Genomic DNA, 144179 nt, shown 5'->3' on the forward strand with positions numbered 1-144179 from the left:
AAGATGAGTCTAGGTAATTGTTTTTTTGCGATTTTTGGAAGTTCACCAGGTCGGAGACTTCCCCTGGATTGAGAGACAGTCTCTAGTCTAGAGACTAGATCTAAACGGGTGTAGGGCTGTCATTGATTGGGTCTTTGACATATCGACGATACCGATATATCGGAAGACAAATATCGACGATACATCGATATATCGATTATTAAGTTAGATTAAAAACCTGTTTGTTCATGGGCATGCTATATACCTTCTTGTTAATGTTATGTTTAGTTTTATTGCCTACTTTTTATATTACTGTTTGATTGTGTTGTATTTGTATCTGTGAAATAAATAAAATAAATGAAAATTAATGAAATCTTTTATAGATCTTCATTGTGCCTTCACTCCTCTTTTGCATTTATCCTACTTTACAACCTAGTGAACTATAATACCAGGCACTGGAGTCGGGTTTCAAACAGCTAAAATTCTGCATTTTTCTTCCACAGATATCTATTTATTTATTAAATTAATTAATTTATTTATTTACCATGTTTTTATTTATTTTTAGCCTGTTTCATACCCTGTCTAATTTTTACCTTGCACTTACATTCGGTACTGGCATCGCGTGTTTTTGTTTTTTGTTGTTTTTTTTGTTTTTTTTTGGTTTTCTTTTTTAACTTTTGCCCACGTTTTCGATGGGCCTCAAATGTGTAGTGTTTGGCTGTTTGTTTGTTGTACTGAAAGACATGTTTAAGCAACACCTTGTGTTTCTACGAACCCAAACAAAGCTTTTCTTTCCGTCTTTTGACTCTTTTTCCACTATTTAAGCCAGCGACGGCTTCCTCTTCGGCCATTTTTGATTGTTATTGTTACGGACACTAGCTAAATTCTGTACCTTTCTACTGAGTGATCAGCTATACGCGAACAAGTAAAAAGCCGAGATTGACGTAGAAACAGTATATACACTATGTTTTTACATGCACAAACAACGAAGCGACCTTTCAAGACAGGACAACGTAACTGTTTGCAAATAGATTCTGAAGTTGAGCCCTATTTACTTCTACCCATATAGGTAGTGCCGGCTAGTGGGAAAAGACTGCTACGGTACAAGTTTAGACATGACCTTTTTTGACAACATCCGTTACTTACGGCACATTTTTGCAGGCAGAAAAAGTTGTTTTAGAGGGTCTGAGTGTTTATCTAGACAGTTGTTTTTTCTCTCTGTAAAATATCGATTTTTGAAAATGGGAATCGATAATCGATCGACCAAAAAATATCGTTGATACATCGATATCGTTTCTATCGATGACAGCCCTAAACGGGTGTCAGCTCTTTCACTCCCAAGTCTTTTCACTCCCAGGTCTTTTCACTCCCAAGTCTTTTCCTCCCCTGACTATTCACTCCCATTTTCTTTAAAGAGGTGACTTTTCACTCCCATTTTTATTTTGTTCTCTAGAAATTATATTTTAATTACTGGGAGGTCAATAAAAATTAATGATTTTGAAATGTTTTATGTATTTTTTTTATAATGCAGATTATATATACTGAGTATTGTGAAAATTTGTAGGATTATTTTTTTCTGAGAGGGGTAAAGATAATCCAAAATATACTTTGGAAATATTAATGAAGGTTTTTATTTTTTATATATATTATTGACTGTGTGATTATTAATAAGTTCTGAAAATGCAAGTTTAATTATTAATATTCTGAAAATGCAAGTTTAGTTTGTTTTGAGTATTTTCAGTATAAAGAGGATAATGAAAAAGAGAGAGGATATTAAGAAAATACCTATTTAATAAAACTTTACTGTGATGGCCTAAATGTGTAATTTAAACTGCTGAGAACTTTTGGGTTTGCATTTATTGAAATGGACTAATAGAGGAAATGAGACTTAAAAATTTTCTGGCATGATAAAAAAAGATCTTTAAGCCAAAGCAAAGAAGATTTTAACTATTAGGTTTTAAAGAAGAGTAATGTAAAGATAGAGTGAGTGGCTGATAGTGATGGGCCGATTAGCGGATATAATCGATTGACGGCTAGTCTATGATACATGAACACCAGATTGCAATTTATTGTTGTTTCTCTGTCTGCAACTAATTAGTCATTACTAAACAAATTTCTGTTTACCAGAAACCAGCTTTAAAACAACTGATTAATGGTAGTTCTTTATTTTTCAAAAGTTCATATGAACTTTAAGTAAAACAGTCATTTTAAAGACATGACTATCTGAATAAACAAGTATGAAAATAAATAACATTCAACCGATTATTTTTCCGATACATCGCATCGGTTTGCTAACCGATTCCAACCGATAATCGGTTGGAGTTTTCCAACCGATGTCCCATCACTAGTGGCTGAAACATCTTTCTCTCAAATTGAAGTTTGGTCATATTATAAACATAAGAATATGAGGTTTTGTTTCTAAAATATTTTTAAAATTCCAAATCAAGAAAGAAAAAAAAAAAGATGAATGCGCCGGGAATGGTAAAGTATTAAAAACAGCAAATTCTCATGTGTTTTTCTGTAGTAGATTCTATAGTTTGTCAATAATTAAGTTTTAAAGCCTTCTTAAGAAATATAGCATGTTGTGAATTTGCACGCTTTAACGTAACGTAAACGACGTCACATCCTTGCAATATTTTGTATGTAACGTCATTATTAAAAAGCTATCGAACCTGGAACAGCGTCGTTATTGCTATATTCCACTAATATCTAAGATATCGAATTTATTTCCAGATATTTAAAAAAAAAAAACTGTTAGCGATGGATCTGGATGCCAGTCTCCTGCAGAACAAATATACAATATTTTATGCCTCTTGCTCTACACAAATGTTTGAATAGGTGAATTTGCGATGGTCAACTGACTACAATAAACTCAAAAGCATGTATTTTACGAATGTGTACAAAAAAGTTTAAAACTGTCAAAATTGAAATTCACTCGAAACCAATATGATTTTGATGGGTCTTGATCAACATTTTAGAATGGATAAATTTTGTGAAGTCTTGTCATTTCACAGTGAAAAAGGGTCCCTTAACAGTGAAAAAGGCCTTCTTCGATATTTTGAAAACAGTCTGCAAAAGCTGAAGCCAGCGGAAGCTAATTTTTTTTTTAAATGTTGATTCTGCAAAAAATGGAGCAGAAAATCCGTTGACCCAAGTAAGTAAGTAACAACTTTATTTATAGCTGATGACATATTTGACAGAGCCAATTTTCAATATAGCTCACTGTATAAATATGTGCAATAAACATGATTATAAACAATAATGAGAGAACATTTTGCAAAAATAAAGAAAAAAAAATGAAATAAAATTATATACATGTATAAACAAAATATTCTAAGTAAAGTTAATGACATACATTAATAGTCTGCATTGTTTTGTTAGTACATTGTAATGATTGTACTGTAATGGTAAATTTGTTATGTACTAAAAACTATTTGTCTAGATGTATCTTTTATATCAATGTCCTTGGTTACATGAATCATTGTAATGGTAAATTTGTTATGTACTGAAAAGTATTTGTATACATGTATCTTTTGAATGAATGTTCTTGGTTACATGAATCATAATCTTAGAAACCATTTAAACAGAAGATAATCTGGCATTTCCCTAATACTAGCTAGTTTTCATTAATAATCAACATGAAGGAAACCGCAAAGCCTTTGGAAAGCTGCAATAGTAAACAAATAAATTTTAATTTTATATCGCGATGGTAATTTAAATAATCTAAATTGTCTAAAGAAACAACACATACATTTATGATCCATGTAACAAATAATTATATAGTGTATAATAAATTAGGCTGCCATTTCCTAATATATCGTTGCACTAAACTAATATGTTGCCGCCATTGATATTGTTTGAAATGTTTTTCTTTACTGTGATGCTTTGCTGTTCATTATGTATGAGCCTAAGTATTGAAATAAAAGTTGAAAGTTGAAAGCATATGTTGGAACTTTAAATAACTTGGTAGTCATAATTTTCTGATAGTAGCAGAGCTACCGGCGCCGCGAAGCGGCGCCGACAGCGTCGCATTACGGTTAGACGTATGAAAAAGAAAATGAATAGAGAGACCTAACTGTGTATACTATCGAGTTGAAAATCCGTGGTACTTTTTGGAATCGGTGTTGTTCGGATTTTTTCATGTGCACTATGCACACAGTAATTAATCAGTAAAGACGTCAGTAGACGCTTACTGTTTACAGTTGACAAAAGCGTCTCGCTTACTGCTTTGAATATTGAATAAAAATGTAAATGAGCATTTGATAATAAGAAATTAGTGTTGAATACATTTTCTACGACGAAAAAAGAAATCAAATACAATATTTTCATTTTGAAATGACTTTCGTCACGCTGCCATTACTGAACTTTATTATATACTTATGTTTGCCCTGATGACGTCATAAGTCCACAGTGGTGTAGTGGTTAGCGATTTCGCGTTGAAATCCAGAGATCGTGAGTTCGAATCTCACCTGAACCAGAATTTTTTTTTTTTAATTCCTTTTTTTATTTCAGGTTTTTTTTTGTATTATTATGAGTTTTGAAAATATTGTATAACTAAAGTCATTCATGTGAAATTTAATAAGTGTTTATAGCTGTGATGTCAGGTTCCAATGTAGTGCCTGTGCAGTAGTCAGGAGACACAACTTAAAAAAAAACCCCAAAACTTTAGGATCAAAATATACAGGCATTGAACTGTGAAAAGCAAATAATGCTCTTCTCCCCGTTCACATATATTTCATCCGTTAGCTTTAAAATCACTGACCAGAGTTTCTAAAAAAACTAAAACTATCAAGGTTCTTACTGCCATCCCTATTCTCTAGTGCTAAAAGATTAACCATAAAAAGCCATAGATTGTTACTTAGAAGTTCAGTAAATAAACGGGGGTTTTCGAGAATTTCGGCAAACACTGTTTTTCTCTAGGTAAAATTCTGATCATTAACTTTTAAAAATTGCTAGTCTTTTGGGTTGAAAACAAGCTTTGTAACAGTCATGTAAATGATTGTAATTTTCCCATACCAGGCATCTTTTATAGCAGTATTTTTGACTGAAAGTTGGACACATTCTTCCTTCCAAAAAGAACCAAAATTTGACAATAATGACATTTAAAAGAATTACAATAGTCATTTCCAGGATTACGTAAATTCTAATTTCTATTAACTTTAGAATTGGAACATTAACTTTTTACATTAAGTCCTCATTGCCAAACATTCACGCGCAAAGAGACAGAATTCCTTTGGCTATTGGCCTAATGAGATTCTGTTAGGTTTGAAATTTTCAAGGTTCAAGCTTTTCAATTTGAAGGAGTTATCATGTGTGACTGGTTTCCAGTATGATAATAATATATGTGAAATTGTTGATGCAGTACAGTACGTTTTAATAAGAATAACAAAAAAATTTCAAATACGTTTTTTTCTTTATCTTGGTGCCGATTTTAATCTATATCGAACTTTCTTTTGATTATATATAGAATATCTTTCGAGTTTTCCCATGTCAAGAATTAATCTTGATGCAGTCTAAAACATGCATTCAGAAATCATGAATTATCATTAATACTTATAATTTTAATAGATCTAATAGAACATAATCTTCCAAAACGAATCCATAATTCCAGATAATACCAGATTTTTCAAGGGAGCTCTGCCTTTTAGGTAGCACCTAATTTCATATTAACTTTGGTTGAGAAAAGTGCCATTGAAGATAGGATTGTTTGAATTTTGCAAGAGTATCAGATGAGCGTATATGATTAGGTATGTTATTCCAGATTGTGGGTCCCGAATAGCTCAAAGATTTATGAAAAAATTCTATTCTTGCTTTTGATATCTTTAGTTCATTGTTATGATTTGATCTAAGTTCACATCAGATATTTGGCTGTGGTTAAATTTTGAAGTAAGATAGTCGGGGGATTGCTTGGACGAACCTTCCTGTTACAGTCAATACATAAATCTAACTGTGACATAATTCAGGGTTTTTTCTAGCTAATTTGGGAACATAGCCTATACCCCCAAAATTGGGAATTTTGACGCGTAAATGTTCCAAACTGGTAAATATTTAGTCCCATAGGATATAGTAAGGATGTGTTTAAGCACTTACTTGTACACTTGTTTCACATTGTACAACCTCTTTAACATACTTCCATTACAAAATTGTCCATAATTTGGTCAATGTTTGTGCAATTTTGATGAAATTTTTTTTAGACTGTAGATTGGGAATTTTTGCACTCATTTTGGGAAAAATACATACTTTTTGGCATTGGGAATATAGCCGAATAACGGCTATAAAAACGGCCGAAAAAAAACCCTGTAATTAATGAAATTTAATTTACAATACATAATCCAACAATTTCATAATTCACTTTTCAAACAGTTATGACACCAGAATAAAATTTAGCATGTACAATAATACTCAAGAATGAAATAAATTAAAATGCTTGGGTTATATACTAGGGAATATAACGGTGATTATAACAAGTTTTTCAATGAGCGATTGATAATTATTATAACAATGCATATCTTTTTATATCAATTCTCTCATTAAATCATCAAAGGACATCAAAGATACATAACTTAATTAGATTACATCTTATGCATATTTCAATAATTACTGATGATAGGCAACTGAAACTTCGGTTTCCGATACAAAATAAATCGTTCTTTCAGAAAATGGAAAAAAAAATAAAAGCAATAAAAAAAAATACCATAAGGACCCTTTTTGCTTGACGGGGCTCCATTATTATTGTCATTATTAATATTGTTATAATAATTATTGTTATTATGTACAATGTCATTGAATACATCATTGTAATGTATAGCATTTAATCAAATTATCCAGTTTCAGTTATATTTAGAAATATGAAATTTCAATATTATATATCATACATGCAATAATATTCAAATATTCTTGGAATATCTATTTAGAATTCAGTTCCAACCTAAATATTAAACATTGAATAGTTTTGAATTATCATAATAGAAAAAAATGAAATGAGAGTGAATAGTCACCCCATAAGGTGACTATTCACTCCCATTTTGGGAGTGAATAGTCAGGGGAGGAAAAGACAGGGGAGGAAAAGACTTGGGAGTGAATGGTCTGGAATTCGATCTAAACACTGTCTCTCGTTTGAAAGACAAAATGTCTTTCGGTCGAAAGACTGTATTTAGCTTAAGTGTTGAAAAAACATGAAATCATTATTAAAACAATCATTTCATTACAGTCGCATTATTTATTTATCAGGCTGGTAACATTGCCCGATCGAGCTTATGACACAAAAAGTAATATATTTCTTGACAAATAATGAAGATATTTCTTTCAAACTTGGTCCATTTGTTAAGCATAACAAATGATACAAATTAGAATAAAAATAACTTGGTTGCCTTCAGTTTTGGTAGAATTATTTCCCCTTTTCAGACTTTTATGACGCATAATCTTTGAAGTCCAAAAAAACAATGTTCTAATGCTAAGTTTAAAACAAAAAAGGGTTAAATGGCTTTCTAATGCTCTAAATTATTGCGCTAGTACATGAATGTAAACATTTTACTCTGCTTTCACTTACAACATTATAGAGAAATGTTAGTCCGAAAAAAATTGCTCATACATCTGCACTAGAAACAAAGTATTTACCCTAAATATATAGAATAAAGGTATTGGCGCACAAGTTTTGAGCACTAGAAAGCCATTGAACCCTTTTCTGTTTTAAACATTGCATTAAAACATAATATTTTTGGACTTCAAAAATTATGCATCATAAAAATCTGAAAAAGGGAAGTAATTCTAACTAAACTGAAGGCAACACAGTTATTTCTATCTTGATAAGCATTATATGTAATGCTTAATAAATGGACCAACTTTGAAAGAAATATCTTCATTATTTGTCAAGAAATATTACTTTTTGTGTCATAAGCCCGATCAGGCAATGTTACCAGCCTGTTTATTGAAACAACTTGTTATTTCAAGTAAACTTTACAAGAAACACATTGTCATAGAAGTTTGCTTAAGCATTATATCCCGCGACAACCTATTTTCGGACACAACCCGTATTCGGCCGGCCCCGGTAATGTTTTAGTTTTCCTGGAAAACGCCTCTTCCGGTTTCCCACACGCATACTTTGTTAACAAACACCATACAAATGTCACGCTGATATAGTTTTGAAGAAAATTTGAAATTAAAAGGGTAAGCAAATGATAAAAACTTACATACTGTTACATTTTTAATTTTTTTCACTATTCCCAAAAATTCACGTCCAAAATATGTGTTTTTAGAAATAAATCAAATGTTTTCATGTTGAAAGCTCTGGTCGTCCGGCAGATTAGGTTATTTTACAGGCTCCGCCCCCACTATCAAATTTTGCAAAAGTATACTTCACACAAAAAGCTACCACTTATAGACCAGTGTACCTTAGGAGGTTTTCTTAATCAATTCAGAGCTCCAGATAAGCTTTTGGTGCAATTGGGTATATACCCATCACTTTTTGTCTGAATTGGGTATTGGAAATTTGAATTGGGTAAAAATAATATCATTACCCAGCCTTTCCAGAAGTAATTGGGTATTTGCTAAAACCAATTGGGTATTTTACCAATCTCGCACTAACAATTGAGTATTTTTTGCTTACAGTATACATGGTATATATCATTAAACAGGACTGACTAAGTATTTTAATGGCGCCCTTCAATGTTTAATACAAAAATGTATTTAAAATTGTAATGAATGTTTCATACTGTTGTTTTCTTTTTCACTTTTAATGCAGTCTGAGATCAGTTCATCCACAATATCCCGAACGATGTGGTCACCGCAATATGCATTCTCCCAAAAGATGTCATCCAGTATTGGTGACACTACATCGTCACAAACAGATAACTGTCATTGTTGAACAGCAAAATATCCCACTAATTTGTTTGTTTGTGCTGCAACAATGTTTTTTCCTGCAACCTCTTTACATTTTATCGGCGTAAAATTGTTTACAAAGCGTCCAAATAACACCGATCAGCCAACTGAATGGTCCTGTTATTTTTCCGATAATTACAACCTATTCTGCAGTAACGTATAACCAGTCAGTCAAATCTAGCGTTTAAGTCTCGTACCCGTTCTAGTTATAAGGAAAATGCGATACGCAAGCTATTTTTTACGAATTGGGTATTAGGAATTTTATTTGCGTTTCAGTACGCACACTGTATGAATTCAATTGGGTTATCTGCAATTTTAATTGCGTAAATACGCAAATACGCAGCTTATCTGGAGCTCTGTCAATTGGTTAATAAAATTTTAAATAGTGGTAGAAAAGTTTTTTTTCTCTGTTTCTTTTCAGAATCATGTGCCCACTAGGGGGTCATATAGACCTTATGCTGATAATATTTAAGGGATGGGTACACTTATCATTTTGTATGTAACAGTGAGGGTAATCAGAATAGGAGACACGTTCCTGTGTCCCATTTGTGCTGATCCCACCAACTAACTCCATAAACTAACACTGAAAATACTTTGTAAATACATTTTGGATAGTTTTCTTGTTACTAACAGTTACATTTGATGTTCGAGATTTGTTTAAACTGTTTCTGACATTTTGTGACGTAAACTTTGGAGCGCAGTATATTTTGAAGCAGGTGTCCGAAAATGGGTTGTACAACTTCCGGTTAATGGAAAAGTGGGTCAGCCATGTTGGAAAGGATATCTAAAACATGCTGCGGGATGAGGTTTGTTTACTTGCGTATTTTTTAGGATAAATGATTGTTGAACAAAACTCCAGCATTTATAATTGTTGAACATTTTCCACATAGCGAAACCGTAGCGATATACCGTTAGCTGTCCGAAAACGGGTTGTACCGGGATAATGCTTAAACAAAATTCCCAGATAATTTTGATTTTGAAAATTTGATAAAAGAAAGATATTTTTCTATATTTGAAATAGAGCGGGTGTGGGTATTTCCGAACAGTTAAGCAATAATGTTGAATGTTCGGAAATACCCACTTATATTGCCATTTAGAAACAACTTGTTTATAGAGTGATTCCAGCTGATTTAGTGTGTATAATTCCGAACTATATAAGTATACAGATATTGTCAGTATAGTGTATTGAAGATATTACCTATTGGACGTGTATTTCCGAACAGAGGGGGTAATTCCGAACAACAGTGGGGCTAATTCCAAACAGTTCCAACTTCTTAAAAACAGAACGTTTGTTTGTTTACAATGATAAACACAGACATTCTTTACGGCATTACTTGCATTTTTAACAAAGAAACTTTATAAAACAAAACATATAACTGGAATTTACAGAGCATCTGTATCTAAACCTAAATTTGCAGAAGCACAGCACAACATCTGTGACAACTTTCTACATGATTAATGTCCGAAAACCGAATATGGTATTAACACCCTTATACATGATGCAGTGTGCAGTGTTAAAAATGTCTTAGAATCTGTGTTTAAATCAACAGTATTTGCATTCAAACGGAAGTTCGTCTGTATAGCCCAGTAATTCATCTGCCACACATTTAGGGTGAAATCTGCATCCACAATTGGTGCATGTAGGGTTTTTCACATGCATATCAGTAACGTGGACCTTGTCGTGCAGGGTTGTCTTGGCATCCAAAATCTGCTTGCAACTCTTGTCAAGCTCATGCTATTGCTACACCAGTCGCCGCCTCCTCTACCACAGACGGATCATATTTCACATGTTTAAAACGAGCTAATATGAATGAAAGAAAGTTGAACTCATTTTACTAAGTAGTAGATTTATTTATTTGTTACTGTATCTTTTTTATATATATATTTATTTATCTACTTATTTATTAATTTATAGTCTAGCTCTAGTTATTTGCTTCAAATATAGTATATTATTAAGTCTTTATATATACTTATTTTGGATAAACTGTTCCTCATACATTGATTGTTTGGAATTAGCCACACATTAATTAACAAGTGTGTCTAATTCCGAACGGCTTCTTTGATCTTTCAACGTTTTCCTTAATGAGAAATGCAGTTAACTCCCTTCCCACGGGACACTTGTGATGTAAGAATTCCATCAAAACATTGTCAGCGGTAAAAACCAATACTTTTAGATCCTTACATACTACTTACATCAAAATACGAAAACAGGTAAGAACGACATGCATGCAAGCTGTCTTATAAATTCTAGTCTATTATTTTGAAAAGGTGCGCGACAAAACTTTGCATTCATTGCAATATGATATGGAATTCGTTGTTATCCTGTATGTGACGCCGTAGATTAGACTGATGCCTTTCAAGAATACAAAAATGTCATTGGAAAAATTTGTTCGGAATTACCCCCCTGTTCGGGATTACCCAGACCCGCTCTAAATTTCCGAATTCTAAAAAGAGAGTTTTAATTGCTCTTTCATTGATTTTCATTGCTTAAGCTAATTTGGATCTTTCGATCGAAAGACATTTTGTCTTTCGAATGAGAGACAATGTTTTAATCGAGAAAATGTCTCTCAATCCAGGGGAAGTCTCCGACTTGTTCACATAAAAATAATTTGTAAATATTTACGGGTCGTGAGTTCGATCCCCGGGCGGGACGTATGTTCTCCGGGTCTGATTCCTGTGGGGAAGTTGGCAGTTACTTGCGGAGTAGCTTACTCATTTGGCTTATCGGGATGACTTATTTTATTTTTTATTTTACAAAACTAGTCAAACCCTGGCCTAGACAAGCTTACTGTCGCTGAGTGGCTGCTTTTTATACGCCCGTTTGAAAAACGGGACGTATTATGGGAACGCCCCTGGCGGGCGGGCGGGCGGGTTGGCGGGCGGGCGGGCGGGCGGGTGGCGTCCACAGACCTTGTCCGGAGCATATCTTCTACATGCATGAAGGGATTTTGATGAAACTTGGCACAGTTGTTCACCATCATGAGACGGAGTGTCATGCGCAAGAACCAGGTCCCTAGGTCTAAGGTCAAGGTCACACTTAGAGGTCAAAGGTCAAATTCAAGAATGACTTTGTCCGGAGCATATCTTCTTCATGCATAGAGGGATTTTGATGAAAGTTGGCACAATTGTTCCTCATCATGAGAAGGAGTGTCATGCGCAAGAACCAGGTCCCTAGGTCTAAGGTGAAGGTCACACTTAGAGGTCAAAGGATACAAGAATGAAAACTTTGTCCGGAGCATTTCTTCTTCATGCATAGAGGGATTTTGATATAACTTGGCACAAATGTTCACCACCATGAGGCGGAGTGTCATGCGCAAGAACCAGGTCTCTAGGTCTAAGGTCAAGGTCACACTTAGAGGTCAAAGGATACAAGAATGAAAACCTTGTCCGGAGCATTTCTTCTTCATGCATAGAGGGATTTTGATATAACTTGGCACAAATGTTCACCACCACGAGACGTAGTGTCATGCGCAAGAACCAGGTCCCTAGGTCTAAGGTCAAGGTCACACTTAGAGGCCAAAGGTCAGATACAAGAATGACTTTGTCCGAAGCATTTCTTCTTCATGCATGGAGGGATTTTGATGTAACTTGACACAATTATACATCATCATGAGACGAAGTGTCATGTGCAGTTCCCTTCTTTAGAATTACTTCCCTTTGTTGTTACTATAAATAGCTTATATTGTAAGTTTTTCAGTCGTAGGGAAAAATCGAGACCACTTTTCTGTAGTACAACATGCATGCTACATCCAATTTTGAGGTGTATTTTGACCAGTCTCTACCTGGTAAAGATTTTTGTGAGGACTTACATTTTTTTTTTTTGATTTTTTTTTTTTTTTTTTTTTTTTTAAGATTAACTTCCCTTAGTTGTTACTATAAATAACTTATATTGTAACTTTTTTATAATTGAGCGTAGGGAAAAACCAAGACCACTTTTCTGTGGTACAACATAGATGTTACTTTCCAATTTTAGGTGTATTTTAAGGTATCTCTACCTGGTAAGGAGTTTTTTTGTGGACTAAGAAAAACAAAACACTTAGTTATTACAAAAATTACCACAAAATTAAAATTCCATTTGCAAATACAGGTGCTAGAGTAAAGAAATTTGCTGTGACGGGCGTATATTGTGACATTCTTGCAATCTTGTTAATTTCTGACTTTTGCAGCCACCGTTACAGTTTGACCGTCACAATATAAAACAAACTGTATACGTCGGATTAGTTGAATACTCCAGTGCTGTTTGGAGTCCATATACCAAACAAAACATCCAAAAAATTGAAATGTTTCAGCGCGGGGCCACGCGAGGGGTTTAAAAAAAGGAAATTTACTCCCAACAGCAGGTCCCCCAAATGTTAAATAAACTGGGGGCGTTCACTTGAACCAGAAGACGAGCCAGGTTTTTTAATGTTCTAAAAATTGAAAAATGGACGGTTGCAGTGCCCAAGCCCCCTTATTTTTAAAACCCCCCCCCCCTTTTCACAAACACAGCACCCCTTGCCCTTACAAGCAGATCATTACCCCCTGAACTTATTACAAGGGCCCCTCTCCCCCGGGGTTTGTGCAGGTCCCTACCCTGGAAAATTCAGACAGGAGTGACCAATGCCACAGAAAAATTGAAGAATGCGTTTTTAATCTCTTTAAACAAAAAAACCCTTTTTTTTTTTTAAACCGTCGCTTGATTTTTAAAACATTTCCCAAAAAAAACTTTATAACTGACTTTTTACCCCCCTACATTTCTTTTTTTACATTTCTCACACAGATCCATCTGACCAAACTCTGGGAAAAGGGCGGGCATAAAAAAAGATGATCTGAAATTTTATTCATCCCCGAAGCCTTACCTTACGTTTTTTTCTTTTAGGAAAACAAGACTTAAAAAACCCAAATATTGGACTACTTGGGGAGAACAGTTTGTACGTACAGAACCAGGAAATTTTAAACTGGTTAGGTTTAATTTTGCCCACCGACATACGATCACTAAAAAATTTAAAAAAATGGCGTTTAAACCCAAAACAAACAAACAACACTTTGTATTTTAAAATTTTCAAAAGTCACAAATTTCCTGACCATAATTTAACATTTGTTACAAAACCATTTTTATTGTTTATATAAATTATAACAAAGAAATTCTGGCTTTCATAATTTATATTTGTTACCAGAACCATTTTTTGGTTATATAAATTATGAACCTAAGAAATTTCTGGGCCAAAATAAGGTAAAATTTTAGTACATAAACTGGTCAAAACCCTTAACAGTTTTGGGGACCTTTTTTTAAAAAAGTTTAAAACCAATTTAAAATTCCCAGCAATTTGCTTTACCCTTTACAGCGGGGTAAAATGAGTTAACAAATATAAAGTGCCTTGCCAAAGGACACACATTATGGGAGTAGCCAGGAATCAAACCAGGAGCCTTCACATCCACTGGAAAGTGTCTTTAAAAATCCCAACCAAGGCTCTTCGGGGAGCTAAAAAATTTCATCTCAAGATGTTTATTTTGCCTCCGGGTCACTTGACAGAAACAATTTTTTATTGAAACCTAGCCAAAATCGGCCAAATCTGTAGCTAATCTTCCTCAAATGAAATGCCATGGACCCCTTTTTTTTTAAAAAATTTTTTTGCCCATTTTTTTTTTTTGATCTGACATAAAAAAATCATGCAACAAATTCGAACACAAAAAAAAACACAATTTCAATTGGGGGACCACTGCTCAAATTGGCCCGACATTGCAGGTACCTACAGGTAACCCCCATCGAAAACAAAAAGATAGTTTTTTAAAAATCTTATTTTTAAAGATCTTTCTTATTTTTAAACCCCAAAGGGATGTTTTTTCCCGGGTTTTTTTTCGGCGTTTTTTTCCTTTTTCGGCAAAATTCCCAAGCCAAAAATTGTATTTTTTCCCAAATGAGTGCAAAAATTTCCCCACACATCTGAAAAAAATTTTATCAAAAATTTCACAAACATTGACCAAAAAAAGACAATTTTTAAGGATTATGTTAAAGAGGGTTTTTTAATGTGAAACAAGTGATAGAAAAATCTTAAAACACACCTTTCTATACCAAAGGGGCAAATATTTCCCAGTTTGGAACTTTTTTCCGTCAAAATCCCAATTTTGGGGTAAGGCTATGCCCAAATTACAAAAAAAAACCCGTTTTCATGAACTTTGTTTTAAAATGGTTAACTTCTAAACAATAAAATTAAAAAAATCAAAATGTTGACTTATTTTTAAAAATAACCATGCATAACACTCTGCTGTTCAACATTTTCTCATGAAGTCAGCGTTTAGATTTGCGGTTCGAACGGGAAGTAACCCAAAATTTTTTTGTGCAATTACATCTCCAAAACAAGTGCAAAAAAAATTTTTAAAAACTTAAAATGTGTCTTTGGGTATAAAAAAGGGATTACAAGTCCCCTAACCCATACTTTTGACCAAATAATCGCCTTTTAATTTAAACTTCCCTTAAATTTTGCATGGGAACTTCTTACAAAACTCTATAGATAATCAATTTAAGGAATACATCTCCGCTAGCTATTTTTTTCAGGGCGCATGCCCTCCGAAATTTGTTTCCCCCCTGTTGCCCCCCCAGACACCCCCCCGTTTTACAACCATAAGCATTAATTTCCTTTTTAGCCAAACCTTTTTTTTTCCCCGTGGTTATAATAAAACGCTTAATTTCCCCAAAAATTTATCGGGGGATACACCCGGAGGCATGAATGAAGGCCCACAATTACCCCTTTAAACGGCCCGATTTAGCTGCTACACCAGCTTAAAATCCTGACCTTAACTATGTAAAAAAAATACAAAAAGTCGAAAATTACTTATTTTTGTACCCCTTCAAACGATTTTGTTTTTGGCAAAAACGTAAATGCCTTTATACAGAATAAAAAATTAAGTCCAGACAAAAACATTTAAAAAACAATGTAAAAATCGACACAATCAAAATTTTAAAAAGGAAAATTTTTTACATTATCATTTTTAAAATTTTTTGAAATCGAAAGTAGTTTTTGTCTGCTGAAAAAAATTCTGATTTTTCGGAATATTTCTTTGAAATTTTTTAAAAGAGAGGGGCCCGTAAACTTTAAATTCAATACGTAAAATGCTTAAACTGTCTTTGCATCAAATAATTTTTAAAAAATATTGTTTAAAGACTGGCATTAGGTATTTTTAAAAAATGAACCCAAACCCCGGGGATAAAAAATTTTTGGATCCCAAAGAATATTTCTTTAGAATGCTAAATTTTCAAGTCGTTTATGAAAAAAAAACTGCTTTTATCCTTTTTATTTTAAAACTTTCCCTTTATTTCTTTTATAAAAATGAAATTTAAACTTATCGTGTAGGCACATATAAATTTATAACCAATACATGGAAAGTTTGGTTCAAAATTTTTAACAAGTAAAATGGGCCTAAACAAAAGTTATTAAAATTTTTGCAAAGAAAGATTCAACTTTTTTTTTCTTAACACATAGAAGTATAAAAAAACAATTACAAGAACAGGGAGGATTCAGGCAGACCAAAGGCCTGTGCCCCCCATTGCTGAGAATGACCATACCATCAAAGAGCCCCTCTTTTTGACAAAAGAATAAATTTTTCCCCCAAATGGACCCAGAAACGCACCAAGGCCCCTATTCCAACCTTATTTCAAAACCACCCCATCAAGGGGATAACATACCCCACAAACCCCAAAATTTTTGCCTAAAAAGCATCAAGGGCCCCATTTTTAGCCGTATTTTAAAAATTCCAGGGGGAGATTTCCCCCGACCTAATACGGGGCGGAGCACCCCCCAGAAGTGCCCTTTCATTTCACACCGCCCTTTTTTAAACCCCCGGAGCACGGAAATTCCGCTCTGGGAAAATTTAAATATTTAGCATTGGGGTTCCCTTACGACAGCCTTTTTTGTATAAATTTTGTAAATTTGATTGACAGTAATTCAAATATATACAGAAAAAAAAAACAGAAAAAATTTTTCACAAAAACACAAAATCAGGGGCCATTTATAGTATATCAGTGATTTCATTTAGTACAAAAGCATCATTATTTCAGGGAATTCTACACATCGGACAGAAACAGTTTTCAGATGAATCTGGTGATGGAACCGCAGAGAAGCCATTCAAATCTGTTCTACAGGTAAAACTTACAAGTGTGCTTTCATCAAAGAACTAATAAATACTTGAAGAAGAGTCTTAAACATGACATAGAGTGTCTCATTAAATTTTATTCTCATGACATTGTGTGAGAGGTTATCATGGTACCGCTAATGGGGACAAGTTTAAAATCAACAGATCCAACAGGAAATTAATTGTCAAGTTATCACATGTTTAGCGAATTTAAAAAAAAGTTCTTCTGAAGTCTTAACAGGTATTTCTTCACGTCAGTTAATATCATGTTTTATTTCGATTTCACTATGAAATAAAGGAATATAGATTTGAATAGGCAATCCAAAACTGATAAATCGGCTCTTCTGTGTTGCTATCATGAATAATATTCATTGAACAGTGTATTGGTAAAGCCTACTAATATACATTTTTAGCTTGTTTTAAATGTGTACTTACCCATTTTCATTTGCTGTTCCTCTTTTTGTTTTGATATATGTGATTTTTGTGGGCTATCACTTGGTGAACCTGAAATGACCTATATCAGTTCTTCATATTTAAATTTTATTAATTTTCTGCTTTCATGAATAATTTTTTCTTTGTGACTCCCGTAGAAGTGTGTCAGTGATCATTGGTCTGTAAGTCTGTCCGTCACAGAAAGTGGATCCTGAATTTACTTGATTAAAATTCCAAGACATATTTTCATAATGAAAATTTAGTACAGTATTACTGTAGATCTAATAAAGGGCAGTGTACATGCTTTTTTTATCAACAACAACAAAACAACAGTGATTCTGTTGCAACAAGTAGTTTTTTTAAAAATGGATCATGTGATAATACAGAAATACAAATGGTTTTAAGTGTATATCTAAAACACCATACAGTAGTGGAAGTTTATTGCTAGGCAATAGTCTTTCTTATTTAGCCGGTTATTTTTGTTATGATGTAAAATATGTGTATTCCTGTAGTTCTAATTACAGGCTATGAAACATGCAGGAAAAGAGCCATTTCCAACCATCTAGGTGTAGAACCATGAGGTGTGCAAGTGTATGCCCTGATTGACAGTGAGTGCAGATCACGCGTGCGCATGGGGATCGTCTAGTATAGACGTAGTCGATTGTATGACGATGAGAAGGTAAGTAGGGTGGCGACGGTCCGTCGTGAGGGTAGGTGGGAATGGGGTAGGACGGGGAGGTCAAAAATTTCAGTCAGAATGGCATTCTATATAAACTACATGATAATGTACATTTGTCTCAAGTCTGAAGTAACTGAAAGGGAAAAAATGTGTTGTTAAAATTTTCAGTAAAGTTTCAAAAGGATACTTAATCTTTAGCCTGCTGGCAGTAATTGATTCAGTCTTTGTGGCCAGTGCAGACCAAGAGTCTGATCATGATTTGCACTGTTCGCTATTCAGTCAGTATCTTTTTGGTAAGCACCCCTTTTAACAGTTAATGGTACTGTCCAAATTGTAAGATGGACAAGTTCATAAGAGAAATTTAGCATGGTAAATGTTAAAGGAAATGTATGTCATTGAAAGGATTTTACTTACAAAACAGAATTCAGTTTTGCATGATTTTTCATGCAGTCTTCTATAATACTCTTTTTTCAGAAATTTGAAGTAGCTGCCAAGTCGCAGTTAAAGAAATGGCAGAAGGTATGGCAGAGGGATGTTCATAAAGCTGCGGACAAGGCTAAAAAAGATGTAAGATTATCTTGCTTGGTGTGCTTTACCTAAAATTAGATATGGTTTCCCTGTCAGAACAATTGATTTTGCTAAAATCATATTTATTAAACCCTTCTTAGCCTGCTGGCAGCAAGTGATTTTGCCTTTAGGACCAGTGCAGACCAAGATCAGCCTGCCCCATCCATGCAGGCTGATCATGCTCTGCACTTTCTTTGCTAATCAGGTTCCAGTAATTTTTTTCTGTAAACACCCCTTCGAATAATAAATGATACTGCCCAAATTGACTGATGGACCAGTCCATTTCAAAAATTTAGCAAGGTAAGGGTTAATTGCTGCTTTATTTTTGAGGTTTTCAGGAAATGTTGCTATCAGCTTTGGTCTATAAAAAGCGAAATTACTTGACTGTAAAATCAGATGTTTTTGTGAGGCAGGAAGTTATATAATGCAGGACCTATTTTCTAATAATGAATGGATCATTTTGCTTCAAATCATTTCTATGTTTAATAGTTTTCCAGTGGGGAGGGAGGGGGGTGTGGGGGGGTGGGGGGGGGGGAGGAAAACAACGTGAAAACAAACCAAGTGTTTTATACTGACAGATCTACCAGTAAGAAGCCAAAACATGTTTAGTTAACTGCCACCAGAACCGTCACTTAATATTTATTTTATATATTGAAATACAGAACATAAACTGGAATAAAAGAGTCGTTTTTGGCTGTGGAGTGGTGGCAGATCTTGATGCCAAAATTGAGATGCTCATGTTCCAGCAAGCAGAAATTTGATTACCACATATTTTGGTGTGTCTATATTCTGGTGTGTCTATAACCATTATCTGGTGTATCTATTCTATTTTATTCTTTATATTTGATCTTGTACTGATTTACAACAGTCTGAGGATGCAGAGCGTAGGGAGAAGAATCTTGAGGAAGCAAAGAAAATTGTTCTTACTGAAGATGCCAGCCTACCAAAACCTACAGAGGTATGTATATGCACAATGGTTTAGGAATAAAAAGTTTGTGAGATGTGTAATTTTCTTAAAGTTTCTTTCCTTATCTATCAAGTACAAGAGAAAAGCTGTTAAATGTATTATCATTAGTTAACCAGTAAAAATATTCCACAGTCTGTATTTGACTTTCGAATCACCGATATCTGCAATTTCTTTAATTCAAATAATGATGACTTGTTGAATTTGCACAGTTCTGTCAACTAACTGTTACTTTTGTCAATTTGTATACACAATTTAGTGTAACTCCTTGTAACGTTGGATTTTACACTAGTTTTTATGATTGCATCAAAATCATGGGCGAAACATAAATGCAGTTTACAATCTTTTATGTGTGCTTATAATTTTTATAACTAAGGAGGACTCTGTTACCTCCTTTGATACTGTGAAATTGTTAATGTTCATGGGGGACTAATTTTTGTGGTTGAGTCAATTCACGAAATTTAATCCCAACGAACAAGTAAAATCCCAATTCATTTCATGTTCAAAAGTTGAAATCCATGAATTCATATCCCCATGAAATTGCTGTTTTGATCCAAACCACGAAATTTCATGCCCACAAAATTAAATGATTTTACAGTATGGAAATGAAAAGAAATGTTGAAAAAAAAATAGGATATCTTATAATTCTCAATGGGCAGATTAAGATACGAGTTGCTGAAGCCAACAGAAATGTACGTGTAAAGATTTATGGATGGGTCCACAGACTAAGGAGACAGGGAAAGAATCTCATGTTTATTGTACTGAGAGATGGTACAGGATTCCTGCAGTGTGTATTTACAGATACTTTGGTAAGTTGATACAGGATTTATTTGGTTTTCAACTTATTTATATGAAGTGCAAGAAATTAAATTCAGACAAACACGGGTGTTAATTAAAATAGTCTATCCCTTCCCTACCTGGAGATGGTAGATAATTACATTTTGAGACAAAACATTCATCTTTTAAGCCAGTTTCTGTTAAGATTTTTTCATTGTGTTGGCAGATGTTACAAACAAGAAGTTGACATTTCCTTGCAATGTTGAAGAAATTCGTTTTCCTTATTATGCTAATTATGCCTAATTATGGAAATGACATTGTTTTAATTACATGTTAAATCATTCATTGCTTAAATTAATTAGGTGTGTTATAAATGTCACACACAAAGTATTTTACCATAATAGATATAAATGAAAGTGCATGGAAAATTCATTGGATTTCTTTTGCTCTAGATAATAAAAGCCTTGGCTGGTGGTTCTTTTCAGGTTGTTACTTTAAAAAAATGTTTGGCCGGTGGATTTGTCACGAAATGGGAGCATGTATATTAAAACTTTTTAAAATATTTTGGTAACTGGAGGGTTGTTAAAGGTGGCCAATGCCTTCCTTCACTTCAGTATTTTTAAAATATAGAGCTGCGCCATGGAAAACAACATAGTGGGTTTGCGATCCACATGGATCCAGACCACCTGCGCATCCGCGCAGTCTGGTTAGATCCTGCTGTTTCCTACAGTTTCTCTAATTCCAATAGGCTTTGAAACGAACAGCATGGATCCTGACCAGACTGCACGGGGGGGGGGGGGGAGGGGGGGGGGGGGGGGGGGGGGGGGGGGGGGGGGGGGGGGAATTAAGGGGGGGGGGGAGGGGGGGGATTTTTTTTTGCGCAGGCTGGTCTGGATCCATGCTGTTCGACAAACCTACTATGTTGATTATCTTCATGGCACCGCTAAAATATATTTTACTTTACTAAGTATTTTAAATAATTGTGTTTGCAGAGTTACAGTCACAATTGAATGTCATATAATAATAGTCAATTCTTAAAAAAAAATCCAGTTTATTTTAGTGCAGGTTTTTTTTCCGGCTGTTTTTATAGCCGTTATTCGGCTATATTCTACTGCCAAAAAGTATGAATTTTTCCCAAAATGAGTGCAAAAAAATTCCCCAGCTACATTCTGAAAAAAATTTCATCAAAATTGCACACATTGACCTAATTATGGACAATTTTGTAATGGAAGTTATGTTAAAAGAGGTTTGTACATGTGAAACAAGTGAATGAGAAAGAGCTTAAACACATCTTTACTATACCTATGGGACCTAAATATTCCAATTTTGGAACCAATTACCGTCAAAATTCCCAATTTGGGGGTATAGGCTATGTTCCCAAATTAGCTAGAAAAAACCCTGTAGTGGTCGTTCATATTTATTCTGTGCATTAGCTATGCATCCAGCTGGCTTATGGAAGGTCAATGGTTCTACCCAGGTACCCGCTTGTGATGAAATAATGCACAGAGGGGCACCTGAGGGTCTTCCTCCACCATCAAAGCTGGAAAGTCACCATGTGACGTTAAACCCAACAAAATAAAGCATGTATTAAGTGTGTACTGTTTTAAACCTAATGCATAGTAATGTTGTTATTTATTATAACTTAATACACATGAATGTGTTCATTTTATGTTTACATAAAATATATATTTAGAAATTTTTCATATTTTCAAATGAAATTTGGGTCTTGTATACCTTTAAAATTTTGATGATTGGTTTTCATTTCATGATATATTTCAGTGTCATACATATGAGGCATTGACTCTTGCAACAGAAGCTGCCATCTGTATATATGGAGAAATCAAGGAGCTGCCTGAAGGAAAAACTGTAAGTTATAATTGAATAAAGTTTTATGTAAAGTTTTAATACACTCTTTAAGATTGGATTAACTGAAAAGTTCTTTTGCAAAAATAAATATTTTAACGGGGCGTTGAATTCTTCATGTGAGGAAGCCATCCAGCTGACTTACAAAAGGTCGATGGTTTTACCCAGGTGCCCGCTCGTGATGAAATAATGCACGGAGGGGCACTTTGGGTCTTCCTCCACCATCAAAGCTGGAAAGCGGCCATATGACCTATCATTGTGTCGGTGTGACGTTAAACCCAACCAAAAAAAAAATCTTAAACCCTGGCAAACACAGCTATTGGTATATAGAAAATTCAATATATATAGAAAATTCATGGTACAAAATATATCGAGAGCTAAAGGGAAAAAAGTTGTAAGAAAATCTGTTAAATCCATTGAAAGCATTATCCATAGAACACAAACAAGCAAATGAATAGCAGACTTGGTTTGAGTTTTTCTTGACAATAAGAAATGTGCAAAGCCCCCCCAGGACCCAAGGGGAAACTCTTTTGCATATAAAATGATGGACCCCATATCCCCAGATAACCAAAAAATACAAAAAACCCTTGAAGCAAATCAGGAAATGTTGCAGCTTCTACTAGGCAAATTTTAAAATGTTTATTGAGGGGAATTTTAGGTTTAATACAACTAAATATTTTTATTCCATAAGACTTTAAATGCATGTTTTTTAGGTCACCTGTCACTTTTTTGACACCCTTGGGCGTGTCCTCGCAGTCGTCCCTCCTCCTATACTCTGGTGTCTGGGGTCAACAATTTTTTTCGCAAATAGGGGGTTTATTTATGAATTTATTTTAACCAAAAATTCAACAAATTTATCACCCTAAGATCTGGGTTTTCCCTTTTTGAACTGGCCCAAATTTCCCTTATGGGTTCCAAGTAATTGGGGGCCCCGAAAGGGGCCCAAAATTAGCTATTTTACCTTTTCTGCACAAAAGCGCATATTTATGATTTTTTTTTTAACCAAACTTGCACACAACTTTATCACCAAAGATTTTTGGTTCATTTTTTAACTGGCGAGATTCCTATGGGGTCCAGAGTTACGCCCCCAAAGGCCCAAAATTTGCTATTTTGACCTTGTTGCACAAAGCGCTTCATTTTTATTTTAATTTAATCAGCTTGCACAAAATTTGTCCCCCTAAAATCTCGGTTTTTTTTTTTTTTTAAACCCGCCCAAACCCTTAAGGGTTCCAGAGTTATGGCCACTGAAAGGGCCAGAATTAGCATTTTGACCTTGTCTGCACAATATCAGCTTCATTTATGATTTGATTTTAACCAAACTTGCACACAACTTTTATTACCACAAGATCTTGGTTGCTTTCTTGAACTGGTCAGATTCCATCATGGGTTCCAGAGATATGGCCCCTTAAAGGTCCAAAATTGGCTATTTTGGCTTTTGCAGCCATATGGAGACTTCATTTATGGTTCAAACTTCCAAAATATCTTCAACAACAATAAATCTTGGATTCCATGACAAATCAGATCCAATCGTAGGTTCTGAGTTATTTTATATCTGATTACCTCCCTTGATTGTAATCAAAATGGATTTATATCAGTAAGTACTTATAGGACTTATTTGAAATTTCATTATTGTCATTAGTTGGACTAAGCCAATCAGGGTAGATAAGTATGGACTGATTTTATGTAAAATTACCTCCCTTTATTTCAAATTAAAATGGGCATATATCCGTAACTACCGTAGATACCCATGTATAATGCGCAGTTTTTTTACCCCCGGGACCACCCCCGAATCGTGGGTGCGCATAATACACAGGTATAGACAATTTTCCAACTTCAAAACAAGTTTGTTTACCGATGTTCGCCATTTTGGTAAAGGGAAACTACTCCCCGCGCTTACTGTCTCCGCTAAAATCTAAGATTGCCGTTACGTTCCGTAAAAGATCGAATTGTTTATTTTTCTTTCAAACAAAATTAATTTCATATAAATTTAAAAGTATTTTGACGAAAGAAATGTTTACAAATCACAAAAATTATGATACTAATTAAAGATCGAGAATTATCTTTAGTCGAGATCAAACTGTGAACAACATAATTGACACGAGGTGACACGTTAATTGCTGGTAATTACTGGCTTTATGATCGTGACAAAAAGACTATCACACCTTTTGTTATCAATTTGAATTGAGAAGCTCATGTCATTTTGAAAGATACCATTCCAAAATATTGAATCAGCTGCTATTTATTTATTCAAAATAGTTGATTAAAAAAGGTGAAACAACAAATATAACAATAATTTACTGGTTTTATTTTTGAGAAAACAAAAATCGATAGTACCGTGAGACCGATGCTGCTCTCCGCCGCGGAGATAAAATTTATTACCGGTGTCGATGTAAACTCTACTTTCGTTTTCCATCCACCTCAAAATTGACCAAAAATTTTTATTTATTTTTTTTTTCCCCCAGGATTTTGGACTCAGATCGGGGGTGCGCATTATACAGGGGTGCGCATTATACATGGGTATCTACGGTAATGAAGATACTGATCTGAAATTTCATTTATGTCAACAGATTTATTTGTCAGATCCTTCTTTTGTTCACTTACAATAATTTTTAGCTCACATGTCACAAAGTGACAGTGTGAGCTTTTGTGATCGTGCAGCGTCCGTCGTCCGTCCGTGCGTAAACTTTTGCTTGTGACCTCTCTAGAGGTCACATTTTTCATGGGATCTTTATGAAAGTTGGTCAGAATGTTCATCTTGATGATATCTAGGTCAAGTTCGAAACTGGGTCACGTGCGGTCAAAAACTAGGTCAGTAGGTCTAAAAATAGAAAAACCTTGTGACCTCTCTAGAGGCCATATTTTTCACATGATCTTCATGAAAATTGGTCAGAATGTTCATCTTGATGATATCTCGGTCAAGTTCGAAACTGGGTCACGTGCCTTCAAAAACTAGGTCATTAGGTCAAATAATAGAAAAACCTTGTGACCTCTCTAGAGGCCATAATTTTCATGGGATCTGTATGAAAGTTGGTCTGAATATTCATCTTGATGATATCTAGGTCAAGTTCGAAACTGGGTCAGCTGCGGGCAAAAACTAGGTCATTAGGTCTAAAAATAGAAAACCTTGTGACCTCTGTAGAGGTCATACTTTTGAATGGATCTTCATGAAATTGGTCAGAATGTTCACCTTGATGATATCTAGGTCATGTTTGAAACTGGGTCACGTGCCGTCAATAACTAGGTCAGTAGGTCAAATAATAAAAAAAACCTTGTGACCTCTCTAGAAGCCATATTTTTCATGGGATCTTTATGAAAGTTGGTCAGAATGTTCATCTTGATGATATCTAGGTCAGATTCGAAACTGGGTCACGTGCGGTCAAAAACTAGGTCAGTAGGTCTAAAAATAGAAAAACCTTGTGACCTCTCTAGAGGCCATATTTTTCACATGATCTTCATGAAAATTGGTCAGAATGTTCATCTTGATGATATCTAGGTCAAGTTCGAAACTGGGTCACGTGCCTTCAAAAACTAGGTCAGTAGGTCAAATAATAGAAAAACCTTGTGACCTCTCTAGAGGCCATACTTTTGAATGGAACTTCATGAAAATTGGTCAGAATGTTCATCTTGATGATGTCTAGGTCAGGTTCAAAACTGGGTCACCTGCCATCAATAACTAGGTCAGTAGGTCAAATAATGAAAAAACATTGTGACCTCTCTAGAGGCCATATTTTTCATGGGATCTGTATGAAAGTTGGTCTGAATGTTCATCTTGATGATATCTAGATCAATTTCGAAACTGGGTCAGCTGCGGTCAAAAACTAGGTCATTAGGTCTAAAAATAGAAAAAACTTGTGACCTCTCTAGAGGCCATACTTTTGAGTGGATCTTCATGAAAATTGGTCAGAATGTTCATCTTGATGATATCTAGGTCAAGTTTGAAACTGGGTCACGTGCCATCAATAACTAGGTCAGTAGGTCAAATAATGAAAAAACCTTGTGACCTCTCTAGAGGCCATATTTTTCATGGGATCTGTATGAAAGTTGGTCTGAATGTTCATCTTGATGATATCTAGGTCAGATTCAAAACTGGGTCACATGAGCTCAAAAACTAGGTCACTATGTCAAATAATAGAAAAAAAACGACGTCATACTCAGTTCAAAACTGGGTCATGTTGGGACAGGTGAGCGATTCAGGACCATCATGGTCCTCTTGTTTTTAATTACTTTCCTTTTACGTTACTATAAATAGCTTATTTTTAGTAACTTTTTTATTATTGGCCGTAGGGAAAAACTGAGATCATTTTTCTGTGGTACAACATGGATGGTACCTCCAATTTTTAAGTGTATTTTGACATATCTGTACCTTGTACTTTGTTGTTCCTGTCCTTTGGACTTTTGGGTATTTTTTCTGAGGACCTTCTTGTCCTCAAGTGCAATGATAACAGGTGAGCGATATAGGGCCATCATGGCCCTCTTGTTTCAGTTACTTCCCTTTCATGTTACTATAAATAGCTTATTAAGTAACTGTATTATTATTGGCCGTAGGGAAAAACCGAGACCACTTTTCTGTGGTACAACATGGATGGTACCTCCAATTTTTAGGTGTATTTTGACATATCTGTACCTTGTAAGAATTTTTTATTTCTTTTTGGTTGAATTTTGCCCTTTGTTGTTCCTGTCCTTTGGTCTTAAATATTTTTTCTGAGGACTTAGATTTATTTTTAATTTCTTCCCTTTGTTGTTCCTGTCCTTTGGGCTTCATCAGTCAACATTTTACTCGATGTAATCCTTCGGGCATGAAACTACTGGCCTGATTTGAAAATAATTTTATTTGAAGTAACTTTAAGAAAATTTCAGCTATATTTTCTCATAATTATTTTGATTGATCTTGATTATGATTTTTAGCTCATCTGATTTTTTGAAAAAAAATGATGAGTTATTAGCTCACCTGTCACAAAGTGACAAGGTGAGCTTTTGTGATCGCGCGGCGTCCGTGCGTGCGTGCGTGCGTCCGTAAACTTTTGCTTGTGACCACTCTAGAGGTCACATTTTTCATGGGATCTTTATGAAAATTGGTCAGAATGTTCACCTTGATGATATCTAGGTCAAGTTCGAAACTGGGTCACGTGCCATCAAAAACTAGGTCAGTAGGTCTAAAAATAGAAAAACCTTGTGACCTCTCTAGAGGCCATATATTTCACAAGATCTTCATGAAAATTGGTCAGAATGTTCACCTTGATGATATCTAGGTCAAGTTCAAAACTGGGTCACGTGGGGTCAAAAACTAGGTCAGTAGGTTTAAAAATAGAAAAACCTTGTGACCTCTCTAGAGGCCATATTTTTCATGAGATCTTCATGAATATTGGTCAGAATGTTCACCTTGATGATATCTAGGTCAAGTTCGAAACTGGGTCACGTGGGGTCAAAAACTAGGTCAGTAGGTCTAAAAATAGAAAAACCTTGTGACCTCTCTAGAGGCCATATTTTTCATGAGATCTTCATGAATATTGGTCAGAATGTTCACCTTGATGATATCTAGGTCAAGTTTGAAACTGGGTCACGTGGGGTCAAAAACTAGGTCATTAGGTCTAAAAATAGAAAAACCTTGTGACCTCTCTAGAGGCCATATTTCTCAATGGAACTTCATGAATATTGGTCAGAATGTTCAGCTTGATGATATCTAGGTCAAGTTCGAAACTGGGTCACGTGGGGGTAAAAACTAGGTCAGTAGATCTAAAAATAGAAAAACCTTGTGACCTCTCTAGAGGCCATATTTTTCATGAGATCTTCATGAATATTGGTCAGTATGTTCACCTTGATGATATCTAGATCAAGTTCGATACTGGGTCATTTGGGATCAAAAACTAGGTCAGTAGGTCTAAAAATAGAAAAACCTTGTGACCTCTCTAGAGGCCATATTTCTCAATGGATCTTCATGAAAATTAGTCAGAATGTTCACCTTGATGATATCTAGGTCAAGTTCGAAACTGGGTCACGTGCGGTCAAAAACTAGGTCAGTAGGTCTAAAAATAGAAAAAACCTTGTGACCTCTCTAGAGGCCATATTTTTCAATGGATCTTCATGAAAATTGGTCAGAATGTTAACCTTGATGATATCTAGATCAAGTTCGAAACTGGGTCACGTGGGGTTAAAAACTAGGTCAGTAGATCTAAAAATAGAAAAACCTTGTGACCTCTCTAGAGGCCATATTTTTCATGAGATCTTCATGAATATTGGTCAGAAGGTTCATCTTGATGATATCTAGGACAGGTTTGAAACTGGGTCACGTGGTGTCAAAAACTAGGTCAGTAGGTCTAAAAATAGAAAAACCTTGTGACCTCTCTAGAGGCCATATTTCTCTATGGATCTTCATGAAAATTGGTGAGACTGTTCAGCTTGATGATATCTAGGTCAGGTTCGTAACTGGGTCATGTGCCTTCAAAAACTAGGTCAGTAGGTCGAAAAATAGAAAAACCTTGTGACCTCTCTAGAGGCCATATTTTTCACGAGATCTTCATGAAAATTGGGGAGAATGTTCACCTTGATGATACAGTCGAGACTGCCTTAACGACCCCCTGAATTTAGCGACTCCCTGTCATATGCGACCCTATTTTATGCTCCGGACGCAATTTACTATTAAAAGAGTCTGAATTAAGCAACCCCCTGCCTTACGCGACAAGCGACTGTGAAATCAGGCTCCCGAATCGATATTTAGACCGTTTTCAGCGACTTTGAGACGCTCCCTCGCAAGATTTTACACGATAGAGTTACCGTTCTTCATCTCGCGTGAAGTTGTTTGAGACGAGAACTTATTTGTTTACAAAAAATGGCTGATGAAAAACATAAAAAAGAACTGTTTTGACATTAGAACAGCGTGTTAAGGCACTTGAATTGCTCGATTAGGGAAAACCAGCGTATGAAGTCACTGAAGAATTCGGAGTCGGTGCATAAATTAACTTTATTCCTGGTGAAACAAAAATATGGCGGTATTTAACAGGAAACGACGAAGTAAACACATTAAAGATGCAGTCAATAATCGAATAAATGTCAATGAACAATTAGTACACAAAAATATAAATATCATAAACCTCAGTGTGTAAATAGTTCAAATGGAACATTTATATTTTACTGCTCCCCTTTATTTTCTTGCCAGATCATGAGCTTAAATTTGTTTTATCAACATCATACGAATGATGCAAATTATTTGAAATTTATATTTTATCAATATGTAAATAAAGAAATAGTATTTAATCATTTTCCACTCCTACCTTAAAAGAGGCCAATATATAAGTATCCGATATTCATGTACTTTAATTGGAAAAATATATGAAACCAGCGTCATCCTGTTAAGTGAGACTGTTTTAAGAGACTCCCTGTCATATGTGACCTTTTTCGCTGCTTCCCAAAGTCGGTCTCTTAAAACAGTCTCGACTGTATCTAGGTCAAGTTTAAAAGTGGGTCACGTGCCTTCAAAAACTAGGTCATTAGGTCAAATAATTGAAAAACCTTGTGACCTCTCTAGAGGCCATATTTTTCAATGGATCTTCATGAAAATTGGTCAGAATTTTTTTTCTTGATGATATCTATGTCACATGTGCTGAAAAACTAGGTCACTTTGTCAAATAATAGAAATAACGACGTCATACTCAGTTCAACACTGGCTCATGTGGGGATAGGTGAGCGATTCAGGACCATCATGGTCCTCTTGTTGTCATCACTTGAGCGGTTGTCGGCGTCGGCGTTGCCTGGTTAAGTTTTATGTTTAGGTCAGCTTTTTTCCTAAACTATCAAAGCTATTGCTTTGAAACTTGGAATACTTGTTCACCATCATAAGCTGACCCTGTATAGCAAGAAACATAACTCCATCTTGCTTTTTGCAAGATTTATGGCCCCTTTTGTACTTAGAAAATATCAGATTTCTTGGTTAAGTTTTATGTTTAGGTAAACTTTTCTCCTAAACTATCAAAGCTATTGCTTTGAAACTTGGAATACTTGTTCACCATCATAAGCAGACCCTGTACATTAAGAAACATAACTCCATCCTGCTTTTTGCAAGATTTATTGCCCCTTTTGGACTTAGAAAATCAGTTTTCTTGGTTAAGTTTTATGTTTAGGTCAGCTTTTATCCTAAACTATCAAAGCTATTGCTTTAAAACTTGCAACACTTGTTCACCATCATAAGTTGACCCTGTACAGCAAGAAACATAACTCTGTCCTGCTTTTTGCAAGATTTATGGCCCCTTTTGGACTTAGAAAATATCAGATTTCTTGGTTAAGTTTTATGTTTAGGTCAACTTTTTCTCTTAAACTATCAAAGCTATTGCTTTGAAACTTGCAACACTTGTTCACCATCATAAGCTGACCCTGTTCAGCAAGCAACGTAACTCCATCCTGCTTTTTGCAATAATTATTGCCCCTTTTGGACTTAGAAAATCATTTTCTTGGTTGAGTATTATGTTTAAGTCAACTTTTCTCATAAACTATCAAAGCTATTGCTTTAAAACATGCAACAGTTTTTCACCATCATAAGTGGACACTGTACATCAAGAAACATAACTCTATCCTGCTTTTTGCAAGAATGATGGCCCTTTTTAGACTTAGAAAATCATGGGTAGGACAATATTTCTATTACACAAAAAAATCAGATGAGCGTCAGCACCTGCAAGGCGGTGCTCTTGTTTGATCTTTTTGTCCTTAAGTGCAATGATAACAGGTGAGCGATATAGGGCCATTTTGACCCTCTTGTTTCTAATTAATCTATGGATAAACTTTTGTAGGCACCGGGCAATCATGAAATGACTGCAGATTACTGGGAGTTAGTTGGTGAATCACCAGCGGGAGGGGCAGATAACTTGCTCAACGAGGAAGCACATGTTGATGTACAGCTTGATAACAGACACATGATGATCCGAGGGGAAAACGTAAGCTTCCTTTTAGCAGTACTTGTCTGTTTAGCTTAAGTGAGAGAATTTTCTAATTTACATCCAGAGATCACAAAACTAGCATCCATAACAGCAAATTTACATGCAAGCCGACATATTGCATAAATAAAGAAACATAGAAGGTTGAGACACTAGGGTTTATACAAAATATTTTGATTCTACCGTTTACAAAGATAATTGAAAATATGGTATTTTGTCACTCATCTATCCCTCTATACACCAGTAGCAGTGATAAGAAGTTGTTTTTCATCACATTTTATGACAATTTACTTTGTACAATTTCTGCAATTAGGTACACCAGTTTTGGATTAGGTAATAAAAGTTGTTCAAAGTAAGATTTCAAAACATGCTTTTAAGAAAAACAGTCCATGCAAAATTGAAAAAAGTCCTTTGAAAGTACCAGTACTTGAATTTTGTTCTAATGTGGTCTGTATGAACCCTGTAATTGTACTTTCTAGGTACATACTTTTCTACCTTTTCTGAAATATTGAGCACTTTACTTTGTGTATATTTTAACTGCATGCACATTATTGATGTTTCATTTGGTTTTCAGACAGCTAAGGTGCTGAAGATGAGGTCAGTGGTGATGCACTGTTTTAGGGAACATTATTTTGACAGGGGATATTATGAAGTTACCCCACCCACCTTGGTGCAAACACAAGTAGAAGGAGGTTCTACCCTATTTAAACTTAAGTATTTTGGTGAAGAGGTTAGTATTACATTATGTCTACCCATATGTGGGGGATATTCTGTCAGTTTGACTTAAACATAGGTCAGGGCTGCTCCCCCAAAACTAGTAGGGTTATGTTTTGTCAGGTCATAGGTATGGGGAGCCACATTTCTTTTCTGCAAAGCCATAATTCAGATTGGTTTGCAAAACATGAATCATATGCCGTTGAGATTTGAAAATTTATAAAAAGTGCGAAAAATGTTTTCTTGGAGATATCGAGATAGGGATATTTATTTTATGCTTCTTGTTTGCTCTGCACATAACGATACAGCTCGAAAAAAAGCTGGTAATGTCTGAAATTAAGTGGCTGCTACAGATACGTGAAATATTGGATAGTTAAATATTTATATGGGCACTTGAGCTTTATTCCAAAGATTTCTAGCTCGTGTCACATTTATGATCAGTCTTTATTCCAAAGATTTCTAGCTCGTGTCACATTTATGATCAGTCTTTATTCCAAAGATTTCTAGCTCGTGTCACATTTATGATTAGTCTTTATTCCAAACATTTCTAGCTCGTGTCACATTTATGATCAGTCTTTATTCCAAAGATTTCTAGCTCGTGTCACATTTATGATCAGTCTTTATTCCAAAGATTTCTAGCTCATGTCACATTTATGATCAGTCTTAAGGTGATACATCATTTATTTAGAATTAACTGTACAAAAAAGATGAACACAGTCTACAATCCAACTGGACAGACAAAAGGAATTCTTTCAAGCCTGTTGGTTGCTTAAATAATGTAATTAATGTTAGATTCATAACAGATTTGCCTTTTTAGCTCGACTTTTCATAGAATAGTAGAGCTATTGGACTCGCCCATACGTCCGCGTCCGCGTCCCGATTTGGTTAAGTTTTTGTATGTAAGCTGATATCTCAGCAACCACTTGTGGGAATGGATTGAAACTTCACACACTTCTTCACTGTGATAAACTGACCTACACTGCACAGGTTCCATAACTCTATTATGCTTTTTTACAAAATTATGCCCCTTTTTCGACTTAGAAATTTTTGGTTAAGGTTTTGTATGTAAGCTGGTATCTGAGTAACCACATGTGGGAATTGATTGAAACTTCACACACTTATTTACAGTGATAAACTGACTTACATTGCACAGGTTCCATAACTCTATTTTGCTTTTTTACAAAATTATGCCCCTTTTTCGACTTAGAATTTTTTGGTTAAGGTTTTGTATGTAAGCTGGTATCTCACGGAATGGATTGAAACTTCACACACTTATTCACTGTCATGATCTGACATGCACAAAGCAGGTCCCATAATTTTATTTTGCTTTTTTTCAAAATTATGCCCCTTTTTCAACATAGAAATTTTGGGTTAAGTTTTTGTATGTAAGCTGGTATCTCAGTATCCACTAATGGGAAAGGATTGAAATTTCACACACTTGTTCACTGTCATGATATGACGTGCAATGCAAAGGGTCAATAACTCAACTTCGCATTTTACAAAATTATGCCCCTTTTTCAACTTAGGAGTTTTTGGTTAAATTCCTATATGTAAGCTGGTATCTCATTACCCACTAATGGGAATGGATTGAAACTTCACACACTTGTCCACTGTCATGAGCTGATAAGCACTATGCAGGTTCCATAACCCTATTTTGCTTTTTTACTAAATTATGTCCCTTTTTCGACTTCGTATTCATTCAGTCGACAAGGCTGTTGAATAGTCGAGCGTTGCTGTCCTCCGACAGCTCTTGTTTGTAACCGTTTTAAATCATGGTGTCTGCTCAGTAGAGTTTATTGTTAATAACGGTTTTAACTATATTTTACAGGCATTTTTGACACAGTCTTCACAATTGTACCTTGAGACCTGCTTGCCATCCATGGGAGATGTGTTCTGTATAGCTAGTTCATACAGGGCTGAACAATCCCGTACAAGGAGACATTTAGCAGAGTAAGTTCCAGATAATTTCCTTACTTAACAGTGTTCATTCCAGGCCGTGGCATAGGCCATTGACACATATTTTACTGTTATGGCACATAAATGTTCGCCCTATAGCGCCCATTGGGCGCACACATTTTCAGAAAACAAATTTGATTAGCCGTAAACGCTGTGAATTGAATACGACTCTTCCTGTGACGTAACGCGCCATTTCATTGATTGATGTAAAAACAGTAGCCAGTCTCTGGTCGCCTAACAACAGACAGCTTTCAATTTTGCTATGCAGTGGTGAACAAAAAAAAAAGCACAGTCGCGATTCGGAGAAAAAAGAAATCCAGTTTTATGTTTTTCTCAAAACATCCAAAAACAGCTGACGATGGAGAACAAAGTCCAAAGAAAGATGACTTGTCTGAGACTGCTAAATTACCCAATCGCCAGTGTCAGACTTTTCTTGGTTAGGTTTCGGTAACGATAAGAATATTATGTTTTAAGAAGAGCAAAAGTGATACGTTGAGCTACATGTAACAAAAGTGTTAGAAATACAGTTTTTCATTACGGGTAAAACAGTTATTCTTTCGTGACCCATGTTTTTTTCAAATGTCCACAAGTTTTTGCCACTAATGAGGCCCTTTAACCCCACTTAAAAAAAAATCTGGAATGAACACTGCTTAAATGAAATTTGCTACTTTGCATAAACAACATGCCATAATTATCAGTTCCTTCATTCATGTAGGGAAGCCATCCAGCTGGCTTTAATAAGGAAGGTTGATGGTTCTACCCAGTTGCCCCCATGTGTGAAGTAATACACGGGGTAGCACCTCAGTCATAGGGTCTTCATCTACCAAAAACAAGATGGAATGTCACCATATGGCCTATCATTATGTTGGTATGGCATTAAACCCAGTCTGGTCTTATATCAGTATGTCAATACAGTAATTTTCCATTGATTTAAAGAAGAGTTCCGCCCAAGCTGGTGCAAGGTGGCATGAGTGGTGTCGCAGATTACAATCTGTCTGAACTTGCTATTGTTTAACATGGTTGTGTTCTATGCTTCCAAAGCATCTTAAGATTTTTTTGTTTATATTTGCTGTATTCCTCCAGCTAACACATTTCTATGGTACATATGAGCCGTTCCATGGAAAAACCAACATAGTGGCTTTGCGACCAGCATGGATCCAGACCAGCCTGCGCATCCGCGCAGTCTGGTCAGGATCCATGCTGTCCGCTTTCAAAGCTTATTGCTATTAGAGAAACTGTTAGCGAACAGCATGGATCCTGACCAGACTGCGCAGATGCGCAGGCTGGTCTGGATCCATGCTGGTCGCAAAGCCACTATGTTGGTTTTCCCATGGCACAGCTCATATATATTATTTTAGTTCCCAGTACACACTTCTTTACGGTACATCTAATTATTTAGATGAAGATGCATATAATTCAGTATCTAGACCTTACCACATTGTTCTATTTCTTTACAAAGGTATACCCATATAGAAGCAGAATGTGCATTCATGTCATTTGAAGATTTACTGGATCGTCTTGAGGACTTGGTCTGTGATGTAGTTGACAGAGTATTGAAAACACCATATGGTCATATAGTCAAGGAGCTGAACCCAGTAAGTTAGAGAAAATGGTTTATACAGTATATATTCATATAAAATAGAAAAATAAGTATGAAGCAGTACAGACTTAGAAACTAAAAGAAATGTTAGGAATGAAATAGGATTAAGAAATCTCATTAATAATCTTCCAGTCTTCATTGATTTGTCTTAACTAGCACTGCAGTATTACTTCGGCAAAGACCCTTTCTGGCAATTTTACATAAATGATGTTTTTGGTGCTCCATATCTTGATTTACTCAGTTTATTGTTGATAACCAGTTACAAAATTGTAATTAATCCAACATAGACAGACAAAGAATTATTTTTTTTTTATTTTGTAGAACTTCCAGCCTCCAAAGAAACCATTTAGGAGAATGGCATACACTGATGCATTGGTATTCTTAAAAGAAAATAATATAACAAAAGATGATGGAAGTTTCTATGAATTTGGGGATGTAAGTGTTCTTTTCCATTCTTCAGAGAAAAAGTCATTATGTTAAACTGTCAGTTTTTCAGTTGTAGACATTACAGTTTCTGATTAACACTTACCATGCTGGACATGATTGATTCTGCCTTTATGACTAGTGTAGATCATGATCTACACTGTTCACCATTCAGTCAGTATATTTTTGGTATGCATCCCTATCAACAGTTAATGGTACTGTCCAAATTGAAAGATGGATAAGTTCGTTACAGAAACTTAGCAAGGTAAGGGTTAATGACTGGAGAATGCCTTGGCATTTTGGGGTGAAGATCAGAGTGACCTTGAGCTGAAAAAAGGTCATTAAAAAACTGGACAGTTGTTACAGCGGATAAATTTACTGGGTGTCAGTCAAGCATGATAAGATTGACAATGGTGATGAGCAAGTGATTTGAATTGAACAGTGACCTTAACCCTTCTGCCATGTAGGCAGTCCAGTTTTAGTGAGATCAGTAAAAATTACCTACATGATCAATGAGACAATAGTGCTGTGCTTCATATTCTTTTTTATGCCCCCGACATCTACTGATGCGGGAGGCATATTGTGATTGTCCTGTCCGTCCATACGAGATTAACCAAATGAATCATGGGCAGCTGACTAATTGTAAAATGCTCTTTGTACAAACAGTATATGAAAGTATTCAAAAATATTTGAACACGCAATGAATTTGATAGAAACTTCATGAACTCTATCAACATTAAATGTGATGCGTATTTTGACCTCTTTTCAAATGTAATAAAAAAGAACATTGATTTGCCTAGAAATTTATTGCTTTTTGTTGCAGTAACCAGTTTGTGAAAAGTATCTGAATGAGTAAATAATATCCGTAAGTTACTTAAATCAGACCTAGGGTTTTTAATCCCCCGCCGTGGCGGAGGGATTATAGGAATGGTCTGCGTCCTTCCGTCCGTAACAAAATCGTGTCCGGTCCATATCTCCTAAACCCCTTGAAGGATTTTCATGAAACTTGGGTCAAATGATCACCTCATCAAGACGATGTGCAGAACCCATGAGTCAGCCTTGTCGGTTCAAGGTCAAGGTCACAACTCAAGGTCGAAGGTTTGAGCCTGCCATTTTGTGTCCGCTCTATATCTCCTAAACCCCTTGAAGGAATTTTATAAAACTTGGGTCAAATGATCACCTCATCAAGATGATGTGCAGAACCCATGAGTCAGCCATGCTGGCTCAAGGTCAAGGTCACAACTCTAGGTCAAAGGTTTGAGCCTTCCATTTTGTGTCCGCTCTATATCTCTTAAACCCCTTGAAGGAATTTTATAAAACTTGGGTCAAATGATCACCTCATCAAGACGATGTGCAGAACCCATGAGTCAGTCATGCTGGCTCAAGGTCAAGGTCACAACTTAGGGTCAAAGGTTTGAGCCTTCCATTTTGTGTCCGCTCTATATCTCTTAAACCTTTTGAAGGATTTTCATCAAACTTGGTCAAACGATCACCTCATCAAGGTGATGTGCAGAACTTATGAATCAGCCATGTCGGCTCAAAGTCAAGGTCACAACTGAAGGTCAAAGGTTTGAGCCTTCCATTTCGTGTCCGCTCTATATCTCCTAAACCCCTTGAAGGAATTTTATAAAACTTGGGTCAAATGATTACCTCATCAGAACGATGTGCAGAAATTATGAGTCAACCATGCCAGCTCAAGGTCAAGGTCACAGCTAAGGGTCGAAGGTTTGAGCCTTCCATTTGGTATCCACTCTGTAGATCTCCTAAACCCCTTGAAGGATTTTCATGAAACTTGGGTCAAATGATCACCTCATCAAGACGTTATGCAGAATTCATGAGTCAGCCATGTCAGTTCAAGGTCAAGGTCACAGCTAAAATCAGAGGTTTACCCTTTCACTATCCATAGCAGTGGTGGGGGATTTAGCTGTCTTTCAGACTGCCTTGTTCAGGACTGGTTTTGATTTCAGGTTTTTAGTTGCTAGAATTTCCTTATATAAGTCTGTTGGAAAAAAGATATTTAGAAAGTAGATTTTCATTTGAAACTTACTCCCCGGCCTGTTAAATGCCAATGGTTTGGGATTGTTTTATGTACAAAGAGATTGATGCATTATTTTATACTAATCAGGATATACCAGAAGCTCCGGAAAGAAAAATGACAGACATGATCAACGAGCCAATATTGCTGTGTAAGTTCCCGACAGAAATAAAGTCCTTCTACATGAAAAGGTGCAAAGATGACAGGCGACTCACTGAATCGGTAATCTCTTCACAAATTAAACTCTGAAAGAATGAGTTTTATTTTTCTGGACATTGATATAAGATCTTATACATGTTTTTCAAATAAACACAAATTTACATCATGTTCTTAAGAAAATAGAATTGTCTTGCCTTTATTTACATAAAATTTATGCTAGGGTCAATGTTCAACAACTGCATTTGTCTTAACTTTCTATAATGTATGTCTGGTTTTGAACTGGTTGATGCTTTTCAGGTTGATTTGTTGATGCCCAATGTTGGTGAAATAGTTGGAGGGTCTATGAGGATATGGCAATATGATGAACTGATGGAGGGGTTTAAACGCGAGGGGATTGATCCTACAAACTACTATTGGTATACCGATCAGGTCAGTTGTGTCCCATTTAAAGACATTAATACCCAAATAAAACACTGAACACTCAAGGGGCCTCTAAGGCTGAGCGGTTAAGGTCTCCGACTTCAGATCACCGGTGTGGGTTTGAACCTCACTTGGGGCATTGAATTGTTCATGTGAGGAAGCCATCAAGCCGGCTCACGGAAGGTCAGTGGTTCTCACCAAGTGCCCACCCGTGATGGAATAATGCACAGAGGGGCACCTGGGGTCTTCCTCCACCATCAAAACTGGAAAGTCACCATATGACCTAAACTGTGTGGGTGTGACATTAAACACAACAAAACAAAAAGAACACTCGAAGTCCCATGGACGTAAGAAGAATTCTCGAGTTATCCAGGGTTTTGGGCAATCTAAGCAAAGAAAATTTAAAGAAATATCTAGGACCACATGAATTGTCCAAGTCCACTTCTTGATCGGAAAAATCTATGTTTTGAGCGAGGGGCGTTTCATTGGTTTGCCTGAAAATGAGCAACGGCAGTATTGCACTCAAAGACTTTTACCTAATAAAATCATTTATAATATTGATACGCATTTTTAATGAAACATTGATTTACAGACTCAGAATTTTAGCTTTAGTGAATGTGAGAATTTCTAAAATATTTTAAGAGTTTCAGTTAACTCCAGTTTAGCATGTAGATAGCATCACTCATTTATATTACAGAGAAAATATGGCAGTTGCCCACATGGAGGGTATGGTCTCGGCTTGGAAAGGTTCATCTGTTGGATTCTCAACCGGTATCACATTCGTGAGGTTTGTCTGTACCCACGTTTTGTTGAGAGATGTAAACCTTGAACAACACGGGTATCAGACAGGGGAACCTATACTGTACAGAAAAAGAACAGTCCTGAATGGAACAATCTATACATAAATGTGGCTTGGATATTATTTTCTTGCTTCTATTCGCCAATTTGACGATCAGCCACCTTGGTGTCGAAATACTATTTTCATCACTCTGGTTCTACAATTTAGTGGTCTACCACCTTTTTTCGCAATATTAATATTTCACATCTTTGGCATAAAAGAATAGTTTTTGAGGTTATATTGATTAATATTACAGATATATGAACTGAGGGTCTCTCAAGTGACAAACTTTAGCATAAATATAATATAAGCATTGATGACTTCTATCCAGTCTACAGTATGTAAATACTGGTACATCAGTACTGTAAAAGGGGAACCTGGACATTTGGTGTATGGGACACAGATCAGTGCTATAATGTATGTTTGTTTGCAAATCAATGTGCGCTTAAATACAAACTTTTTTCATATTTATTTGTATACATGTCTTTATTTTTAATTTATGAACGTGCTGAATGGCATTACCATTTGCAGTTGTTAATGATAAAGATTTTTTTTTACTTGAAACAGCGATAGAGCAATGACAAATTCTTTATGTATGTTGGGTGTTTAAAAAATACCAGGAAAACTGCTCTGAAATCTTACTTTCTGGTCATGTTTTGGAAATATGATAGATTAGAACATTAACAGTAATTATCATTTGGAAGGCACCATCACTGCTGTTAAAGCAGCCCAACGTTGTTATGTCATTGTCATAATCAGAAATAGTCAATACAATTTGCAATTACAAGAGGTGCAATGATTTTCACATTTAAATGTATTTACTGCAACCTTTCTGTGAATAAATAAAAGACTGTTCATGTAATATTCCTGTGGTGTTGATAAAATTAACACTGAACTGTAATGCACAGATCTATATCTAGGAGCTCTTGCGCTGCAAGTCATCAATGATACTCTGCTTGCCAATTTGAACCTCCCATGACACTGGTATATTGTTTTCTTCCGGGCATACCAGGTAGTTTCTTTAGTCTAACACAGCATAGGAACCCTTTCTCTCCTGTTATTACACAGTTATAGCTTACCTCCATTGAACACATACTTCCAGGCAATGAGCAACGCAATATTCCTGCCAAACATTTTAATCGTGTCACTTTTTTAATTTGACATCATTGAATCTAACACTAGTTAACATAAATATATTTAAGAAAACAATGTAGGGAAAGATGTAGCTGGGCATGTTCCAACTTCCATATCATTATAAATGAGGAATAGTATGTTCAATGAAACTTGAACCAAGACTCTCCAAGAATACTGTTGCATTTATTTGTTTAGAGTATTATAAGGAATGATTAAATGATGATTTTAACAGGGAAGTTAGAACAGTTATTGACAGGTTATTTAGTCATTTGTGAGTTTTTGATATTTCCTAGACATTGTAACATATATTGAACAATTTGACAGTGATGTATCTAACCTGTTTAGAAATAGTTAAAGTGAAATGAATTTTACAAAGTTTATTGAAGTAATGTGCAAATCTTGCTTTAATGTGTTTGTGTTGAATATATGTAGGAAGAAACTTAAATAATGATATTTTTTATTTACTAATTTAATTAAATTGTTTTTTTTATATCTGTGAAGTTATTTAAACTATTTGATTGCCACTATTGTGAAGAAAATGAATGCACTTAATATAGAAATAAACTCTTCAAAATACTCTTTGTTATGCTCAATTTGTTAGCTCCCTTAATGACCTTCAACCCATTAGGAAATTTACGCTTAAAAATGTTTTTCCAAAGGAAATCATCTTGACATGTTTATGTGTGTGTATATATGGTTTGAAAATAGTGTTTGAGCAAGAACTCTTGTGGGGTTGAGAAACAACTTTGCACAAATGACCAGCATGATTTGTTGCCTGCAAGACTTAAACCCATAGCTCAACTACAGTAACTCAACTTAAGTCACACCCAGTTTAGTTCATACAGTTTTTAGCTCACCTGAGCACGAAGTGCTCATTGTGACCGGTCATTGTCCGGCGTGCGTCGTCCGTCAACATTTGCCTTGTGAACACTCTAGAGGCCACAGTTGTGACCCAATTTTCATGAAACTTGGTCAGAATGTTTTTCTTGATGATCTCTAGGTCAATTTCGAAACTGGGTCATGTGGTGTCAAAAACTAGGTCAGTAGGCCAGATCATAGGAAAAGCTTGTGAACACTTAAGAGGCCACAGTTGTGACTCAGTCTTTATGAAGCTTGGTCGCTTGGTCAGAATGTTTGTCTTGATGATCTCTAGGTCAAGTTCGAATCTGTGTCATGTGGGGTCAAAAACTAGGTCACTAGGTCAAATGAAAGGAAAAGCTTGTGAACACTCTAGAGGCCACAGTTGTGAATCAATCTTTATGAAGCTTGGTCAGAATGTTTGTCTTGATGATCTCTAGGTCAAGTTCAAAACCGGGTCATGTTGGGTCAAAACTAGGTCACTAGGCCAGATCAAAGGAAAATCTTGTTAACACTCTAGAAACCACAATTTAAGGTCAGAATGTTTGTCTTGATGACCACTAGGTCAAGTTCAAATCTAGGTCATATAGGGTCAAAAACTTAAGTCACTTGGTCAAATCAAAGGAAAAGCTTGTGAACACCCTAGAGGCCACAGTTTTGACTCGATCTTTATGAAACTTGGTCAGAATGTTTGTCTTGATGATCTCTAGGTCAAATTCGAATCTGGGTCATGTGGGGTCAAAAACTAGGTCACCAGGTCAAATCAAAGGAAAAGCTTGTGAACACTCTAGAGGCCACAGTTGTAACTCAATCTTTATGAAATTTGGTCAGAATGTTTGTCTTGATGATCGCTAGGTCAAGTTCGAAACTGGGTCATGTGGAATCAAAAACTAGGTCACTAGGCCAGATCAAAGGAAAAGCTTGTGAACACTAGAGGCCACAGTTGTGGCTCAATCTTTATTAAACTTGGTCAGAATGTTTGTCTTAATGATCTCTAGGTCAAATTGAAAACTGGGTCATGTGGGGTCAAAAACTAGGTCTCTAGGCCAGATCAAAGGAAAATCTTGTTAACACTCTAAGAGTCCACAGTTTAAGTTTGAAACTCATTAGAATTGGTCAGAATGCAGGGCTCTCGTGAGTGGGCGACTTCAGCGAAATAGTCGCTTTTAAACTTCAAATTTAGCTAAAACCTAACCTCAAAGCGAAATTCAAGTCGCCCGGTTTTCTTTGATCCGCACACGCTAATTACAGCTACCTGGACAATTTGCACGGTGTCAAAATGAGTGTTGAATACACAAACCCACGCCGATAGCATAATTTAAGCTCCGCCTACTTCAGGTACTTGTGAGATTTTCGCGAGAAGTGTGAAAGCGAATCAAATTGTCCAATACACCAGAGACGATTGTGTTTGGGGTTACGTCTTTGACACTGCGTTTAATTGTGCGAGTGCAAAAAACAATGCTTTATAAAGATTTTGTTGATTAAACATGCGGTTAATTGGAATTGTACACAATAATTTGGTATCTATAGTAAAAGAATGGCCAAAAGGACGACATGTAAAGTATTAACTACGTTAAATTGACTTTCATTGATGAATTGATTTGAATATATATTTCTAGTTTACACAGTTTACTTACAGTTTCATTCGAGTGAGATACTGTTCACCGAAGTTGTGACTCGGTGTAATAATAATAAAATCTTTCATCCTGCATTCATACAAGATATAACCAAAACTTGGCGGGTTACGTTTACAGCATCGGCTTGAATTGTTGAATTTTTTTTTCTTCAGAATTTTGTAATGAAACAATAACCACTGTATAGGAAATGATGTACTGGTAACTAAGACAAAAGATCACAGAGTGATCTTGGCACCCACCATTGAGCCATTTTTGAATGTTCCAAATTTCAAGACTAGCTCAAGGTCAAAATCAAGGTCAAAGTTCATTTCAGTACACACAAAACTGTGCATGTGGTCCAAATTTGAAAGCTGTAGCTTGAGAAATGTGAAAGTAGGTCACTAGATCGATTTCAAGGTCAAACTTTATTTTGGTACACAAAACTATGCATGTGCTTCAAATTTGAAGGCTGTAGCTTGAGAAATGTGAAAGTAGGTACTAGGTAAAAATCTAGGTCAAATTTCAATTCAGAACACAAAACTATGCATATGGTCCAAATTTGAAACCTGTAGCTTCAAAAATGTACACTAGGTAAATCTCAAGGTCAAAGTTCATTTCGGTACACAAAACTATGCATGTGGTCCAAATTTGAAGGCTGTAGCTTGAGAAATGTGAAAGTAGGTCACTAGGTCAATCTCGAGGTCAAATTTCATTTCGGAACACAAATTATGCATGTGGTCCAAATTTGAAGCCTGTACCTTCAAAAAATGTGGAAGTAGGTCACTAGGTCAATGTCAAGGTCAAAGTTTATTTCGGTACACAAACCTATGCATGTGGTGCAAATTTGAAAGCTGTAGCGACAGAAATGTGAAAGTAGGTCACTAGGTCAATCTCAAGGTCAAAGTTCATTTTGGAACACAAAACTATGCATGTGGTCCCAATTTGAAGCCTGTACCTTCAGAAATGTGAAAGTAGGTCACTAGGTCAATGTCAAAGTTTATTTCGGTACACAAATCTATGCATGTGGTCCAAATTTGAAAGCTGTAGCTACAGAAATGTGAAAGTAGGTCACTAGGTCAATCTCAAGGTCAAAGTTCATTTTGGTACACAAAACTATGGATGTGGTCCAAATTTGAAGGATGTAGCTTGAGAAATGTGAAAGTAAGTCACTAGGTCAAAATCAAGGTCAAATTTCATTTTGGAACACAAAAACTATGCATGTGGTCCAAATTTGAAGCCTGTACCTTCAGAAATGTGAAAGTAGGTCACTAGGTCAATGTCAAAGTTTATTTCGGTACACAAACCTATGCATGTGGTCCAAATTTGAACGCTGTAGCTACAGAAATGTGAAAGTAGGTCACTAGGTCAAGATCAAGGTCAACTCGTGTTAAGGTTCATCTAGCCACTCAAAACTATACATGTGGTCCAAATTTGAATGTTGTAGGTTATGGACAAGAAGATTTTTAAAGTTTTTCCCTATATAAGTCTGTGTAAACCATGTGACCCCCAGGGTGGGGCCATATTTGACCCTAGGGGAATAATTTGAACAATCTTAGTAGAGTACCACTAGATGATGTCACATACAAAATATCAAAGCCATAGGCCCTGTGGTTTTGAACAAGAAGATTTTCAAAGTTTTTCCCTATATAAGTCTATATAAACCATGTGACCCGTGGGACGGGGCCATATTTGACCCTAGGGAAACAATTTGAACAATCTTGGTAGAGGACCACTAGATGATGCTACATACCAAATATCAAAGCCCTAGGCCCTGTGGTTTTGGACAAGAAGATTTTCAAAGTTTTTCCTATATAAATCTATGTAATTTATAAAAATAAACAAAGGGCCATTACTCACTCAAAAATTGTTGAACCAGTCTGGTTTTCAGGGGGACACAACTAGGGTACCAATACATCATTCTGACAAAGTTTGGTCAAAATCCCCCCAGTAGTTTCCGGGGAGATGCGATAACGAGAAATTGTTAACAGACGGAAGGACGACGGACCACGGACGCAGAGTGATTTGAATAGCCCACCATCTGATGGTGGGCTAAAAATGAATGGCCACGTCAATGTTTTTTTAGCTCACCTGTCACAGTGACAAGATGAGCTTTTGTGATCGCGCAGCGTCCATCGTCTGTTGTGCGTGCGTTCGTGCGTAAACGTTTGCTTGTGACCACTTAGAGGTCACATTTTTCGTGGGATCTTTATGAAAGTTGGTGAGAATGTTCATCTTGATGATATCTAGGTCAAGTTCGAAACTGGGTCACATGCAGTCAAAAACTAGGCCAGTAGATCAAATAATAGAAAATCCTTGTGACCTCTTTAGAGGCCATATTTTTCAATGAATCTTCATGAAAATTGGTCAGAATGTTCACCATGATGATATCTAGGTCAAATTTGAAACTGGGTCATGTGCGGTCCAAAACTAGGTCATTAGGTCAAATAATAGATAAACCTTGTGACCTCTCTAGAGGTCATATTTTTCATAGGATCTGTATGAAAATTTGTCAGAATGTTCATCTTGATGATATCTAGGTGAAATTCGAAACTGGGTCACGTGCGGTCAAAAACTAAGTCAGTAGGTGAAATAATAGAAAAACCTTGTGACCTCTGTAGAGGCCGTATTTTTCATGGGATTTGCATGAAAATTAGTCAGAATGTTCATCTTGATGATATCTAGGTCAAGTTTGAAACTGGGTCACATGCGGTCAAAAACTAGTTCATTATGTCAAATAATAGAAAAACCTTGTGACCTCTATAGAGGCCATATTTTTCAATGGATCTTCATGAAAATTGGTCAGAATTTTTATCTTGATGGTATCTAGGTCAAGTTCAGAACTAGGTCACATGAGCTCAAAAACTAGGTCACTATGTCAAATAATAGAAAAAACGACGTCATACTCAGTTCATGTGGGGACAGGTGAGCGATTCAGGACCATCATGGTCCTCTTGTTTTATCTAGAAAGAAGAAAATTATAGCCACCTTTTGAATCACTCAACAGCGTTGAGGTATAAATAAAAAATCGAAGAAGTCTTCCCACTTCTCCCTAAAGTCTCCCTAAATCAGCTTGAGGGAGAAGTGACTTCTTCATCCGGTCAAATCGAAGGAAAAGCTTGATAACACTCCAGAGGCCACGTTTATGACCCTATCTTCATGAAGCTTGGTCAAAATGATGATCTTGATGATCTTTAGCCCAAGTTCGAATCTGGATCATCTGGGATCAAAAACTAGGTCACCTGTTAAAATCAAAGAAAAACCTTGTGCATGCAATAGGGGCTGCATTTTTCATTTGATGTGCATGAAACTTGGTCAGAATATTTGTCTGCATGAAATCTCTGAGGAATTTTTATCTGGGTCATGTGGGGTCAAAAACTAGGTCACCAGGTCAAATCAAAGAATAAGCTTGTTTACACCCTAGGGGGCACATATTCTATCTTCATAAAACTTGGTCAGAATGTTGGTTATCATAAAGTCTTGGGTGATTTCAAATCTGGGTCATGTGGGGTCAAAAACTAGGTCACTAGGTCAAATCAGAGGAAAAGCTTGTATACACTCTAGAGGCCACTTCTTCTTTGCTCCAATCTTCCCGAAACTTTGTCAGAATGTTTATTTTCGTGAAATTTTGGACAAGTTCGAATATGGGTCATGTGGGGTAAAAAACTAGGTCACATCAAAGAAAATGCTTGTTTACACTCAAGAGACCATGTTTTTGGTCCAATCTTAATGAAAATTGGTCATTGGTCTAAAAATAGAAAAACCTTGTGACCTCTCTAGAGGCCATACTTTTCAATGGATCTTCATGAAAGTTGGTCAGAATGTTCACCTTGATGATAGCTAGGTCAATTTCGAAACTGGGTCATGTTCCTTTAATAACTAGGTCAGTAGGTCAAATAATCAAAAAACCTTGTGACCTCTCTAGAGGCCATATTTTTCATGGGATCTGTATGAAAGTTGGTCTGAATGTTCAACTTGATGATATCTAGGTAAAGTTCGAAACTGGGTCAACTGAAATCAAAAACTAGGTCAGTAGGTCTAAAAATAGAAAAACCTTGTGACCTCTCTAGAGGCCATACTTGTTAATGGATCTTCATGAAAATTGGTCAGAATGTTCACCTTGATGATATATAGGTCAAGTTTAAAACTGGGTCACATGCCGACAATAACTAGGTCAGTAGGTCAAATAATAGAAAAACCTTGTGACCTCTCTAGAGGCCATATTTTTCATGGGATCTGTATGAAAGTTGGTCTGAATGTTCATCTTGATGATATCTAGGTCAGATTTAAAACTGGGTCAACTGCGGTCAAAAACTAGGTCAGTAGGTCTAAAAATAGAAAAACCTTGTGACCTCTCTAGAGGCCATACTTTTCAATGGATGTTCATGAAAGTTGGTCAGAATGTTCACCTTAATGATTTCTAGGTCAAATTCGGAACTGGGTCAAGTGCCATCAATAACTAGGTCAGTAGGTCAAATAATAAAAACCTTGTGACCTCTGGCCATATTTTTCAATGGATCTTCATGAAGATTGGTCAGAATTTTTATCTTGATGATATCTAGGTCAGGTTCAAAACTGGGTCACATGAGCCCAAAAACTAGGTCAATATGTCAAATAATGGAAAATATGATGTCGTACTCAGTTCAAAACTGGGTCATGTGGGGACAGGTGAGCAATTCAGGACCATTATGGTCCTCTTGTTTTTATTTGGCATAAATGTTTGCCTCGATGAGACAGTGTAGCGTGCAACTCCCAGACCCCGGCGGGCTCAGCATGTTGCCCATGGGCATCTAGTTTTCGCAGGAGTCTCTTATCACTCAAAGGTCAAGGTTACACTTTGGAGGTCAAAGGTAAGCGGTAATATTTCTTGTCTGGTCTGTAGATTTCGTAGGCTTGGATCGATATCACAAGATAATTTGCCACGTCTCCATCTCGAAGATCGTGGCTGCTTATACATGGTCCATTTTCAGAACTTCCTTTATTATCTTAGTGATAAAGTTGTTCTTGCGCTGTGCAGAAATCGGTTAAGCATGATGAGATTAGGAAATTCACACATTAGCAGGGGTATTTGTGGACACATTTCTAGTGTAAAACCTGTACATCCTTGAGGTAATCTGTTGGGAGGTGTCTTGTCTATAGATTACTGTCCAAACATTTATAAGAAATATAAATTTCTGGATTTAACTGGTGGCCCCAAAACAATAGGGATCATTTTAGCACAAGCAGGCTTGACTGCCATAGACCCATGCATTTGCCAGTTGTGACTTTGATGTCAAGATCGTTAACCACTGAAACTACAAGGGCAGTCTTAATTTATACATAATTTATTTTAGGTCGATTGTGAAGGAAGTTTTACAACTTATATTAATCACTCTCGACACCTCATTCCTGATGGAATCCATCGCCACGAGGGTATGAGGGAAGAGGCCAGTTTCCCTTTTAATGCTGAGCGCCAAGCAAGGGAGCTACTGGTACCATTTTTCATGTCTTTAGTATGACGCGGCCGGGGATCGAACCCACGACCTCCCTCGAAGCGGACGCTCTACCACTAGGCTATCGAGGCAGTGTCTTGTGACTACAATATTCTGTGAAGGTTTAACAGCTATATGCCCAATCTTTCTAGAATCTATTAGTCATCATGCCCTAGACCTTCTGACCCATCAATATAGAAAGGACATTCTGTGACCAAATCATTAAGGCTGTTGATGTTGAGTCACTTGCCCCAACCTCTTGTTTTGATGGGTTTGAGCCTTGATTGGATTGCCGCTTGAGGAAGCCATTTAGCTAGCTTGCAGGTCATTAGTTCAACTAAGATGCCTACCTATGGAAGGGAATCTTCGCCAGGACATGCATGCTGCTATATGACATTGCTATGTTACTTACTTACATATGCGTTCTGCAACATTGCAACTGCATTTTAGTTTCTTACATTTGCCTTACAAGAAATTCATCTTTAATGCTTCTTAATGCTAAGAAAACAGTCCTTTCATGAATATTGGTTATTCTTGCATGTAATTGACAAGTGCATTCAACCTTTTTGTTTGCTTACTGCAATATTGAAATGTATACTCATGCTATGACTAACCGTGTTCTTTGTTTTCTTACGCGTATTTGACGTTGTTGCTACTGAATGTAACGAGCTATTAACAACGTTGTGACTTGTGAATATTCCGAAATTTTCATAACTTGATTATTACTGCTTTTTGGATTTAACATTAGTGATGTTTGCAACCACTTGGTTCTTGTTTATATTAGTTTCCCGGCAAAAATAATATACTAAAACACATGGCTTTAATAAATATTTAAACTTGCAGTATAACAAAAATTTAAGCACGGTAGTGCATTACAACATTACAGGGAACCAACAAAAAGCAAAAATTTTAGCGCAAATTAGTATACACGGGAGACCACTCTCGACAGCATATTCGGTAGTTTCCGTGGGTTAAATGGTGAGAGAGTCTAAACTTACCCGTGTATACTTGTGTTGTTTTCGGTGGAAAATATGTCCATGGACAGCTGGAAATTATGAGTACTTTTTTACTAAAATACCGTTCATGGTTCACTGATTTTACATAAACTACCGGAAATTCTGGTTCCCAGCTTTCTACCAATTTCATATTACAAATGTTAAAGTTGCATTTGATTAACTTCGTGCTGCTTAGTGCTTACTTAGCACTGTTTTTGCCTTGCATAAATTTCAATCATTGCAGCACTAAGAATCCATGAATTTAAAGGAGGGACCTACATAGAAAAGGTCTACAACAGGGACCTATATATCAAAAACAAAAAACAACAGGCAACAACTAAATGTTAACATGCATGTGTTAGTTTTATATAATGTAGGAACAATTTAATCAGTTTCAGAAAGTAAACCATAAAAAACACTTAGAACTTGTTCACATAAACATTTTAATATGCCACAGAATGGATGCATTTGCCATTTACACGCAAGAATATGCGTTTTACATACATGCAGTGAGGAAAGATGCAAGGCATGTGCCACTAAGGGATAGAAGGTAACACAAAGACGCATGAATGTTGCATTTAGTTTAAAACGAATAACACAAGGCAACATGCATTTGTCATTTAGCAGCATGCATGTCCTGGCGGAAATTCCATAAAATGCAGTTGCAATGTTGCAGAACGCATATGTAAGTAAATAACATAGCAATGTCATTTAGCAGCATGCATGTCCTGGCGGAGATTCCCTTCCATACCTACCAGCACCTATTTGATGGAGGGGACCCTGTGCTTGTCCTCCACCAAAAAGCTGGGTAGCTGCAGTAAGACCGAAAGTTTGGTAGTGTACCTTAAAACCCAACACAACCTATCACAGCCAGTTGTATCAAGCTTGACTGATGTAGGTTCTACCTCCATGTAATAACTGTTTCAAGATCACTATGACCCTTGACCTACTACCACAACTAAAGTGGTCATGTACTGACCACAGACAAAGCACTCGTTTGTCATTTATCATATACCACTTTTTAATCCCCCGCCGTGGCGGAGGGATTATAGGAATGGTCTGCGTCCGTCCTTCCGTCCGTCCTTCTGTCCGTCCTTAACAAAATCGTGTCCGGTCCATATCTCCTAAACCCCTTGAAGGATTTTCATGAAACTTGGGTCAAATGATCACCTCATCAAGACGATGTGCAGAACCCATGAGTCAGCCTTGTCGGTTCAAGGTCAAGGTCACAACTCAAGGTCAAAGGTTTGAGCCTGCCATTTTGTGTCCGCTCTATATCTCATAAACCCCTTGAAAGAATTTTATAAAACTTGGGTCAAATGATCACCTCATCAAGACGATGTGCAGAACCCATGAGTCAGCCATGCCGGCTCAAGGTCAAGGTCACAACTTAGGGTCAAAGGTGTTGAGCCTTCCATTTTGTGTCCGCTCTGTATCTTCTAAACTCCTTGAAGGATTTTCATGAAACTTTGGTCAAATGATCACCTCATCAAGACAATGTGCAGAACCCGTGGGTCAGCCTTGTCGGGTCAAGGTCACAACTCAAGGTCAAAGGTTTGAGCCTTCCATTTTGTGTCCGCTCTATGTATCCTAAACCCCTTGAAGGAATTTTATCAAACTTGGGTCAAATGATCACCTCATCAAGACGATGTGCAGAACCCATGAGTCAGTCATGCCGGCTCAAGGTCAAGGTCACAACTTAGGGTCAAAGGTTTGAGCCTTCCATTTTGTGTCCACTCTATATCTCCTAAATTCCTTGAAGGATTTTCATCAAACTTGGGTCAAACGATCACCTCATCAAGGCGATGTGCAGAACTTATGAGTCAGCCATGTCGGCTCAAGGTCAAGGTCACAACTGAAGGTCAAAGGTTTGAGCCTTCGATTTCGTGTCCGCTAAACCCCTTGAAGGAATTTTATAAAACTTGGGTAAAATGATTACCTCATCAAAAAGATTTGCAGAAATTATGAGTCAACCATGCCAGATCAAGGTCAAGGTCACAACTAAGGGTCGAAGGTTTCAGCCTTCCATTTTGTGTCCACTCTGTATCTCCTAAACCCCTTAAAGGATTTTCATCAAACTTGGGTCAAATGATCACCTCATCAAGAACTCATGAGTCAGCCATGTCAACTCAAGGTCAAGGTCACAACTGAAGGTCAAAGGTTTCAGCTCTGTATCTCCTAAACCCCTTCAAGGATTTTCATGAAACTTGGGTCAAATGATCACCTCATCAAGACGTTGTGCATAATTCATGAGTCAGCCATGTCAGTTCAAGGTCATGGTCACAGCTAAAATCAAAGGTTTACCCTTTCACTATCCATAGAAGTGGCGGGGGATTTAGCTGTCCTTCAGACTGCCTTGTAGACTCAATTTTGCCTGCTGGCAGCAAGTGATTCTGCCTTTGCGACCAGTGCAGACCAAGATCAGCCTGCATATCCATTGTTCGCCTTTTGGTCAACAAATTTTCAGTGAACACCACTTTGAATAAAAAATGGTACTGCCCATATTGAATGACGGACCAGTCCATTTTAGAACTTTAGCAGGGTAAGGTTAGACTCAATTTTGCCCGACTGCATTCCATGCTTCCCAAGGACCTTCACAGATTTTCTTCACTGGAACCCCCTGAATTGTTCAAAAGCTACAGCTGACACATGGTGTTTCTGAGTACCCAACAAACTAATGTACAATAATTACCGTAACTAAATACAGACCCAGTATAGCTTTAAAATCCTTTAATTTAGAAATACATGATGATGTACAATTACAATGCTCAAATGAAATGGGATCATAAAATTTAACATTCATGTCAACAAACTTATCAAAACATGACAAAATATTTTATTATTAACAAGACGGTTGGACAAACAGCCATAGAAAAAAGGGTCTACACACTTATGGAAAGAGAACCCTGTGATAATCATATGTTCATGATAATGCGTAATGTTACATGTCTATAGCACAATGTTGATTCATTTATTCAATAGTCTTCATTTTACACTAGCAGTCTGAATCAAAATGATGTTTCAACAAAGATTTTCAATTGTGTTTTTGAATACATGTAAATCTTTGCAAAAAAGATTTCAATTTGTGCAGCTGAAATATGTCAAACTTTGCACTTTAGTAGCTAACACATGTCCATCTTTGCAACAAAGATTTCAACTTGTGTATTTTAACACATGTCAATCTTTGCAACAAAGATTTCAACTTGTGTATCTCAACACATGTCCATCTTTGCAACAAAGGTTTCAACTTGTGTATCTCAAAACATGTCCATCTTTGCAACAAAGGTTTCAACTTGTGTATCTCAACACATGTCCATCTTTGCAACAAAGGTTTCAACTTGTGTATCTCAACACATGTCCATCTTTGCAACAAAGGTTTCAACTTGTGTATCTCAACACATGTCCATCTTTGCAACAAAGGTTTCAACTTGTGTATCTCAACACATGCCCATCTTTGCAAGAAAGGTTTCAACTTGTGTATCTCAACACATGCCCATCTTTGCAACAAAGATTTCAACTTGTGTATCTCAACACATGCCCATCTTTGCAACAAAGATTTCAACTTGTGTATCTCAACACATGCCCATCTTTGCAAGAAAGGTTTCAACTTGTGTATCTCAACACATGCCCATCTTTGCAAGAAAGATTTCAACTTGTGTATCTCAACACATGCCCATCTTTGCAACAAAGGTTTCAACTTGTGTATCTCAACACATGCCCATCTTTGCAAGAAAGATTTCAACTTGTGTATCTCAACACATGTTCATCTTTGCAACAAACATCATTTAAACAAGAATATACATGCTAACTCAACAAATATTCATCACACCCCTAGTATCCTAGTATAAAATTATTTCAATCAATACAGTATGATAAAATCTAATCTTTATTCTTTAATAGGTTTCCTATTTTAATCTAACATTAATCAAACACACCTTTCGCGTAAAATTCAGTTGAACACATATTTGAGATACTCTGTTGACAGACAACAATAATACAGTAAAAAGCATTTATATAAAGCAACAAGTTCTCAAACAACAACAACAACAAGCTGCCTGCAGTCAACTGTAAGGTCAATTTTTTGTTTGCCAGTTGATTCTAGTCAACAAGAAATAAACATACACTTTAGCAGACTTTTATAGTAAACGTGTACCTAGTATTCAATTTACACTAGTTACCTTACTAATAATCTTGATTTGAAATTTGGCAGCTGTGTACATATTACAATTTTAACATCTCTGCAATGTTGAAGCAGAATTGCAGAATGAACACAAAAATAGTTATGTTTTAGGTCATAATTTTTCGTTTCTGACTCTGATGGCTGAAAAATATGGGTCCTGAAGTTGTAAAACCATATGATACTGATAATGAGGTCTAAACATGATTAACTTAGATGTCTCCAAAATCATATCCAACTAGAGCTGCTTTTGAGAAAAGCGCATGTCTCCCACAACTGCCTATCATCTGAACAGTAGTATACTGTATGAGTCAACCATGCACTAAGACCCAATCTACCTTATCAGACTTCCAGTGCTTTGATTATCAAAAACAAGTTTCAAGGGCCATAATTCCGAAGTGCCTGGGCAGATTTGGCTAAACACATTTTGTTCAAGTTTGGTGAAAATCGGATGAGAAATGTTCGGACAAGATTTGTGACAGACACACATACAGGAGTAAAGCAGTGGTGGGATATATAACTAGCACTTGAATCAGTGCTGTAGTATATAATACTACAAAAGGGGAAAACAAACAATAAGTGTTTTTAATGCAGTTCTGCCCTGAATAATTATAGACCAGTTAATATGTCATATGGCAGGGGCATGTGTTAGATATTTACTCTGTACTGGGGTATGTGTTAAGAGTTTTACACTGTATTTAAGAAAGTGTCTGAAGTATCGATATTATAGAATTAGAATTTTCACATATCTCTGACTCACTTGTTTCAAAAGCACTTGTAACTCCTGCCATTCAAAACAAGTACCAGTAGCAAGCCCATCTGACTATTTTTTAATTTTTTTTTTCAAACTGTTTATTACTACCTAAAGGTTGCATACGCATAGACATACTGAATCCTCATCTTGTCTAATAATAATAATGCAGTCCAGTAGCCTCGTATTCAGGAAATTCAGCACTATAAAATCTACACATAAAACTGTATTCTGAGAGTCCAGCACTACAAAATCATAATTTTAGATATCAATATGAAAAACTTAACTGTGAAGGTATTGTTGACTAAGCTCAAGAATAAAATTGCTTTCCTTCCCTCAATTTGAATCGAGTAACTGTGAAGTTTGTTTTACATCAAACACATGTCAAAATGGTCCTAGTGATTGCCTGTCAACCAATCACAGTTGTTTTTGGATATTTCTGGAGACCTATATTACACTTTGTTACAATTTTCCTATTTAATATTTTGATTACTAAAGTTTCATGTAGAATATGCATAATTTGTACAATTTTTTCTTACTTAACAAGTTTGAAATTAAACACAAAACACTATCAATTACTAAACAATGATACTCTCCTTAACACATTTTATGACCTCTATTGCACCTAAATTTGCAAGCTATAAAAATGCACACCTAAAAGAATAAATCTATTATTAACCAAGTATAAGTTTTTGTAATATTCTGCATCAAAGCTAATTTTAAGAAAATCCTATATTTATTCCTGTATGTATGGAAAAAGTAAGTTTACAACTTGAAACACAAGTTTAAATAACCTCCCAATAAATTATAATAGAAACTTCCATTTTATGGTGATGTATCTTTTATACTTGCTAGTACTCAAATGCAGATGAAACCCGATACCTCAAACTCCCTTTTAAACTTTCAGCTATCTCAAAGACATTTTAAGTCCTGTCCCAAAAACACTTGCACAAAATATCATTTTAAGTCTAATTTTAGTTATCTCGAAAAAAACCAAAAAAACTCTTGATCCCTTGGAATTTGAGATATCGAGTTTCAGCGGTATATTTTATTCCTCTATGATTCCACACTTTTACCAATAAAGCTTTTAAATGACATAGCTGCCTTTTTACCTTCTGAATTCTACTGTCCTCAAGCATACACTTTTAAATAAGAGAGCTTTCAAAAACTTCTTTCTTTTCTAAACCTCTGTAGACCTTACTATTAAACACAATAAATCTATGTAACATATATATCAAACAGCAATATATTTCAGTAACCGGGTAGAGTTATACACATTCTTCATACACACAGACAAACCTTCATAAAATCAACAATTTACAAGGAATTTGATTCTGCCAGTCCATCATACATAGAGAGGTCAAGGGTCAATTGACTTGAAAAGAGCCAACTTAGCCACTCAGCAAAGGAGGTCACTTAAAAAGTTTTGTGATGAAATATTATTCTATACTGACTAATATGTAACAGACTGCAAATATTTCCACAAAATTAAAAATTAATTCTGAAAACCTGAACAATGAATTTAAATGTGAATAACTAAATAATAAATGAAATATCGAACGATAGCTGATATACTGTATCTAACTTGAATAAAATTGTAAATGTGACCTGCAGAATGACACATGTATTTCAAAAGTAATACATGCTATGTAATGATTATGTGTATTTGAGAATGCAACAGTTTTATGAAAGTGTACGTATATTTTCTATTTCCGTATGAGTAAATGTCAAATATGAAATATATATGCATAACTAATGAAACAACACTATAAAGTCAAAATCAGGGTTCCTGCCAAAATCTATCCTTATTAAAACATCCAATTAATCTGTCAAGACCTATCAAAAAATATACTGTAAAAGTTTTCTTTAGAATATAATTGAGCCGTGCCATGGGAAAACCAACATAGTGGCTTTGCGACCAGCATGGATCCAGACCAGCCTGCGCATCCGTGCAGTCTGGTCAGGATCCATGCTGTTTGCTAACAGTTTCTCTAATAGCAATAGGCTTTGAAAGCGCGGTAGCGCAGGCTGGTCTGGATCCATGCTGGCTGCAAACCCACTATGTTGGTTTTCTCATGGCACGGCTCATATCATTTTTAGCAACAACTTCTTAATCTTGTGGCCATGACAGTGTCTTTTCATGAATCTGCTCATCAATACAAAAATGCTAAAAATGATACGAGCCGCGCCATGAGAAAACCAACATAGTGGGTTTGCAACCAGCATGGATCCAGACCAGCCTGCGCATCCGTGCAGTCTGGTCAGGATCCATGCTGTTCGTTAACAGTTTCTCTAATAGCAATAGACTTTGAAAGCGAACAGCATGGATCCTGACCAGACTGTGCGGATGCGCAGGCTGGTCTGGATCCATGCTGGTTGCAAACCCACTATGTTGGTTTTCTCATGGCGCGGCTCGTATCATTTTTAGCAACAACTTCTTGATCTTGTGGCCATGACAGTGTCTTTTCATGAATCTGCTTATCAATACATGCAAAAAACATTAAAAGTGACCTTTATTTCATATCTATTATCTGGCACTGTCTCTTTAAATCAGCCAGTGAAAACATGGTTTTCATGCTCGATTATTTTGATATTAATTGATGAAACTTGTCTTCCAGTATTAAACTGTCTTTTCTTAAATGCTTTCCACTGAAAAATACAACTGAAAGCCTGAAAGCATGCTGCTTAAGACATTCGATGCATGTCGCACATGACATAATAGCCTGGCTAGAATCCTGAAAGATATTACATGACGTTTTGATTGTTATTTTACAGAATGAAATACTACCAGTATTTGTATTCTGAATCGCAACCCTTGGTACAAACACCTTTTCTAAAGATATTATGCCCAACATTATTTTTTTAAGCTGAAATGTATGTACAGAAATGGCAGCTTCAGAATGGAAAAAATATCTACAAAGTTTGTTGATTTTATGAAGGGTCTACAATTCACCTTGAATCACAATGGAATGATAATGGTTGAAAAACAGGTAGCCCTCTTAACAAAGCACTTTCATGCTAGATTCAAACATCTAAAAAATCAACAAATACAACATAAACATTTTAAAAGAATTCCTTCTTCAATTAAGCCTATGGCCATGTATCAAACTACATGTACAACTTAAAAAGAAAAATATTTATTTCTTTTAAAAAGTTAAAAGAGCAACAATGCAGAATATCTGTATAAAAGTTTGAACCACTACAGTAAAATTACATCAATGGCTCATGTGGCACATTACAGAAAAATAATTCATGTTATCATGTATGAAGAATACTAGGACTGGGACGATAACGCAGTTAATTGGATCCAATTCAATTACTATGTGAAACCAGTTTCAATTTTGAAAAAACGCTAATTGCTCTCAAACAATAAACATCCAACAATCCCAATAAAATGTATAGTACTGCATGCATACATTACATCCTTGACAGCAACGTGCCTGAATGTGTTTATCGATCGATGAACAGGTAGAATTGCATTTCCCTTGCTATTTTCGATCTAAATGATGTCACGAATCGTACTTTGCCTGTCGTGACATATTTAAAACAAGAGCTGTCGGAGGACAGCAACGCTCGACTATTTAACAGCCTTGTCGCTTGAATGAATAAGAAAGTCGAAAAAGGGGCATAATTTAGTAAAAAAGTAAAATAGGGTTATGGAACCTGCATAGTGCTTATCAGCTAATGACAGTGAACTAGTGTGTGAAGTTTCAATCCTTTCCCATTAGTGGATACTGAGATACCAGCTTACATACAAAAACTTAACCAAAAATTTCTATGTTGAAAAAGGGGCATAATTTTGTAAAAAAGCAAAATAAAGTTATTGGACCTGCTTTGGGCATGTCAGATCATGACAGTGAACAAGTGTGTGAAGTTTCAATCCATTCCCATTAGTGAGTACTGAGATACCAGCTTACATACAAAACCTTAACCAAAAAATTCTAAGTCGAAAAAGGGGCATAATTTTGTAAAAAAGCAAAATAGAGTTATGGAACCTGTGCAATGTAAGTCACTTTATCACAGTAAATAAGTGTGTGAAGTTTCAATCCATTCCCACAAGTGGTTACTGAGATACCAGCTTACATACAAAACCTTAACCAAAAATTTCTAAGTCGAAAAAGGGGCATAATTTTGTAAAAAAGCAAAACAGAGTTATGGAACCTGTGCAATGTAAGTCAGTTTATCACAGTGAATAAGTGTGTGAAGTTTCAATTCATTCCCACAATTGGTTGCTGAGATACCAGCTTACATACAAAAACTTAACCAAATCGGGACGCGGATGCTGACGCGGACGCCGACGCATGGGCGAGTCCAATAGCTCTACTATTCTATGAATAGTCGAGCTAATAAAATACACCAAAATATGACTTGTTTATTATCACACTGCTTGCAAATGATAAAGTCCATAAGGCCCTAATGAAGTCAGCTGCCGGAAGTACCTTGATATGGTCATCAGGAAAGAAAACAGCATTTTCAATATGGCGTCCGATTAACCAGTTCGATTCGATTTCATACAAACGATTAACGATTAAGTAATCGTCCCAGCCCTAATATTTACTTGCTTTCTGAAATTCCATCATGTTTCACTGAAACTTCTGCAAGCGCCATCTTTGCCATGTAAAAATAGCCCCAAACACATTACAATATAGCATGCCTTGATCAGCAACTTGTTTGTTATTCAGGTCACAACAAGTAACAACTACAGATATTCTAAAAAAGTAAAGTAACATGACAGATATTTTTGATACAGACAAATAATGTGACTAGAAGATCACTTGATATCAACTTGACAGTCAGGGTTGGTCAGAATGTAACAAAGCAATAGAAAAACTTCATCAAAACAAAATACAGTAGAGCTTTGTTCGCTCAAACTCGGATAATTAGAACACCATCCTTCACTCGAACTCATCGTCACGTACAAGAAAAATCTCTGTATTACCTAAATTGTTGAAAATGCCGATATCTCAAATAAATTTTGCTGGTCCCTAGGAGTTTAAACGAACTAAGTTCGACAGTATATCTACAATATTACATGCACTGTAAATACCTATAAAAACTCAAAATTACCAAATAAAACTAGCACAAACTAAGGTTTTTTCAAAGTAAACAATTACTGTTTGCTCTTAGATTAACATCATTCATATATAAATCTCATCTTCCACCTGCTGTTTGATTCATTAGCTCCAAAACTGCATTTCAGAATATTTTTTCCGTACATTGTAAGAAACCACATTCATGTTATACACAATTTCAGTCTCTAAACTGGTCTTATGAACATTTTTACTTTTTAGACAAAACAGTCCACCCTTTAAGTTTTGTGCAAAAAAAATTCTTTTTTTTTTTTGTAAAATTCACAATGTAACGACGTTGAAAAAAGGCTAAAAGGGTTTTAATCTAATTTTGTAAAAACACACTTTATCCTCCCATGAACTTGAAAAGTACATAAAACATTCGAAGAACAAAAACATAAAAAGCATCTGGCAGATAAATTAAAAGATAAAATGCCATTAACAAATTTATAAAGATATAAAAATATGCTTTTCATACTGATATTTTCTTTCTAAAACTATAACAAAGTGATAGCATATGCAAATTATCACAACTGTGTTCTAAGTCAAGCAAGCAAAATTAATACAAAATTTGTTAACGAAACAGATTCATTGTGTAGAAGACAACTCCACTTGTAACAAACATACAAAATGTTCTTGTGTTATTTTTTTTTTTCAAAAATAATTTTATTTTCGTGATGGCAGTTTTAAGTACATCAGCTCTGGTCAAAAGTCTTCAACGGTATATTAAAATGAATGCCATTTTACATGATCAAATACTATAAGTATAATCATAAAAATTACTATCACAAAAAATTTGTAAATTTACATATCAATAAAAAAGCACTTAATTCATACATATATATATATATATTAAAAAAATTATTTATATATTTTTTCCAACGAATATTTAAAATTACTTGTATTATACATGAGAAACAAGACGAATGCCAAGCAATAAAGAGACATATAGACACCAATAGAGACATTTCTCGTATTTGCTGCTCAAAGAACCTCATTTTTTATTTTTTAATTAAACTCAAGAACCGGCATATTCCCAAAATAATATACCATTTATAAGTTAAGATTGAAAAAAAATTCTTGTACTTTGAAAGCTAAAATAGGATCCCTCATGGACAAACTGATAGCTAAAGTAACAAATAATACGATATGTACATTCTAAATATTGCTTCTATCTACGTTCCAGGTTTCACGGAAAAATCTCTTGTACAAGGAATACACCATTTGTGACTGACAAGGCAAACAGATGGATGAATGAACAGATAAACGTAGAAAATAAAATAACGTTCATGTTCCTACATTTTCTTCTAGCTATTTATCAAATTTCATGAAAAATAGTACTTGTGAATTTTTGACAGAATTCACTTTTTTGTCATAATTTTAGAGAATATGTTGTCATAGCAACAAAATAAAAAGATGTTCATATTCCCAATATTGCTGTCCATCCATGGATCAAGTTTCATGAAAAAATATTGTGTATTTTTTAAGTTATCTTAAGATCTAACTCTGCCACTTTCTGTCATGTTGTTTTATTATTTGTTGCCATAGCTACCACATTTTTGTCCACAACTTTAATGAAAGAACATGCATATTCTGCATACTGACAATTTTCCATGAACCAAGTTTCATAAACAAATATCTTATACTTTTTAAGTTATCGTAAGATCCCACATTGTGCAAAGGACTAAAGGACAGACAGACTTGGGTCAAACTGTAAGTCCCCTGCTATGAAACACCAGTGGGGAACTAAAGATGTATAACATTAGACTGTATATCATTTGTCACCTGTTCCCAAATCAGTTGTTTGTATATGGACATGTACTGTGATACCTTTCATATTTGGAAAAAAAAATTGACAAAACCTCAAAATTTGTAGCAGAAACATTAAGTATAATCTTACTGGAGTTTTGAAAAGTAGCCTGTTACAGAAAAAAAGCAACCACTTAAAAGGTGTTAAATATCCAAGATTTTGAAGCATTAATAAAAGAAAGGTTGCTTTTTTCTAATAACAAACCTTTCTCCAGAATTAAACAATGTTGTTTCCCCTAACCCCTAAAGACTGTATGTATTTCAGATGGACGTACCTTTTAAAGCATTAACACAAGACAAACTCCATTTCTAATTAGCTTATGTAAAATGAATTTAATGAACCCCGTATGTACAAAATGTAAGAACTGAATAGCTGTAATGTAAAGTGTGGCAATGAAATCAAGTCTGGAGGACAAAACAAAATTGAGCATTAAACAATAACATTATACATAAACAATGAACCTAAGTAACATACTATAAACTTGTACAGCTTCTGTTGTTACATATGACACTTAACCTTCACCCTGCTAATTTTCTATAATGGACTAATCCATCATTCAATTTGGACAGTACCATTTATTATCTGAAGGGGTGTTCACTGAAAATTAACTGACCGAATAGCGAACAGTGTAGACCATGATCAGCCTGCAAGGATGTGCGGGTTGATCTTGGTCTGCACTGGTCACAAAGGCTAAAACATTTGCCACCAGCAGGCTAAAGGTTAAATGAAAATTCAGAATAATGAAATGGCAACCATAAATGATTAGTCATATATAAAACATGTGCAGATCCTTTCTAACACGACTTCCTTCAAGACCAGGTCTCAAAGTTATAAAGCTAAATTTGAACACCAGTCAGAGAACTTTAGCATCTGACTGGTTGCGTTTGAGACCACAATCTTAATACAGACTAATGAGAAGATTGCTTTCAAGACCAGTCTCCAAAACTAAGTTTTATGACCTAGAAACAACAATGCTATTAGAAAAACTTGAAAACAGGTATTGTTTTTTTTTTAATTTTCCAAAGTACCGTACCTAAAACAAGAGTGGAAAACTGTCATAGTATACACCCATCACAGAAAACTTCTTTTACTAATGAAAGACTACTTATTAAGCAAACTAGCTGTCAATTTTCTAAATTTCAATTAATTAAAGGGCCGTAACTCCCAAGAGACTTATATGGATCCTCAAGCTGATAGAATTTGGTCAAAATATTATGCCGATAAACACTGTGACCACATTTGGCAAACATTGATTAAGAACTGTACGAGTTAGAGAACAGACACTGGCAATTCTTACAAATTGAAGGGCAATAACTCCAGAGAGATGAGAAGATCTAACTGGTTATTGAACCTGACCAGGATATTTGGCCCATAAACACTGTGACCAAGTTTGGTCAACATTAAATAAGAACTGCTCGAGTTAGAAAGTGGACAACTTTTTTGGATGTCGCTTACCAGCTGCCTACTGCAGGTGTTCCCAAAATATGCGCTATGTATAACAGGTGTACAAAAACAGAGCCAAAAATTGCCATATCAAATCATTTCAAGTTTGCAGGTTTATATAAATATGTACAGATCAGAATATAAACTTTACTGATTTGAGCCACAAGTTTTTTTTTCCAGTTCAATACTTTTTTTTTATAAAATAAGTGATTCTATTATGCAAAACTAGTAAAAAAAATCACTTCTTGCAATTAAGAGGATACATGCAATAATATTTCATCTACTTGTCTCAGTTCTGGTCAATTACTTTCACTTGAAGTAGGTAACATGGTTAAAGACATAAGAAACAAAATCTTATCCTTTCATATACTTGTCCTTAAATCCATCAAGACTGAAACCGAGAACAAGTGCACTACACTGTACTCTGATGGCACTACAAACACAATTTCATGCCTTTGCTAGTACTTCCTGAAAGTCTAGAATTTAAAGGTAGGTATTTTATTTAAAGCTGCAATGGAACACATCCTTATCAATAAAATAACAATAATTTTACACATCTCACTTAGACAACACATCATAGACTACTGTAAACATTGCTATCCAGGAGAACAAGCAGTAAACCTAGCATTAACATTTTAAGAACAAACACATCAGGCTCATACCTCTGAGTGGTATTTTCTGTTATGCTCATATATTTGGAAGGCATTTTCAGTTGCTTAAACGTTGTGTCATCTTGACTGTCTGATGATATATCTGCCTGCTTATACATTTTTGTTGTACATTCTGTATGTGTATATATTTGGGAGGTATCTTCAGTTGCTTAAACATTGTGTAGTATTGCCTGTCTGATGTTATTTTCTGCCTGCTTATACATTTGTGTGTTAATTTCTTCCTGTACCTACATTTGTGTTCATTTTTTTCTGCTGATACAATAGTGTGCCGTTTTCTATGTGTTCATATATTTGTGTGGTGTTTTCTGCCTGCTCATACAGTTGTGTGTTGTTTCTATGTATTCATACATTTGTGTGGTGTTTTCTGTCTGCTCATACATTTGTGTGTTAATTTCTTTGTGCACCTACATTTGTGTGTTGATTTCTTTCTGCTGATACGTTTGTGTGTTGTTTTCTATGTGTTCATACATTTGTGTGGTGTTTTCTGTCTGCTCATACATTTGTGTGTTAATTTCTTCCTGCACCTACATTTGTGTGTTGATTTCTTTCTGCCGATACATTTGTGTGTTGTTTTCTATGTGTTCATACATTTGTGTGGTGTTTTCTGTCTGCTCATACATTTGTGTGTTAATTTCTTCCTGCACCTACATTTGTGTGTTGATTTCTTTCTGCTGATATATGTGTGTGTTGTTTTCTATGTGTTCATACATTTGTGTGGTGTTTTCTGTCTGCTCATACATTTGTGTGTTAATTTCTTCCTGCACCTACATTTGTGTGTTGATTTCTTTCTGCCAATACATTTGTGTGTTGTTGTCTGTGTTCATACATTTTTGTGGTGTTTTCTGTCTGCTCATATACTTGTGCGACATTTTCTTCTGCTCATACATTAATTTGTGTGTTAATTCATTTCTGCTAATAAATTTTGGTGTTAATTTCTTTCTTTCTGCTCATATATTTAAGGGATGTTTTCTATCTGCTGATATATTTGTGTCGGGATTTGCGTCTGCTCATACATGTATTTGGTGTTTTATGCTGCTTATACATTTGTATGGTGTTTCTTGTTAACTTTTGTCCAAATTTGTATGAAAAAAGCACTGTATTTCATCTATAATAATCTATGAATCTGTGAAAACATTTTGAAGTTCCCTTTTTTGATACCAACATAATTTGTTTTTTGTGTTGTGTTCTCAAGTCATATCAACACAATTTAGGTCATAATGCAATTTTTTTATTGTAAATGTCTCGCTTTTCGGTATATTAAATGGAATGTGAAAATGGTCATAACATGTTATTAGAATTTCTTCAAGTTTACTTGTCTGATGCCTGGTGATGAGATACCGGGAACCGATTCAATAGTGCCTAGTCATTAAGCTTAAATTAAATGCATTACTAACAAATTTCTGTAACAAGATTGGAGCCCCTGCATATATACACCATACCAGAACCAGACTGAACTTTGCAGACAAAATCAGAACCAGACAAAAACCAGCTTATCTAATTAGAATCACACTTCGGAACTATCAAATTATATAAACAGCTGACTTAATGTGACTCATACCACCAGTTAAACCAGTCAAATAAATTTCAGCTAAATCAGGAACCAGACAAAAACTTTACACTACATAAACTAAAACAAGACTAAAGCTTGCTGATTAAATCAGAAACAGACTATAACCTGCAAATTTCTTCAGAACCAGTCCTTAATCTGCATTTTCTTTAAGAACCAGTCAAAAAATCATTGGACTAAATCGGAACCAGACGCAACTGCAGACAATATTTGAACAAGACTACACAGACCTAGACATACCGTATAGCGGGTTATTTCTACGTGGGCAATATTTCTGCGTTCTCTCAGTAGAATCGCAAAAATATTTCCAGCAGAATATTCATCCAGCAAAAATTTAAAACGCAAAAAAATCTGCATTTTTTCATCAACGTTGTTTCACGATATGTTACCCGAGGTAATCCGAAGTTCATAATGGCATGGTCTAATTATTTGAAATTACCGTCGTCATCTAACAATTACCGATAATGGTATAATTAGGTGTGATGGTCAATCAAAGTCCTAACTATTAATCCCTCAGAAAACGTTTCTTCTTTTTTTTTTTTTGTTTGATTTTTTTTGTGAATGTAATAAACTGAGTGAATTTCACTTGAGTTGTTCTTATTAACATCTCCAGAACTATACAATAACAGTGTTCCAAATAATGTTGAAGGGATGAAATTTTCTTTCTTACACACCAGGTTTGCTTAAACATGTAAAAATTTAACGCGACGTCATTTCAGCTCGGGATGGACGCCATATTTCTCACTGATAAAAAATGTAAACAAAAAAATCAGAGTGGGATTAGCATTGCAAGGGCATAACATGACATTCTACACAATGAATACCTTAGAACAGATATCTAAGATGCGTTTCTGCGGTCTCTCAGTATAATCGCAAAAATATTTCCAGCAGAATATTCATCCAGCAAAAATTTAAAACGCAAAAAAATCTGCATTTTTTCATCAACGTTGTTTCACGATATGTTACAAATGGTAATCCGAAATTCACAATGGCATGGTCTAATTATCTGAAATTACCGTCGTCATCTAACAATTACCGATAATGGTATAATTAGGTGTGATGGTCAATCAAAGTCCTAACTGTTAATCCCTCAGAAAACGTTTCTTCTGTTTTTTTTGTTTGTTTGATTTTTTTTGTGAATGTAATAAACTGAGTGAATTTCACTTGAGTTGTTCTTATTAACATCTTCCGAACTATACCTTAGTAACCTTTATGCCGATATACCGCAGTTTGCAGTTGTTGGACTTATATTTGTCCAATTCACGTGTTATTATATTCTACAATGTATTCATTAAAAGAAAAGCTACTTAACAGCAGTTATCAGTAATTTAGTTTATTGTTTTCATACGCTATCATTCTCTAGACGTCCGATCATGCGGGGAACTACCTCCTCCTTGGTATCGAAAACGCAGAAATTTCGCTTCCTTTTATGTGAAAACGCAGAAATTAAACACGCAGAAATTTCTTTCATAATTTTTGGGACCAAAACGCAGAATATTTTGACCGCAGAAATATCCCGCTATACGGTAATAATGTCATGTATATCAACAACACTACGAAATTTGGTCGTAACAAAGGAAATAGTGAGAAAGAGTTTGGCTGTGTAGGGTAACATAATGCGCAACTGTGGCGAGATTACATAATGCTAATTCTACCAAGAGCGAAACCTAGTATTTCAGAGACCATTCATTTGTTAATTTCATGCAGTGTAGAATTTATCCCGCATTTGGCTTTTCTGCAAGTAACAAAGACGTTGGTTGTCATGGTACGTCACAAAATAATCATTACTTAGTCTAGTATATTTACCATTCATATTCAATCCTGAGGTTATGTTCTACATTACCCAAATACAAATTCTGAACAATACCACTTTCAATCTGGTCAACAAAGTGTCCCTTTTACACAATCAAAACATTATTTGTCCCTTACCCACATAACACAAAATTGTTGACGAAATAAACATGTTTCTCATGTCTGTCCTGGTCCACTGACTAGTATGGCACCCCCCCGAGGAATTCCTCTCCTTTGTTCAATCTGCCATTTAATCTGTCACGGTGGTTTTTTTATGCACACAGAATATGCTAAACAAGCAGGGTATTACTAAATCAGGTGTAAAATGCCTCTACTGCCTAGTGATAACTGCCTACACAATCCATTCTTTTCAATCATTCCATTGAAAATGTTTCTTTTTTCAAAATTAGGAAGAAAAAAAACTGTTGTCCAAGATTTTCTTCCACTTTCCTATAACTGATCCAGTCTGAAAGAGTTTTCAGTATCAGCGTCTGTCACCATATTTGGATCTGTCAGCATCTGTAAACCGTCCAGATCCAGGGGAACTAATCCATCTTTTAAAGCTTCATCTGAAACTCCACTGAACAAATCAGAATCGAAAGATCCATCTCCCATGCCTACAATGTAAGAAATTTTACACTAGGGTAATTATGTAACCATATAGTCCTTGAGAGTAAACAATAAAATCTAAGCAGTCTTAATGATTTACCCATGCTCAGAGTATGGCACTGTCTGTTTACTACAACAGGTTAATTTTAACAGTAGACTTATCTTGGATTTTGTGTTCCACTTGGGTGGATTTTGCCAGGCCTGAAACTTATTTTGTGGTTTAGTTTTCAATAAGAATCCAGTCCTGTTTGTTAAAGCAGGACTTTCAAGCAGGAACCTGCTGGCTACTTAAAGAGCATACAGTACTTTATTCATGTACACAACAGATGATAGGAAACATGTTTTTGGAGCTATTTTCTTAAACTGTTTACCTTATGGAGTTATCTTGAGTTATAAAAGATTGTTAACTTTCGACACGGTCTACTTTGTTACGTAGTAAGGCAAGTTTACAATATATGCAGACCCGGAGCGTACCCAATAATAGCTAACCTTTGGTCATGGTCGGAGAGTCCAGTAAACTTATTTGTAAGATATGCAAACCAGTGCTTACATAAATAAGCTGGGTAGCAAAAATAGCATCTCCAAAAATTTGGCTGCGAGTTCATTTGCGTCATCAATGTCCCGTTCAAAATTATTTTGGCGATCATTTAGGAATATGGTGTGCTAAAACATATAAAAATGTGCAGCAATGAAAACCCAGGATGGGTACTTGGTAAAACCAATGACACTCCACAGCCCAGCTGAATGGCTGCCTCTTATATACTGTGAAATCATTAATATTCGTGAGGGACTAATTTTCATGGATTTCATGGTTGAGTCAATCCCTGAAATTTAATCCCAATGAACAAGTAAAATTCTCATTCATTTTATGTTCAAAGGTTGAAATCCAGGAATTCGTATCCCCATGAAATTTTGACCAAAACCACGAAATTTCATGCCCACGAAATTAAATGTTTTTATAGTATATTCAAACCTATATAATTAAACCTGCACTACCTAAGTGCATGCAGGCATCTCGATAGAATTAACTTTCTGGAAGGCTGTATGCCGACTTCCTAAAATCAAAGCCCTGGAAATCTAGGGAGGCTTGTACCGAATGAAGTGCAAGTTATTCGCTGCCAATAGGTACAACCATCCAGCCACGAAAGCCCATTCTATATAACAAAAGAAAATGTAATTAAAACTGCACTTACTGCACAGACCTGATAAAATAATATCTGGTATTTTATTGTTTGCAATTGAGCTAGTTAATGTGTTATTGACTATGGGTGACTGAGAGCTGATATTATTGTCCATGTAGTACTGCTGCTGCTGCTGTTGCTGTGGCTGCTGCTGCTGCTGTTGTTGTTGTTGCTGCTGCTGCTGCTGATGGTTGTAATCAGGGTTCATTACTTGACTATTAGCCTGGGAGTATGGCAAAGAGGTTGACACTGAGCTATTGAGGCCAACACCCGACTTGTTTACATCATTACAAACTGAACTTGCTTGATGCTGGAAGAAAAAAGTTTTGTTTTTTAAGAAGAATACATTTTAATTTTGTTGGATTAAGAATGGGTTCCAACTAGAATATAAACGATTAATGGGTTGGCCAGTTAACTGTCTGAGCATTCAATAATCAGTTGGTAAAATTAATAACCACTTAATGATAAGTGACCCAGTATTGCAGTGGCAAAACAGAAGTCCCCTACCAAACAATTTTACTTGACCTTCAATAAAGACCCTGACCTTTGACTGCCAACCATGGGTCATGTGCACGGCTCATAGTCTATTCATGGGGAATATTTCTGTGTAGTACTAAAAAACGTTTGTGTGTAGCACTAAGATAATCCATCAATGCAAATAAAAGTCCAACAAGAGGGACATAATGACCCTGGATTGCTCACCTGAGTAATATGAGCCACATGTTTCAATTGGCAAACTGTTGCTAATATATAAAGAAAGTAGGTCAGTAGGTCACATTCATGATCACTGAAAGTCAGTTTTAAAATATGTGTGCTTAACTGTACATGTCATCCAATTTCACGGTTGTATCTTAAACAAGAGGGCCATGATGGCCCTATATCACTCACCTGAGTGAAAGAGGACATATGCAAGACTTAATCAGATCTGTGTTATTGCTAATAATAAGTGTGCTCAGTGATAATCCAGAGGGTGACTGTTCATAACCAACAGGATATCATTTCTACGGCAAGCAAAATTTTAAACGATAATTTTTGAAGTATTTTTTCCTATATAACTCATATAACAAGTGACCCCTGGGGCAGGGCCTCTTTTCACACCAGGGACATAATTTGAACAATCTTGTTAGAGATCCACTAGGCAATGCTACATACCAAATATCAAAGGCCTAGGCCTTGAACTTTCAGACAAGAATTTTTTTTAAAAAATTCCTATATAAGTCTATGTAAAACTTGGGTCCCCTAGGGCAGGGCCTCTTTTCACCCCAGGGGCATAATTTGAACAATCTTGTTAGAGGACCACAAGGAAATGCTACGTACCAAATATCAAAGGCCTAGGTCTTGTGATTTCAGACAAGAAGATTTTTAAAGTTTTTTCCTATATAAGTCTATGTAAAACTTGGGACACCCTGGGTGGGGCCTCCTTTCAACTCAGGGGCATAATTAGAATAATCTTGGTAGAGGACCACTAGGCAACGCAACATACCAAATATCAAAAGCCTAGGCCGTGCAGTTTCAGACAAGAAGATTTTTAAAAAATTTTCCTATATAAGACTATGTAAAACTTGGGACCCCTGGTGATCCTTTTTAAGTACAATATGCTTCTTTGAGGTATGGTTAATAATGTCACAAAATCATACCTAAATCTAGATCTGTGTCCACAGGACACTGGTGCCCCCACTTACTAACACCATATTGACATATGTTAGTTACATTCAATGCAAGACTAAGTATACTTTCAGCATGGGGGTGATGGTTGGTTGGTGGGTAAGGATATCTCAAACAAGAGTGCCAGAATGTCACAATAGCAAATTTCTTTACGCCTTGCGGTTTTGGACAAGAAGATTTTTAAAGTTTTTCCTTTCGGTTGCCGTGGCAATAAGAGTTCTGCATGGAATTCAATTCTTTGAATAATTTTGAAAGGGGACCACTCAAGGATCATTCCTGTTAAGTTTGGTGTAATTCTGCCCAGTGGTTTCAAGAAGATTTTTTTAGAAATTGTTGACAAATGGACAACTTACGACGGATGCAGCACGACGGACATTGAGCGGTCACAAAAGCTCACCATGAGGCTTTGGCTCAGGTGAGCTAGAAACTTGCATCTGCTTCCAAAACGAAACCAATTAGGCTCTCTGCCTCGGAGGTAAAACTGATTACCGGTGTCAATGTAAACTTATACTTTCATTTTCAGTTTACCTTGAAACTGACCAAAAAAGTTTTCCCCCCAGGATTTTGGGCTTAAATCTGAGGTGTACATTATACACGGGTGCGCACTATACTCTGGTATCTATGGTACTTACCATGTTAAAATGTTCAAATTGCTGTTGTAGAGCGTTAGTCTGTTGCTGCTGTAGATGGTAGGGGTCCATCTCGAACACAGAATTATTCCATGATGTGGGTGGGAGACCAGGAGATTGTGACGGTGAATACGAAGGTTGACTATGCGGGGATGTAGGTGACTGACAACCACTCTCAGATATGTTATTTCTATACTGAGTCAATGATGGCTGAAATATACAATATAAATACATCCAGTTGTGATGAAACTCCATTTCTGGTAAACTTTCGTATTGCAAAACTTTTAATACAACCAAATAACTCCAATTCTATTTAACACATTTTCTTTTGAAATTTTAATATCAGCAGGTACAACATTTACAAAGGATACATCTAAACAGGTTCAGTATTACTTGCTTTTATACCATCTGTTGATGTAAATTGCCCAAAACTGGGTTTAGTAATAGTAAATGTTGGATTAAACGTATATTTGTTTGGTCTTTTTGCTGATTAAAAGTAAATTTTTCTTCAATGAACAAACTGCTAATAAATCCAGACTTGGTCAACAATTTAAAATTGATTGGTCGAAATTTCTTCAATCTTCAAGGGTTCTCATTACAATCTATATAAAACAAAGATTGGTTACGAAAATAAAATCACTGTATAAGCAGTTATTTGTTCTGGGTGTCAACTATGAACTATCATAAAGCTTGTACAAAATTCATGCATACACCAACATGCTAATGTATGATCATCTGTGCATAAAACCTTTGTAGCTGTAACTCCTCTGTATACCATATACACCCAGATAAATGCCCCACTGACTAAATATTTGCTTATTTAAGATCTTATAAGACTGATAAGACAATCCGCTGTCTAAAACAACATTTGTTTGAATGATTCTTCATTTTTTTTTTGTTATCGCTATAATTATGCATAGACTATCGTTTGAATATTTATACGAGTGTTTTATATAATAAATTTAAATATTTTACAACTTCCAAGACTGATACAGAGCTTATTTTTTAAAAGAGGAGAAGGAAAGGATCCAACCAAAGAATGAGCACTTATTTAATGGTATATGGTAGTTACACACATACAATCATTTAGCACAGACATATTGATATTTAAACTGTGTCACATTTCACCTAATCAAAGAGACCGTGTCTTCTTTGTATATGTTATTGTTACACCTGTTTTTAAATGCTACTAACCAGTGTGCCCTAACTTTTCTTCATGACATAATATTATGCTTTATTTAATAATTAAAATGATCTCTTTTAAGTACAATATGCTTCTTTGAGGTATGGTTAATAATGTCACAAAATCATACCTAAATCTAGATCTGTGTCTACAGGACACTGGTGTCCCCACTTACTAACACCATACTGACATATGTTAGTTACATTCAATGCAAGACTAAGTATACTTTCAGCATGGGGTGATGGTTGGTTGGTGGGTAAGGATATCTCCAAAAATATCAAGCACACAAGATAAAAGAAACTTAAGAGGGAAAAATTACATACCCGGTACATACATTTTGGATGGGAGGGGGAAACGGGTACAAACTTAAAAGATCCCGTTAGCATATTATTTAATAAGACAAGGACCATAACTCTGAATGAAATCCCAAACAAAATGAATGCATGCTGAATAATATTCCAAAACAATTTCATGATTCTAGGTCAAATATTTCTTTACATATATAGGACACAAACTTCTAGGCCCTGAATGTATATTTTTTACCATGACAAGGGCCAGAACTCTTGTCGGAGTGAAATTCTAAACAAGACCCCAGGAGCAAAACTTCTAATGCTAAATAATATTCCTAAATAGTTTCAAGATTCTAGGTTAAATACTTTTTGAGATGGATGCGACAAAAAACCTTCTAGGCCCTTCATGCTTATTTCTGCTTCAGTCAAGAGCCATAACTCTTGTCTGGCTGACTGAAATTTCAAACTGTGTGATGCCTGATAACTCTATCATGTCAAATATTTTTTCAGTTAAGCGCAACACTAATTTGGATGAACACACCAACAGACAAATGGACAAAGGCCAACCTAAGTGCTACCCAATTATTTTTTTCATTTTTTGTGGTTGGGGGCATAATAATGCTGAAAATACAAATAATCAAATACATTAAAATACAACCTTTCATCACTTTTGACTATAGTATCATTACTGCAAAAGCCATCAAATCAAAGTTAAGAAACAAGTGTATTCTTAATAATTACCAAGTTACAAACAGAATCTTTAAGACATACATAAAATGTGACACAGTTTCTGGACAAGAAATGGATCATAGGGAATTACTGTTTACCTCCGGTGGATCATTTTCATGAGATGTTACACAAACTTTTGGTACTGGCCCTAGATGAGGGGGAGGTACTCGCGGGCTTTCTGCAAGCCCCACATGGTTTTGAGATGATTGCGTGGGTGACATATGTCCGGGCCCCTGACCCCTGTGCCGCTGCTGCTGTTGATGCATATATAACAAATACTGTTGTTGCATTCGAGGATCCATTTGTAATGTGGTGGGATCTATGTTTGGAACCTATACAGACAAGAGCAACAAAACAACACTAATCAGCACTGGGCAACACAACAATAAAAAACACTAGTACTACAATATAGTATACTACTCACACCAATACACACTCTATACAACTATGTATCAAAGCCTGGGTTATGTTTTTTGCTAATGCTGCTTTTTTTTAAAAATAATATTTCCTGTTCATCTAATTCTGGTCGATTATTTCAAAATTATGCTGGGTTATCATTTATCAAATATCTAAAGCTCTAGACACTAAAACTGGAGCAAAAAAAATGGCAAATTGTGAAACTTGACATTGATTTGTCTTTGTGTGGCTAACTGTTGTTAACCTTGACCTACTGACTTTAAAATAAGGAATGTGCAAGTTTTGTAGAAGTTTGATCTTAATCCAATTAAAACAACTTACGATGCATACATATATACATGTACACTATTTTCACAATTAACCCTTACCCTGCTAAATTTTTATAATGAACTTGTCCATCTTTCAATTTGGACAGTACCATTAACTGTTAAAAGGGGTGCTTACCAAAGATACTGACTGAATGGCGGACAGTGCAGATCTTGATCAGACTGTATGGACGTGCAGGTTGATCATGATCTACACTGGTCGCAAGGACAGAATCAACTGTGTCCAGCATGACATGGGTTAAGTTAAATATAACTGTCCAAATACAGGTCAAAAACAGCTGCTTCCGAACTCCACCAAGATTTAGCGATTTCGTTTCGAATAAATTTGGTTAAGATCCAGAAAAAGCACTAAGTACTCTATATATTGCACATGCCCAAATTTTCCACCAGACAAATAGCATGTAAAGTGTGTATCTTAATTCATCCTTTTTTATTTACAGAGCAGTATATACTAATTGTCCATTTCTGACTGAATTGATATAAACTTTTTAAGTTTTAAATAGTAAATGAAATGCCGCACTCTTCCAAAATATCTCACTGGCAAAATCTGTTTATTCATCTCCATCTTTGCTCAGTTCATGTGAAAAACTGCTTTTGCAATCAAATATTTACAAAGGCTGCCTTAAATAATTCCATTTGACAACATAATTAATGTAAAATGAAATCGGTCAAAAACAAATGGCAATGAAATGTAAAATAAAATTAATTGAAAGCAAAAAAAAAAGGTATACAATCTTCTTTACCTATAAGCACTTAGGGTGACTATATGACATTTTACTTGCTAAAATGTGTAGTTTCTTTTTTCTTCTATTTAGAAAGTACATAAACCTAAATCAGAGGTACACCCAGAATGAGGATATATTCTCAAAAGTTTATAGTAACTACATTTTTTAATTTTAATTTGAATCAATACAGTTTTACATTATACTAGTATATGACTGCACCTCATTAACACTTATTGCAGTATGATCATTTAAACTAATGCTAATTAATTATATGAAAGTTCTATAAACAATTTTTTTTTCAGACTGTGTCTTGGTGTGACTAGCAATTTTGGTGAAACCATATGAATCATCAATTGTGACAACTACAAAGTACGCACAAGAATTTTACTACACTGACAATGGATATTTAAAGCCTGGACTGTTAACCTACTTTTTCAGAAGTCTGCCTTGGTGCCTGTTGGTCAAAAACGAAACATATTAAGTGTTTGGCTGCCACTTATGATAGAACACCATAATGATCTGTACTGGGCAGATGTAATAGCCACTAGCAGAACAGAAAGACTGTGACTGCCCTCATCATCACTTATTTTTAGTCATTAATGGATCCTTGACAGTCACTGTGCAAGCCATTGGGCAAACTCTGACCAATCCCAGTCACATACTGGATACCGTAACAACATTTGAAACATGGGTCCTAACTGATTGTTTTTGTCCCATTAATGTAAGGCTGTCAACGTAAAGCAAGTTCTGTTAATGGCTTATGCAAGGCAACTGCTGCAAACAAGAACTAAAATACGAAAATTTCAAAAAAAAAAAAAAAAAAAAAAAAAAAAAAAAAACATGCTGTTCTGCTTTTAATAACAAATACTGTATTATTTTTTTTCTTAATATCCAATATACATGTTGCTTATGCAAATATGGGATTAAAGCAGGACAATGCAATACAATGAACTATCTAGATAATAAAAACCGATCTGAGGCATGTGTGTTTTCTAATGAATTTCTTACATCCCATGTACACTGAGTATCTGTAGACCCTCGAGTCATTTCACAAAGCAAAACCATTAAATTAGCAAAATATCTGCATAAATGGAAAACAAAGTGCAGAATTTTTTTCCAATATACACTCTTACAATATTATCATCATATAATTATGTCCACCATTGTTCATACAGCCCTAGTGACAATACAGTTATGAAATGAAGAGATTTACTGCTACATATATTTCTCTAACCAAAAAGTACCACTGGACAGACAGATGGACATTGCCATTGCATAGTATGTCCTGTTTCTCCTCCACCCCACAGAGAATCATATGATATGTCAATCTTCTGTTTTTCCTATCAAGTAGAAGTACACAGTACAATGACCTTATATAAGCAAAAATAAAACAAAAATACTTGAAAATGTGCTTTGCAACCATTAGCTTAATGTCTGTGAAGGATTGTTAAATCCTTATCTGAACTGGGCAAAAAGATATTGGAATAATTTGTTAAAGCAGCAGTTGCTTAGTACATGTATTTGTATACAAATTCATTATTCAAAACCAGAATTTTTTTTGCAATTGATACTTATTTTACAATGGTCATACTCTTCCAAGACAAACTTGTAACAAGTCAACCCTTATTTTTTTTAATGTAATCCCTACATTTTATGCGCTATTACTTGTCAGGATTATCTCCAAGTAAATGAAAATCACCCACTGCTTTTCTACTTCCATTCTAAAGTTCAGTTCATGAAAATCCCTCACTTACATAAAGCAATGGTATTTTGGCTATAAATGTACTGCTACTATATAACTACTGGGATATTACAACAACAAACGCCATGATTTTACTCTTACCGGAGGGGAGACAGGAACTCTCATAGATGGGTTTCCATTTCCAGTCAAGACGAGGGGACTAGGTCCACTAGCGTTCATCCTTCGTCGTTGACTTCCTGGGCTTTGCGCGGGCGATCCATTGTGGTGCTGTGGGGGCCCCATATTTATATTATGAGCACTGGTTGGTGAGAGATTGGCAGAGCTGTTGTTGTAGTTCTGATCTTCAATGTCTAAGGGGGTTGTGAGGGGTGATGGGAACTGGAGGATGGTCAGATCGGGTAATGAGCCTGTGTTGTTAGCCACAGGGACATGCATCTGTGAGTCCGGCTCACCAGATGGATATATGCTACAAAATATTTTTATTAAACATTATTAAAAATTTTCCTTTGAAAAATGCACAACAAACATGCAGACATATGAATAGCTTTTTATTAGCTGTGCTGAATCTTTGGGATGCTATAATATACCATCTATCAATCAAAACCATTCATGAATTTAAGACAATATCTTTCCATCATACCGAACATGTGAGACAAAATTCCAAGTACTTGTCACAGACTTTTCAAGCACCTTTTAAAATTTTCAAGGACTACTTTCTCAAAACTTTGTCTTGAAATCACAGTCAGAAAAGTATTTATCAACTGTAAAAGATGTTCCTTTTTCAATCACAAAAGTGTTATAATTAAAGCTTATATGGTGCTCTGATCATAAACTTAATATCAAAAGCAGTCAATGTTCATAAATTATAAAATAACTTACTTTATATTTGGCACTTCACATGACTTAGGTCTTTGTTGTAACTGAAAAAATATAAACAATTAAATTTAGTACGGCTGCATCAATTGCGACACAAACTTGAGGATTTCAAACATCAAACATTAACTGATTAACATTTGCCCAGTGGAAATATTTGGGACTGACACAATCAAATCCAGTTCATGGAAATTTAATCTCCTTTGAAAAATAATGATTAAACACTAACCATGCTAACACATTTGCATAAAGTTACCTGTCAATACCTTTAATGATTTAGTTAACAAGGAGATTCAAATCAAATTTGCTTCATCACCCAATACAGAATATATTTTGCCTATAAACATACAGGACAGTCAAATGTAAGCAAACACTGCAATATATAAATAATTGATTAATTAAATGATTTGTATAATTAATAATCTAGCATCAGTAAAATTACTAGAAATTTAATACTGGTAGTTATTCATTCTAGCATAAAAATGCTATTATTCACATTTTCAAAGCTGTTTTAACAGGACAAGTAAACAAGATCACATACAATGAACTCATTAGCATTAATGCAAGTTGGTTTCTTGAAAAAGCATTTGTAGAATTTCTCTGGATACTTTGGTACCCTCGCTAGTTACCAACCAATCCCTCACCATTCTGCAGATGTTACAACTCAACTACATTCCTACATTATAAATAGATGCCCACGGGCAACATGTCGAGCCCGCCATTTAACCCCCAACTGTGACCTTGACCTTTGAGATAGGAACTGGGGTTTGCACATGACACTGCGACTCACTGAGGTTAACATACAAGCCAAATATAAACAAGATTGCTCCATGCATGTCAAAGTTATGGTCCGGACAAACAATTCTGGATGGATGCACGCACGTACACCAAACAGCCATTTTGACAAATATGTCTTCGCTTCCGCAAGTGGGCTTGACAAAAACTATCTTATTTTCTTACCTTTTTTGGATCCCATGGGAAGGGTCCTGCTGACATTCCAGAGTTTTCCCCAACAACTTCATGTACTGAAGAGATATATCACACAACAAAAATAATATACTATAAGCATTGTAGGCTTTAAAATAATAACTTTTAGGTCTGAAATATAAATCCTGATTTACTCCTTGACTATTTATTCTTCCTTTCAGAAATCAGCAATTCTTTAGGGTAATTGTTTTCTTTATACAAAAATACCCTCACATTGCTTTTATGTCCTGAACGAGAACTAATTCATTCTGTTAACAAAGCACGTCATCCTACTGTAGACATCCCCATTACAGGGTAGCCAACCCTCGGGATTTTACAGTAACATACACAGGAAAAATATGTCGATTTAGGTAACATTTTTGCTTTTGTCTTTTTTTTTATTACTGGACAGACTTTTAACAAAATAAAAAGTGTCTAAGACAGTAAAATGAGAGAAGCGTAGACCTGTCAAACACTCGCAATACTTCATTCAAACACTTTGCCCAAAGCCCAAACGCACACTACCTACACATTCTGATCCATGAAAAAAAATTTCTGCATTAAGTGTTTGTGTAAAGTATTGAGATATATGTATGGCAGATGTTTTGTGCCGAGGAGATCACTCTTTTTCCTGTCTTCGATGCTTTTTATGTATCAAAATCAGTCAAGTATTAATGAAATAATAAGCAAAAGTGTCACTTAATTCAGGTAATTTCTCTGTATGTTTGATACTGAAATGTCATGTGGGTTGGTCACCCTGCATTAAAGATGTATTAATCCAAATTCATATATTAACTAAAATGGTGTTCAATCTAAATCAATAATTTAGACCAAGTAAAAAACAGGTTGTGTAATTCAATTTAAACAAGATACCACCTAAAAATATTTTTAGAGTAAGTAAAATACTAGAACATACTTCGCCGATGCATGGGTGGGGTATTTGGACTAGTACCATCAGTGCTTCGTCCCATGGCAGAACTCGAGTGTATTGCTGAATCCGAATTTGTTCTGAAACAACACAGTAGATTTTTCAGATATGTTACCAAAATATTCTATATTTCAAAACTTGAAATCAATTTCTTTAGCTATGGTTGCTCACCTGAAAATGAAAATGAAAATTATATCTTGGCACATAAATTTTTAATTACATGTCAATTATGTGAAGTGAAATAACAAATTTCATGATAAAATCTACAATAATTCACTGGTGTACTTGATTTTAAATGAATATGAAACGTGTTTGGTGACACACAATACACAGAGATTATCGGTAATTACAATTTCGCTGACCAAAAAGATACTTACACATGCGCATTCATTTTTTCCACGTTTTAATCAACAGAAGATTTGAAGAGTGTTTTGCCCCTTTTCTTGAAGGCTAGGACCTGATTGTAAAGCCATGCACACTCACAATTCTTAATGTGTGTGAAGCTCTACTGGCTGAAGCTGGTGAGTGTGCAGTTTTATTGACTGAAGCATAGTGCGTTTCTTTATTAGTTTTTGGGGTTTTTTAAACGCCGTTTTTCAACAGTATTTCAGTTATGTAACGGCGGGCAGTTAATATAACCAGTGTTCCTGGATTCTGTGCCAGTACAAACCTTTTCTCCACAAGTAACTGACAATTTCCCCACATGAATCAGAGGTGGAAGACAAATGATTTCAGACACAATGTCTTTTATCAATCGTCAAAGAACATACGCCTTGCCTGGGGATCGAACTCACAACCCCACGATCCATAGATCTGCGCTCTCCCTATTGAGCTAAGCATGCCAACTAAACTGCAGAATACAATTAGTTGAATTTTAGAATTGAACTGATAACAAAAATCAGATGACGGATGACATCATAGTTATCAGCCTGACAAGACTGAGAGGGACTGACAAGCTGTTGAAGAGCAAAGCTGTACACCCCTAAAAAATAATTTGCCACCAGTAGGGGTACTAAAACCTGAATTCTCCATCCCTTTGTTTCAGCGAAATGTAGTTTATACCAAACTAGGCATTTTTAGGTGTAACTTGACCTATCATTATAAAATCTGTTCTATGAAAACAAGCAATAACTTTTTATTAAAACTGAGATAAATATACGAGAAAACAAGAGGGCCAAGATGGCCCTAAGTCGCTCACCTGAGAAACACACCATAACAGTGTAAACATGTTTGACCTAGTGATTTCATGGAAAAAATATTCTGACCAATTATCACTAAAATTGGAGAAAAAATCTTGAGTATAAATAAAAAAAAAAGTATTTTCTTTGATTTGACCTAGTGACCTAGTTTTTGATCCCAGATGACCCATATTCGAATTTGACCTAGATTTCAACAAGGCTAACATTCTGACCGAATTTCATGAAGATCAATTGAAAAATACAGCCTCTATCGCATACACAAGGTTTTTCTTTGATTTGACCTAGTGACCTAGTTTTTGATCCCAGACTACCTATATTCGAACTTGACCTAGATTTCATCAAGGAAACCATTCTGACAAAATTTCATGAAGATCAGTTGAAAAAATTTAACCTCTATCGCATACACAAGGTTTTTCTTTCATTTGACCTAGTGACCTACTTTTTGACCCAGAAGACCCATATTCAAACTTGACCAAGATTTCATCAAGGCAATCATTCCGACCAAATTTCATGAAGATCAATTGAAAAATACAGCCTCATTGAATACAGAAGAGTTTTCTTTGATTTCACCTAGTGACCTACTTTTTGATCCAAGATGACTTATAATCAAACTTAATGTAGATTTTATCAAGGCAACCATTCTGACCATATTTCATGAAGATCAATTGAAAAATACAGCCTCTATCGCATACACAAGGTTTTTCTTTGATTTGACCTAGTGACCTACTTTTTGACCCTAGATGACCCATATTCAAATCAAACCTAGATTTCATCAAGGCAATCATTCTGACTTAATTTCAGGAAGATCAACTGGAAAATATAGCCTCTATTGCATACACAATGTTTTTCTTTGATTTGACCTAGTGACCTAATTTTTGACCCCAGCTGACCCATTTTCAAACTCGGCCTAGATTTCATTAAGATTATCATTTTGACTTAATTATAGTGACCTACTTTTTGATCCAAGATGACTTATAATCAAACTTAATGTAGATTTTATCAAGGCAACCATTCTGACCATATTTCATGAAGATCAATTGAAAAATACAGCCTCTATCGCATATACAAGCTTTTCCTTTGATTTGACCTAGTGACCTACTTTTTGACCCAAGATGACCCATATTCAAAACTGACTTAGATTTCATCAAGGCAATCATTCTGACCAAAATTTATGAAGATTAATTGAACAAGAGGGCCAAGATGGCCCTAGGTCGCTCACCTGAGAAACACACCATAACACACCATAACAGTGTAAACATGTTTGACCTAGTGATTTCATGGAAAAAAATATTTTGACCAATCATCATTAAAATTGGAGCAAAAATCTTGAGTATAAATAAGTATTTTCTTTGATTTGACCTACTGACCTAGTTTTTGACCCCAGAATACCCATATTCGAACTTGACCTAGATTTCATCAAGGCTATTATTCTGACCAAATTTCATGAAGATCAATTGAAAGATACAACCTCTATCACATACACAAGGTTTTTCTTTGATTTGACCTAGTGACCTACTTTTTGACCCTAGGTGACCCATATTCAAATTTCACCTAGATTTTATCAAGGCAATCATTCTGACTTAATTTCAGGAAGATCAATTGGAAAATGTAGCCTCTATTGCATACACAATGTTTTTCTTTGATTTGACCTAGTGACCTAATTTTTGACCCTAGATGATCCATTTTCAAACTTGGCCTAGATTTCATTAAGATTATCATTTTGACTTAATTTCAGGAAGATCAATTGAAAAATACAGCCTCTATCGCATATACAAGCTTTTCCTTTGATTTGACCGAGTGACCTGTGAAATCATTAATATTCGTGGGGGACTAATTTTCGTGGATTTCGTGGTTGAGACAATCCACGAAATTTAATCCCAACAAACAAGTAAATTGCCCATTCATTGTATGTTTAAAAGTTGAAATCCACGAATTTATATCCCCACAAAATTGCCATTTGGAACAAAACCACGAAATTTCATGTCCACAAAATTAAATGATTTTACAGTATTCAAACTTGACCTAGATTTCATCAAGGCAATTATCCTCACCAAAATTCATGAAGATTAATCGAACAAGAGGGCCATGATGGCCCTTTATCGCTCATCTGTTATCATTGCACTTGAGGACAAGAAGGTCCTCAGAAAAAATATCTAAGTCCAAAGGACAGGAACAACAAAGGGAAGAAATTTAACCAAAAAGATAAAAAAATTCTTACAAGGTATAGATATGTCAAAATACACCTAAAAATTGGAGGTACCATCCATGTTGTACCACAGAAAAGTGGTCTTGGTTTTTCCCTACGGCCAATAATAAAAAAGTTACTAAAAATAAGCTATTTATAGTAACATAAAAGGGAAGTAATTAAAAAAAATATAAGAGAACAAAAGAAGGATCTGCCAAATAAATCTGTTGACATAAATGAAAATTCAGATCAGTATCTTCATTAGTTATGGAGATATACCCATTTTAATTTGAAATAAAGGGAGGTAATTTGACATAAAATCAGTCCATAGTTATCTACCCTGATTGTCTCAATCCAACTAATAACAATAATGAAATTTCAAATGAGTCCTATAAGTACTTACTGATATAAATCCATTTTGATCACAATCAGGGGAGGTAATCAGATATAAAATAACTCTGGAACGCATGATTGGATCTGATTTGTCATGGAATCCAAGATTTCTTGTTGCTGAAGATATTTTGGAAGTTTGTATCAAATAAAACCATAAATGAAGTCTCCATATGGCTGCAAAAGCCAAAATAGCCAATTTTGGACCTTTAAGGGGCCATAACTCTGGAACCCATGATGGAATCTGGCCAGTTGAAGAAAGGAAGCAAGATCTTGTGGTGATACAAGTTGTGTGCAAATTTGTTTAAAATCAAATCATAAATGAAGCTGCTATTGCGCAGACAAGGTCAAAATAGCTAATTCTGGCCCTTTCAGGAGCCATCACTCTGGAACCCATGACGGAATCTGGCCAGTTGAAGAAAGGAAGCAAGATCTTGTGATGATACAAGTTGTGTGCAAGTTTGGTTAAAATCAAATCATAAATGAAGCTGCTATTGTGCAGACAAGGTCAAAATAGATAATTCTGGCCCTTTCAGGGGCCATCACTCTGGAACCAATAACGGAATCTGGCCAGTTCAAGAAAGGAACCAAGATCTTATGGTGATACCAGTTGTGTGCCAGTCTGGTAAAAATCAAATCATAAATAAAACTGCTATTGTGCAGACAAGGTCAAAATAGCTCATTTCGGTTCTTCAGGGGCCATAACTCTAGAACCCATAAAGGGATCTGGCCAGTTCAAGAAAGAAACCAAGATCTTATGGTGATACAAGTTGTGTGCAAGTTTGGTTAAATTCAAATCATAAATGAAGCTGCTATCATGCAGACAAGAAATTGTTGACGCACAAAAATAGCAAATTCTGGCCCTTTAAGGGGCAATAACTCTAGAACCCATGATGGGATCTGGCCAGTTTTCGAAAGGAATTGAGATATCATGCCAATACAAGTTTTGTACAAGTTTGATCAAAATTGCTTGCAAAATGTGGTCTCTATCTTGTTCACAAGAAATTGTGGACGGACGACGGACGGACAACGCACGTACGAAGGGCGATCACAAAAGCTCACCCTGTCACTATGTGACAGGTGAGCTAAAAATAAAGCCTCTATCGCATACACAAGGTTTTTATTTGATTTGACCTAGTGACCTAGTTTTTGACCCTAGATGACCCATTTTCAAACTCGGCCTAGATTTCATCAAGGTTATCATTCTGACCAAAATTCATGAAGATTAATTGAAAAATACAGCCTCTATCGCATACACAAGGTTTTTCTTTGATTTGACCTAGTTTTTGATCCCAGATGACCCATTTTCGAACTCGGCCTAGATTTCATCAAGGTTATCATTCTGACCAAAATTCATGAAGATTAATTGAAAAATACAGCCTCTATCGCATACACAAGGTTTTTCTTTGATTTGACCTAGTGACCTAATTTTTGAACCCAGATAACCCATTTTCAAACTCGGCCTAGATTTCATCAAGATAATCATTCTGACCAAAATTCATGAAGATCAGTTGAAAAATACAGCCTCTATCGCATACACAAGGTTTTTCTTTGATTTGACCTAGTGACCTAGTTTTTGAACCCAGACGACCCATTTTCAAAGTTGGCCTAGATTTCATCAAGGCTATCATTCTGACTAAATCTGATGAAGCTCAGTTGAAAAATACAGCCTTTATCGCATACACAAGCTAAATGTTGACAGATGACAGACGCCCAACATCAAGTGATCAGAAAAACTCACCTGAGCATTGCTCAGGTGAGCTAAAAAGCAAACATATTGTCCTCAAACCCCTTTTTACTGATTAACTGAGCCTTTCCATCACCGTACTCATTCTTTGTGCAAAATGATCTTTGGTTTTATATAATATGTCTTCCAAGGTTATAATAAAATGGTTTGGAGACCAGTCTGAGAACGCAACTTAGCCATTGGTCAATTTTAAGACTGTGTTTACATACAACCAATCAGATGCTGGAGTCCTGAGACTGGTTTCCAAACTATTGCTTTATAAGCTTGAAGTCTATCAGTCTACCTCCAAATTCCTGCATAAAATCACCTCTCATAATGTTAAAGCTACAAGCCTTTTTAATCATCCCCTTTTCCTCTCTGTACATACAATACAACAGCTTTTTAGGTACTTTTTCTTTTCCCCATGCTCTTATATACATTATGCTACATGTCACTGAATAATTATGTTAATCAATATCTACTACCTAGACACTTCCTATATCTCTTTCATGCAAAACTGACAAAAAATAAAATTTGCTGTAAATGTCAATGTTATCAACTAATCAAAACATGTTAATTAATAATTAATATTCATTCACATTTGTTTAGCATATAAAGTAAAGATTTATAACAATAGCAATGAACAGGAAAGTAACATAAAATTCTTCAAAATTAACATTCCGTGTTTGATTTGTATGCTATTGAATTTATATGAACTGGAGTATGCAGAGTTGATTTAACAACAGATCATATTGGTTTGTTTTGATGGGTACCACTAACAACATTATATCAGGTACAGGTAACAACTTTGGTGGAAACCTTGACTTCCATAAGCCAGTTGGATAGTTTTCATAATGAAATAATTCCCCATCCAAGGATGAAATTCTGGCAACCACCGATGTCTGTGGCAAGTGACTGAAGTCAGCGACTGACTTCCTGGCCTGGGGGGGAAATCAAAATTAACCTTGCCACTTATCAATTTCAAGATTTAGCACAAAACCAACCCACCACATAGGAATGGTCTCTGAACTTGACTTTTTTTTTAAACATTTTAACCACACAGCGAGTCATTCTACATTACTGTAAACATTTCTTCACAATTCAGTTACTAAACTGCTTAAATGAATTTTAACTTAAAAACGTATGGTAGAATTCCTGTATATGTGATGGGCAGAATTTTACCCAGTAATAGAATTTCTTCAAACTTTGGATATTGAAGGACAATCATCTAAGAAACAGAACTATGCAATAAAAGGGGAAAATGCCATTTTCAAGGGCAGATAACTCTTTTTCAATACCGATGGCCTATGACTTTTATTGCATATTTTTGTTTCTTAGATGATTGTCCTTCAATATCCAAAGTTTGAAGAAGTTCTATTATTGGGAAAAATTTCGCCCATCTCATATACAGGAATCCTTTAAAACTACAATGACCTTTAAATAAGCAGCATAAACATGACTGGTTTACAAGTACTGATAAAATTTTTAGCAGGAATACAAATTTATCTTTTGTTGAAACTGAATGAGCACAAAATAAAATATCTGGTTTGAACATTTTTACCAAGCATGGCTTACATTTCAATAAAACACACCACCAAAGTGTTCTAAAAACATACCACTGAAGTGTTCTATGATATAGTTAACATACATTCCCTCCTATAAGACCATATTTTCATCTCATACTAAAAAACACATTTCTGAAACTCATTTTCCACAATTTTGACCTGACATAGCCAGACAGACAGAATGTTTATCCATATGCCACTACTACTCCATGCGAAGGGTGAATAGATCAGGATAAAACAGTATGAAGACATTTATATAACAAGACTAACCCTTATCATGCTGAACACGACTGATTCTGCCTTTGCAACCAGTGCAGATCATGGTCAGCCTGCATTTCCATGCAGTCTGATCATGATCTGCACTGGTCGCCATTCAGTCAGTATCTTTTTGGTAAGCACCCCTTTTAACACTTAATGGTGCTGTCCATATTGAAAGATGGACAAGTTCATTATAGAAATTTAGCAGGGTAAGGGCTAAGAGTAGACACTTCATAGAACTTTATACACTATCAATCACTACTGGACAGAATTGAGAACATTCTATATACAGTCAACATCATGCTGCAGACCATCAACCTGACCTCTTATATCAGAACCAATGATAGAAATGGCTTTACAAGTGTGCAAAGTATATCAGGGCCTCCTCTACAATTTGATGATTTTTAATTTAAAACTTAAGTTTGAAATTAGAAACAATAATGGCTCTCAAGTTTGTAAAAATAATAAATACTTGGATGCAAAATAACTGTTTATTCAATAAAGTATGTGACAAAATTTGAAATTACTAAGAAACGAAGGAGGCCCTATATATATATGTATTGTTACTATTCATTAAATATATAGACTTGACTTTTAATTTTGTGTAAGCAAAGACAATTCAATTTCTCTATACAAGGTCAAGGCAATATTATAGCTGAGTGTCTATGTATCATTTTCATTTATGTAAATAACATGAAGGGCATCTACATTGTATGACATATGCCCCAATGAAAATGCATGACACAATATCATGACATCCGAAAGAGGCATAACTGAAAAAGAAATGAGATGGGACTAGAGACAAATGTTCATATTTATTTGAAGCTGATGACGTTTACCAAGTTTCATTTGAATTTGAGTTACAATTTAGGTAAAGTTGCAGTATTTTATTGTCCAAAAAAGGGTTGTAGCTCCAGAGAAAACCCAGACATGAAAGCCACAATAATATGAACATGTCTACTTCATGCTGATGATGTATACCAAGTTTCATTTTAATTGGATGGAAACTGCAGAAGTTGGGTACACAAGAGTGATGGACAGACTGACTGGCTCATGGATGGACAGTTCAAGCATTATATAAGCCTTGTGGGTCTCTAACATTGGGGGGCATAAAAACAACTATGCATCAGTAACAATTTCAAATTTCACATGTCAAAAACAACAATTTTTTTAAGTCAAATTAAAAATCATAAACTTAAGCATCAACTGATATACATGAATTTAATACTCCAGTCACCGTTTTTCATGAATCTGAAACATAACACAACACCCAAGGTGAGACGTTTATGAGCAGCACCTGCGAACCATTCCATCTACCTGATTATATACAATGGCATATCAGCATCACAATGGAGCAAACATACAACATCTTACTCTCATGAGACTTGTCAAAGTATGTACAAACAAAACACAGGGACTTTAATATAAGGGATGTTACGAGCAGCTAATGGACAACGGCAGGGTTTATGTAAAGATAAATTATATTCAGAAGTTCATGTTTCATGACATTCCCTTTGATTTTTTGTTGTGAAAGGCGGAGTCTGATTACATTTTTTTTATCTCAAATACATGTATAAACCCTTAATCTGTGATACACCTAATATAAGAAATTTCATAGTATGACTTGTAAACTTGCTGTATTATTTGATTTTTTTTTTCTTTTCAAAGAAGTTCAAGCCCTGGACAGTTTTCAATTCATCATATTCTTAAAAACCCTCAAACATTTATCAATTTATGAAAATTGTAGAAGATAAATGCAATGTATTACTTTATATTTGTACTTTAACATGTAAAGTTTTAACACTACAATAATTATAAAGCATTTTATCATGAAATTATAAATTTTACTGTGGGTGATTTAAGGGGATAAATATGGAAGGATGGGGAAGCAAGAGCAGGGACTGACTTGCCTAACAGCCAAGGGTAACAGGGGAAATCAAACCAAGTTGTCTAAAAAGGTAATCTACATTTTATCATATGTTTACAGACAGTGGTCTTAACTTTGCTTTAATGCGCGGTTCAGTATAAATACTGTGCCACTAGAAGCAACCCTGCAAAATTTTTATGGCACAGGAATTTTTTTATGTGAAATCAATTTCCATGCTGTAAGTACAAACAAGAGGGTCATGAAGGCCCTGTATCGCTCACCTGACTATTGACCTAAAGATCATCAAGATTAACATTCTGAACAAGTTTCATTAAGATATGGTCATAAATGTGGTCTCTAAAGTGTTAACTAGCTTTTCCTTTGATTTGACCAGGTGACCTAGTTCCTGACCCTAAATGACCCAGATTCGAACTCGACCTAGATATCATCAAGATTAACATTCTGACTAAGTTTCATGAAGATACAGTCATAAATTCGGCCTCTAGAGTGTTAACAAGCTTTTCCTTTGATTTGACCTAGTGACCTAGTTTTTGACCCCACCTGACCCAGATTTGAACTTGACCTATAGATCATCAAGATCAACATTCTGACCAAGTTTCATTAAGATAAGGTCATAAATGTGGTCTCTACAGTGTTAACTAGCTTTTCCTTTGATTTGACGTGGTGACCTAGTTTTTGAAGCTACATGACCCAGATTCAAACTGGACCTTCAGACCATCAAGATTAACATTCTGACCAAGATTCATGAAGATATAGTCATAAATGTGGCCTCTACAGTGTTAACAAGCTTTTCCTTTGATTTGACCTGGTGGCCTAGTTTTTGAACCCAGATGACCCCCAATATCGAACTCGTCCAAGATTTTATTTAGGGTAACATTCGGACCAAGTTTCATTAAGATTGGGCCAAAATTGTGACCTCTAGAGTGTTAACAAGCTTTTCCTTTGATTTGACCTGGTGACCTAGTTTTTGACCCCAGATGACCCAATATCGAACTCATCCAAGATTTTGATGTGGGTAACATTCTGACCAAGTTTCATTAAGATTGGGCCAAAATTGTGACCTCTAGAATGTTAACTAGCTTTTCCTTTGATCTGACCTGGTGACTTAGTTTTTGACCCCAGATGACCCAATATCGAACTCATCCAAGATTTTACTGAGGGTAACATTCTGACTAAGTTTCATTAAGTGAGCCAAAATTGTGACCTCTAGAGTGTTAACAGTCAAATTGTTGACAACAGACGACTGACGTATGACCACAGGGCAATCACAAAAGCTCACCTTTGAGCACTTTGTGCTCAGGTGAGCTGAAAAAAAAATTCCCCGTGATGTAATATCCAAAATTGTGCGAGTCAAGATTGCAAAAAATGTTGTTACGGACAAACTAAATTAAATATACTTTCCTCTGCAGTAAGTTCCAAAATAACAAGACCAATGACAAAAATTACCCTTGTTGAAGTTGAACTAATAATTCCCTGCCCAGTAATTACCAAAAGGAACAAAATCTTTGAAGGGTTGCATTTCTTCCCCTTGGATACATTCTTACCATATTTTACCAAAACAAGATCACATACAAAAATTGTTATAATTACTCCAAAAATTTAACAAATGGACATGTTGAACATTAAACCAGCATTTCAATGTAGAAGGAACTCCTGTTTTTTACCATCATTTTAAAACTTTTGTGTTGATGGTATTCGGTCGAATACAAACAAATTTAAGATATTTAAGAAGATACTCCACGAAGATTGTGTCTCATGAGAGTATGATGCACAGATGAACATGATGTATTTAAGAGAAAGTTAAGATGTTTAGATGACTTCCTGTTAAAGACTCACTCACCGTGACAAGTGATTGACACCGTTCAGGTGCCGAAATAATCTGAAATTATTATACACTCGGATTAGTATGCAAGGGGTTTGAGTATAAAATAGCAGTTATTTAACACCTCAACCAAGAAAGTTAAAGACATTCTAGATAGAAAGAAGACCATTTTTTTCCTGCCTTTAATGTTGCATAACAATTATTAGGCAAAACCTTAAATGTAATTTTGAAAACCAGTACAAAATCAATCTTATGTTTTTTCGAAACACAAACAAAATTCAGGTAAGGTTTTATCATTTTAAGGTAACATTTCTTCAAGGAAATAATATCTACTTGCATGCAAAAGTATTGATTCCTATGAATTTCAAAGAGGGTCCTGGTCACCCTAAGTTGCTCACCTGAAACTGACTACATTTGTATTTAACCTTGAAGTATGTATGACATACTTGATCATAAAATGTAGTAACTGTGTTTAGTAAACAAGACACCGAACAGGTAGAGTGCCGAAATTTGGAAAAATCTGAGAGGTCCTTACAAGGACTTTATCTTTAAGATAAAAAAAATTGTCCCCTTTGAAGAAATTTAAAAAAAAAACTGTTAAAGAATGCACCTAACCAAGTTTGATAAAGATCTATCAAGCACTTTATGGAAAGTTGTTAAAGGTATTTATTTACTGTGAAGTGGTTAATGAGAAGTAGTTTTATAAAGACTTTCTGTTTTTAACTTTAAGTTTGACAGTGATCTATAAAGTTGTTAATGAATAAAAGTCATTTAGAATGTTGTTTTATGTTTTTAGCTCTAGTGGTCCCTAAAAGTTTATCGCTCAGCCAGAGGCCACGAGATTAGTCTTAAATTGAAAAGTTTCAATCATATGTGCAAATATCCTCTAGTTTACATTTGCATGAAATTCACCTATTTCATTTCACTTTCGCAAACTGATACTAAGACGACTTCTAAGAAAGTGCAAGATGCGATGGAACCCTTACTTTTTACTAATGATCTGATGAAAATATTGGACTTGACCAATGTTGAAATAAACATGTCACATTTTACTGGGATCTCCCTGTGTTTATATTGACCAGAAGGGGATTTGTAACATTTTAATGTACTAAAATTAAGTTTTGTACAAGTGATGCTTCATGTTCTATTCTAATTATATTTATAAATGCAGAATATATGATTGTTCTCACTTGCATTTTATTTTTTGGTTATGATGGCTAAGTTATTATCTTCTTTTATGTTGAAAACTGATAAATGTGTAACAGTAGTTAAAAGACAGTGAGCAACATATAGCAGGTGTTGTTAAAAGATTTTAGGTATAAGTGCACCTGGATTGTAAAGTTAGGATACTGGGGTGCCCATATGCCTTATTCTACTGAGAAGAACTGAATGATCTAGAAAGGTACATTTAAAAACTTCAAAATAAAAGGGTAAATATATTTTCAAAAGTTATCTCACCTTCTCCAACTGGTATCTGGTGGTGGCGATAAATATGCTCCACTTCCATATGGGGAACAATCAGCCTGTAAAATGCAAAACAAATTCTCTGCTAGAATAATTAATACTGCATGCCTGTGACGGGTTTCACTCACTATTTTAAGAATTCTTTTTTATACAGGTCAACAAACACAAAATGATCAATGCACTGTAAGTCACAATTATATAAATTTTTGACTATAGTAAAATGTCTGTTGCCATTAAGATGGCTTTAACCTAAATGGTGGAAATTTGTTAATTTTCATAAATACGATATTCATCACTGAAAAATGACAATGTTCAAGAAAATATGTTTGTCTCCATAAAAGCATGTAATAAGTAACTTTTTTCCTTCTGCAGTTCACTTTTTGTACTTCAAGGTTAACCTAGAAAAAATATTTTAAAAACAAACAGCACAGTCAAACTACCCTGGAGCTTGACTTGTCTGTATTTCATTGTGAAAGAACTACAGTACAATCGCGATCCTACGAAAAGCCAAGGGACCAGCCGTTGTTTTCGTAATATCGCATTTTCGTTCGAGCGTAGCATAGGAAATTTCGCTATACAGCACCTTAATAAATATCTTCACGTCGTAACCCGTGGTATTTAAACGTGATTTCACGAGTAAATGTATACCAATTTTATATGTACATCTAGGTTACTACAGATCTTATTCGAATCTGAACTCAGATGGTATCTGGAATGTAAAACGGGTTGGTTTTTCTTTAAGTTTTCTTTTCTTTCTTTCTTCACTTGTTATTCACTTTGTTGCACGAGAACAAAAAATCGCAGTTGCATATTCTGATACCCTCAGCTACCCTTTACTGAATTGTTTGCAATAATAAAACGACAATAAACAGACGATCAGGACCTTTTTATTTTCTTTATGCAGTGATTGTTTGAGACAATTTGAAGCAAGAGTGACTGGTATGCCATCCGATCTGATAGTTAAAGGAGAAAATTAACCAACAACTTGTGTCATAGTGTACAGCGTAATAATACTATGTGTTTCAAATTTAATTACTAAGTTTTCACACTTTAATTACTGTTTACGCCCAGCTAAATGATAGTGACTTTCCACTCTAAAGCGTTTTCACACCGTTATGGAAGGTGTGAAAATTTAGACGATACAGGTATTCGTAAAATCACAAGTTAAACAAGTTGAAAACATGCTTTAAGAACATAACAATACATTCGTAGGAGAGCATTTTTCATAAAATTGCATTTTCGTAAATTCGCGACTTTGTTACATAGAAATAAGAAGGAAACTAGCCGGGACCACAAAACCTTTTCGTAGTATACCGGTATTTCGTTAAATTGCAATTTGTAGCATCGCGAATGCACTGTAGTACAATAAAGCTTTATCATAATTCATATTCTCCCAAACTGAAATTTTTATACTTTTATCTCACAGCAAGAGAAACTATAATATTTTCAACATAACAAAATCAAAGTTTTGTTATATTTTGTATATTGAGAAAATATCAAACCCTAGATTTTTCCATTTGAAAGGGTCTAGATCTAAGAGGACCAATCTGCTGTCTTCCTCTGTCCCGAGGATGCATTCTATCAACACGTGTTTGTTGACCTCTCATGCCTTCCAGGTGTTGTAATGCCTGAAAAAGTAGAAAGAAAACATTAGCTTAGCTTATGTGAAAGGTAATATATGTATTTGAATACTCCTATCATTTGAATATTTTGTCCTGACAAATGAGTTATTCAAATATCCGGAATCCATTGTATTCATATGGATAACAGAAGAAATTCGAACACTTTTTATATGAGCATGGTTTAAAAGTAGTGGGTTCTGTTGTATGCTATATATGCAGTATGCAAAAAAACCTAGAATTGTCGTTCAATTTTGGTGTAAACAATAGCGTGCTTCTTAACCCTTTTGAGGGACTGAGAAAGAAATTACACCAGGGATTGTAGCCTTTGTAATCTGGGGAAATTTCCAGTGTTAAAATAATATTAGTCTGACCTGTGACACAACAGGCCTTTAAAAGGTATTGCACAAATTTTACAACATTTTAAAGTCGTTGAGGTAAAAATTTCAGTCAATGACATTATGAGTCACTTCAAATTTTGCAGCATAAATTTCTATGAGTTCAGAGCAGCAGAATTTAATTTTATACATCTAGGCATAGGAAATAGAGATCAATATAATTGCACCTTTACTAATCCTACCAGGTGTTCTGTATTACAAAAGTGGATCTATTGTGACATTTTGATACAAGCAAAACTGTATTATCTGCACTATCATTTACCTACTGGTACTTCGTTTTATTATTGGCTTGTTAAAAGTTAATTTTTTACCATATGTAAGTTGACAGAATCATAGGAACCATGTCTTGAGGGGTAAATCAAACACAAATGAATAAATCCTTAATGATTTTGTTGTGCAAAAAAGTATGATATTGTGTCTTAAACAGTTTTCATTTTCCACTCAATTGTGTAATTGCAAGGGAAGTAAACTAATAGATCTCTACTTATAAGTACTAGCCCAAGGCAAGAGTTGTCATTCTTTGTGGATCACAACTTTAAATTAAAAATTAAAACTTCTGTTATTGATATTAACAAAAGTATCATAAACTTCACATTTGTGAAATCATTTTTGGTTATTTCAAGGACTTGGAAATTAATTTCTAGACTTTATTTAATGTAATTCTATCATTGAAAACTTTAGGGCCTATCTCTAATACATCCAAATTTAAAAATCATGAATTTGTCTCAGACAAAGTAATATATACAATGTAAGGTTTGGTATCTAAGATATTATTTAATGACCCAAATACAAGACAGTTGTACAAGTATTTTAGCATTGTAAAGGCCTAAAGAGGTTAAATTTTATAGCAGGCAACACAATGCGTGACCTTCATAATAACATAAAAACCTTTTATTATTGTGCTTTCTACTTGAAAGGAACATAATGACTTTTCCTTCTAATTCTGAGCTTCTTCACAGGTATTTCAGCTCTGGCAAAATTCATATGTTAGTAGAAATGCAAGAGAGAACAATTCTTAGAACTGCTCTCAATATATCATCAAAGCTTTTACATGATAATTCTCACTGTCTAAATTTTTTTTTTTGGTTGGATTTAAGGTCGCACCGACACATGATAGGTCATATTGCGACTTTCCAGCTTTAATGGTGGAGGAAGACCCCAGGTGCCCCTCCATGCATTATTTCATCACGAGCGGGTACCTGGGTAGAACCACCGACCTTCCGTAAGCCAGCTGGATGGCTTCCTCACATGAAGAATTCAACGCCCCGAGTGAGGCTCGAACCCACATCGATGAGGGGCAAGTGATTTGAAGTCAGCGACCTTAACCACTCGGCCACAGAGGCCCCCACTGTCTAAAATAGCCAGATACTTTTTCGTTTAACCAAGACTTATCAACTGTACTTTTTTTTCAAAAGAAAGTCTTCTTAAAAATTCAGGACAGGTATACAAATGACATTAAAACACCACTGTTTTTATAAATCGCTGGGCAATAATTTGTGCTATACTATCAGTCAACATTCAACACACGTTTACTGGACAAATATGCCAAAAATTTGAAATACAACTGTGAAAATTAATATCTAATTTTATGTAATGAAACCCTTAAACAAATAACGTCAGAACTGATTCTGAGATATTTTCATGATAGGGCAGAATCCCTCTCTATATGTCAAAACCAGTAAAGACCTTTTCTGTGGTGAAAATAGATTTAGGTAAAAACACGATCAGGCAATATATTTAAATGATGAAATTGTAAAACAAAATATAACCGAATCATTTTATGATTTAAACATAACAGTTAAACACGTTAATAAAGCGTAAACACTATAGTATATAGTATTCCAAAGTCCGTCTGTTTGCAGATGACACGGCAATATATCTAACATTGTCATCTGCAGACCAATCTGTCACTCTCCAAAATGACCTAAAACTTCTAGAAAAGTGGGAGTTGGAGTGGGATATGGAGTTCAACCCCTCCAAGTCCACGCCACTAGAAGGAAACATCCTTTCCCTACCCAGTATTACCTACATGGAGTCCAACTTGAATCGGTCAGCTCAGCTAAATACCTAAGGGTGGATATCTAAAATGACCTATCATGGGACAATCACATAAACAGGTCAACCAAAAAAGCTAACCAAACCCTAGGGTTCTTAAGAAGAAACATTAACTGATTAAGGTCAAATCCCAACCCATTAAGACCATTGCTTACCAGACTCTAGTCCGACCCCAGCTTGAATATGCCTCCGAGGTATGGTCGCCCCACACCTAAACCCAGACAGACCAAATTGAAAGCATCCAAAGGAGAGCCGCCCGTTGGATCAAGACTGACTACGGCCGTACTTCCAGTGTAACAGATATGCTACACCCCCTAAACCTTTGTCGACTGGATTTAAGACGTATAGATTCTAGGTTATCACTCTTCTATAAGAATATTAAGATTCATCATGATCTGGTTGCTATCCCAATCGTAGATTACCTTACCCCAATGACCCGATGTGTCCGCTATGGCCATTCCCTAAGTTAAAGGTTAATTACTGCAACCACTGACTATTACAAGTTCTCTTATTTTCCGAGAACTGTGTAACATTGGAACCAACTACCCCCCAGTGTCGCCCACCTCCCTACCGTAGAGCAGTTCAGTGCTTCAGTTTGCAGCCTTGAACATGTCTCGCCCTAGTTATCCTGCTAACTCAAGTTTTAACCTTTTTATTTATTCAAAGTTATTTTTAGTTTCTTCCACTCTTTTTTTTTGACAGTGTTGTTATTGAACATGCGACACGAAGTGGAGCCGTGCAAAATGTGTATAAACTTTAAGGTTTTTGTTTAAAACAGTGACAAACTTGTGTTTTGACGTTTATTCACATAAACATCAATGAAATGGAAGGAAAAATGGATATTCTTTCCAGGTATCTTAAAATTTCACAAATATTTTTTTTTAATAGTTAAAATGTGTTTTAAAAATTGCCGCTTAGAATCATCACGGAAGGTTCATCACAGAAAAGTTCCTTCCTATGTTGTACGCGGATGAGTGATACTGACCTGTGCAAAAATTATCACAATATCAGGACTTGCTTACATTTAGTTGGACTACATGTCTACATCTCTGTTTTAATGTGAATAATTAAAATTAAATTTCTTATTCCTTTTCAACAGTAACTGAATTGACACGAAGTGTGTTACAAATAAGCTTCAAGAGAAAGCTCCCGAGTATTGAGAAAAAGGCATAGCAGTATAAAAAGGGAACCAAGGCAATGTTATAAACTCTATTAACAACTTCAAAATGTATGTAGGTCACTTCAACAAGGGAGGTAATACGAATATAAAATCTGTGTGTTACAAAATTATGATCTATCAGACTGACAAATAACAATCAATTTGCGAATATTTCTACATTTTTTTTATCTAAACAAATGCCCAAACCTATATTACTCTATTTACCTGTAAATCTAGCCCTGAATTTGCGTTTACCATTTGATTCACATTGGGCAGTGAGCCCCCACGGTATTGCTGCATTATGTTTTGTTGTATGTGAAGTTGTTGGTTCTGTTTTTGTTGCATGTGGCCCTGTAATAGTAAACAACAATACATCAAGTACATGATATTGAAGCTAGCGGTAAAAGAACAAATCTAATTCAACTAAAAATACAGCAGTTTTGTAAAGAGCAAATGAGCGGTCACTGTGGGAAACAGTCTGGTCTTTCTTTTGCAAAATCAACGCACCCTCGTGGCTGCGCTAACATCTCTGATGATGGCCTCGAAGGCAGCAGTTTCTTCAGCCTGTTTTTGAGTGTGCAGAGCAATTTTCTCGCTAAATTTTCGAGGGTTCGCCATGTTGGATGCAAATCGACAGACTTGTTATGATTTTGCCACCGTTGGGGGTCCTTGTCATATAATTGACCAATCAAACGTCGAGTTTCTATTCCTCCAATAGAGGGCGTAGTTAGAGCACCTGCACGTACAGACTGTGCCCGAAAAGTTGTAGCGGGTTATACATCAAGTACAGGGTGCACGAAATGCTTGTGCCGTAGATTTTTATGCACCTAAGGTAAAGTAGTATTAAACACTATAGGTCAGATATCACTATTCAATACCTGAAAGACAATTACAGCATAAAAACTAATATATATATATGTTAATTATAAGAAAAAATAAGGTAAGTTCTACTTCCATTGGATACTCGTCTGCAGAACCACTGAGTAGATATCATCGACGAGGTCGGGTGTGTGAAATTGTGCTCCATTTAAAAACGCGGTTTTACTTGACTCCCATATGCGGCGTCGGGCTTCCAAGATAAAACTTAAAAAAAGGTGAATTCTGAGGGTACTAATGGTATGGTAGTCCATCACTGATTGGTTTTTAAAATCCAACATGTATTGATACTATATACAAGTGATATCTATTTACATTGTGACATGGGTGTAGACAGCTGTTTTGAAATTGTTTAGGCTGTCCATAGTTGTGATGTTAACTGGTAAATTTTTCCACAGGCCCGCAGTTCGCGGGAAGAATGAATGCTTATAAAACGTCGAGTCTGCAGTGGTATGTCACATTTTTTTTACAGTCTGTGTATTTTGACGATAGTAGTGGATGGTATTCAGTTGGAACTGCAACTAGGTTGTTAATAACTTTGTACATGAGGATTACGTTAGCACATTGTCGACGTTGTTCAAGTGTTGGCCATTTCAGATGTTGGAGGAGATATGTTACACTTCCCGGGTTATTAATTATAGTCCTTAACAAAGAGAGACTTTAAGTCTTTTAGATGTAAATAATTGTCCATTGCGTATTTACAGTATTTTAATCAAATTGCGAGTATACTCTTTTAGAGTAGAAGAAGAAGAAGAAGAAGAAGACGATCACTGTAAAGCTGAAACACAAAGACGTGTTTTAGCAAGACTGAATAAATACTAAATTTCTGAGTTATAAATGGTTGGTCCACTCAATTTTTAACTACAGTCCACTAATACGGTATTTTTGTAGTAAACGGAACACTGAGAAGTTAGAAAAATTACAATTTAAAGAGCACTGATTTGTGTATGGATATTACAACTCATCTTATGAAACTCTGCTAAGTAGAGCGAACGTGCCAACACTACATATAGACAGATTGAGACGAAAGCTATTGATGTATTCAAATGTTTACAAAAATATCACCCATGTAGTTACAGGAACTATATCTGTTAACTCGTCAAATTACTCTTTCAAGAATATAGATACTAGGATAAGAGCAGAAAAGCTTTCGGATTGAAGCGACACGGGTCTGGGATAGTTTCCAAGACGAGCTCAGGACAACAACTGATTCCGGTGAGTACCGACGCCTTATACAGACTTGGAGTGGCTTCGAATACAAATGTTCCATGTGCCTTAGTACTTTTCAGTTGCTTTTGTATACCCCGCAGTTGTTTCAATTCTAGCACCCATTAGTTGCTCAATTGTTTATACTATGCTGATCAGTGCTTCAGCTGCTGTATTTTTTTTTTTTTTGTTTTCTTTTCATATCTTTATTTGCTTGTCAGCTGTTGATAGTTATGTCAAATGTTTACTGTTTTATTTATTATGTTGCTAATGTTTGCATCAGAATAGCTGCTGTAGATTCAAACCAGGGGCGCAAATCGAGGGTTGAAAGGAAAACTGTCGAAACTCACTTTTTCTCTGAAATTACCTTTTTTGCACTTTTGATCTTCTTTTTCAAAATTTTAATGTTTATAGACCACAAAATATTGCGTTTGAATTCCATTGGCAAATAACTGTAAAAGTATAGATGCAAAAATGTCGTATCTCATACTGATATTTTTTTATATGGAAAACTGTTGTAACTTGAGTTACATACAGTTTTCCGTAATAAAAGACTACTACATATTATCAGATCGTTACGCAAAACTGTTGTAAATCAATATAATGTACAAGATTTAGGTCAAATTATGATGTCATAAAAGTGATGCTGTTATTGATAACAGTATTTTTTTTTCCATTCTTGTTTCAGAATGTTCATACATTAGCAAAAAAGTCAAACTGTTGTAAATTAATATAATGCACAAGATTTAGGTCAAATTGTGATGTCATAAAAGTGATGCTGTTATCGATAATAATAATTTTTCCATCCTTGTTTCAGAATGTTCATATATTAAAAAGTCACTCCTGGGTGTTTTAAAGGTGGATAAACACAAACGGACTATTTGTCCATGAAATCTCTTCTGTTTTCTGTCTATGAAAGGAACTCATTCACATTTTAGGTTAAATCTTTTTTCTCTAAAAATCAGTAAATTGTGGGTGCTGTGAAAGTGACCAGTGGTTGGCATAAAAGCGGGAAATACTAGTTTTTACCAGGACAGCGGAAAATACAGGAAAATAGTGGGAAATACAGGTATTTCCCGGGAAAAAAGTGGGAAATAGTGGGGAAAAGTCAACATCTCATTGTATGAGCAGAGACTTAAACAAATGTAATTCAGTTAACATGAAATATTTCTCTCAATTAAAAACAGAGGTTCAAGCCAAAGGATCCAGTTTGGGATTTTTACGATGTTTTTGAAGATGGTTCTAAAAAGACTGTGACTTGTAAAGACTGTAAGACAGTTGTAAGTGGCAACCGTTTAAGAGCACATACAGCAAAATGTAATGGACCAATTGAGTGTTCCACTCCTAGCCAGTCAGACCAAGCTGATCAAGGTCCAAGTACGCCAACCACTTCCAGAAAGAGAAATCTATCAGAATTATATGAATCTCCACAATCTGCTAAATGTAAGTAATTTCAAATATGATATGTAATATTTCACACCATATAGAATGCTTATTACAATTTCAGTAGAATCAGTATGGTTCACATAATTATGCAATATGCTGTATCTCAAAAGAAAGTACATGCTTTATAATGGATTGTCATTAATGTCATTGACATGGTAAAATTGAATAAAATCCTAGAAATGATTCACTTTTCTTTTTTAAAGCTTACAGACTTGGAGTATACATATGTTCATAAAATCAAAACTGATCCACACTGAAGGATTTTTTATTTAACAGATGGCTATACAGATGTGCCCCCAGGTTCACCATCTACTCCGAAGAGGCCTAAAATTCGCCAAAGAAATCTAAGTGGATTTACTGTTTATACTGATTCAGCAACTAAAGCTAAACTTGATGAGCAAATAGCAAAGTTATTTTATTCCTGCAACCTGCCATTTAACATTGCAGACAATCCAGTGTGGAAAGAAACAGTTGAAATGTTACGTCCTGGGTACTATTCACCAAATCGTAAGGATATTGGAGGTTATCTACTGAATAACATGCATAAACAATTAACAGCGACCATGAAACAGGAACTGGAGAGCAAAAATGTGGTACTTACGCAAGACGGCTGGAGTCAGTGATGTGCATAACTCTCCAGTTATAGCAACCACTCTTCACACAGAAGGAAAATCATTTTTTTTGTGTGTCAGCTGTTGAGACAGGAACTAACAAGAAGACTGCAGCATATTGTACTTCATTAGCCACTGAAGCCATTGAACAGGCACAAAATACATACAAGTGCACTGTAACTGGTGTTGTCACAGACAATGAGAAGAAAATGGAAGTAATGAGGGATAACCTTAAAGAAGCTGACCCGAATTTAGTTGTGTATGGTTATTCAGCCCACTGGCTGAATTTGCTTGGGCAAGACATTACCCCTGTGCAAGTGATGAACCAGGTTGTTGAAGTCAACAAGTATTTTCGCAATCATCAAATTCCAGGGTCACTTCTTTCAGAAACACAAGGATCTGTAAAACTGCAACTTCCAGCTGAAACAAGGTGGAATTCTAACCTGTCATGCATAGAATCTTTTCTAAGAAACATACCTTTCTTATTGCTAATTGCTGCCCAGAAAGAAGATCTAATTGACATGCATATACGGAATCTCATTCACAATGTTGGATTATTTAACGAAGTGAAACATTTGAAAGATCAGTTGGAACCCATTGGAATAGCTCTGGACAGCCTTCAGTCAGATTCATCAACCATTGCAGAGGCTTGTGAAATGTGGTTGGATTTATTATGAAATGAAGTTCTTCACCCATACGAAAAGAAGCTGAAAAAGAGATTTGACCAAGCAATGACAGCTGCTCACTTTCTGGCTAACATTTTGCACCCAGTGTACCAAGGAAAAAACTGTCCAGTAAGCACTGTGAAATTGCACAAGAAATGCTTTTAGAGTATGACCCAACACTTGTACCTGAACTATTAGCACTAATGTCAAAGGCTGTGAAATTACCTAAGGCTTTAACACATGAGACAATAATTGAAAACACAAAACCAGCTATCTGGTGGAAGTCTGTAGAACGGAGTCAGGTGATCAGCAAAAAGTTGTGTGAACTAGCAGTCAGACTACTGGATATGCCTTCAAACTCTGCTGCTGTAGAAAGGGTTTTCTCAAACTTTGGTTTGATACAAACAAAGCTTCGAAATAGACTAGGACTGGAAAAGGCTTCAAAATTGGTCTTCTGCTACAGAATTTTGCGTGCAAATGAAGAACTTGACTGGTGATTATGAACAAAACTAAAAATGGAATATAGTGTAGTACTGAAATTGTGTTTATATTAAAATTGAGATGTCTTGTGACTTTGAATGAATTGGTCTATGAACATGATGAAGATAATGTAATGTTTATGACATGATTAAGTGTATATAATGAATTTGATTATCTTGTAACTGAATGAACTGAGCTGAAAATGAAGAATATATAGCATTATTATGATTAAATGAGTAGTGAATTGGTAAAATATGCATGTATTGAACTAGCATACATTTGTTTACTTCTAATTTATCGATGCGACTAAAATGTTTGCAAATTTATTGAATTAATTTATATCAAAAAGTAAATTTGCATGCCAAAAATTTTCAAATATTGAGTATTTCCCACTATTTCCCACTTTTGTGAAATTTGGATCATTTCCCGGGACGGGAATTACCGGGAAATACCTGTGGTAATTCCCGCCCCGGGAAAAACTTGCCAACCCTGGGAACTAACCAACTAAATGTAAATATGCTAATAAATTACCAAAATAGTGTGCAGAATATTGATGGGAAAATTAGGTGTTTTTGAAATACTAAATGTTTTGAACCCTGGGAAAGAAATGTGATGAAACATAGGCATAATGAGGGTAAAAAATGCCAATCAGAAAGAGGTTAGTTGAGAAATGCCAGACAGTTGAGTCTAGATTTGATGTTCACTATATATATAGAAAAGCCAGGACACTTGACTGAAACTGACTGATCATGGGTTACAGAAACTGGGGACATTAACATAAAACTTATTTTTAAGTTGAATAGTTTCTTTGGATCAAACTTAGTCTTGTTTTTCCTTTGTTTACTGTTAAAAGTTCTATCTTTTCCTTTTTACCCAGGCATATTGTGCAAGTCATAACTGAGTTTATTATTGACAGTATTTAAACTTTAAAGTTGCCAAGTTTCAAGTGAAAGAAGTACAGGCTTACTTAGTTGATCAATATCCCCTGTGTAAAGTACAACAAGAAGTGTTTCTGGTGCTCTGTGCTTCCGAGAAATCTACCCCTACCTATAATCTTTGGAAGTAAACGGAGAAGAAAACTTGAATCTAAAAGGAGTTTTCAGTTCCAGATTTGGACTGTACTGTCAATATTTTTTTTTTTATATATTTATACTTGCAGTCAATTTTGCATCAATTCATATCATCTTGTTTAACTTGTTTCATTTCTTGTTGTTTCTTTTAGCTTCTTGTTGTACTTTACACAGGGGATGAAGTAGACAATAGGGCAAATAGTTGTATGCTCAGTAAAGTACTGGTTTGATGCTTACAAAACCTTTTTGTAATGGTTGGAATGAAGTTCCGGATGTTGTGGCTTTCCTGAGCACTGAAAATGATTTGTTTTAGCTAAGAAAGTTTGATGTTTGTCACTTCTGAGGCAGATTACTGTTATGTCTTGTTAAAGTTTGCTATGTTCAGCTTTATTTATGCAGAAACATTTTCTAATGTGAAAGTAAGTTTCCAAAGTTCAAATAACATTACTTTCACCGTATTATTCCATCAAAGTAAAGTTGGAGTCTTTTATTAATAACTTTTTTTTCTTCAAATTAAAGCATTACTTGAAGATATATTAAAAAGGATGAAGGGTCATGGATGGATGACAATAGTGTATCAGTTTTGTTGATTCGAGTCATGGTTCTTTCATTTAAAATTATGTAAAATACATTTCACCAATATGTGCCATGATACTTCCCGGATCAAAATACACCAATTCGGTGAGTAAACTTGTTTCCACTTTAAATAGAAAATTTTAAAAATATTTTCTGGTGACCTTTGGTAAACTTGTAATAAAGTTGTATAGTTATGACATTCTACCATAGCCAATTACTCAAATTGTTTTTGAAAAAGGAAATTTTTGCAAAAGGAAACAATTTGTAAACATTTTGTTCTTACATTATGCACATATACAACACGCCATTAAAAAGTCCATGGTGCTGATTCAGAAAATCATTTTTTCTCTCATTTTTTGGGCGAAATTCATCTGCACTCGTGAACAAATACACAGTCAATGATAACTTATTTCAGCCGTCAGTTAAAACTTCTACCATTAAGAGGATGTATATGAATTATTGGAAAAATATGACATATTAACCATAATAGATATTAGTGTATGCAGAACGAGAATCCCGTGCGATCGGGAAAAAGATTAATGTCGGCATATACCAAACTGTTAAGATCACAAAAAGACATGTCGCCAGTCCTAGTTCTGCGACTGGACCGATCTATGACGTCTTCAAAATGGCGACAAAGTTTGAATATCTTGAATATCTTAAAATTTACTGAAGTTACACAACAATATTTAAAGATATTATCTTTTATTTCCCCTCTTGTAATATTTGTTGTCAATGTAATAACAATAATAAAGTATATAAACAATTAAATGATGGGAAATAATCAAAATATACCTTACCCCATCCACTTTATTTCAACGGATTATTTTCTTATTGAATATATTTATAAGCTGCATTAAAATGTACGAATGTCATCATATTCCAGTAGTGTTGCAGCTTTATATCTACGCTGCTTTAAACTTTCTAAAAGTGATGTATACATGTCAATTTCGATATCGGTATGTAGCCTGTAATTGAACAAAGCTCATTCTCTGCTACACTTAAACATTATTCTATACCAGTGTGCTGGTCGCGTTGAACTGCACAATGTTTTTAAACATCTGCGCTTAATTAAATGTAATGTTTAGCAGTCCTGCAGATAAGCCCTTACCTTTCTTCTAATGTTTCGTTACCGGTAGATATGTTTTATTTTGTTAGAAGCCTTTCAAACGTTAGGATTAATAGTTTCCATAGGATCACAAAACTTTACTGAATAATAAAGTAATAATGGATTCTTTTAACAATAAACTTTCCATAGTCCATTGTTCCCACTTTTACCGTCATTTTAGAATATGTCGGCCATTTTAGCCCAGTCTGCGGTAAAACAATTTGCGAAAGAGAAACTTCTCATGATTGGTACCATGACTTGGTGATGAAACATTTGCCATTGTCTGATTTAAGTCTTAAAAGTTCTGGGATAATTTTATCAATGTTCAAGGTCAAGCAACATTTTATAACATTCATGTATAATTTTCATAACAATTCCATGACAGAATTCTTGCTATCAGAAGTGTCTTCCTTTAAATCAATTTGTCAATGGCGACCATTCACAAAGTTTCTTGGAATGTAGACAACCTAGTTAGCGAACGGTATATAGTGCATATGCTATACATGTATATTATTATTACCTATATGATTTAAACTGGCTCAAAGTAGTCTACTTATATATCCAATATAACTAGTGTAATGTCTTTTAGTTCTGTACTTCCTAATGTTGAATGTATAATACGCTGACTGCATATTGTAAATGTTGTTAGCTTTGAACATAAATACTGATGTTTGCGTACATGTAAGAGTCGAGTACACATGATTCTATGATGAGTTGAAACTGCGACTTTCCATGACATGTTCAAATTGTCACTGTCTCTTTCCACGAAAAGACTAAGAATCAATTAATGAGAAAACGTTCGATAAAATAGGTATGGACTTCCCAAGAAGACCTTGATTATCAGCCATAACTGTTATTGATTCTGTAAGTACAAGGGCTGAGTAGAATTTAGCTGTAGAGGAAAACCTTTCCGTCCAAAAACTGAACTGCTATGCGTTCGTTTCATCGACAATAACGCTATTTCTGAAGTCTGTGTGATTATTTTGTATTTGTCAAGTTATGAAGTTAGTAACATGTTTCCCCAATAGTTTTATTTTTACAATATCAATATTATCTGCATTTGCATATTTTGTGTTTACTGCCGAAATTGAAATATTATTATTGTAAGACTTTAGGATTGCCGTTTGCAATTTTTCACCCACAGAGCATTGGCCTCTTTGGACAACTAATATTTTCGATTACCTTTTTTAAAAGAAAAGAAAACAAACAGGCTTTTCCCTTACTTATTAAAGGATCAACAAAAGTTATAGTTAGTACTAGGGACGTACGTGTCTTTATTTTCAGTCCCATTTGACTATATTGCTTTAGCAACAATGATAATTTCTTTTGAACCATTTTGTCCTTACTTTCTGTGACTCTATTACAATCACTTTACCAAGATGCAAAGCCAGTCTGAGTCAGAGAAATCACGATGCGTTCTCGAATAGTAGAAAAGAGTGCTGTATAAGCGTTCGGACACACTTTACCACTGTGTGTTTAACATATCATACATAGTTCCCATATCGTGCAAAGTTTTGCTTCCAGGGCTTCGTATCGGTGTGGTCAGACATTTTGATACATCTTTACAGGTATGAAACACAAATATTTAAAAAAGTTTATAGAGAAGATATTTAAAACACATATTATAACACATTTTCAATAAAATATTAGAAGCAAATTTATTTTTGAAACGATTGTAAATGCTCCACAGACATCATGCCACTTTTCAATAGATGTTTTGCATATTTTACGGAAAAATCATATTTCACAGTTTACGGGGTTTGTGACACATGGTTATAACGATATAATTATGAATGTCACAAAAACAGTAACGAATGTAGAAAAGAACTGCTAAATGTGAAGGTGAAATTAGATATAGTTATTCTGTTTTATTCTATAGTAGTGTCCTTTTGTGTAAAATAGATTCTGAAGGACAAGAGTTCACTCGAAAGGATAGAATACACTCAGTCAGAAAGAATTGTGAAATAGTCCACACGTAGAATTATATCACAGTAATTTACACATAGTTGTTTGAAGGGTCGTGCGTTCAAATCCCGGCGAGGAAATGGTGTTTTAGGTTTTAAATTTTTTAATCTATTAGTATTGTTTTCACTAATAAAAGATTAGTATTATTAGATATAAACGAGTTTCTATATTTGATTAACATTTCATTGCGATGCATAGAAATTACTTCATCAAAGCATGTGTTTTATTCCAAGTTCCTTTAAAGGTTAAACTCACCTTTTACATAAACATTTTATCATTAAATATTGATTTAAATCTAGAAAACCCTCGTCAAACATTTTTTAACTTGGATAAATATATAAACTAACTGTGTATGTTGCAATCATAATTATATATCCATATACATGTATAGTAACAACCACATGCAAACTTCAAGACATTTTGTGGCGTAGCATATTAATTTTTTTATTATACTGTTTTACTTACTTATGTATTTTTTAAACCTTTCACAGTACCGTCCATACTCACAAACATGTTTATTTCATTATTCCATAGATCATTTGCGGTACTTGTAAATATAGATTTTGGGCATAATGTATCTTTAATTTTGTATAAATGACGTTTCATTTATTCGAAATAATATAATGCGAGATAATTACATAGGTGTACGATGTAAACTACTGAAAAACTCACTTTTAGCATTAAAAACAAACAACTCCGATCAGTCATTTAATGATTATGATAGATTTAGTATTAAAAGTGGCCGCCATTATAATTATCATAACTAGGTCCAGTCGCAGAATTCAGGCCGGCGAAATGGCTTAGAATGAACTTCAGACATTACGGAACAGATTGGTATATGTCGCCATTAACCTTTTTTTCCAATCGCACGGGACCCAAAATATGGCTCTAAGCAAACAGCCAAACACACTATATGTACAAGACATTTCCAAACACCTTTTTTGCCCCAGTACGGTAACGGTAATGGCACATATCATTTCCCGTCCGTGTATCTTTTCAGAAATAACTTTGCACAAATGACTGCTATTTCAAGGCATCGCGTCGTGCAGCTCGAAAGTCAATGTCTCAAATTACATGTTTGCATGTTCAGCCCACACACTCGTCCTGCATTGTGGAACATTAAAATACCTTTGCACAAATGTTTACAATAACAGGACAATGTATCGCATGCACGATCCAAGTCGGCTTAAATGCAAGTTCACGGCTGACTGCTTAACATGTCCATCTAAATTAGTGTCCATTCGGTTCAGAAATTTGTTGCCAGCTCAACGTTGACTGTCATAATTGCCCACTACTTATAAACTGCAGCGACGATCAATATTGGTGTGCGACCTAGATCTTTATAGAGCATGGTTTGATTCCAAAATTGCTTGGCACATGTAATCACCGAAGGATGATATGTCACATACAGTAGAGGAACCACTACGACAGCTTAAATATAAATGAAACTGTGCAATAAAATCTGTAAAATGTTCCGTTTGGCTTAACTTTTTCCATGCTAGTCGTTAAAATAGCTGCTTCTCGTATAGACTAGTATATGCATACGTGCATGCTTGCTGCGGACCCACCGTCCTTCCGATCTTTTATATGCAGTCTTACTTTTCGTTTGCAACAGTAATACAATGTAAACACCAGTTCCTATCTCAAAGGTCAAGGTCATATTTGAGAGGTTGGGAACTATGTCATAGCTCATATAATCGCACGCATGCAGGAGGATATGTTGCATGCAGACTCGTATCTTAAAGGTCGGTCAATGTCACGTTTGTGGCCAAAAGACATATCATACCTCTTGCACATACATGGAGCAATATTTTAAAACATTTAATTATGTATACATGCACTGAAAACAGTTATTGTTATGGTAAGGCAAAGATAAGATTGGCAACAGATGGCTACTAGTATGTATACAAAGCGATTTATTAATAAATATACATGTAACCTGTACATTCGTAAAAAAGTTCATACTTATAAATGAAAAATCTATGTGATTAATACTTCCGGGATTAACTGGCATATACATGTATTTCATCTTGTCTGTAAAAATTTAAGAATGTAAGAGTGAAATATGGTCAATATAGAACAAGAGCACCGCCGGTGAGTGCCATCGCTTATCTGCAAGTTCTGGTCAATATGGAAGAAAAGAGTTATAGTTCTTGGCATTTTTATTCAAACCTATGGTAAGTATTCAAGAAAAGTGAACTTGAATAAAAACAACCAAGAATTACTGATTTTCTAAGTACAAAAAGGGCCATAATTCTAATAAAATACAGGTTAGAGTTATGGTTCTTAGTAAACTGACTAGTCTAATGATGATAAACAAATGTGCAAAGTTTCAAAGCTATAGCTCTTATAGTTGTTTAGAAAAATATTAACCAAGAAAAAGTACAAAAAGGGTCATAAAGCTGACAAAACGCATATCAGAGTTATGGTTCTTATCCTATCTAGTAAAGTTATGATGATAAACAAGTGTGCAAAGTCTCAAAGCTGTACCTCATACAGTTTTTGAGAAAAGATGGACGCAAACAAAAAATTTAACCGACGCCGACGATCAAGTGACGACAAATACCTCGTAGATTTTTTTTTTAAATCAGACGAGCTAAAAACTAGGGCATATTTATAACCTTCTTAAATATCTTGTACATACACTTGCCCGTACACGTATGAAATCTCAGTCTGTCAAATTATTAGTCTGAACTCGATCACAAAGTATGAACCAGTAAATAAAATGTTTGAAAGCATAGAACGCATTCAATCAAAATAATAGCATGATCTGTTCATGAGAGGTAATAAAATGTGCACCACTCCTCACACTCCCTCGTTCCGGCTTTAGAATGAAATTGAGTGCTCTCAATGACCAGAAAGTAAAACATAACGGAGTCAAAACTTGTTAATTCAGAGACATCTCGGGGACGTTCAAACAAGCATAGCATGTTAGTTGCAAGAGGGTTTATTACTTAATGAAAAGATCTTGCTCAAACATCCGGAACATTCAATGCTATTCACTTCTTTTAACTGTACGACTGTCTTACATAGTCAAGTTGGAAGATTTGAATAAAATCGGCATGACTTTCATCAACACTGCTTGAAGAAATATACAACAAACGATTTGTTTCACACCAACAGACTGCATGAGGGTAAACGAGTTTTTCTTAAGCACAATTTCACCTTCACGACAATCGTGTGAGATACATTGCACGTTGCATCTCTCCTCTTTCGAATCACTAACACAAATGGACCCATTCTCTAAAAAATCAAGTCCCTGTGGATAACCGAAACTTTGATAACGCCCTACTACTTCACCATTCCAGTTTAGTTCTATTACTTCTTCCTCCCCCGAATCAGATACATAGATAGAGCTGCTATTTGCTTTGACATAATCGGGGGAGTTGAAAATGTTTTCATCGTAAAATTTTGCTACTGACACGAGTGTTGATCCCTTTAAGTCTAGAATTTCCAGTTTTGCACAATTTTGAAATGACACTATTAGCTTTTCCTGGTAGCAGTATAAACCATAGCAGTCTCCATCAACTTTCAGTTTGTGTTCTTCTATGAGTTTGTCAGAAGACATTGATACAAACTTGATTAATTGCTGGTCTGGCAGTGTGACAGCAACTTGGTCTTTATTGATGGAGGTGATATCCCAGAGTTGGGTATCTAATTGTAATTGAGAAATTATAATTTTTCTGTCGATGTTTACCAGTTTGATTGCATAATTCCGATTATCTGTGATAATTAGTCTCGATGGGTTAAGAAGGACCATGCCAGTAATCCAGCACATTTCCTCATCTTCTGCTGTTTTTACATTAATTGCTCCTTTATGTGAATGAATCCACTTTATATCAATTTCTGTTAATGTACCCATGTCGCCCACCTTTTCAACGAATGTTAAAATTGCTTTATTAGGTTTGAAGTGATACTCTTTTACATTACTAGTAGTTTGCTCAAGTTGAGAAATTAATGTTTCATTCTCATTGATGACTTTCATAGCCGATTTCATGTCTATGAAAAGCATGTCTGCTTCTTTCGACGTGTTCAGTTGTTTGAGTGAGTCAGATGATGCCTTCAAGACTCTGGTAATGTCTTCACAAGTTGTTTCTGATGATTTCAGTATTGCGATATTCTCTGTTTTCAGAGCATTTGCAGACTCTTCAGCTATTTTCTGTAGTTCATCCAACCTCTTGTTAATTACACGTCTGGACGTCTTTATTTCTGAAATGACATCTGACAAAGAGTCGTTAGATTTGACGATCATTTGCTTTAGGTCAGCTGTTATTTGCTCACATTGTTCTGCAATGCTATGCATACATTCGATAATATCTTTGTATTCCCTGCTGTTCACGAACTGTCCTGAAATATCTGGTATATATTTGACACTGCATAGAGAGGTTGGATGTTCCAGGGTCACACAAACACTACAAAGAAGGGCTTCGTGGTCGTCACAGTAGAACTTGATAGTTTCTTGGATGTGTGTCAGGCAAGGCTTTGTAAGAGACTGTGCAGTTGCATGAGACTTTGTTACTGTACGTTTCAGAGATTTCGGCATACTATCTTTATCCAAAAGCCTATGGTGTCTTAAGGGTTTAGGCCTTTTGTGCGTGTTAAAGCATGATTCACATAGGTGTTCCTCGCAGTCAGTGCAATAGCCATAGGCAGGGAATCTAATGTCGCCTTGGTCACATGGCTGACAGAAAACCTCAAAATCTTCACTTGATTCTTTGTTCATTGTTGAAGCAAATGTCTCTTATGAGTTCTTATTCTCCTAAAACGGCTTTATTTTACCTGAAAAGGAAAATTGACGATATAAAACAGACAATTCAATTTTAAAGATCGCGCGAGTTGAAACGTTGCATAAAATATTTCCATACTAATAGCATTTGAAGCGAAGAGATCAATTTGAATAATGATCAATACACGATCTAGCTATACTAGTACTTTGTACTCTGAACCAATCAGTTAGACCATATTCAATGGTATACAACCAAAATGAAAAAGTTTAAAACATTCTAATTATAGTAGATTTATACCTCACAAAGAAGATTGAATATTTACAGATACATTCGGTGCTTTGACTCTCTTTTTGTAGTTGTTAAGACATGAAAAAAAATACGTTTAGATTTTATATTGCAATGTTTATCAAGCCATACAAGTAAGATGTTAAGGTCGCTGACTCTAAATCACTTGCCCTTCACCGATGTGGGTTCGAGCCTCTCACTGGACGTTGAATTCTTCGTGTGAGGAAGCCATGCAGGTGGTTTACGAAAGGTCGGTGGTTCTACCCAGGTGCCCACTCTTGTGAAAAAAATGCACAGAGGGGGACCTTGGGTTTTCCTCCACAACTAAAGCTGGAAAGTCGCCATATGACCTATGATTGTGTCGTAGCGACGTTAAATTCAACAAATAAAAATAGGTCAAATAAGTTTATGCCTGCTGAAATTGGGCGGGATATGCCTACTTGTTCAAGATATAAATCTTAAGTAATGATATAGGTTTAAATAAAACTGTTTTTATGAGCATATATAAAGCAAAGAGGTTTCCTTACCAGTGTATAAAAATCCATACGACCTTCTACAGTCAAAATGAATATAGGTTATATTTTCAATTGATAACATGTGCTCGGTCGGGAAATAACTTCCTCATTGCTTCTCAATGTGTATAGCATGTATGTTTTGTTTTTTTCAAAATACCGATGTAGTCGCGTTCATCATTTAACATGGATGAAAATATTACCTTACTGCTTATTAAATGTAGATTTTAAAAATGTGACATGCGTTTAGTCCAATTGTGAGCAACATTTAACATTTATCACTTTTCGTAAATTCTGTTAGAGATTAGAGGTGCTCGTAGAAATGTATGTTTTATTGACTTTTGTAAAAATTTGTAATTACCTCTCTTTAAGTAATATGAAAGTACTTAAAAAGCTTATTTCCTTTGATTTCAGTGTAACCTGTAGTGTTCTATTTCTCCATTTGTTAGACGCTAGATACTAGGATATTTCAACGATCTGAACAAAAAGACAGTTTTATAAGTTTCTTATAGCTTTAGAATTTATATAGTTCCAACCTACAGAAAATAGCAAAAAGGAGGTAATAATATTTTGACAAACTTCCATTTCTGATGAAATAAAGCCAATACATAAATTTAAATTTAGTTCCAAGAAAAATAAGAATATGCATGATATTATCATACTTTGTAAAGATTTGTTTTGTGCAATTTTTTTCTCAGTTGTATTTAAAAAAATACTGCAGCAGTGCAATGCGATGATATGCTACCATTCATTTTTGTTCTCGGGGGAGGGGTGGGGATGGGCGGGGCCATTTGAAATATTTAAATGTTTCAAGGGAACTAACACAACACAGAAGGAAGATGTTAAGGAAAAACAAGAAAAGCCTGTAACACACCAACAAAATGCTTATATGAAAGGGGCAAATGATGTGCGCCAGGAAAGAACAAAAATAAAAGGAGCTAACGTACTGCCTGCTAAGAGATGGCTCAATAATATTAAGATATTGCTAGCAAATCTTAGTGTTGAAAGGCGCTGTCATAGTGATCATAACCAGTGGTAGAACAATTTTATATAGTTAACAATTGTCGTTGTTTTGCTTTTCTTTATCTATCCTGTTGTTAAAAATGTTTCAATAATAAGATACTATTTAAATTTAAGCATTTTGGTGATTTTTTTTTGTACAAACCCTTACACAAGTGAAGCAGTTGTGACAGTTGCTCACCAGTAAAACATTGATATATATTCTGCTATGTATCTTTTGTTTTAAAATATATTACAGCTGGGAAATTATACATGCCTTACCGTTCTCGGTGCTTTCAAGGGATCTACTTTCCAGATTTTATTTTCTTCGGCCCAAAAAATAGTTTGCTTCTATACAACTGATAATATCTGGAATTGATACGGGACTCAAAACAAAGCTTATGTCATAATGTCATTGAAAAAAAAAACAACAAAACTTTAATTTGTAATTTATTGCCACAGATTCTAGAACACAGATCTTGAGATAGGTAGGAACTAAGTACTGAAACATCTTAAAAACAGTTTAACAATATGGAAATGGTAAAACTTGCTCTAAAAGAACGTTGGTCTCTGTCTGTTTGTATTAAATTGAATAAGCAAATGTTGACGTACATGGGGAAAAGTGAAGGGATAACCTTGAACAGAGTTCTTTATTGTAGCCAATTACTGCAATCATATATTATCAAAATCATAAATAGGGGATATTACATGAGTGTCTTTTCATATTGAATATATTGAACGAACGAGTTGAATAAAATAATAAAATGCGAGGCAACATGGGAAGTCAAAAATGTGATATTCTTTTGATCATGCACATGTTAGGTTTTCCTCCCGAAACATCAGAAATTCTCCTTTCTTTAACTATTATAAACGAGTCAATTTGACTAAAGTCTCCTATACTTTAAAGGACGTCGACGTCAAAGCTTTATTACACTAGTTTATTATCAATTTTATGTAATGGCTTTATTTCACTCCAGCGACGTCAAAAGTGTGATAGAGTGGTTTAAGAGATGCGCTGTCTACGTTTCATATGTAAACAACAATTGAGTATGCTAACTATATGTATACCATCGAGCCAGAAAACGTTGTTGATACCTGCACCTGTACTGAAAAAAGTTAAGGAGAATCGATGCGTTGCCAAAACGTGTAAACATAGTCATTCAAGTTCAGTGACTCCATGAAAGTTTGACGGACCGGGAAATAAAGGCAATAAAAACATCTACATTTTAGTTTAGGTGCGAGTGCTGTTACCTACCATCCGACTGTCTGAAAGCTTTAAGCGTTCTCATTTTAAACACCTTTTTTAGGACACTTATTTCTGCTCCTATTTTCCATCGTTATTCTGCCGATATCCAAGGCATGTACCATATGTTCTACTTGTTTTGCCTCTTCTTGTTTCCACTCTGTTCATTATATATACCGGTCAAGGGTTATAATTAGGAATTATATGCAGACCTAAATTTACAGTTTTATTGACATTTCTTTCATATAGTAGTAGTAACATACTCTGCCACAGTTATATTCTCCAAAGAAAATATCTCAATGTTTAACATTTTGTGCATGTTTATGCATGATCGCTGAAAAAGTTGCCTATAATTTGTTTTACATAAGTCCGAATTTTACCATTTACAAGAAAATCGCGCCCGCCCGCTTAGCTCAGTAGGGAGAGCGCAGATCTACGTATCGCGGGGTCGTGAGTTCGATCCCCGGGCGAGGCGTATGTTCTCCTTGACGATTTGATAGAAGACATTGTGTCTGAAATCATCCGTCCTCCACCTCTGATTCATGTTCATGTGGGCAGTTACTTTCGGAGAACAGGTTTGTACTTGTACAAAATCCAAGAACACTGGTTTGGTTAAATGGCCGCCGTTACATAACTGAAATACTGTTGAAAAACGGTGTTAAACCTAAACAAACAAACAAACAAACAAACAAACAAACAAACAAATAAACAAACAAAATCGCAGTTATCAATTTGCGGCCATGGTTATGAGATGGTTATATTCATAAGACTCTCCTGCCTTTTTGGATTTTGGCAATAGCCAAATCAAAGATGTCCCCGTTTAGCTGTTCCTATGCCCTTTCCAATAAGACCATTTACTTTTAATTAGATGTTTGCAGTCGTAAACAGTGTCAAATTAAACATAACGTATTTTGGACCGCGTATGTTTTCCGAATAAAAGAAATTGTGTACATTTAAGGCATTTACATTTAATGGATTATTAAAAATGTTTATATATTTTAATGATTATACATTCTGCCATTGTGCTAGTAATTCTGGCATTTGTGCTGCCTCTCTGTGGCCTTTCTTTTCGTTAGGTCTATCATAATTTGTTTAACAGAAAGCCGAAATCCATCATTTACAAGAAAATCGCAGTTATCAATTTGCGGCCATGACTATGAGAGCCTTATATTTATGAGACTCTGCTGGCTTTTTTTTGCTAAGAGCCAAATAAAAGATGTCCAAATTTAGCTGTTCCTATGCCCTTTCCAATGAGACTTTTTAATTGCATGTTTGTAGTCGTAAGTGTCAAATTAAAAAAAGCGAATTTCGGACCGGGTACGTTTTCCGAATAAAAGAGACTGGCATACATCACAGACATTTATATCCGATGGGTTATTAAGAGACTTATAGATTATAAACATCCTATAGCTATTTGACTTTAAGCACTTGGCATTAGATATGTGACATGTATTGGTATGCATCATACAGCATTAAATATTTGTCAATTAGCATTAAGAAATGGCATTTAGAACTAAATATTTGTCAGTTAGCATTTGGCAATTAGCATGATGCACCGGCTTTCCATACATATACTTATAATGTATGATGCCATTTAACTTACATGAGTTATTTAACTCTACTGGCTAATATCTGACCATCCAAAGAAAATTTAGTGGGTCAACATATGACCACCTTTTAATTAATGAAAATACCTGAACCTTGCAGGAGGTAGAACAAGAAAAGTATAACTCGACTTGCATTGAGAGACCACCTGTTAACAAAGATCACTTTTGTTATTTCACATTTTTTTGCATTTCACAAGAATTTTCTTAACAGACAAAATGACAGTATACATTGCCTTGTCGGTTGTCTTCACTGTATAATATGCACAATATTCCGACAATATTTAGATTGAAATACACAAGTTTTTTTAATGATATCTTGACAATGTCTTTCCCATTGCTGTAAATTTATGAAATGTGTTAAATGTTTAATGCTACTGCCAACTGTAAATGATTTTGCTACCAGCAGTTTTATTACATCCCTACATATATTACTGACAATAGTAAAATGATGTTTCTCAAACAATTTTTATTAGATTCCTAATTTCCTATATAAATAACTGCCAGTATTACAATAGCCTCTACATATATATAAATACAAGCACTAAAATGGTGTTTTAATACTAGTATTAGCGTTATCGTTGGCTTTAATACGTGAATACCCGCAGTAAAATAACATTTTTCTTAACACAGTTCTATCAGTATCTAGCAGTTAAATGACGTATAGCAGTTTCCTATGTATGTTTTGGCCAGCATGGAAATTTGGTTTCTGCTAATACAAATGTAATTTTATTAGGGTCAAATATAATGTTATTGGTAGCAGTTTTAACAGCAATTTCTTAAGTTTCCTAAAGGTAGACCCAAATTTTAAGGTCTGGAACACCCAAATTGGAAAACGTGAAAAATTACGAAAACACCTTCAGACCAATTTTGAGGCCCGTTCACGAGTAGATAAAAGAGTTTTCCTGAAGTAGCCACCATGCTGGCCTCAAAGGCTGTGGCAGTGGTTTCCCTCTACAACGGCCATTCTGTCGTGTCCCAAAGTCAGAGTTCAGTAGAGTTCGCCTATGTACTGCTGTAAGAATTCTAGGCCTCTCTACTACGGCCATCCGGTCCGGTCAAAAAGTTATGTCCTAGGGCGGCGCTGTGAATCCAAACTTCTACATGGATGGCTGGCTGGATGGATGGATGAGCGTTCCTGTTTTGTTTGAAGTTCCTCTCCACAGTTTAGTTTTAGTCCCACAGTCTCTAAGTAGGTAGGAAATTCGATTCAAGTACACAACAACTACTTGTAAATGTTCGTGAAAATGCTGACCTCAATAGTCATTACAACTAACTCATTGAATATAAATTCCTATAAAATACATGTATTCATTTTGTTTAGAAAATGTGCCCAGGCCGCAATAAAAATCCAACCCTTAGCATTTTGACGAGCGCGGGTTTTCCTACTTTCATTTCGTGACGAGCAGTCAGAGGAGGTAATTACATCGTAGTAATTATCGACACTCGTTGAAACTTATTTCAAACCTGAACCGAGAGTTCAGTACTTTGCAATGAGAACTATCCGATACACCAAAATCAGAAATAGCTGAGCTTTATAAACTGCTATTACTGCAGACGAGTTCATTGCTGGTAGTGCAAGCAATTAAGTAAATGCTGACAATAGCAGCGTTTAACTGCTGTAACTCCTAGCAGTAGTAGCTGCTACTGCTACTGTTGTGATGTCAACTTCACATCATTAAAACCATAGCAGACTCGCCTTTATTGATTCTGTGGAATTAGTAGACTATGAGAGGTAAAGTAGGCGTTCATTTCTTTTATAAAATTTTATACGACGTTGGACCATGCTAAAAAATTTGCGTTTCGCAGACATTAACGCGTTTGGCATGCCGTGAATTCCCAGTCAAAATTACCACTTTAGATTTTCGCAGTAGAGAACTGTGGCAAGTCTATATCTGCATGTAGTTTTCGTGTGGCTATCGGTGTGTAACATTAACGTATTGCATTGACCGTTAATTGTAGGATCTAGCATTTATTTTTATCCATCGGTATTTAACAAGTTAGAAGAGTTAAAGACCCACCAATACCTAATGGTCTACTTTTCCTCCCACATGAACTTTGTGCAAATAATTCTGGTAATACTGGTATCATACAACTATTCTACAAGATGACAGGTGGACAAGCTCAGTCCGGTTTTCATAACTTCATCTGCAAACTTACTCAGTCATTCTCTTCTCAGTATAGTTTTATAAAAAATAAAATAATAACTATCTTACACTGTATATAGAAACAAAGTGTGATCTAAACTCACCTTAATACATGAAGTACCGTGCATACTACTACATTAATTGAATAATATATTTAGTAATACATTGACTTAGCCTTATATCTGTTACTGTCAAACTGTAATTAGACACTTGTTATTTCTCATTTCTCCATACAAAAATGTATAATTACAATTATGGAACAATCTGACTGAAATACTTGATCTTTTAAACCAAGATCCGAGAAGGACCCATTCTTAATCGTGTTCTGTATATTTTTGATTTCCAGAATTGCTATTTTTATTTTCGCAATTCTATTTTTTTTTTTATTTTAACCATCAGACGACTTGTTCGAATGTCAAAGATTAAGAAAAAAATGTGTAGGTTGTCAGGGACTCGAATTCGGGACCAGTCGCTTACAGAGCAAGTGCTCTACCGACAGAGCTAACGGTTTACCGACAGAGCTAACCGGCTGACACTTTACGTCATAAAAATGTAACTATCAAAAACCCAGTCTAAATATAGATTTTGTATTCTTACAAAATGTTGTAAGTAAGTAGGCTGTCAGGGACTCGAATTCGGGACCAGTCGCTTACAGATTTTTTATTCTTACAAAATGTTGTAAGTAAGCCTTCTGCCTGGCTAACGGAATGGTCGTCAGAACGAGGCTATCAATAGCACGTCTTCAGATCCGAAGTATAGCGTAATAGGAGATGTACTTTAGTTAGACAGCATTATGGAAATACAAAAGGTTACAGTTAATTAGTGGTGTGTCTTTAAGGTAACATGACAATAGCCACTACTGACCTTGACATTTTAAAGTGATAAGTACAAATATATGTAACTCTCAAAGTTAGAATTGAAGCTCAAACAAGAGATGGCACTATTAGTGACAAACGCCCCCGAGGTTTGTCCAAGAATGCTACAGTTCGATGCGCAAAATATGCCAGAATAGTTAAGTTATGACTAATTTTTCGACAAGAGAAAAAATTTCTCCGAAGGTAACCTTGACGTTAGAGCTTGGGACTGGGTCTTGAACATGACACACTAACTCATCATAGGGAAAATTGTGACAAGTAATGTTTGATGATGGCAGAGTTATTGACTGGACAAGAAACATAAATGTTAGCTTTTTAATCTAAGTTTGACTTTGACTTTGAAACTAGAGATTTTGGACTTGCGTCTGACACCTTATTTTAATATAGGGAACGTTTATGCCATGTAATTTTAAAATGTCTTCACCGACGGAATAGGTATGGAACTGACAAGAAACTGACAAGAAACACACCATGTAAACCGTTAACCTCTAAATGTGACAGCGATCGTGGAGCTAGCGGTCTGGTTGTTATGCACGACAAGGTTTCTCGTTATCGGGGAATATTTTTAATGTTTTCATTTTCATTCCCATATTTTTGTTTCTTTCGTTGGTGGTTTGTATTTGTATGTATGCCTTTATATAAAACAACAGTATGTTTATTGTTTGCATGGCTTAAATGCATGTATTTAGTCAATATCATCTTTGATATAATGGTAAACTTTTCTGATCTGCCATATCGGCTTATGATACTTCTCTGTTGTGTTGTCACATAGTTCGTGAAGGAATCTTAATGTTTACGAGAAAAAAAAATAATGTCGATGGTGAGATTCGAACCCACACGGTAAAAGATCTGTTTAACATGGACTGTATGCTTTACCACTGAGCTAATTTGCAATTGGTACAAAATCTTAAAATATTTAGATTGTAACATGATTAATGACAGAGTTACGAATCGGATATGAAACAGACCCTCTTAACCTTTCACTTGACTTCTAAGTGTAAACTTGATCTTGGAGCTAGGGGTCTGGGTCTTGCGCGTAACACATTGCCTCCTTATGGTTAACATTTATGCCAAGTTGTTTCAAAACCCCCTCATGGATAACAGAGTTATATATCGGACACGTAAAGATCCAATCTGACTAAAGTACTTGATCTTCTAAACGAAGATCTGAGAACGACCCATTCACATTCGTCTTCTGTATATTTTGGATTTCCAGTATTGCTATTTTTATTTTATCCAATCAGACGACATGTTCGAATGTCAAAGAGTAAGAAAAATGTGCAGTTATTCCAGGGCTCGAACCCAGTACCCCTCGCTTACAAAGCAAGTGGCCTACCGATTGAGCTAACCGGCTATCTGATACATTATGACATAAGAATTGTAAATATCAAAAGTCAAGGCTACAGGTAGATTTGCAAGATGTTGTAAGTTAGGCTCTGATTGGCTAGCGAAAGGGTCGTCAGAACGAGGCAATGAATAGGTCGTTCTCAGATCCTATGCGTAGCGTAATAGGATATGTACTTTAGTCAGATTGCGTAAAGATCTATTATGATATGACTTCTAAATATGACACTGACCTTTGAGCAAGGGATCTGGGTCTTGCGCGTGACACATTGTCTGATTATAGTTACCATTTATGCCAAGATATTTCAAAATCTCTCCATGGATAGCAGAAATATGGATCGGACACAAAAATAACCCTGTTAACACCTTGACCTTGGAGCTAGGGTTCTCATTTTGATAAACATTTATGCTAAGTACTTTTAAAACCTCTTGATGAATGGCAAAGTTACGATCCGGACACAAAACAGACTGTTTGACTTCTAAGTGTGACCTTGACAGTGTAGAAAGGGGTCTGAGTGTTACACATGAAACGTCGTCTCATAAAGGTTAATATATTTATGCCAAACTATTTCAAAATTCCTTCATGGATGACAGAATTACAGCCCGGACAAGAATTTACAAAGTTACGGTCGGCATTAAAATCAAAGAACATACTGTAGTGTAAATAAAAAGGTTATTTGCTGAAACATCTTTAAATGATGTAAGGATGTTATCATTAAATAAAATCCTAAAATTATCTAATGTTTTTGTTTTTATTTTTTTTTTTCTTGAAATAGATATCATGTGATATATACTTAATCACTTAATAACAACATAATATATTAGGCCCTAACAAAATCTGAAAAATAGATCCCTCAGAAGCAATGAGGACAAAACAAATAGTAAATATTGCAGACTCGATTTGTCTGATAGTTGGTTTAATTTGTACGCAAGTTAGCAGTGTACATGTATTTAGATAATTTACAATTATGCTTTGCACGGAATGAATTTGCAACCATGCTTTGCACGGAATGTCATGGATCAGAGGGATAGACTGGCTATATTCATCACTAAAACCCAGCAAACTGTATGAAATCTAAAGTGGTAGGATATTCATGGCATGATCAGCATTCTCACGATGGCACCATATAGCATAAAAAATTTGATGGATTCCGCAATCAGAATTACTAGCGATGACATGACTTACAACTGAATTGCAAAGTTCTGAGATTTTACGTTCATAGTGAGTGGGTTTAGGATTTGATTGTACATCTAGTGCTGATACAATTTTATTATACTTGAAGATAAACATTTGATGTCATACAGATGTTTTGTACTTAAAAACTTCAGAGTTTCTGAAAAAGTAATGGTTATATCGATCAAGTCAATACCTTTATTAATGAAACTTATGGTCATGGTCAGGCTGAGAGTCAATAATGCACTGGACGGAGAATGTGTTGTGTGTAACTTTGGATTTGGATAAAATATAATACAGTTTTAAAAGGGTCTGTTGGAATAACTTTCCGGCCCGATTCCTTGTTTAGTTATTTAGAGATTCAACAGATAAAGCAGAGTTTGAAAGACTTAAGTTACATGGTCTGCAACAAAAATATAGACTTTAGCATTGCACGTAATACTACCATTGAGACATTGATTTATGTTTTCGAATATTTGAAATAGTAAAGATCCATATATAGACCAATATCAGGTTGTTTTAGAGATATTATCTTCTTGATATATATTATTATTTAATCTAAAGGAAACGATGACTGTAAAATATCAAACTAAATGAAATTCTGCTTTATGTCTGACTTTAATTTTTAAATTATAAATGGAATTTATATTATATACGATTTATTCTAGATCTTTTGGCTGAATGTTTACCTGATCAGATATGCGAAAGTGTTGGTATAAAAAAGGCAGCAAACTTGTTCCGACTACGCATTTTGTAAGAATACTCGCGGAAACGAACTTTCATATTCTTTAAAAATAATGTGAAGTATGGATCAACATTGCTTGTCTGTGATTATAAACATCTGTTTTTGATTGAAAAATACCTCTATAATTGTCACTGTTTGTATATTTCGCTTGGATATCATGACAATTATATGCTCATTTAAGTAAACGAAAATTTGAGATTGTGTACTAGTAAAGTATCATTGTAATACTGCAGAGAATGTTCGTCAAATATAAATGGATAACCAAGTTCTGAATATAGAAATGAACATTCGGCGTCAACTAACTTGACAATATCCCAACTCAAATATCTTCTCCACCAGAATGCATTGTTTCTGATCCTTTCTGACCTCGCTGAAAGGTCTCTTCTGCTACCGCGGTTTGAAACACGTGCCCTAGCATTATATATGATATCATTGTTGATCGTCATTCCAAGAAATGTATGGAGTTCGATTAAAGCATAGTCACGTGTATATATATCTTCGTAATGAATAAAACGGAACCTATTCGGAAACATTTTCTTCAAGCGCTTTCCTTCCTCAAGGTCAGACGCCATTTTGTTACATAATGCTTTAGCATTGTTTTTTATTCCACTATGGATTTTTGTTCTTTCGAGGGGATACCCGTGTGTTTCTAAACGAGAATGGATTACCGCCCTTGGATCACGAAAAAGATGAATTCCTTTCAGTCTTGGAATGTCACGAAGAAGATTTCCTAATGCACCAAGAGACAACCTCAACACTTTGGAAATTTTGTGTTTAGCTTCCTGGCAATTAGATGATTGTAAAAGTTCGAGACAATACTCAAATGGTTTATTTCTCAATAAACAATATCGATATATGTTCCAACTTGGACCTGAAACAACAGACGACATAAACAATTATAAGCCTGTATGGTTCATTTGAAAATAAAACTACATTATTATACCTATTGTTAAAAATAAAACATGTGGTATTTTCTTTTGAGAGAAAGTTATATTTATTGATAAATCTGTAAGAAGATCCTTTAACTTGGAAGAATCAATCAAAATGAAAGAAGTCTAGGTGTAACTGTGTTTATGAAAGGCAATGAAATATACAACACCCTTCGCTCCACTGGCTTTACCGGAACTCTTTCATACACAGACATTTTAATGGCATCCGCGATTCCAAAGAATCGGAAGATATAAAAACTCTATGAATTGTATGCTGTTATCAAAATGCATGCTAACGGAGGTCGTATGTACACTGTATCGGGCAAATAATCAAGGTTTGTTTGGCATGGCCTTGGTATGTAAACTTGATGCTGGATCAAACAAATTTGTCCCATAATAAAGTTGGTAGTGCAATACGTTGGAAGGAACTGATTATTAATTCAGAACATGGCATTGCAACTTCATTTATATACTAATTTAATGCTGCTACCTAATTAAACTTCAAAGAGAAAAGTTTGTTCGTATCGTCATATCTCTCACCTAATAAAACGTAAGATGAAATATTGCTTTTATCTTATTTATATTACAAGGGGTCAATTTCAAGCCGACATTCAATAAGTATTTTATAACATGACATCAGAAGTATTTTTTTTACAGACATAATTATATGGAATTTTTATTTTAGCCCAGCAAGCACACACCCTATTACCTGATGTCCACCACGCCGAGGGATGCGGCTGCCACAGAGGTCAGAAATCAATAACGATGAGTAGTGGTGTTAGTCTCTTGAGCTGTATTTTTTCATTTCGACTTTCCATGAAAATATTCTGGTGGAAGCATACGTGTAAATGCCTTAACATATTATATAATTAATCCTGGTCGCCAACTTCGCGAAATAAAGAAGTATTCAACAGTTTAAATTGGACGTTTATTAAAATTGATGCGAAAATCATATTCAACGGCCCAATTCGAAGTGTTTACAAAATATTTTGATCGAATTTACCTCACAAGTCAAACGACCAATCATCTGGGGATAATCCTGGCAAGTTTCAAGTCTGTCCGTACGTCTACACCGACGTTATGACCCTCCAAAGGGACCTGGGTATAGTCACGTATGATAAACTTTACCGCAGAGGGCATTTTTAAATGATGCCCATCCCACCGAGGAGTCAAAATATAGGATATCGTTTACGACAGAGGGAAATTTGGTGTAAAAACGTCTATTTTGGCTGATTGTTTCGCTTTTAAGTCTTGGGAGGTCATGGAATCATTTGCAGTATACATTGTTTATATACTTATCAGGGGTGTAAAATTCCACTCGCCCGCTCGCATTGGCGAGTTAACGTCTGAGTAGGACGAGTGGACCTCGCTGTATACTCGACCGATCGGGCGAGTGGTTTTTTTACGTCCTTACTTTACCAAAATTCAGAAATTACAACTCCAAAACGTCAACAAACTTTGAGATGGTTCAGTCGCTACCTGGATTGACTGGAATTTACCCGCGAATCGTAAAGATAGCAAAACGTCAAGCCGGTAATTTTCCATTCCACAAGCACGTGCGACCTATCGTATTAAATATCTAATTTACATCGTCACGTACACAAAAACCGTGCGTAGTGCATTCATTTTTTAACATTTTCGCTTCAAGTTTTCAACATCTCTTGAGAAACAATACTATTTGAATTCTATAATGATTTTAATAAGCTATCGACAGAAATGTAAGCAAAATTCTATAAAAACGGTCGAATTTTCATATAAACATTTGTAAAAATTCAAACAGCGCCATCTTAGTTACTTATTTCTTTCTAAAAGTAAATAAATGATGAATAACCTGGGCATAAAATTCAGACTTTTGACCAGAAAGAACAAAAAACAGAATAAAAAAATCTTAAATAATGAAAAAGCGGTAGCAATTACAATACATGGAGTAAAACGATTTTTGGCAAACAGATTTCTATTAGTGCGGCAGAATAGGTTACGTGACCTCGTGAACGTAAATAGAAATGCGATTTTAAAATAAAGCAATGTGATGTCATTGCGGTTTTTAATAAGTTCTAAATGAATCTGTGTACATGTATTTTTTGACCAACAATTTAAAAGTTTTTTTTTGTCAAACAATAATGTAAATTCCTCGAGGGCAAATAGGTCACAGAGGTAGGATATCCGCTATAGTAACTATCGTTTGAGACATTTACCTTTTATACGGGATATAGCACATTCGCTTTTGATAACAAATTAAAGAAGAAACTTTTTTATTGATTTCTATTTCTCAGCAATTTTAAGAACCGATGCGGTACGATCAGACAGTGATGTGTCACATGGCGCGAAAACATGACGTAATGCCATGACAATCTCGAGCAAAAATACCGCTTTGATCTCCACTTCAGATGTCAAGATACTGACTCTTTGAGGGGTGTAAATTGATCATGAAAACAAGGTCGATTACTTAGTTTATCGTCTGAATAATAACCGATAATCTTTAACGTTTTTTTTCCCTCTCTTTCAACACGGGTGGATGGACGATGATTATTGTGTCCAAATTTTTTAGACACTTTTCAAAAGAAATATTTTTCGGGAAATAATACTATTGTACATAATACTCCTTTCATAAAAGTGACAGTATTAAAAGTGTCAATTATTAGGGCGAGTGGCTGTCCACTAAGGGCGAGTAGATATTACTGGCTACTAGTCCTGCAGGGCGAGTGGTGTGAAAAATAATTTTACACCCCTGCTTATGTTTAATAATGGGCGATTTTCAATGGCGAACACCGCTGTAACACAGTGTTAATCAGTCTAGATTGTATTTCTACCTCCGACATTGCATACTATCTGCTACATGTATAGATTGGTTCTGTTGCTGATTGTAAATGTTCATTTTGTAATTCAGTTTCTTTTATGATGAAATATACAGAAATAATGATATCTTAAGTCCTGATACCTGCGTTCTTGCAGGATTCTGTGTTGAAGTTACGGTTAATAGTAGGTATTAAATCGTTTTGCATTTATTATATACAGCTTTCATTTAAATACACATCAGATCATATAGTTAAACACAGTTTGTCGAGTAGTATATTTAAGCATATATATTTGAAATGCATGAGAATCGTTTAAAAAAAAGCTAAGACACTGATATGCAGCTTACGCTAGAGTGATTGACCATTTAAGTACATGGAACTGGAATAAGATGAAAACATTTGGAATGCTGGATATAGGACAGAAAACATATACCGACGTGATTCCAAATGAAGGTGAAATATTCATTTCTAGTGACCAGCGTGTGGGCATGTATCGAAGTTACAGGGCAAAATATCAAAATTGAATACATCTTTAAAGTTTTCAAGAGAGATCGATCAGAATGAAATCTTCATTTCAGATAGTAACTCGGTAATAACAGATGGTTTAGTTATTTCCATTGCATTTTGATAGATCTCTCTTGACATGACAATTAATTACATGGTCAATTACTCCAGTGTTTACTTCAAAATCATTGTTACAGTAATAACACGTGTATGCCTTCATCTTTGGTTCTGAAATTGAATACAAAATAAATTGTTTAGAACATTTCTGTAAACGATTAATGAATAACAGCTTTATTTAGAACCGATCACCTGACTTATGCCACTGACAACAAATATATTTAAATTTTCTAGCCTAACGGATCATTTATGTAGGACTATGTTACTATCAGTAGCCTCTTAGTATGAAAGCTTGATAATGCAAAACAATTTGATATTTGATATTAACCTATATTCAACACTGAATCCAGCAAGAACGCAAGTACCAGGACTTAGGATTTCATTGCTGGCAGCAAATGTCTGTATATTATGATAAAAAAGAAACAAAAATGATTTTACAAAACGAAGACTTTCAGTGGCAAAACAACTCTATACATGTACAGTATCAAATTGTATGCAATGTAGGATATATATAGACTGATTGCAAAACGATTTATTAAACCGTAAATTCAACACTGAATCCAGCAAAAACGCAAGTACCGATACCATCAGGACTTGCGATAGGATAAGATATCATTATTTCTGTATATTTCATGATAAAAGAAATTGAATACAAAACGAAGACAAATAATAGCAAAACTACGTCGGAGATACATAGAAGTTCAATCTAGACTGATTAACACCGTGTTACAGCAGTGTTCGCCATTGAAAATCGCCCATTTTTAAACACAAGTATAAACAATGCATACTGCAAATAATTCCATGACCTCCCAGGTCTCAAAAGCAAAACAAATAGCCAAAATAGACGTTTTTACACCAAATTTCCCTCTGTCGTAAACGATATCCTATATTTTGACTCCTCGGCGGAATGGGCATCATTTAAAAATGCCCTCTGCGGTAAAGTTTATCATACGTGACTGTACCCGGGTCCCTTTGGAGGGTCATAACGTCGGTGTAGACGTACGGACAGACTTGAAACTTGCCAGGATTATCCCCAGATGATTGATCGTTTGACGTGTGAGGTAAACCCGATTAAATTATCTTGTAAACACTTCGAATTGGGCCGTTGAATATGATTTTCGCATCAATTTTAATAAACGTCCAATTTAAACAGCTGAATACTTCTTTATTTCGCAAAGTTGGCGACCAGGATTAATCATATAATATGTTTAGGCATTTACACATATGCCTGCACCAGAATATCTTCATGGAAAGTCGAAATGAAAAAATACAGCTAAAAAAACTAACACCACTATTTACAGTTATTGATTTCCTACCTCTGTGGCAGCCGCATCCCTCGGCGTGGTGGACATCAGGTAATAGGGTGTGAAGCATGTCTTGAAAACTGACCGGCCATGTAGCACATACCTGCGATTTAGATCATAAGACAATTTCTAAGTAACTCATTTTTTTTTGCTATTTGCATTTTCTATTATTTATGGAATTAATTATAAAGTGTTTTAGATATTGACAATGCCAACGATTTTATAGCTTCAACGAATGAAATATTTACTAATGTCAAACTACGAAATCATTAATGAGATGATTAAATGAAAAATAAAGTTTTATTGACTTTTGTTAATCAAATCTAAAATTACTGAATAATCGGAGATACAATAATGTAAGGAATAAATGATGGCTGATACCTTCTATTTCTTCACTGATACCCATCTTGAAACCTCTCTTTCTTACCATAGTTTTACAGCAAAAACACTTGGTTACTATATTCATCAGGCACAACTATTAGATATTGTACTATTTAATTGACCTGTCAAAACATGTTTCTGGCTTTCATGTTGATCTTATATAAGCGTGAACAGAATATAATGAAAGTCGGGAACAAGTTTTGTACAATACAGTTGAAACTCGCTTATCTAAAACATCTGGCTATCTCGAAGATATTTTCATGTTCGTCCCATGTGCAAATGATATCATTTTAAGTCCAAATTCTGGTTATCTCAAAGTAAAACGATCGATCTCTTGGAATTCGAGATACCGAGTTTCAATTGTATAAAATTTCACCTGAAAATTTTGCATTTTCTGTAACTTCGGGTTGAATTAGGTTTCTAACTTGAAGAAGACAGCACTGAAACACGTGACGAATTATTCTCTGAGCAATTTGCACTGGAGTTATTGTCTTGTTGCTGTGAATACAAAAAAATTATTACGTGTATGTTCACAAATTATCAGCATATAATGTAAAACTTATTTTAGTATGTGTCTACGAACAGCTTCAGGTTGAGCTTAATAACTAATACATACATACAATTAATGTGCGATATTGAAAAGTGCATATAATACCTTTGATCTTAAGCTAAAATATGTGCACACATAATCATAATTTATGTCAATTAAGTACACATTTCAAAATCGTTCAGGTATTATACGTTATTTTCAAATGAAACGCTGGTTTATATGCCTGATTCCTTATTAAGACATGGCGGTTTTAATCTTGCCGATTGTAACCAAAATTGATACAACTATTTTATTTGCGCATGGATTCTATCTCAGCTGTGATAGGATACCAAAAGACTTTCCTTGATGTGGGTATAGTAAAACACTTACATTATATCATCGTCATGAAGTAATGTAAAATCGAGAGTTCCCTTGTTAGATCTGCCAACAATCGGTTTATTCTTGTTAATGTCGTCTTTTGAAACCTCCCTAAAATACAAGAAGAGGAATTTTAACACAAGTAATGTTATGAATGAATCGGAGAGTACAAATGCATGTTAGGGGTCTATACTATACGGGTTATTTTTGAATACCGATACTTGATCTCTTTATCTAGTTATTAGCGTAAACGAACAATGAAACGGCGAAAGACTTTTATTATATACCTATATAATTTCTGTCAAACATTTCACAGGTTAATATGAAAAGGCAGAAAGATTTTGAAATTCACCCGACATAGCATAAACATACCTACAAGTAGATGTTCGTGTGCTGCAGACGGTAAAATTTGATTTATAGTAGCCCCAAAGTGTTAGACGCCACAACGGCTCATAGAAATAAAATGCATCTTTACGGAAGCCAAGGATTTTTCCCGTATACGTGGAACCACTGTTCATGTAGGCGCTTAATATGACGTCATAACTTTGCACGTGGCGTAAAGCTTCTTCTGTAAAGAAAGCGCTGTGTAAAATTAAACATGAATTATTGAAATTAAACGTAACAAATTGCTTGATTCTTTTGTTTATCAAATAAAATCAACCACCCATAGAGATAGAATTCTTCTTCAAGTTCTCGGTTAAACCAATTTCATTGTTGCCCTTTAGCGCACATGAGAAGAAAATACGATATAAAGTTTGTTGCGCACAAAGGCAACACAATAACATAATATTAATAATATACATAATTATTTTGTGGTTCTTTCCATTGGTCTAAACACAATCAAATGAGTAATTATAAAAAGTCATATTGACTCATAGGTGGAGCGAAAATGCGTATTGACCTCATTCTAAATGTTACGCCAGGACATTTTGATGTAATGTCGTACACAATTTATTTGAAAAAAAAATCAACAACGGCATTCGACTTCTCTGTATCCGATCAATTTCAAAAATATCACTTTTTACAGTTCGATAAATTATCGTATCGACCACACTAAAATTCAACAATTGGGTGATACAGCCTAAAATGCTCTAAATACTTGATAGAAAATATAGGTTTTTGTGGACACACACGCTCGATTAGTTTCTTAATCATTGTATAGTGTCATTAAAATTAATGAAAAGCGCCAAAAACTCGGACAACAGAACGGTCTTGTTCGTATTATTTCAAAATTTAATTGCCTGAAGATATGATTAACATGGAAAGCGCGTGTAGTAATGGATCAGTAAATAATTGAAAAATAGTCAGAAATCTATTAATATTGTTATTTCCTGGCGATTGAACTTTTGTGTATTTTTCATCTGCGCAAGGATTTTAGCAATAGTTAAAAATAAAAAAATATTTTCGCTTCTGAGCCGGAACATGTTTTATAAGGTTATTATCTTGTTTCTACTTGGCAAAGGCTTGAGTTAAGTGAAACCTTTGGCTAGGACGGGTTGAAATTTTGATTATTCACGACAGAATACACATTAGAAGTGATAAAACATTTAGTGATATTTGTCACTTTATGAACTGAAAACTTCGACAACCTCCAAAGATATGGAAATGCAAATCATTTGTATTGATTATTATAGACATGAACGTTATTTTTTGATCATTAAGATGAAACGCTATTACTCGATGCTTTGCATACAATATGCGTTCCAACTAGGATATTTGTGTAGCTCTAAAGTATCAATAGTAAAACAGGCACACTATCAGATATCACCATTGTTTTATAAATATATAAATAACTTTCATTTATGGATTGTGTTCCAATTCCACAACAATGAAAAATAGATCATTTTACTTTCAGTCTATGAAAATATTCTTTAGGGTATATTTTAACAGGGAGGTGCATCGATCCGTATTGTAAAAAGGCAGCGAAAACCTGTCTGGTACGACAGGTGTCATGCTTCTTTTAACCATTTGAAATGTTCATACCATTTAATACCCTTTTCCTGTCGAAAAGTTCCACAACTCGGAGAACTGTCTTGTTTGTAGCAAAAATAACGAAATCTAATATCCCTGAAACAAAAATAACAAAACAAATGTTGTTAAGAATAATGTAATCATTGCCAATATATAGTTATATAGTGCATACAAGCACATATATAAAACGCATTCCATTATATCTCATATATTTGCACTCCTCCTTAAATCAGTGAGACAGAGGTAAAAGTGCGTGTATATATATTTCTTCAAATTATGAGACACGCATCAGGCAACATAATCAAAGGTTCTATACTTAATCAGCCATTATAACCAATCGTGATTAGCAAACAAACATTTACTTGTTTGTCATATGTAACAGGAAAAGTATTGCAACAAATGATTTATCCATCGGCTACAACAGAAGCTTAGCAGTACCAGGACTTTATTATTATTATTATTATTATCATCATACCAGATTTGTTGAGCGCCCTTTTCATATGAAATATACGTTCAAGGGCGCTTTACAATTAAACATGTGACATATCGCAGATATGTATGAAAATCACAAAACATGGCATATGCAATCATAAAACTGAATAATTTGAATTAAAGTGAATAATTTGATTAAACGCCTATTTTTATAAATGATACATCAATGGTGTTGTACACAATAATAATTTATCACACGAAACTTTTATTGTCGTACATTTTAGAACCACGAACTAAATTAAAAAGCATGGATAAGTTCTACAAGAATATCATGCAGAAGCATAAGAAACAACAAACCAAAATACGTTTCGTTTGACAGAACGTCAAGTCAGATAAAGAAATCGAAAGCGCAAAAATAATGCTACTCCTAGAAAAAGGATTTCCACATACATTAATCATACTCCTGCATAATTTAGCAAGTGGATATAAAACGAAGATGAAGTATAAACTATTTATGTGAGTAGTTTTTACAACCCTGTTCAAACGAAAGATTCTTAATAAAATATTCGAGATATATTCGCTGATAAAGTTACCATGAGCTGTTACTGCAGTTATTCTGTAGTGTAGTTCAATCGATAAATATAGACTTAACAAGGGTAACATTTACATGTAAATAAATATTTCTTCTTGTGCAGCGCCTCTCAAAATTCATTCATTTTATATTCGTATATATTTTATTCAAGTGACCTTTGGTATGAATGTGCTAAATAATAAAAACAAACTGCTGTACAGAAGACATGTTTTGAGATGCGTATGTACAGTATAAGTGCCAATGTCATCCAGGCTTTGACAATATTTGGGACTTGAGTTTCCTGGTTTGCGATATGGCGTGTATCAAATGAAATTTAAGTACCTAATTATCATTGAAATGGAAAACAAACTTTTCAAACACCTTTTTTTTTAAGTTATCACCAGCATTGCATTTATATCTTAATCTTACGCTAAAACAGCAAATAATAGTATTTAAAACATCTGTACATTTTCTTTAATAATCCAGGGTATAAATATGAAATAAATTAATAATACCCCAGCACAGTGTTACAAGAATGAAGGCTGTCAATATCTTTGAAATTTTAGATTGTTTAAGTACATCCATGGCCTTAATTATATATCTAGTTTCTGACAGCTGAAAGTACTAGCGTAAAATGTATATATCTATATATTGATTTCATAAATACATATAGTGTTCTGTACATAATGTTAGCTGTACCAGTCGCATTTGCGCATTTCTTAAATTATTTTGCCAATATTATTTGTGTAACAGTTTTGTAAACTCCTGCAACTACCCTTTTCTTGAATAACTGTATCTAGGCAATATCTGCAACATCAATGTTAGATCTGTATTCTATCAGACGTAGCACAGTTTTGTCTGACAATAAAACAAAGTCTTTATATGTCTCTATCTATTATCCATGCATCCTACCTTTTTGCCACTTTTTGCTATTTCTTGCAGTTCTGTTCTTTACCTAAACTGTTGCAAACAGTGAAAGTCACGCTGGGTGTCCTCCAATTCAAAGAAATTTGAAAACGTATTTAAAAGCCATGCTGTTCTTGTTTGCAAGAACTAGTTTGTTAATAATGTCTATCCTGTTTCTATCAATAAATAATTGTAGTTACTGTACTAAGAAATGACAAGACCTGCAGTCAGTACATCATTAAATGGAAATGATAGTAGTCACTATTTAAATAAAAATTATTAAACAGAAATGGAAATAACGGTAGTTACTAAAATATCATTAAATGGAAATAACACCAGTCATTTAACGAAAATGGAAATAACAGTAGCCATTATATCAATAAATGGCAATAACAGAAGATACCATGTCAATAAATGGCAATAACACATGTTACTACTTTAATGCATTGCAATAACAATAGTTAGGCAGTTCAGCAGGCCACTTAACACTTCTCGCTGTATTAATGAATTTCTCTTCAACATTATCTTAAACTTTCCACTACCAGTATTTCAAAATAATTTACAGAGATACATATTGATCTGCAATCTACTTCATGTGATTTTGATAAAAGAATTATTTTCGTTGTTTGTTTGATTACCTTGCTTCAAGTGTGGTCTCATTGACAGCTCTGTAGTTCTCAAATGTATTTGAATAGTGTTATTTTGACAACCAATATCACATATTGACAGGAAGTAAAATTTACTGTGCAATAAGTATCATTGTTTCCTTTCGATTATTGTATCCACTGTCACAGGATTGATCAGCTATCAGTTACTTTAAATAAAACACTGATTTATCTCTAATTTACACAATTGATTGAAATTAGATATGAATTTTGTTTATTAACAGTAAAAATTGCATCAGGTTTATTTGCAACAACTGACTGACACAAGGAACAGTATACACTTTGAAGAGAATGTTTAGACAGTACCTGTTGACACTGTTTTAACCCTTAACCCTGCTATATTTCTAAAATGGACTGGTCTATTATTCAATTTGGGCAGTACCATTTATCATTCGAAGGGGTGTTTACTGAAAATTGACTGAACAGCGAACAGTGCAGACCATACACGTCCGTGCAGGCTGATCTTGGTCTGCACTGGTCACAAAGGCAGAATATCATGCCGCCAGCAGGCTAGAAGCATAATTCGCATCGAAGATAGATAATAGCAAACTCGGTTAAACTTAGTATGTTCATTAGAGATGATGAAATGAACAACACCCCTCACATCCCTAGCAGAGATTTTTGAAACCCTATTACATATCAACATTGAATGGATTGCCAGAACATAATAACAACATTGCCTTCAAAGGAAGTCTAACAGTTTTAATATGAATTCGCATTTGAATTTTGAAGCTTTTTTTTTTTTTTTTTAAATAAATTGTCCTTAATTTAGTAAATTTTGTCAAATATTTAGCCATGTAACATTTTTATTCCGAAGATAACTTTGCAAATTACAAGATTAAAATGTCTTCTTTGAGGCCGGAAAAAGTAATGTCTCTATCATATGAATGAACAGAACTTTTTTTATATGGTAACCTACCGCACTTGCACAAACCAATCATTTGCATGACCTTGAATAATATCTTCTACACAATATGTGTTAATGGGAAGTTCAGGCAAGGACCAAAAATAGTCTTCAGGGAAAACACAAAAAGAGGGTGGAATTATAGAATCCTGTTAGGACCATGTCGTAAGTCGTTTGTCGCGCTTTGAGGTCGACACTCGGCTATGCGACATGACATTGCGACCATGCGACACGACATCGCGACAACGCGGCACGACACACGACAATGGTCCTAACAGGATTCCGTATGGAATGACGTTATATAAGACATTTGATTTTGCTGTTGTGTTTTAAATTTAAAGTATTATACATACCAGCCAGACTGGTATATAATTATGTCGGTGTTACTTTAGATTTTTTTTGTGAACAGATACAAACATTTGCTAACTTACATTTCCAGATATTGACTGCATAACATTATCGTTTCATAAGATTATATTTGAACAAAAATACACATAAAATATGAAATAACAGGTGTTCAAAAATAATGAAAACACTATTTTAACACGCATCATTTTACCAATCTGAAAATGTAAATATACAACATTTTACTGGCAAATTAAAGTTATTCTTTGCATAATATAAAATAAATAGGAGCATCAAAATGGCCATAAGTTTGCCCAAAAACATACTTATGGTGAACTTTATTTCACAAGAAAAAACCTTCTAAATCTCCACATAACCTTAAGTTATGGAGCGAAAAGATGAGTTTAACTATCACAACAACTATCTTTAAGTGCCATGTGGCGACTGAAGTAAGTCTCGCCGTACTTTGACTCAGTGTTGTTACATTTTCTGGCCCTTTAGGATCATGGAGAACATTCATTTTTAGTGTAGTAGAACACTGTTTATGCCGGTGCAACGGGGCATGAGGGTTTGTTGCACAATTCATTACCTCTCGTGAACATCATAACTCAAACTGAGTGTATTATTTATGTTGCTTCGTTTTATTCTATGCTTCCAAAGGATCTTTTCAAGAGTTTATTGAAAACATCATTGAAACTGTCACAAATGAATGTATTCATTGTTTAACTACATATATTATATTGCAAACAGGTGCATTTCTAAAATCACATTATAATAAAAGATGTTTACTGTGATAGCAAAAGTCTTGCTTTTTTGTTTGTTTTGTTTATATCTAAGAATTGAATTAGTTTATACTAATTTATTTATTCTCGATTGCCAAACAAGTTCTTACAACTTCTATTAATGGCTCTCGAGACTCATTCCAGATGGAACCAACCTCTAAGAGCAGAGAGAGAGAGGCAATGTGGAATTAAAGTGTCTTGCCTAAGGACACTACCACCAAGGCAGTGGTCGGCATCGAACCCGGGACCCTTCGATCTCAAGGCGGACGCGCTACCACTGCGCTACGGCGGCACTAGAATTGAATGCTAGTGTTTGTGCGTTTATACGGGTATACACCACATGGGCACTTCTTGCAAACGTATAAACACATAAAAATTAGTATCCAATTCTTACATTTACATTGTTACGATAACGTGCTTCAAAAAAAAGTGGTTTGGTTTCCACGAGTAATAAGTTTCAGGATATCGACTATTTCAACATGTAAATAGAACAGCCAGAGGGACCCACCCATGTTCAATTGTATTTCGCCTTCCGATGAAAATACAGTTCCTGGTATTTATCTAAATTATCTTTAAATCCAGTTAAAACTCCTATAGTCGTGTCGATACAATTTGATCTTTACCGTCAGAAAAATAGTTTAAACTTTACTTTTACTTTTGAAATTTTGGCGTCCAATTTTGAAAGAATATTTCGATGGACGCTATTTTGTTTATATTTATTGTGAATGACGTCATTTTGCGCGTGTAATCACGCGGAAAGGACCGTCCTTAAGATTGTAATAAGGCTGACCAACGTACAATCTTGATCACAATTTTACAGGACGGAGAGACGGACGAAAAGTGGTTACAATTCCTGTTTTAAATTAACCCAGGCTCATAGTTGTATTAAACAGAAATTTTATCTTTGTTGTTTCACACTTTGCATGAAATACAATATACTGATAATATTATCTGTAAAAGGATGATACAAAAAATTCTCTATACTGTATAAAATGACATATTTTTCAAAAGTGCCAAAGAATAAAATAACTATCAGAGCTAAATGAACTGCCCTTCTTGTATTTACTAATTCAGACAAGACGAAGAAAGGATGAAAGCAAGAAATGAATGCTATTTTCACTATAAAAATACTAAAATAGGCAAGAAAAGTTCCAGATGACTGAACATGAATTTAAACTGTTTTTATCAGTTCAAAGTAACCTAGCATGATTATTTGATCAATGGTATTAACTATTAAGTAGTGTTTCTGAAAATAAGCATTTCTGTTACATTATTATTACACCAATGTTGCTTATACGCAAATAAACGTTTAATTTTCTTTCCATAAAAAATGTATAGTTAATGTAAACATAATTATATCAATGATTCATAACATTGAATATTTTCGTTCAAAGTCATTATGACAACAAAATTTTATATGTTTTGTAAATTGCTTCCCGGAGTCGACAAAGTGGTCATTTTAAGAAGACACAGAAGATTCCACCACAGATTCCATCAAAGTTCACATGAAGGAAAACATGTATGCAGAACTAACAACTTTGCCACTGGGGGCGTGAACAATACAAGTTGAAACCAATTGCTTAGGGAATAACGAAAACTTTTCAAATTCTTAAAATGTTAATCTTTTGCAATTACTGAAAGGAAGCAATGGTGCATAGTTTAACACCGCTGCTGAGTATTACTGATACAACTATGAAAGAACAATACGCCAAGAACAAGGATTTCCGCATGCATACCTTATGTACACTCTTGCATAATTTAGCATGTGGTTATTAAATGAAGTAGGGAAGCACATTAAGTATGTACTATTCATATAAGTGGCTTTTTACAACAGTTTTAAGGAAAACGATTCTTATAGAATATTTGCGATATACTTTTCGGTAAAGTAACCAATAACCAAGTGCAGTTATACTTTTTTTTTGTTTATTTCAAACGCGTTAACCTTTAGCCTGCTACCGGTCAGTGATCTTGCCTTTGCGACCAGTGCAGACCAAGACCAACCCACACGGGCGTGCAGGCTGGTCTTGGTCTGCACTGTTTGCTATTCGGTCAGTAAATTTTCAGTGAACACCCCTTCGAATGATAAATGGTACTGCCCAAATTAAATGATAGATCAGACCATTTTAGAAATTTACCGGGTTAAGATGTTAATTGTTACGAAATCAATCAGCATAACTCTATTATACTTACGCTCAGTTCTAAATGTTATATTTCATAGACGACATTGATTTAATTTCCATAGTACGTTTTGTTATAATAATTGTTTAAATTCTACTTGAATGGTATCCAAAAACCACGAACAAAGAATATACTAAATAATTTGATGAAGATACGTTTTTTGAATAACTCCCAGGTAAGTAAGAACGAAGTCCTCCCAAATTCACCAAAACAAATAATTGCTCAAGTTGCCTTTGGTACAAACCTATTTGCATATATAACTGGTAGGATAAATTGTTGCGTAATTAAATGCTTTTTAAAGTATTTTTTCATATTTCCACAAAAAAATCGGTCAATATTTCACAATAAATGTATATGATCTGTATATTACACGAAATAGAACTGTTTCGACTGGCACTTTTAGGAATATGACCAGTATTGTAAAATTATTCTAATGTTACCTAAATCTAAAACATCAGTGCGTTTTATCTATAAAGCTAATTTAATAAACAAATTGATACATACCGAAGCATAATGTAAAAAGTATGAATGCAGTCAATATCTTTGATGCTTTAAAGTATCTAGACATCCGCATCCTCTCCTCAATAATAAAATTGTCCGGTTGTTTCCATCAGGTCTTATAGTATTAAATTATTTCCAATATAAAATTATTTACACCACTAGCGTCTAGAACAACATAAATATCTGTATTCAAATCTTCTTACTTACACGTCTGCAAACCTGGACTCGTCGAGAAGTTTACACCAATAACGTTTCGCACTGAGTCCGTCTCTGGGCTTTTATTTTATTTCAGTCAATATTAATTTCGTTACAAGTGTATATTAGAGCTTTGTAAAGCTTTGTATGACATGTGTTCAGGTTACCATATGACCTTTATTAAGATATCGTAACTCAGGTTACAGTTAGGTAGTTGTATTAATGACAGCAGTTCTAAGCCTTTTTACAGTACGCGTACAGATTATCAATCACGTTCAAAATATTTTGTTCTGTACTAAGTAAGAGTGCTATGTGTCATTTCCTTTATATAATAACCTAAGTTTGAATAAGTCATTATCTAATTTACGTAACGAAGATTCCTTATTATGCAGTGCAAAAAAGATTAAACACATTTCGTATCAAGAATTTCCAATGTACCGAGCCTTTTTGCTTCGAAGTAAACGGAATTCAATAATACACTGTCAATAATTAAGAAATTCAATATGAGTTTAAATGGATCATATTCATCACTTATGAAAATATTGTGTTTGTACATAATTCATTGTTTTCAATTTTGTGACATACAAATAATTCAACTGTTATTTATTATAACCGATAATAGTTTTGTGTTTTGGACAAAAAGTATCTTGTCCATATCGGGAATTATTTTTCTTTAAAGCCATTGAAAAATATTCAGAGGATACATGTACACTTCATTGTGAACTAGAAAAAATCACAATAATGTTATTGATATGTAAACCATTTTTAATACAAGTAAAAAGAATACTAGAAATTGCTAAAAGACTAAAAGAGGAAGAGAACATTTGTTTCCTTTTATATGTATATAATGAATATATACAAAATGCAAAACGCAGTCTTAAGAATTTTCCTTTCCTTTATTTTAGTACTAAAGCAGTGCCAACGTTTCAGAAAACTGAGTCGAATGATGTGCTAATACACCGAGTGACTTTATAAACGCCCCATCCGTGCATTTGGAACATTTTACACTAATATATGAAATGAAATATGTGTAAAATAAATTATGGTATTAAAGTAATTGCTATGTGCTGTTATTCGGATTTATTTCATTCGGATATTTAGTGGTTCTGTTGTCGTCGACGGAATAGAATTAAGAATATCTTTTAGGGCTTTACACCATTAAATACACGTGAAACCCTAGAGCAGAATCTGCTTGGTATAATTCTGGAGACTCTCTCATACCGAAATAACTTGCCTACTACTTTGATAATGTCCATACTGATTTTTATGAATATACTTTTTACTATTTATACTATTTTGAAAAATGGGTTGTAACATCTACTATACCTTTATCATTATAGACAATGTTAACAAAGTATGGGATATTTTACAAATATGAATACGGACACATAATTTTGCTACATATTTACGTTTAAGAACATTAGCTATGAAGATTTATATGAGCCGCGCCATGCGAAAACCAACATAGTGGCTTTGCGACCATCATGGATCCATGCTGTTCGCTAACGGTTTCTCTAATTGTTATATGCTTTGAAAGCGAATAGCATGGATCCTTACCAGACAGCGCGGATGCACAGGCTGACCTGGATCCATGCTGGTCGCAAAGCCACTATGTTGATTTTCTCATGGCGCGGCTTATATGGGTATGTCAGAACGTTTCAAATAAACTTTATATGGCTGTATTAATGACATTATATACGAAGATTGAATGGGTTCAGAATATTACAGGGTAAGTTTTCGAACAATAGTTATGGAGATTCTTGGTGTTTGTTTAACAGCATTACCGTGGTATTTTCTTAGGTATACATGCACGAGTTCCAAGTAATGATTACCATGTTAATAACGTAACTGGTATTTCTTCTAGATCTCTTGAAGTGGAATCAGAGCGAAATATTTTGGAAAACAACAAATGACGCGACAGCGATATAAGATATGTCAAAGACATGCTGGAATATACATGTATAGCCTTTTTGTGTAGTTTAGAACATATAAGTTACAACGTATAAATATGTATCGTTAATAATAATACTATTTTAATATTTGTTAAGTAAAACAAAAGGCATGCATTTCACAATATATTTAAATTCCTCTTAATAGAATGACGAGCAATTGATTTTAATATGCAATCGAAGTTGGTGTCACCGAAGTCTGCGTTCAGCTGACTCACAAGGGAATCCACTTAATGTTGGCGAACATGCATTGATCTTATATTTTATTGTCAGTCAGTAGTGCATGGAATTCTCTAATGAGATGTGTAACATTTAAAGCTTTATGGTCTGTCTAATAGTTCTGTTGACTCCTTTAGTCCACTGCTTGAATATATATAGACAGAATTAAACGAGTTTAATTATCTAAAAACAATCAAACCGAGTATACTAATTGTTTGCTTGGTTTCGTTTTAATGTGTCAAAGGGATCTCTTTTTAGATATCTATCACAGCAGCAGTCTTTAAGTGCCATGGGGCGGTCGTAAAAATTCAAAGCAGACCTGAACTCTGTGTTGTTAAATTTCTAGTCCTTTGGGACCATAGGGTCATTCAGTGTATCTGTACAATAGATTCCACTTAAACCGGTGTTCGAGTGCGCGATGTATGCCTACAAGTTTCATTTCTTCTAATGAACAAATTCATCGAAACAGATTTTGCTATTATTTTGCTGTTATTTTGCTTAATATTGTTCAATGCTTCCAAGGATCCAGAAACGCACTTCTCGGATAACCAACAAATATGTGTAAAGGTTGAAATATAATATGCAAATCTAACATGAAGACATTGTTGTCATTTCAATTCGTGGAATCACATCTGAGTCGCGAGGGGATGGGGGCGTAGGTTCAAGCCATTTCCCCCCTTTTTTCTAGTAAGTTTTTATTTTTTTCAAGACTTATTATTGATTTATTGTACAAAAGTGGATTTTATAAAAAACGGCACGGTAAAAGTTGTTTAGAAATTGCAACACAGTGCGAAACACGGTCTACTTTAAGAATATGCCAAGCAAATGCCATTTTTAATAATTACTATTAGGGATCCAATACCTTAATGAATGACAATAACACGTGTCTTTGTATCAATGGATGGCAGACACATTATGATGTATCAATGAAAGGAAATAACAGCAGTCACTATAAGGAATATCAGTGTAGGTTGTCATTATGTTCGCATGAAATATCATACGTTATACACTGCCATACTTATCACATATACAAAGTATAATTTTGGCGGATGAGTATACTCCTACTAAGTTGTTAAAATCAACCTTATATCTGAAATATCAGTATAAATTTTATACTTTCGAAAAAATGAAAAATCCATACCAAAACCTTTTTCTGAACATTAAATTCAGCTTTCGACTAGCATTATTTCAAAATGATTTACAGACACATATATATTGATCTACAATTTAATGTAAGAACTATTCCGTTTTTCCTCTGATTTCCTGACTTAAAGTGTGGTCCCATTGACAGTTTAATAGTTTTCAGACGTATTTGAATAGCGTTATTTTGACAACCAATATCAGATATTGACAAGACTGAAGTAAAATTTACTATGCACTAACTGTCATTGTTTCCTGTCGATTATTGTATCCATTGTCACAGGACTGATCATGCTATGTTTTGTTTTAGATAAAACACTGATTTATCTATGATTTACACAACTGATTGCAATTAGATTTCAAGATATTATTTGCAATTAGATATCAACACACTAAAACGCGTATGCTTTAATTGCCCCATCGTTGACGCCAGCTGCAGTATACATTTAGACCGTACATCTGTAGAAGAGAATTTCAAGACAGTATCTAATGCCATTGTTTAATTTTCTAGATCTTTATCAGCCTTTTGAAGCAAAGTTCGTATCCATAATAAATAACCCTGTTTAAATGTGTCTGCTCATGAGAGGTGATGAAATGTACAACATTTCCCACGTCCTCTAGCATTGAATTTCGTAACTCTCCAACATAGTACAACATTAAATGGATTGCCAGAACGAAAAACAACATTTGAGTTCAAAGGACCTCTGACAGTTTTAATATGAATTTGAATAAGATTTTTTGCACAAATTAAATTGTCCTGATATTCTGTATCTTTTGTCACAAATGTAGCCGGTGCAATTAGAATTTGGACTCCGAATTGTTTTTGTAATTTTTTTTTAATTGAAATGTAAATTCTGTATGGTAACATTTAACCCTTTACCAAACCAGTCTTTTGCACAAACTTGTGAATAATATCTGCTTCGCATTAAGAGCAAATGGGAAGTTCAGGCATGGATGATTAATATAATATTGATGTTCTTTGTTATTACAACATAAATATGTTTTCATATTAGATGAAACTACTCAATCTTAAAGTGGAGTATGGCCAATCTGGCTGGTATGTATACTATTTTAGGTTTTGTGTGAACAGATTATAACATTAGCTAACTTAAATTTATTTATACAATGATTTATAAACGGGAGCATAAAATGATCATAATTTTCTGTTTGCCCCAACATATACTTAAGATTATCTTGACTCAATAAAGAAAGAGACAAAAATAGCTGTCAGTTCCGTCGGTTTTGAGCCGATGCGCATTAAAATGTGTACACTAAAACATAAACTAAAGAGTTAGACCACTGCATCTTGATGGAATGTTTTAAGCTTACACTAAGGGACAGTAAATTGACCTTGAACCACAGGCCCCGTATGCATTCCCAACCATGCTTTTCCATAAGCTGCCTACAAACAAATGTTAATTTCAATATATTAATCCAAAGTTATTTGGCTGGCTATAATTTCTCTACTGTTAGTAACAGTGACATTTTTCTTGACCTACTGGTCCCAAACGCAATCTCATCCCTGGCCTTAATATATGCTACCTGTTGATTCATTCCTTAATCTCAACTTGAACTGAAGTAATGAAGATGACAAGATTAGTTTGACATTTCCCCGCCAAACTAAAATGACACTCTAATTTCAGTTTTAAAAGTTACGTTCTGTGTTTCCAAAAGATTTATTTACATTGTCACAACAACAGTCTTTAAGTGCCCTGTGGCGGCTGGTCTCCCTTACTTGTTACATTTTTTGGTCCTTGGGATCATGGTGATCATTTTCAGTATAATGAATTCATGCATAACTATCAACGAATGACTGAGCCATCGGCAACTGGAGGTGTACAAAAGATTTTATAAAACGATACAAGGAAATCATGCATTTGCCTAAATGATAACGTTGGTGATATACGTAACATACATGAAATTCTCGTTGAAAAAGAAAAAAAAAGCTATCAATCATAAGCAATTAATATAGTGATAGAATTGAAAAAGCTAAATGTAAAACCTTTGCAATTAATGAAAGGAAGCAATGGTGCATAGTTGAGTATTATTGATATATATTAAGAACAATACGCAGTGCATTAAACACACTCTTGCATAATTTAGCATGTGGATATAAAACGAGGTAGGAAAACACATTAACTATGAACTATTTATTTAAGTGGCTTTCTAACAATTCTTTTCAGGAAAAAAGATATTCTTATCGAACATTCAC

At 35.0% G+C, this 144179-nt stretch overlaps 4 protein-coding genes across 6 annotated transcripts; 1 reads left to right on the top strand and 3 right to left on the bottom strand.

Annotated features, from left to right (window-relative positions):
- Positions 1-18505: 18505 nt before the first annotated feature.
- Positions 18506-41023, top strand: LOC123566469 (asparagine--tRNA ligase, cytoplasmic-like). The gene is made up of 12 exons (XM_053549813.1): positions 18506-18643; positions 19512-19601; positions 20267-20416; positions 22164-22250; positions 31025-31168; positions 31743-31898; positions 33711-33832; positions 35298-35433; positions 35760-35873; positions 37987-38118; positions 38353-38484; positions 39173-41023. Exons 1-12 carry the CDS (start codon positions 18521-18523, stop codon positions 39302-39304), a joined length of 1518 nt encoding a protein of 505 aa, XP_053405788.1. The 5' UTR covers positions 18506-18520; the 3' UTR covers positions 39305-41023.
- Positions 41024-52099: 11076 nt separating this feature from the next.
- Positions 52100-97284, bottom strand: LOC123566467 (CREB-regulated transcription coactivator 1-like). 3 transcript variants are annotated; one of them, XM_045360601.2, is made up of 13 exons: positions 97122-97284; positions 96840-96965; positions 92886-93011; positions 91378-91442; positions 89938-89976; positions 78875-78966; positions 77953-78017; positions 76999-77039; positions 76261-76585; positions 73048-73281; positions 70751-70957; positions 68475-68763; positions 52100-67280 (listed from the first exon to the last, which is right to left on the bottom strand). In XM_045360601.2, the coding sequence occupies exons 1-13, from the start codon at positions 97230-97232 to the stop codon at positions 67114-67116; spliced, it is 1887 nt and encodes a 628-aa protein (XP_045216536.2). In that variant the 5' UTR covers positions 97233-97284; the 3' UTR covers positions 52100-67113. The 3 variants fall into 3 exon arrangements, with proteins under 3 accessions (XP_045216536.2, XP_045216535.2, XP_045216537.2); XM_045360600.2 differs by having other exon boundaries at positions 68466-68763; XM_045360602.2 differs by lacking the exon at positions 89938-89976 and having other exon boundaries at positions 68466-68763.
- An 11106-nt stretch (positions 97285-108390) lies between these two features.
- LOC123565763 (uncharacterized) lies at positions 108391-112268 on the bottom strand. The gene is made up of 2 exons (XM_045359552.2): positions 112157-112268; positions 108391-111396 (listed from the first exon to the last, which is right to left on the bottom strand). Exon 2 carries the CDS (start codon positions 111338-111340, stop codon positions 109643-109645), a length of 1698 nt encoding a protein of 565 aa, XP_045215487.2. The 5' UTR covers positions 111341-111396; positions 112157-112268; the 3' UTR covers positions 108391-109642.
- A 9858-nt stretch (positions 112269-122126) lies between these two features.
- LOC123565761 (carbohydrate sulfotransferase 1-like) lies at positions 122127-138699 on the bottom strand. The gene is made up of 6 exons (XM_045359550.2): positions 138468-138699; positions 131193-131276; positions 129582-129777; positions 129222-129320; positions 128679-128800; positions 122127-123143 (listed from the first exon to the last, which is right to left on the bottom strand). The coding sequence occupies exons 1-6, from the start codon at positions 138535-138537 to the stop codon at positions 122449-122451; spliced, it is 1266 nt and encodes a 421-aa protein (XP_045215485.2). The 5' UTR covers positions 138538-138699; the 3' UTR covers positions 122127-122448.
- Between the last annotated feature and the right edge of the window lie 5480 nt (positions 138700-144179).

Source organism: Mercenaria mercenaria, chromosome 8 (genome assembly GCF_021730395.1).
Source record: "Mercenaria mercenaria strain notata chromosome 8, MADL_Memer_1, whole genome shotgun sequence".
NCBI lineage: Eukaryota > Metazoa > Mollusca > Bivalvia > Venerida > Veneridae > Mercenaria > Mercenaria mercenaria.

Bases quoted from the DNA above. Each gene is read 5' to 3' on its own strand.
- LOC123565763 (XM_045359552.2), bottom strand. From the start codon at position 111,340: ATGAACAAAGAATCAAGTGAAGATTTTGAGGTTTTCTGTCAGCCATGT.
- LOC123566467 (XM_045360600.2), bottom strand. From the start codon at position 97,232: ATGGCGAACCCTCGAAAATTTAGCGAGAAAATTGCTCTGCACACTCAA. The intron at 77,040-77,952 runs GTAAGAAAATAA...ATATTTTTTCAG, and splicing joins TCCCATGGGATCCAAAAAAG to TTACAACAAAGACCTAAGTC. The intron at 70,958-73,047 runs GTAAACAGTAAT...TGTATATTTCAG, and splicing joins ATGAAAATGATCCACCGGAG to CCATCATTGACTCAGTATAG.
- LOC123566469 (XM_053549813.1), top strand. From the start codon at position 18,521: ATGCAGTCTTCTATAATACTCTTTTTTCAGAAATTTGAAGTAGCTGCC. The intron at 31,169-31,742 runs GTAAGCTTCCTT...TTTGGTTTTCAG, and splicing joins TGATGATCCGAGGGGAAAAC to ACAGCTAAGGTGCTGAAGAT. The intron at 38,119-38,352 runs GTAATCTCTTCA...GATGCTTTTCAG, and splicing joins ACAGGCGACTCACTGAATCG to GTTGATTTGTTGATGCCCAA.
- LOC123565761 (XM_045359550.2), bottom strand. From the start codon at position 138,537: ATGCGGATGTCTAGATACTTTAAAGCATCAAAGATATTGACTGCATTC. The intron at 129,778-131,192 runs GTATGAACATTT...CTTTCTTTACAG, and splicing joins CAGGAAAAGGGTATTAAATG to AAGAAGCTTTACGCCACGTG. The intron at 128,801-129,221 runs GTAAGTGTTTTA...TTGTATTCACAG, and splicing joins CTTCATGACGATGATATAAT to CAACAAGACAATAACTCCAG.